We start from the raw sequence: 111,624 nt of genomic DNA, 5'->3' as shown, positions 1-111,624 counted from the left end.
TAACAAGTAACAGTCCTTGTATGTAAATTAAATGGAGTACTTACTCAGCTGTTCTGTAAGGCCTTATAAGACACCATTGAGGAAAGAATAGCACAACAAGGACCAAGCATCATGAAGGCAAACCTCCAACCCTGTTTGAAGTCTTCCAAGGCCTCCAATGAGTTTTCCTACCCCAGATTTTGTTCAATCTATAATTTCATACCTTTCAACCCTGACCAGATTTCCTGCCACCCTCTAAGCAACAGCTTTCCCAAAGCATGATACTGCCACTACCGTATTTTAAGTGGGAATAGTGTGTTTAGTGTGAATCACAAAGAAACTATGTGCAGACCAACAAGTGAAGCTGTGGTCTCATCTGACTAATAAACTGCAAAGAGGATTTATTAAGCTTTTCTGTGTGCTGTTTTCTCATAAAAGACTGATTTTTGAAGTGCATAGTTATTGATTGCCAGTATGCCTTGCAGGAACTGCGTATCTCTGCAGCTTCTCCAGAGTTAATATGGGCTTCTTGGCTCCTTTTTCAGAATCATACTCTCCACACCAGGCCTGTCGATTTATGAGGATGGCCATGTATTGGTAGGTTTACAATAGAACTGCACATTATACCTAAGTTCAATTGTCACTACGATATTTACCGGTAACTACTGTATGCAATTGTGAAATATCTCTGGAAAACTTGAACACCATATTAGATATGATAATATTTCCTTAATGCAAATTCAGCAGGTCAATAATATTAGCTAAAGTTCACAGATTGATGGGATCTTTATGATAAGGTTAAATAAAGGGTGCGGAAAATATGGGATCCTGTTGGTTCAATAAACATCTGAGGTCTTTACAGGAGATTAACTGGATTAATACTAAGACTAAATCCAACAAAGGTGGACTCTGTTTCTGTTTACTTTAAAATCACACGCTACTTCGCATACAGGTGCTGGTCATAAAATTAGAATATCATGAAAAAGTAGATTGATTTCAGTAATTCCATTTAAAAAGTGAAACTTGTATATTATATTCATACATTACATACAAACTCATATATTTCAGATGTTTATTTTGTTTAATTTTGAGGATTACAAATGACAACAAATGAAAATCTCAAATTCATCATATCAGAAAATTAGAATATTGTGAAAAGGTTCAAAATTGATGGCCCCTGGTGCCACACTCTAATCAGCTAATTAACTCAAACCACCTGCAAAAGCCTTTAAATGGTCTTTCAGTCTAGTTCTATAGGCTACACAATCATGGGGAAGACTGCTGACTTGACAGTTGTCCAAAAGACGACCATCGACACCTTGCACAAGGAGGGCAAGACACAAAAGGTCATCGCTAAAGAGGCTGGCTGTTCACAGAGCTCAGTGTCCAAGCACATTAATAGAGAGGCGAAGGGAAGGAAAAGATGTGGTCGAAAAAAGTGTACAAGCAAGAGAGATAACCGCACCCTGGAGAGGATTGTGAAACAAAACCCCTTCAAAAATGTGGGGGAGATTCACAAAGAGTGGACTGCAGCTGGAGTGAGTGCTTCAAGAACCACCACACACAGACGTATGAAAGACATGGGTTTCTGCTGTCGCATTCCTTGTGTCAAGCCACTCTTGAACCACAGACAGCGTCAGAAGCGTCTTGCCTGGGCTAAAGAGAAACAGGACTGGACTGCTGGTGAGTGGTCCAAAGTCATGTTCTCTGATGAAAGTAAATTTTGCATTTCCTTTGGAAATCAAGGTCCCAGAGTCTGGAGGAAAAGAAGAGAGGCACTTCATCCACGTTGCTTGAAGTCCAGTGTAAAGTTTCCACAGTCAGTGATGGTTTGGGGTGCCATGTCATCTGCTGGTGTTGGTCCATTGTGTTTTCTGAGGTCCAGGGTCAACGCAGCCACATACCAGGAAGTTTTAGAGCACTTCATGCTTCCTGCAGCTGACCAACTTTTTGGAGATGCAGATTTCATTTTCCAACAGGACTTGGCACCTGCACACAGTGCCAAAGCTACCAGTACCTGGTTGAAGGACCATGGTATCCCTGTTCTCAATTGGCCAGCAAACTCTCCTGACCTTAACCCCATAGAAAATCTATGGGGTATTGTGAAGAAGAAGATGCAATACACCAGACCCAACAATTCAGAAGAGCTAAAAGCTACTATTATAGCAACCTGGGCTATCATAACACCTGAGCAGTGCCACAGACTGATCGACTCCATGCCACGCCGCATTGCTGCAGTAATACAGGCCAAAGGAGGCCCAACTAAATACTGAGTGCTGTACATGCTCATACTTTTCATGTTCATACTTTTCAGTTGGCCAACATTTCTATAAATCCTTTGTTTTTATTGGTCTTCAGTAATATTCTAATTTTCTGATATGATGAATTTGAGATTTTCATTTGTTGTCATTTGTAATCATCAAAATTAAACAAAATAAACATCTGAAATATATGAGTTTGTATGTAATGTATGAATATAATATACAAGTTTCACTTTTTAAATGGAATTACTGAAATCAATCTACTTTTTCATGATATTCTAATTTTATGACCAGCACCTGTATGTGGCTATAATGTTTAATGTTATTAAAGAGGCTTGGATATTTTTTGCACACCACCTAATCTCAGATTTTCTAATATAAGTATAAATCTGATGATTTTCATAACGACAGCTACAGATCTATTTTTAAATATATATTATAACCAAAACATTGTCTTGAGACAAGGTTTACACAATAAACAGGCCAATCGTATGCCTAGAAACCTTAAACAAATCCATTGTTGCTACCTAAACACAATTTACAACCAGATTTCTTCTTTTATTGTTCTGTTTAAGGTGTTAAACGATGAAGAGAGCAGAGAAACTAAGCCCACTTCTTTTAGTGTCTGAGAATCATCATAAATCCGTCTCAGGGCTGACAGATCTTAACCACAAATCCTCTAACCACCAATGCAAACTGTGTGTTGAGTTTGTAATAGGTAACCACAAATTGAAATCTCATGTCTGCACACATCCATGACTGACAGGACCCGAGTGGTAAATGTGTGTCTGGCCAGTTTAATAATGATTATTTTCCATCTGTGTTTCCATCAATGATCTAATAACACAGGGGAATAATGAATGTTATCTATTAATGCCACTGACTCAATGACATCAGCTGTTTCTCTTGCTCAACAAATATCAGCATCATTATGTAACAAAAGCAAACAAACCTGGGACTGTAAAAGAGATTAAAGGGTCCAAATATTCACTGTTGGAAAACTTGCCTTTTAAAATGAAATAATCTGGCACATTTGGAAAGCTCTAGTTTCCCTGACAACAGGTCCCCAACAGTGTATGTTGGCCTTGATCGTTATGTTGTCATAGATTTGTAATATACCTACATCTCTGTTTATTTGGAAAACAACTTGGCAAATACTTAAAGGCAGAACAATTATCTCTCTCTCTCTCTCTATATATATATATATATAAATAATGTGGGCGTTGATGGGTTAAATATTGTAAACGTAAATGTTTCTATAGCTTTTTGAGATGTTTTGTGCTGCAGTCATAACTTCACATGGGGAATGGGCTTCTTTAAGCCTTATGTCCCTCCAGTTTCATACCAATTCACACCTCATTGCATTTGACCAAATATCTGTAGGTAACACCCTGCTGTTGGTATGTTGGGTGGTGGTGGTGGTGGTGGGGGGGGGGGGGGGGGGGGGGGGGGGGGGGGGTTGGGGGGGGTTTACAATCTGAATGTGAGTTTAAACCACAAAGATATGGAAGGGTACAATTTAGTTAAAAATATTTTATTATTTTCAACAAAAAAAAATTTCATATTTTCCAAAGGGAAACTGAATAATGATCTTTTTACATAAGGTCCGTCTGGATCTCCTCCCTCTGGGACGAGTCCAAACAACCGCCAGGCCTCAGCTTGTGATGTAAAAGAAACTTGTTTCATTTTAGGGAGAATGTTTTATAAAATCTTACAAGATCACAACATTTTAGCAAATGATTCAGGATTTTGTTTTTATAACAAACAAACTGTGCTGGTCTTTAAAAAAAAAGGCATTTCATTCATTGGAGTCCATTAATCTAGTCTCTCTGAATCAAACAGTGGAATACTGGCTGCACAAATTAGAGCCACGTCGACAGCAGTGCTAAAAATAAAACAGGATCCTTTTGTTTGTTGAGTGAAAGCTGAAAAAACACATACTGTACTTGTCATACCATAGATGCTCCAACCTGTCGAGGCTATTTACAGCAACATTGTACGTTAAATTATTGAAATCAAACTGAAATTATAGAAGAGTTAAAGAAAAATATGAAGTTGATTTAAGAAGGCACAGTTTAGTATGGAAACATTTTATTTTGAAAGGATCTTTGATCTCAGAGCTTGGAGGCGGAGCTATTAGGAGTAGGTCCCAACCACTTCTCTCCTGCAAAAAAAAAAAAAAAAGATGAATCTCTTTTAAAAGAATAAATGAGGGGTCTCGTGTATAAAGTATGTCTATGCACAAAAAACTTGCAGCACATTTGGGATGTATAAGAATTAACTCTGTGTGAAAGTGTGCCGCAATCCACACTAACTCTTGACCTGCCGTGAGAATTTTCAGCTGTCGGCAAAACTTTTAATCCAAAATAACAAGCTAAAAAGCATTAAACTAGCGCTGGAGCAATCTGATTAATTATAAGACATATATAAGGTCTTTTGCTATGCTCTATCCAGATCTCCTCAAGTGGAAAAGATTTAGTTTCACCTGGTTTCCTTTCATAAAAATGTTTCTTTATAAATCCTTTGGCTATACAATTATTAATAGATTAAAACAAAAGAAAATCAACAGATTAATCAATTTGAAAAATAATAGTTAGTTCTAGCAGTTGCAGTAGTTACCAACAAGATTCTGGGAATGTTTGCTTGGCAGAAGCAGAGGAGTTCATTTATACCGGTTGGTTATGTGGCACTGATCCAATTTAATCCACACCTTGTCAATATAGCTGAGGTCAGAGCTTTTCAAAAATCAACTTTTAGTTTATTTTATTCTAAAGCTGCTCAATGTATCGCATTTCAATAAAGACACATGAAATGGATGCTGTATCTGTAGGCTTTTATAATAAAAGTGGCATACATATTCTGCATGCTATTAACATGTTTGACTTGATGGATGGAGTTTTTGCCCTAAATGACTTCCAAAGATGTGTATTTTTTTTTTTTATGGCTGAGCTGCTTAAATTTAGAAAGAGTGATGAGCATACTGACAAAAAAGGTCCGGAGGTTATGAATCATTATCACGATCCTCTATTGCTTTGCAATGACATGTTTTCTGGATAGAATTCAGCTATGTTTATGCAACAAACGATTTTCATGTCCCTTTGTGATAATTATCCTGTTAGAAGTGTAGCCTTTTAATCCGACCTCAGATGATAGGAAACTGGTTAGCATATTCAGGAACAACCAAGGTGAACCTTCCATAAACTAGGGCTGCAGCTATTATGCAATTCGATTAATCTGTTGATTATTTTTTGATTAATGGATTACTAATCTGATAGCAAAAGGTTCCTTAAAGAAGATTTTTTATGAAGTCAAACCAGGGGAAACTAAAACTTTTTCCCTTGAGTTCTGGATAGAGGATATTGACAGCATAAAATGTTTTTTTTTATCTTAACTGTAAAATTTTTATATATTTTTTCATAATTTTGATATAATTATTAGGCTTGTTTTAGAGCCACTATACTCCAGTTAATGATTAATAGATTACTAAATTAGCAGACCATTGTTTTAATAATAGATTAATCACGATTGTTTGTTATGCCTTACCATAAACCACAGTAAAGATGATTTGACCTCATCATGGACTGAGTGGGCAGTGATTGAGAAAGAGGGGTCTCTTCCTCCGATTTTAAATTAGGGTTTTCGGTCAGGTGAGATCAAGATTGACATGCCAACCAAATATAAAAATAAAAACTGTAAATACAGCAAGGTGGTGGTAGAATCATGTTGAGGGTCTGTTCCACAGCCAGTGGTACCAGCATTGCAAAAAGGTGACGAAATGTGAAAGGAGATAGCTGTGAGTTTAACTCCTCCCAGCCTGCTCTTGTTCCAAATCATTAGCAAGTTATTTAGCAAACATTTAACCAACCTGTTCCAAAAGGTAAAGAGGTAACCTCTGTGTGGCCTCTGACCCTTTCCTTCCTTAAGTCGGTTTAACAAGGTACCAAAAGCTTCATTTATCCTTGTTTTTTTGGCTTTAACCTGAAAATTGTAAAGCTTAGAAGTGGCTATTTCGCAGATCTAAACAGACCTGTTATTCCAATAAGTGTAGAATCATATAGCATTAAGGTTGACATTGTGACCAAAAGCAAGAAATTAAATATATGTTGTGCAACCTTAGACACTCTGTGGATGTGTTGTTTTTGAAAAATTTATCTTTTTGATGAAAACAAAAACCAGTTATTGAAATTCACCAAAACTCAGGAGATAGATGGTGAAAACATCGATATAGTTGGCTGTTCTAACAAGAAAATGAACCCAAAGATGTAAAAAGGATTTTAAAAAAAAAGACCATATGGAATAGGTTGACATCGACCTCACTGAAAAAATATACAGAATACATAAAACCTGAGTTCATGAATGCTGGTGAAGATTCTCAGTCATCCAGGCCATAATCATTTAAAAAAAGTTAAAAAACAACCCACTGGACTTTGTTTCCACTTTGTTTCAAAACTTTTTTGAAGAGTCCATTAAAGAAAAGTTAAGGAACTGAAATGAGCTCCACCATTTCTGACAGAGCAACAGTCAAATATTCAGCCAGAATTAAGCCATGTTGATGTTGGCTGATAATTGCGGTTGAGGTGAAATTTTCTCGGGGGCATTTAGGCAAATGTCAGCGTAGTGTAGGTGTGCATATTTGAATCTGTATATATATTTTAAAGAAAATTTACACAATTCCAGAATTCCAGAATTATACACTATTAATAAAAACACTGATCTTTATCTTATCGTTCCAACCAAGAAATGGTTCAAATAAATAACTCTGACATTAAATCCAGTGATGATTGAAAAGATGTACTGTACTGTCTGTTTACCCATGCAGTTGGCCATGAGCTCAAATCTGTCAGATCCGAAAAACATTTCAGGTTTCCCATCAATATGACAAATCACCATGGGGAAGCCAAACGCCTGGGGGAGAAACACAGGACATTGACTTTTAACATAAGTTCATTTTTTTTCTCCATTTTATTTGGATGTACAAGAAGAAAAGCTAAAGTAGCACCAACCCCATAGTTTAGTGCTTCCTCGGTCGTGTGTTTGAGCTTATCTTTGATCTCCTGGGAGGTGCACAGCTTTAGTGCTTCCTCAATCTTACTGTCGGTTAGTCCTGCTTTTTTTGCTGCCTGCAGAAAACCCCCAGCAAAAAACAAAAAATTTAAAAACAAAATGATGTAACTTAAAAAGTGAAATTAGATCAATGTGTGTCTTTAGACTAGGATGGACCTCTGAGAAGGATTGGGGTTGTGTAATGTCTTTGTCCTCACTCCAGATCCGCCTCCACAGCTCCCGGGAAACCCGCTCCACCTGCTTGTCTCCACCTTTCTCGATCTGCTGCACTGCTGTCACAAATCGCATGGCAGACAAACTTCCTGAAAAACAAAATCCAGGGCATTATGTTTTATTATTGTTCATGTCCAAGTAAAGATAAAACGATGCATCGATCGGCTGATATTTTTTGTTGATTATTACAGTTTTTGTTTTGTTTTTTAATCAGCGTTGACCAATACATGAATACATTGGTCGACTCATTCCTTCGCTCAGCAGTTATGCCTTAAGGTCACATAATCAGCATCGCCACAAGCCTTAAAAAAACGGTCGGTCAATCTCTAGTTATGAGCTGCATGTTTAAAATATTCCTGAGAAAGTGCTGATTTTAAAAAAGTGTGAGTGAGTTTTTTTACATGTAGAAAAATAGACCCAAAAATGAAACAAATAAACAAATCAAATACATTAGTTTCCCCCATACTGTCTTTCCTTTTTCCTTACGTTTTTTTTTTTTTTTGGAAGAGTAAAGGAGCAGCAATGATTGCAAAGGTGAAGACCAACCTCTCTATGTGGTCATCTTATCTGCCTCTACACCACTCTATCTGGAAACCAAGTTCCTACATTTTTATATAAAATTTTGACACTTTAAAGAAAAATTTTTTTTCTTCGTCTAAAAATTGTGGAAATCAAAGTGTAAAGTATCCAGGTTTACAACTAACTATTTTGCAAATCAATTAATCTGTTGATTATTTTTCAGATGAATCGATTAAATTGGATAGCCAAAGGTCCCTTAAATTAGATTTTTTATGAAATTAAACCAGGTGAAACTAAAACTTTTCCACTTGATGAATTCTGGATAGAGCATATAGATGGAGGAAAAACTTTTTTATTATAAATGCAAATTGTTTAGATATTATTTTTTACAATTTTGCTATAATTGCTACTCAAAATAGGCTGCTCTGTTGACTCAAGGCCTATTTTAGAGTCTCTATACTCCAGTTAACGATTAATCGATTACCAAATTAGACAGTTATTTCAATAATCAATTCATCACAATTAATTTGATTGATTGTTTCGGCCCTAAAAGAATCAACCTTGAACCTACTTCAACAGAATTCCAACAAATACTGAATTAGAGTTGCATAATATATCAAACGGCATTGCAACCTCAGAGCAAGCCTCAAACTGATGGAATATAATAATTCAAGTTTATTGGATGGACTCTTCCTGCCTTGATATCCACATTAGATGTTTATAGTTTTGGCAGATAAGTTCATGAGTAGCTAGAACATGATGAAGATGATAAACACTGCAGTAGTATCCCAATTAGGGCTGAAACAATGAATTGAATCATAATGAATTCTAATTTAGTACTCGATTAATCATTAATTTTATTATAGAGACTGTAAAATGTGCCTTTAGCTGACATAGTAACCCACCTTGAGCAGCAATTATACCAAAATTGTAACAACAAAAAAACATGTAAACATTTTACATTTAAGACAAAAATCTTTTTAATCTGTCAACATGTTCAAATCCAGAGCTCCTCAAGTGGAAAAGCTTTAGTTTCACCTGGTTTCATTTCACAAAAAAAATCTTCTTTAAGGAACCTTTAACTATCCGATTATTAATCACAACAATAATCAATGGATTAATCATTTACAAAATAATAACGATAGCTGCTGCTTTAATCCCACTATATGTTTTCCTGACTGCGCCACCCTATAATGAAACTTTAGTTATAAAAGTATGGTTCAGCTTTTTATACGTGACGTTAGCAACCTTTAAAGTACAAATATCACCTTCTATATACTTTACTAACACATTACTATAAAACTAAAATACTGAAGAACTGTCAATAAGTAACAAATAAAGTTGAAGATTATAAGGGACAATAAATAAATAAGGTAATTATTACAAAGAAGAATAAATAAAGAAGCTAATTAAAAGAGATTCATACATTTATGTCTCACTATATATTTCAATTTCTACCTACATTTATTAGTTTATTGTATTCTTCGGTGCAATTAATTGTATGCTTATTTATTAATTGAGCATTTATTTATTTCTGTATTTATTTTTCAATATGGCAGAGTTTGTCCTCCATATGGCCCTATCTCAAAGAGGTTTTAGGAATAATAAAAAGAAAAATTAGCTTTCAATTCATATAGTTGCATCTGGATGTTTTTTTTTGTTTTTTGTTTTTTAAGATTACTTTATACTTTTATACTTTAAGTAGTTTTTGGAGCACATACTTTTTTTTACTTTTACTTGAATAAAGAGGTTAAGTTGATACTTCAACTTTTACCAGAGTGTTTTTAAACTGCAGTATCTATATTTCTATTTACCGGTAAGTAACAAATGTGTGTACTTTTAACACCACTGATGTTTTTTGATTGATTGAACAAAAAAAATGTAAATTGGATTTTAATTAAAAAAAAATCACAACCATTTTGTTTGTTTGTTTTTTTTTTTTTATGCTCATAGTGTTTACCTTTTTCGAACATGACCTCAAAGGGGTCAGAGGGGGGGTTTATAGGCACCTCAAAGTATTTGGCCAGACGGTTCATATCCTTCGTCATGTAGGTAAATTTGTTGGGGACTAAACCAGGGGGCTTGTTTCCTATCATAAAAGAAACGGATTATTTCTCAGTCCATTTCCACAATGATGCAAACATCTGACCCCCACCCTGTCCACCGACCTGCTCCCTGCATGATGCCTCCCAGAAACGCAGGTCGCAGCTTCAGCTCGATGTTCCACACATTTCTGTAGCGACACATAACCTAGAAGCACAGGCGATTTTAAAACCCTCCAAACATATGAGTAAGGTCCTTAAGAAGGGTAAGAATAAAGTGACAAACCTCAAATCCGAGCCAGGAGTAAGGGGAGACCACATCGTAGAAGAGCTCCACCACTTTCTTTGAGGTCATCTTCAGGTTTTTACGTTTCCACTAAACCCTTAAATTTATCTTAAATGAGTCACCTTGCAGCCTAAATGTCGCCTGCCTTAGGACTTCTCCTGAAGTGTATCAAAGTTCAACAAACCTTGCGCAAAAACAACCAAGCTTCATGTTTGTAGTTCTGCACATAAAAGTAGAAACAAATACAGCAGACAGCCGTTAGCAAAAACCACGAGGCTAAAACCAAAGACCCAATCTGACTCAATATTTAGTCTCAACATAACATTTTTATCAACGGTGCAATAAAACTATCAAATAAACCTAAATATAAGCGCAAAAGACTACACAATGATATAAAAAATAAAATATATTTTTTTTCTTCTTCTGGTGTTTGTAGAGGTTGACCAACGACACTCTTGTGCGTAGCTGCCATCTTCTGGTAGAACGATGAATAGCAACTATTTGAAAAACAAAGATTATTTATTATTATCTTGTATAAAATACAGATACAGCAATATAGATAAGACTATAAGATATATTATACATGCCAAGTGATACTACACCTTTATTTGCCTTTGTTTTGTATAGAAAATTGTTAAAGATAGGCTCTGTTTATGGACCTTAAAGCTCTATCTCTCTGTTTCTTTTCCCTGAAAAGAGATCACTCGGGAAAAACTCTTTAAATAACATTTCATAACTTATATGTATTAAATAACCAGGAGACATGACGACAGATTTTGATAGAAATTGTAATCTTACTCAGATCAGAGAAATTGCTTAGAATATACAGGAAGTGGAAGGCATTTTATACATCCCCAGTCTGCCACATCATCCTATTTTACATCATACATGTTAGCAGATGATTAGACATCAGTGGCTCCAGCCTTATCAAAATAGGACACCGCTCTCATTCCATCTCTAAATCTTTGCCACGTACAGAATGAAGATTATAACTGTATATCCAGACAGAGGAACTTTCCTGATTAGATTAAAACGTCAGTTCTGATGCGCAACATGCAGCTCATACCAGGGTGTGATAAACTCACACATCTTCAATGATAATTATCCCAACAATATTAATTTTCCATCTTAAATTTCTGTCAGTAATCACAGCTGTTTGTTCCCCAATGCAAGTCCTTAACTAACAAACTCCTTTTCTTTTGCACTGATATTAAATTTTTTATGTCTTCCGTGTTTTTTTTTTGTTTTTTTTGTTCTATCATTTCTTTTCTTGATGTGGAGTATCTATATAGTGCTAAATAAATGACGTCGACTGGATTAGCAAAAAGAGATTTAAATCCCATTTGCTGCCATTCTTTGTTTTGAATGTTAACCTGTGAAAATATGTGTTCTCTCTGGATATTTGAGTTTCCTGTGGTGGACTGGCCACCTGCCCATAGATGGCTGTGAATTGCAGGATACTCACCAACCCATATTGTAACAGCCAGTGAAATTGGACTTTTATTCTGTAACTGAAGAGCACTTATTTTATACACTAGCCTGAAATAGCCCTTTGTAGTTATTCTAATATCTAGTAAAGGTGTTAAAAAGATTTATAGTAAATTCATATTTACTTCAGAAGCCTGACCTTTCTAAGATTTTTTATCATTTCTACATCTTAATCCATGCGTTAATTACAAATATAAATAACTAAAGATACTTAGACAAATATAAACAGCAAAATATATGCAATTAAACATCCATCCATCCGTTTTCAGTCATGCTTATCCCAAGTGGAGTCATGAGGGGTGCAATTAAATATTTATTATCTTATTAGAATAATCTCAGGTTGTACAATTTTTGCCCCTGGTCAATTAAAAAGAGCATCAGATTGTTTTATCAAATCAAAGGCCGGATTTTTTAATGTGCTAAACATGAGACGGCTTCCTGTAACAAACACTTTTAAGTATGAATACAAAGGATGTCAGTTTGGTTCAAGGCTGTGAATGTTGCCATCTCTTTCAAATGCACATATTTTTATCCCAGAAAGTTCATAGTCTCCGTATTTGTACTCTTATATCCATTTAACACACCAGTTATGGTCTATGATCCCATTTTTCTCAGCCAATTCAGTTAGGGGAAAACAGCCTCCTCCTACTTTCCACCTTTTAACCCGGAATCCCCTTCAACAGGAACTGAAACTATTGGATTTCTTTGGCTGATTTTATTACTAATATAAAAACTCTTGCAACAATTTCAGAAAGTTTTTGATATTCCATTTATATTTATATTTTTATTTGCCTTAATAATTTCCTTTTTAGCACACTGTTGCACTGTTTTTTACTGTTTGTTATGAGGTCTCTCTGCTAAATGACAACCCAGACTGCTTGTAAAGATAAATGTTTATCCATGATGTGCTTTTAACCGTAAGGTTTCTCTTCACTTATTTCATTGGTAGCATCAGTCTGAATGCTGAATATCTATTTTGTTATCATTGTGTTTTCTTCTTTTTAAATCTAAAACCTAATCTACAATCCAATTAAACTGATCCACTGTTTATACAGTTCTTAGGTCTTTGCTGCCACCTACTGGATTAATGCGGCATTAATACTTTTTCACAAATTAGGACAGAAAAATAATATTACCGTAAGTAAGAAACACACACACACACACACACACACACACACACACACACATATATATATATATATATATATATATATATATATATATATATATATATATATATATATACTTAAAATAAATGACATCCAAAAACAGAAATAATTTTTTAATGTCTTAAAGTAGTACTTAAAAGAAAAATGCTTTCTGATATTGTTCTCCGCTTTTTCAATGACTTTATTGCTTGTTATTTCTCCTTTAATTAAATGCTACATGAGGCCACTTATAACAATACAAGTTAAAAACAGTATAATCAAAATGTCTATCAGTTTGTTTAGTGTAAATTGGAACAACAAAAAGTTTTGTTTCAACCTTTACTCTGTATCCACCAACAAAAACACAGATCTGTACATTTTTTGTACTTAAATATGATTTATGATTCATCCTGTAATTTACTTTTGTTTTTGTCTAGATAACATTTTCAATATTTACAATTATGTAATTTGGACAACATAAATAACTAATGAACACCTTTTCTTTTTCAAAATTACCGGTCATTTTTATTTCTATTAGATCAGTTTTAAAGTTCTAATAATTTAATTATTTGCTCCTTATTGATATCAATATTGAAGTCAAATTACATTTTAATTTATTAATAATCTAAAATGTCTATTCCACAAGCATAAAATAAATATATCTCCTACAAAAATCGATTTTGTTTTACAATTTCTTTAAGTAGAGTTAATACACAAGTATGACAAAGGTAAAAATCTAGTCTTAAAATAATAATTTGGATCTTAGATCTTCAAGTAGTAGTATTCTCTATGTCTCCTCCTGAGGACTTGCTTGATCTTTGAGTTCAGCTGTTCCAGAGCTGTCACTGAAAAAAAAAAGAGGCAGTTCAATATTTTTATCCTAGGACACTGAAATAGAAAACCTCTGATGTTTTTCACTACCTTACCTCTCTGCATCTTTGTCTACCTGCAAGCGGAAAAAAAAGCCATTCAATTTATTTGTCTTTAAAGATAATTGTTGAGTGAAAAAAAGTGCTCTGTGTGAATTTACCTTCTGCTTCTGTGATGAATTACCAGCATTCTTCCTAGGAACTCCCAGGGTCTCAAATGAATGGCTTCGTACTCTGATGGCTCGCTAAAGAAGCAAAAATGTTAGAGAAGAATAAGATAAAAAGAAAAGGTTTAAAGAGGTAGAGTAAGACTTTTAAAATAGGATTCAGTTCAAGAGGCTCTAAGCAGTTTATCCCTTATCCACAGTTTCTTTTAGTACTGATGGGAATTATGTTTAACTGAGAATGGCCGAAACCAAACAGTAGTGTAGGAGCAGATTATGAATTTCTGTATTCCAAATGGTTTGGGTCACATGATCTGTCAGCTGTCTATATAGGTATGATCCGGTGTTGATGAGGACAGGTGTGTTCCACCCGAAAGGGGGAAACAGTTTTTGACCGCAACGCAACGCAAAATACTACCGATACAGAAGTGAAAGCTATGTGGATCGCAGAAACAATGTATACGGTGTTATTGTCAACATTGCCGAGTCATGCAAATAAATGGATTACCTGCACTAACATCAAGGACGGCTCTCATTTCAATTAAGCGGCTAAGTAATCGGCGTGTCAACTTTACCCTGGTGTACCACCTCAGGGGCTTAAAGCTTTGGCTTAGCCTCTATACAAAAGTCAAAAACTGTTTATGAAAAGAACTGATCGTGGAGAAGGAACTTTGGATGGCGTTTGTCTACGACGAGGGACGCAGATGGAGCCTGTGTGTTGGGAACGGAGCGTCAGCTGATTGGCATCAGCTCATCTGCAGCCTGGGGTGACGTCGGACAGGATCGGCGTTCAGGAGGACACCTGGGATTTCCTCGTTGCTGGATTTGAAATGCACGCATCAAATAGGTATGTGTAGCGCTACAATTAGTAAGATGGCCATCTGAATCTAAATCTAAACGTGTGCACACATAATGGCATAAATCCAATGCATTGGTTGCTGAAGTGGAGGAACTTTGTATCAATTAACTGGTTGCAATCTATTGACTGACGGACTTTTATTATGGAGGATTGCATAGCGGACGTGGATTTACCAGCAGGTGCTAGTGCGCCATCTACTGCTGACAAACAGGACTTTCTGACCAGCAGTTGTGACACACAAATGGGCAAACGAGTGGTTAAACTTTCTGCTAAAGCAATTGCCAATCGGTTAGATCGGTTGCAAGCTGATAGAAAGGCTAATCTAAATAAAGCTAGCAATTTAAAGGAAAAGATACAAGAGTTGATGCAAAATGGTTTGGTATCAGAAGTTCGAACGTTTCTTGATGGTTACATTGACTTGTGTGTTGAAATAAGATGCATACATGATTCATTAATGAATTTATTGCCGGTTGAGGAGAAAGAAAAACATGAAATATGGTTTAAAGCAAAAATGTTGTTCACTGATGAATTTGCTGAAAAGGTGAAAAGGTGGGTTAAATCAAAAGAAGATGATGAACTTAAAAATGAAAGTGTTGGTCATTTAAATATTGGTGCTGATATTAATCATGATGGGTTGGATAACGATGATATTAGGCCTAATGATAGTGTTTCTAATGTGTGTAAACATTATAGTAAAAGTGTTACCAGCAATCGGTCAAGTACAACTTCCTCTGCACAAATAAAAGCTGCAGCAGAGCGCGCTGCACTGGTTGCAAGAATGGCTGTTTTGAAGGAACGTCATGCACTGGAGGAACAGGAGCAACTGATAAAAAGGAAAAAGGAACAGCTTGAGCTAGAAACTGAGCTAGCTGCGTCTACTGCAAAGTTGGCAGTTCTGCAGGCTTCTGATGAACAGTGTCTTTCCCGTGCACCAACTGACGGAATGAACTCTTATTTTGAAAGGCAAAAAATGAAACTCACATCAGATAAAACTCTTAATGCCATGGCAAAGGATTATTATCCTGCAGCATGCAAAGTGATGCAGCAAAGAAATGCAGTACCAACACCAACCAAACTGGAAACAATGGATGTGCGACCAAAACGGACTGAAATGAAAAGTTCTGTGAGCAAGCAGCATTTTGATGCACATGATCAAATGGACTTTAAAAAGTCATATGTTTTACAACATGATGTAAAAACTTCTTGTGAAAATCAAACCAGACAAAGAATAAGTCATCAAACTGATCAAGTTCAAAATGGAGATGTTGTCACTATTATGCATAAGCAAAATGAAATAACTGCTGCACTTGTGCATCAACAGCGTCTACTGTCTTTACCACCACGAGACATTCCAGTGTTTGAAGGAGATCCATTTCAATATAAAGCTTTCATTAAAGCGTTTGAACATGGAGTGGAAAACAAAGCCAGTAAAGCTGACTGTCTGTATTATTTGGAGCAATTCACTGCAGGACAGCCTAAGGAACTGGTCCGCAGCTGCCAACATATGGATCCTGAACGTGGCTACATTGTAGCAAAAGGTCTTCTGCAGGACCATTTTGGAAATGAATACAAAATAGCAACTGCTTATATAAACAAAGCTCTGAACTGGCCATCAATAAAATCAGAGGATGTTAAAGCTCTACAAGCTTATGCTTTGTTTCTACGAGGATGTTGCAATGTGATGGAAGAACTTCATTATATGCAGGAGTTGGATATGCCAAGTAACATGAAAATGGTCCTTTCCAAGCTCCCATACAAACTCAGAGAGAGATGGAGAGCTGTTGCTCATGATATTTTGGAATCATATGACCACAGAGCTCATTTTATTGATCTGGTTGTATTTCTGGAGAAACATGTGAGGATCCTGTCTGATCCAATTTTTGGTGACATTGAAGTGTATGCACCACAACATACAGCTGGCCTGAGGTCTTCCAGCAGCTTCAAGCTACAGTCAAGGATCAGAAGTAAAGGGAGTAGTTTTTCTACCACAGCAACATCAGTGGATTACTCTGAAGATGGATCAAAGACACAAAAGCCATACTGTCATTGTTGTTCATGTGCTCACCTTATAAATAAATGCCAACAGTTCAAAAACAAGAAACACAGAGAGAAAATCAGTCTTTTGAAGGACAAAGGGATTTGTTTTGGATGCTTGTGTACTGGTCACATCAGCAAAGATTGTAATAAACGTTTAATCTGTGAAATTTGTGATCAACTACACCCAACTGTGTTGCATATTCCAAAGGCAAATTCTGAGCCTGAACCAATAAAAGAGCCAACAGGAGTTAAACCATCAACTCTTCCTCAGACATGTGGACATACAGGGGCCGGAAAGAGTCGCTGTATTCTGTCAATCATTCCAGTGCAAGTAAAGTCAGCCAAGGGAGTGAATGTCCTACAGACATATGCTCTTTTAGATCCTGGTAGTACAGCTACATTTTGTTCAGAACAGCTTATGCAAAGATTAAACATCACAGGGAAAAGGACTAACTTTCTCTTAAAAACAATGGGGCAGGAAAAGGTTGTTACTGCTTATTCATTGTCTGGCATTGAGGTATCAGGGTTGAATGGAAACAACTTTTATCCTCTGCCAGAAGTCCTTACGCAGAAGCAAATGCCAGTCACTTCAGATAATATTGTTACTGCTGCAGAAATAGAAAGATGGCCCTATTTGTCAAAGGTTCAAATCCCCACCATAAAGGCCAATGTTGACTTGTTGATAGGAACCAACGCTCCCAAGATATTAGAGCCTTGGGAAGTGGTCAACAGTTGTGGAGAAGGCCCATATGCTCTAAGGACAGTGTTGGGCTGGGTGATAAATGGTCCATTGAATGAAGATGGAAATAACAGCAGCACTGAAGTAAAGCCGCGTTCTGCTCTAGTGAACAAGATCTCTGTATCTAACTTGGAGTTCCTGCTCAACAATCAGTATGACCATGACTTCAATGAAAGAACCTCAGAGAAAAGTGAAATGTCAAGAGAAGACATTCGTTTTATGGAAATCATGGAATCCTCTTCAACTTTACAGGATAAGAAATATTGTCTTAAACTGCCCTTTAAGAACACAGATGCTATGCTACCAAATAGCTACTCTGTAGCCAAGCAGAGGATACTTGGATTAAGAAGGAGGTTTATAAATGACTCTCGACTTCATGAGGAATATTCAAGTTGCCTCCAGGATGTCATTAAAAAGGGTTATGCCGAGCAAGTACCAGATCAACAGTTGAAAGGTACAGTTGGGAAAGTATGGTACATTCCTCACCATGGTGTTTTTCACCCAAAAAAAGGTTCGTTAAGAGTGGTGTTTGATTGTGGAGCCACTTATCAAGGAACATCATTAAATAAAGAACTGCTACAAGGACCGAACCTTACCAGCTCCTTGCTTGGAGTACTCCTTCGCTTCAGGCAGGAGACTGTAGCATTTATGGGTGACATTCAGGCCATGTTCCATCAGGTGAAGGTTGCAGAACAAGACAGAGACTTTCTGCGCTTTCTCTGGTGGCCAGAAGGAGACATCAGCAGAGAACTGAAAGTCTACAGAATGACTGTGCACTTGTTTGGAGCCGTTTCCTCTCCAAGTTGCGCTAGCTATGCGCTAAAGAAAACTGCAGATGACAACAAAGATGATTTTTCTGATCAAGCTGTTCTTGCTGTCAAGCAAAACTTTTATGTTGATGACTGCCTGATGAGTTTGGGTTCAGAGGAAGAGGCCATAAAAATGGTGAATGAACTAAATGCTCTCTGTAAAAGAGGTGGATTTCAGTTGGAGAAATGGATCAGTAACAGTTGAGCAGTGTTGCAGTCTATCCCAGAAGAACACTGGGCAAAGGATTTAAAAGAGCTCAATTTGGATCGCGATGACCTCCCAGCTGAAAGAGCTTTAGGTCTACTGTGGTGTGTTGAGTCAGACTCCTTCAGATTTAAGATGGAGATGAAACGTCAGTCTCCAATTAGACGTGGCATGCTGTCCATCACCAGTTCAGTATACGATCCTTTGGGTTTTCTGTCTCCAGCCATCCTACCTGCTAAGATGATGCAGCAAGAGCTCTGTAGGAGGAGCTGTGGATGGGATGATGTCATCCCACTGGATATTTTAAAACGGTGGGAACAGTGGTTGGAGGAGGTCAAGTTACTGGCTTCATTCAAAGTAGCAAGATGTATGAAACCAAAAGATTTTGGGAACCTCAAATACTGCCAGTTACATCATTTCGCTGATGCCAGTAAAGATGGCTATGGAACTGTAACATACATCCGGTTGAAAGACAACAAGGATCCTATTAATGTAGCTTTCTTACTAGGAAAGGCCAGAGTAGCGCCTTTAAAAACTGTGACGATCCCAAGACTGGAACTTACAGCCGCAGTTTTGGCTGCCAGAGTGGACGTGATGCTAAAGGCAGAGCTTCAAATGCAGCTGGATGAATCTGTGTTTTGGACGGACAGTACATCAGTTCTGAAATACATCAACAATGAGGATAAACGTTTCCAAACCTTTGTGGCAAATCGGATCTCAACAATAAGAGAGATTTCAAGCCCTTCCCAATGGAGGCATGTTGGTTCCAACGACAACCCAGCCGATGCTGCATCAAGGGGAATGAAACCGACCCGTTTTCTGACTAACCACATTTGGATTGAGGGCCCCAGCTTTCTTTGGAAGCCTGAGGGATTCTGGCCAGAGAATCCTGTTGATAACAAGATGGACTCCAATGATCCAGAGCTCGAAAGGGATGCTCTTGTGAACTGTGCTGTCACTGATTCAATTAAGCCCACTGATTTTCTTATTAACTACTTTTCCGAATGGAGGAAACTCAAGATTTCTGTTGCCTGGTTTCTCAGACTGAAAACCCATTTGTTGCAGCTCATTCGACAAACAGCTCATTTGAAAGATCCTGATCTTAATAATGGGCAAGTGAAAGGAAAAAAGGCTGCAGTGACATCAAAGGGCAACGCCTTAAAGCCCAAGGATCTGTTGGAAGCTGAGTTGGCCATTGTACGCTATTGTCAGCAGCAGAGGTTCGAAAATGAAATTTCCTGCTTGCTGTCCAAGACTGGAACAGTAAGCAAACAGAGTTCCATCTATAAACTGGACCCTATGTTGGATAATGGGCTGTTGAGAGTTGGAGGAAGGTTAAGTAAAGGAGCAATGCCCATGGAAGAAAAACACCCTCTTATTCTCTCTAAAGATCAGCATATCTCCAGGCTCATTCTTAAACATATTCATCAGTTGTTGGGACACAGTGGACGAAACCATACTCTGTCAACTCTTAGGAGGAAATATTGGATCACCAATGCAAATGCAGCAGTGAGAAAAATCATATCTGAATGCCGCAATTGCAGACGTTTTAATGGGAGAGCTTTGGAGCAGAAGATGGCGGATCTTCCAAAAGAGAGACTTGTTCCAGATTTGCCTCCATTTACAAATGTTGGAGTGGATTATTTTGGACCTGTTGAAATCAAGCAGGGCAGAAAACAATGCAAACGATATGGTGTGATATTCACCTGTATGACGAGCAGAGCAATACACTTGGAAGTAGCAAACTCCCTCGAAACAGATGCCTGCATTAATGCAATACGTCGTTTTATCAGCAGAAGGGGTCAAGCTGTTCACATCAGGTCGGACAATGGGACAAATTTTGTTGGAGCCGAACGGGAGTTGAGGCAAGCTCTCGCTTCATTGGATCATAAACGGATTCAAGATGCTCTTACGCCATCTGGAGTTGAATGGAGTTTCAATCCACCAGCAGGATCCCATCATGGTGGAGTCTGGGAACGTATGATACGCCTTGTTAGGCGCATCCTCAACTCCGTTTTAAGACAGCAACGATTGGATGACGATGGACTTCATACTGTTATGTGTGAAATAGAGGCCATATTGAATGATCGTCCAATAACAAGGCTATCAGATGAGCCAAATGACTTGGAACCTCTCACACCAAATCATCTACTGCTACTAAAAGGAAAACCTGCCTTACCACCTGGGCTGTTTGAACCGTCAGATATGTATGTGAAGTGCCGTTGGAGACAAGTTCAATACATCTCAGATTTATTTTGGAAACGCTGGATCAAGGAGTATTTGCCCCTATTGCAAGAAAGACAGAAGTGGAATCAACAGAAGCAAAATTTGAAATCTGGAGATGTCGTCGTCATCATGGATTCATCTGCCCCACGTGGCTCCTGGCCTCTTGCTAAAGTAATATCGTTTTTTTCTGATAAAAAAGGCGTGGTGCGATCTGTAAAACTGCAGACAAAGAACAATATCATTGAAAGACCTATTACCAAACTTTGTTTGATACAGGGGGTGTAAATCAACAGTTATGTATTCATTTGCTCCTATTGTTATTGCATATAATTGTTACGTCTGCCTGCCATAACAATTAGGGGCCGGTGTGTAGGAGCAGATTATGAATTTCTGTATTCCAAATGGTTTGGGTCACATGATCTGTCAGCTGTCTATATAGGTATGATCCGGTGTTGATGAGGACAGGTGTGTTCCACCCGAAAGGGGGAAACAGTTTTTGACCGCAACGCAACGCAACGCAACGCAACGCAAAATACTACCGATACAGAAGTGAAAGCTATGTGGATCGCAGAAACAATGTATACGGTGTTATTGTCAACATTGCAGAGTCATGCAAATAATGGATTAGCTGCACTAACATCAAGGACGGCTCTCATTTCAATTAAGCGGCTAAGTAATCGGCGTGTCAACTTTACCCTGGTGTACCACCTCAGGGGCTTAAAGCTTTGGCTTAGCCTCTATAAGTAGTTTTAACCTTTTAGAAATCTTCTCTAAAAAACATCATAGTGGTTTATACAGTTATTGTTATCTTATGAACCCTTAATGCCATCAGCTGTTATTTATCCCAAAGGCTGATGATTGATTTATTGGAAATGTATGCTTGAGGTGTTGCATCACCAACAATTAGCCTTCTGCAAAAGCATTTTCAATAAGAAATATTGTGGTATTGGACATGAAGGCATGAAATTAGACGCCATGCCTTCCAAAAACTTTTTCCCCCCTTAGCTTTCCTGACAATCTATATAAACAACATTTTAATCAATGCAGGATGTTATTATAAATATAAATGTTTTTGTGAACTTGACATATTTGGTGCTCCAAAAGTTTTGTCCGATTGCTTGTCAATATGTCCAAATTTCGCACATGTGAACAGTCTTTTTCATTAAGAAATAAGGAAAACTCTGAAATGATCGCAAATATTTTTTGACTTAAAACATAGCTTAGTTTTTTTAAAGTAATCTTTACTCCGCATAATGGTTTGACGTTGAATAAAAAGCTTGTGGATGTTTCAGCCTCTCTTTCATCCGCAGAAAGAGATAAGTAGTAATTAGTTACATTTATTCAATTACATTTAATTGAGCAACAATATGGAAAAAAAGAAAAGTACTTTAGGAGTAGGTTTAGTTTGCTGTACCTCTTACTTTTACTTTTTTGTAATATTTTTGTAAAGTGTTGCTATTCCTACTTGAGTAAACTCTCTGATTCCTCTGTCCTCTGTGCGTAATTTGAACTATTCCAAAATCAAGTAGATGTGCAGTAAACAATAGATAAGAACTGTGGAAGTTTATTATCCTGTCCTAACATATACCGGTTCTCATTGTAAGGATCGGTTTTCTACGTTTTTTATTGATATTTCGTTTGCACAAATTTGTTAATTTGTTAATTTATTTCTTCATAACTTTTAATTGTATTCTTTAGGAAGCCAAGCAGCCTTTCTACCAAATACCTTTTTACTTTTACTCGAGTAATTTCTAGGTTAACTACTTTTTACTTTTACTTGAGTTTAAAAAAATAAAATAAAGTACTGGTACTCTTACTTGAGTAAAATTTTTGGGTGCTCTACCCACCTCTGCAGAAAAAATAATTCAATTTATCACTAGCTGTCTGTTGTGAACAAACACATAAATTAATGCTAAAACAGGAGTGCTTCTGATTGGTTGATTATCTCCTCGTTATGGCTCCTCTTCCCAGACGCCACAGTGAAATTAGTTTAATCTAAATCTATACAGAGACTATTTTTCTAACTGTCTGAAAAGGTCTTGGACAAGCCCCCGTTTGTCTGTCTGCAAGCTAACCAGGAAACCTTTGATAAAAAATAGTTCTTTATTCAGCTTAGATAATACTTTCTAGCATTAACAGTCCACGGTAATGCTATTCCTTTTGATTGGAATAGCTGTAGAGTTGTTAGGAGCATCTTTATTCTTTAGACTCAGTAATCAGGAAGTAAACCTGAAAAATTTGCACCATATAAAAATAAATAATTAATTCCTTAGACTGATTTCAATCATGTAAGCAAAAAAGATGAATTAACGTAAATGGAAGCAAGTGTTAATTGAAACCTTCATTTAATTCTGATTATAAAAAAGTCAAGTTTCACAACTGATGGTGGAAGACTCATAATAAAATATTTTATATACTCAGTTATGATCTGATTAGAACCCTCAAATCCAGAACTTTGCCCGTCATTGAATTATACGATGAGTTTCAATGTTTACCTTGAAATTCTCAATAAAACCTCCGCTTCCTTCAGAGGCGCCCCGTGTGTTCTCAGAAGGAGGGGCGGCAGCGATTGATGGATCCCCCATCATGCAGCGGGAACGACTGAAGAGTTCATTATGCAAGCTCTCCAGGAGCGATGAGCGCGTACGCAGCTTCACATGAAAGGAGTAATACTTTTATCAGATGAAAAAAGATTACACAATAGGTCTGGGTGTTGGTAAAGAGTGTTATTTAAAAAAAAACATATTTCGTTCTGCTACCTCCAGCCTGCTGAACTGCTCAGCCTTATAGCAGGAGATCTCTGCGTTGATAAGTTTGGTGAGAAGGAATTCCCTCAGCTGTAAAGGCTTAAAATGAAGAAAGGGAATTCAAATTATCATTGTGACACAGATCAGGATCAGTTAGAGAGTTTATGCATAAATCATATGCAGAAAAGATAAAAAAAAAAAAAAAAAAGCAAAGTTGATAATAGGACCATAAAATAATTCATCTAATATCTTTAATTTCTCTAATATCTAATACTTAAATCTTGTCTTGATCAATAGTTTTCTTCATATTAAGTGTTTGACAGCCTTTGTTTATTAAGCCATGTACTTGTGGATGACACCATGTTGTGCAATGAGTATGTATAAAATTAGAAAGTAGAAAAATTAAGAGGTTTGATCCCTGAAGATGGCAACATTGCATAAAAAAAAGGTTTAATATAAGATACTGTTAGAATAAAGAAGGATTTTCAAAGATCTGACACAGGAGCTGAAATTTACATCATCCTTCTGTTTGGCATCATATGTATCCTACATTTTAGCTAATAGATTTTTGGAAATCTTTTTGCTCTCAAAGATTAAGTTTTATGTTTTTCTATTGTTGCCGATTGAATAGAGAAATATCAACAAATTAAATAAAGAATGTTCAGGTTAATAAATATATATTTAGAAATGTTTCTTTGCTAAACTGTCATTTACAGGTTTATATTAATGGTTTTAAGTATCAGAAAAACTAAATCCTTTAGTATTTCAAGGGATTTAATTTTTGGGAATTACTGGAATCTGATCTAAAGCATAAAACCCATTCAACAATAGTGTTACTTACTAGAGAACTACATTTGTTTCAGTATAGAAATGTTTTATAAACAGGTATTAAGTTAAAATTCAATTTAAGCAAGGTTTACTTTCTTTTTCTAGGTACCTCTGGATTTCAAGTTGATGAAAAAAGTGACCAAAGTCACGCAAAAACCTTCCACAAACCTTTGAGAAATATTGATTAAGACCATTTAAAAATATTAAGGGAAATCTGATTCCCTTTTAATGAGAAAAGTCAAATCAAGCAATAAAATAGACAGCTGCACTTCTAAAAAATAGCGCAATAATTTACCTATGAAAAAAAGAAATAGAAAAGTAGATGTTTTACATCTTTGAAAAGTGGAGGATCAGGGATGATGGGTCCAAAAGGAGGCACATCCTCTCTGGCTGTAACAGACACCTGTAAGATACACCACAAGAAAACAAATATTTACTTCTTTAAGTTCCTAATAACAATGCAAAAAATATTAATTTCTTCTGCCAAGTGATCTAGTTACATAGAGCTACAACCACTTAAAAAAGGGAAGCTTTGATTTTCAACTACAATTCGAAAAATTATGGATTTTATTCTCACAATACTCTGAGCGAACTATCAAAGAGAGTTCCTTTCTGCTCATACCCAATGAGTGAGGAGACAAAAAATTAAAAATACAAGTGAAAATATTGTAAAGCAGTGTTTCCCAACTGGGGGTATGTTTACCCCAAGTGGACACTGCAACGGGTACATGAAAATATTTTATTTCTTAGGTAGTAAAATAGAATAGGGCTGGCCCCCTGCTTCATTGGGACCCCACTGAAACATTAAACAAGCTTTTATCAACCAAAAAGTTAATGTCTTTTTATATGTTTAAAACTAATTAAGTCAGTCTGACTATCATTTATGTTCTGTTTTTTGTTTCCAATTCATGAAGTTTAAATGTGATTATAGGGGAGTTACTCAGAGAAGCTTCAGTTTTATAAATACAGGTTTATATTATGATTTTATTTTATATTTATTTTTATTTCTTACCAACTTCTAAGCAACTGTTTTTTTATTTGCATAACATTATAAAAATTAAATGCTCGAATTAGAGATTCAGACAGGCAGACAGACAGACAGATGATAGATAGATAGATAGATAGATAGATAGATAGATAGATAGATAGATAGATAGATAGATAGATAGATAGATATGAAATTCACCTGTTCAATAGCAGAGATAAAAACATAAAATTGGACAAAAAACACATAATCAGAAAAAAGTTATAATAATAAAACTCAGTCCCTTTAGGAGCATTGAACTGTCTATTGGAAGCCGGGACAAAAGGTCATCTGTATCTCTCTGTTCTGTTTCTCACAGAGATCAGTCTTAAAATAGTCTTTATTTGCATTGTTGTACATTCTACTTTTGGACAATCATCAATACTTTTGACTGAGGGGGATAATCATGGTAAGACAAAATGCCCTAAGGGGAACACAAGTCAAAAAAGGTAGGGAAACATTGCTCTAAAGAAAGTATTTAGAGCTGTTTGAATAAAGAGGACACTGCAAATATTCACCTTAAGTTGTTTATTTCTAAAATCTTTCAAATTTCAAAGTGACAAAAAAAATATTTAGATAATTTCCAGTTGACCCTCACCTGGTAAGCGGCTCCACCTGCCTTCTCCTCCCTCTGAACTCTCCGCACCACAACAAAGCAGTGAAGGAAGTGAGACTTTATGACGTCACACAAAAAAGGGGTTTGTCCGTCCTGATAAACCAGAGCTACAATGTCATTACCGATGTGCCTTTTTCTCTGTAACTGTAAAAAAAAATAAAAAAAAAACAAAATGGGAGGGGTTAGATTCAGTTTTAGCATCACATACTTTCTGTCCTGCAGTTAAACTTTCTGGAGATAGTTTCAGGAACTGCCTCCTGTGAATCACAATCTGGACTCTCCAACCTGCTGAGGGTCAGCCTCTGTATAAGGCAGCTTGGTTGCAACATGGAACATGATTTCTCTTCCGTTGAAGGAAGTGAAGACTGCTTCATTTCCCGTCTGGCCATGACACACGTCCAGTCCTCCTCTGAAGCTAAAAAAGGGCAAATAAAGATACAATGTAACCATAGTTTGGTGACTAACTTTTTCATCTTTTCTAAGTTAATAAAGACAACATCTAAAAACCAGAGACAAGTAGAAGAGGAACAGGGCTTGTGGACTATACAAAATAAGTAGGCTACTATTTGGCAACTAAACTAGTTCATAGAAATTCATTTCAGTAATTTAATTTAAAATGTAAAAATTAAGACAGTGAGATTTATTTATATTAACATAGATCAGTTGATTTCAAAACTGTCCCTCGAGGCTGGACCTCATTTTTGAGATGTAATAACCCTGGTTTAAAACACACAGATCCAATTATTGGTACACTACCAGAACTTTAGAGGATTCGAAGGCAAATTTAGGAGGCAACTTAGCCATTAACATAGAATGTGTCGGGACAGTAACACATCTCAAACTCACAGCCTATATTATATATAGATATATATATAGTAAAGTAAATTGTCTCATGTCCTAACAATTGTGTTAAAGTAATTAAATATGCTTAAGTAGATGCAAAAAATGCATGATTTTGTTTTTTTAGTGGAACCCTATGTCATCTGCTTCTGTTTGCTTGTCATGTTTCATCAAGTCTACAGTCAGCAGACATATTTAGTAGGAGATTGCAGAGTATTTAATGTGTCCCTGATGCTATTTTCATTTGCTAGCAGGTGTTGGGCCAAACAGTACTGAACAATTTATCACTTTATTAAAATGACCAGTAAGCCCATAGACAGTAGATATATTCTAAAGTTTGTAATTACATTTCAGAAAACATCATTGTGTGAGAGATGACTCCATGAAATTTATTATTTAATGCCTTTAAATAGAACTATTAAGATAATTTGAAATGTGAAATCTCTATTCATAGAGATGCACTTGTAGATGTTCCAATGTTGAGATATAAACCAAGAAAATGGAGCTTTACAGCAGTTACACACCACTGTTAAGAGTATATATAAAGGTTCTTTTTCTGGGTCGATCATCAAAATAAGTGGTCCTCCTAATAGTCAATCATTCTGGTGAAATGTTTATGTAAAGCCCTATGTGCTCGTTCCCATTTTCACTTACCGGTGGTGAGTCTGAAATAGTGGAAACATTGCAAAGAATCTTTTGTAATGTAAGCTTGTATGAGCGATGCAAACAGCAACTTTTAAACAGAGCATGCATGGGGAGAAATGGGCTCATGCATGCTCTCACACTTGTTTAAAAGGCATTCCCTTTAGGAGCGGATACAGGGTTGTGCATGTGCATTTTTGTTTTAAAGTGGAGAGGGTGGGTCTTTTAAAAAATTCTCGAAAATTCTCCACTATACCTTTAAATAAGTCCATGAAGACTTGTATGGTCTACCTTTTTAGTTTTAAAAAGGCCATTTACAGACCTAGACTTTGCATGCTAATCAGACATTCTGATAATCAAATCTTGTTTGGTGTGAAATCACAGTAAACGGTTTTAAGTGGCAACAATTTAAGAATGCTGTGAATGTGGCTTTTTTCTGTGTAGTACAACACAAAGAATCTTTTATGAATCATGTTTGGGTTCAATTCTAATTCTGTAGTAACTAGAATATCCTTTGACTGAGTGCAGGAAACTTAGTCACTGACAATTAGAAATCTTTCTGTGTTTTTGATTGTCAATGAGTTACTGATTTCATCACTCTGAAATTGGGCAGTTTTATTTATTTCATTCAAGTCTTGAACGTTTAGTGTATCATCAAGCAGATAAAGTATAATGAAAAAACTCTGAGAATCAGTGAAACACGATGGTGCAATATGTATGTATGATGCACCACTACAGCCTACAGTTTCCTCTTTGGTTTGTCTTTAGTGTTACTAACAGACTACTGATGCAAACACTTAGGGCCTGATCACCAATTAATCCAAAAAAGGAATGCTGAATTTCATGAGCATACCAAAAGCTGGATGTGCAATAAGAGGCTGATCGACAAAGATTGTGCAGCAAAACTTAAGGCCTGTAACCTGGTTGGGTTTCACACTGTTAAGCTGAACAAAATGCATTTGCTGCTGACAGCTTAATGTTTGTACAAGTTCTAAGCCATGGAGTTGAAAGTAATCATGATTATAAAAAGGTTATGAAAATTATAATAACTATAAATACTTACTATGGTGCATTTATATAAGTAACGTAAAGTGTTACAAACAAAGTAAAAAAAAAAAATCATAATAACAAAGGTTAAATAGAAAGACTAAAATATCAATCATTAGACCTGAAAAAGTGTTCTTTGTATCTCTTTGTATCTCCATTAATATCATGTAATTGCTATTTATAAAAGTTCAAAAATGTTTACAGAATCTCTCGATCATCTCTTATTGTATCAGCATCTCCTTTGGGGCAACAATGGCCACAGAAATTGTTTTTGTTTGAGGTCCGATTCTCAAATATGCTAAAACTAGATGAATAAACAAATCACATTGTGGATGTTGATTATTTTATTTGCATAACCTCCACACACTGATATGCTCAGTTTTGTCATTAGAATATGTGATGTATGTACATGCAGGTAAAATCGCAAAAAATAAAAAAAATAGCTTTTTCTGGTGTGCATGCAAAACACACAAACCTTTTGAAGCTTGAACGCATCAATATTTACCCAATGCAAACAAATGGAATCATTTTTTAAACTATACATTTTGATTAAACGTGTTACTTTTTTGTATGAACTTTACCCTGTGAATCCCTGCAGCTGAACAACGTCTCCCAGAATGGACAGGAACTCTCTAAACTTCTCACTTTCCTCATTGTTACTCAGTATATCCTCTTCTGTGAACTACAGAGAACGAATTCAATCATCTGAGAGAGAAGACTTTGTGATGATGTCGTTAGATATTTAAGCTGTTAGTGAGGTTTATATTAAACCCTACCTGCCCCTCCTTTTGGTACAGAACACCAAACTTAAAATTAGAGGAGACTCTGTGCTCATCAAAGGCTGTTATTAGGTCTGGAGCCTGTAGGAAGAAGTAGACAAAAATGTTTATGCTGACAATCATTTTTCAGGCAGACATCATTTGTTAGCATCTGTGGGGAGAGTGCATTGCACAACATAGTATTTGTTATTATTACTGGCAGCTGAGTCATGTTCTTATGTGTGATTAAATTAGATATGTATGCGGGAGGGTAACCTTGAGGTAGCTGACCACTTCAAACTTGGAGACCGTCACTTTATCACACAGCCTCTGTAAAGAAAAAACTTTAAGTTATTTCTAAAAAATGAAAAGTTTTTGCATTTATTAACACATGCATATTATATTTAGAGTTCTAGTTACAAGAAGCAAATTAAACTTGACAGCATCATTTGCTTCTTCTGAATTAGGAAAGCTTACAGTACTAAGATAATGCTTAACTGAAAGCAAGAACTTCTTTTATAGTTCATTCTGATAATCCAATAGCAGTATAACTTTTACTACTGTACCTTTGCTAACTCTACAGCTGATGGCATGTTGTTGAAAAGGGACAAAGAGAAAGTGCCATGCAGGGAACATTCCTTCATCCTGGGTTAAAAAAAGGACAAATGTTTTACAAGCAGTTTTTCTTCTGTGATGCTGTTGCTCCTGTGTAACAACAAACATAGACTGTTTTTGAAAAACAAATAGAATATACCTTTTACATGATCAAAAGCACAAAATCATGCTTTTGAATAACCAAATTCAGGCGTTCCTCTCACTTCAACAGATGTTTAACATCCAGTACCCAGTCATGCAGATTAAACTATAAATATTTTTAAGTGAATGTGTTGATACGATACCACACCATACCAACTTTATTTATGAAGCACTTTATACACCGAACAGGACCAAAGTGCTGTACACAGTCATACAATACAATAAAATTATAAAATAGAGAAAAAACGAGTGTAAAATACATATTAGTATACAAAAAGAATAAAACAAAGTAAAACCTCTCAAATTGTGCCAAAAGCCAAGGAAAAAAGATAAGTCTTAAGAAGGGACTTAAAAACAGCAAGAGAAGAGGCCTGTCTTATGCTGAGAGGCAGATCATTCCACAGCTTAGGAGCTGCCACAGAAAAAGCACGGTCTCCTCTGAGCTTGCATCTTGTCTTTGGGACCCTTAGAAGCAACTGATCAGCTGACCTGAGGGAACGGGAGGGTGTATAAGAATGTAACAGCTCAGACAGATAAGAAGGAGCAAGGCCATTAAGAGTTTTAAAAACAAATAAAAGAATTTTAAAATTAATCCTAAAATGTACTGGCAGCCAGTGTAAGGAAGCTAAAACAGGGGAAATGTGGTCGAATTTTCGTGTACCTGTTAAAAGACGTGCAGCAACATTTTGAACCCTCTGAAGATGAGAAATATACAAGTCACTGACCCCTGTATAAAGTGAGTTACAGTAATCCAGCCGTGTGGTCACAAATGCATGATCTCAGGAACTCAGTGAATTTCCAACCTCATACCTTATTAGGGCGTCAAATGTACAGAAAGTCTAGCCATGAAACTTCCCCTAAATGACCCAAAGTCCACTTTATTGGGATAATAGAAAAGAGGAAGTAATTGTGAGTGATAGCCATTCAGCCATAAATGTGTAGGCCACATTACATCACGAAGCAATGACGGAGAAACCTTTCTGGAATGTTTTTTTAACGCCCACTAGCTGTGTCTAATCTGTACGCTACCAGTGTGTTTCGTGGGGTTCTGAAACATATCCTGCATTTGGACTCTAGAGCATTGGGGATATCTATATTAGAGTGAAGAATCACTTTTCAATTGGTAATTCACAACTCTGTGTTGTAATCGAAGAGCTGGGTTTGGCTTGGGCAGGATATAGGAGAACAGCACCTGGCTGACTGCATTGTATCATGTGTAGAATGGGAGTTATGGGGTCCAGCTGATTTTCAGGAGTTGGGCTTTCCTCATTTCCAGTTAAAAAAAAAGAAGAAATACATTTTCAAGAAATGGACTGGCCTGCCAACAGTCCTAACCTGAACCCAGAACAATAATTATAGGACGATTATAAAGAATAGCCTGCAAGCCAGTCCTTTTGTCCATCATCAGTGTCTGGCCTCAAGAAAGATATAGTGGAGGAATGGTAAAAAAAAAAAAAGAAAGAAAAAACTCTGTAAACATTTGGAAATCCATCCAAGAGCTGTCGAATCATTTATTATCCTGAAATGTTATTCTAAAATTATAACAAGGGATTAGGAATGGGATATCACTTATATTTACAGATTTTTCAAAGCCAGACCAGCAAATTTCTTTTGGCACTACTATATAATATTGTTTTAAATGTTATATTTTGAACTTTTTTACAAAATTCCTTTAGATTCTTTTAGCAAAACCCATTTCCAATTAATAGGAAATTATCACTTATAGATTACCTTATAATTACAAGGAAGCACAACCTCTATAAAACCTTGTTTGGCAGGTTGTAGATGTGAAGTTTCATCTGCATTTGTGATAAAGAAGCAAATGTTGCTGCAATCAGTTCTGGAAAGAGTTGCTAAGATATTTCAAAAGTATTTAAGTGCTTCATTTTACAAGAAAATAGGTTATTATTATTCAATATAACCAGTCTTTTCTAGAGTTAATGTCCCGGCAAATCTAGCTCTCAACTTTACTTAGCACATTCAAAGTTGCAAGTAAGACGACAGCCTGAGATTTGTTTCCATGTACTTTAAGCATAACTTTTGTTTTTGAGTGTTGTACCAAAAGGAACTAATATGTTATGTAAGGTTCTTTTCAGATTAAACAAAAGTAAGGATGTTTTGAATATAAAGTACAGCACCACATTTGATGACAAGCATCCACTGTCAGTGCATAGTTTGGGATCATTTTGCAGCCATCTGGGCAAAGGCTGCATACTGCTGCAGTGGGTAGCCATGTTGCCTTGCAGCGAAAAGGTTCTGGGTTCGATCCCTGGCCCAGGGTCTTACTGCATGGAGTGCATGTTATCTCTGTGCATGCGTGGGTTCTCTCCGGGTACTCCGGCTTCCTCCCACAGTCCAAAAACATGACTGTTAGGTTAATTGGCTTCTCTTAATTGTCCTTAGGTGTGAGTATGGGTGTGCATGGTTGTGTGTCTCTGTGATGCCCTGCGACATACTGGTGACTTTTCAAGGATTTTCCCCGCCTCCCGCCCATAGACTGCTGGAGATAGGCACCAGCCCCACCACGACCCTGACGGAATAAGTGGGAGAAGATGGATGGATAATCTGGTCACCTTGTTGTCAACAAACTATTTAGTGTGCCAAGAGTGAAAAAATTCTTTTAAAATGCTAAATCTTGGTTAAAACTAGGTCACCAGGGGGCGTGTTTTGGTGGCGCACGACCCATGTATGGATGCTTTAGTCCTCTGCGTGGGCGACCCAGGTTTGAATCCGGCCTGTGGTCCTTTCCCGCATGTCTCTGCCCCTCTCTCATACCCCCTTTCCTGTCAGCCTTCTGTCCATAAAACGGGCCACTAGTGCTGTAATAACTCAAAAGAAAAATAATGCTTAAGACAGGAGAAAGTATGGAGAAACTCATCAACAGACTGTCACAGAGAGAGACCTCAACCCAATACAAATTCAGTTGGGAGACTATGCAGAGAGATGTGCAGAAATAAGTGTTTGGATCTGGGCCAGAATCCCTCAGGTGATTTATGGGATGAAAAACAAGTTACTACTGCTCCTCTGAGCTAAAGAAACAAACTGTCTTACTTTTTCCCATAAACGTTCTGGCTACCATGTAAATTTCCTTTACGAAATATCAAAATGCATAAACATTTAAAATGTGGATGTTGTCAAAGTTCAAGCACATCTCTTGTTTTTTCTTTTTTTTACAAACACATTGATTGAATCAGAACTTTCCTTGAGAATTCCCCAAACATATGTGCTTATGATAGAAAAAAAATATCCAAAAAATGTTGTTGGATAGTTTAAATGGACCTTAAAATCACCCGAAGTTTATTCTCTTCGTCCTCCAAACATACAGAGAGAACCAAAGGCCCCAGCGATGGATCCACAGCTATGAATGAATGGTGGTACTGTTGGGGAAAAAAGGTTTAAAACTTTCAAACCATTCCATCAATCTTACCACATCCAAATTTGGACATTAAGCCGTACTCACTCGAGAGCGAAAAAACTCATGGTAGATTTTGGCCTCGCCATCTCTCTCCATGATGTCGTAGCTCTCTGGATCGAGACCATGGTGGGACAAGGTGGGACTCACATCTCTGAGCTTTTCCAGAGGTGGGTCAATCCAGTAGCCTCCCAGTTTGGAGGGAAGAATGAGAGGCAGATCTGCACCTATTTTCAAAAGCTGAGACTAAAACACACAGAAAGGAGCACCAGATAAGATGTAATGTGTTTTGGAGGAAACATTGTAGTGATTGTAAAATGCCTGTGTCAACACACATACGTACAGCCCTGCGGAGTGAGTCAGCTCAGTTTTTCCCTTACTGTCATGATCCCTTACCTTCAGAGGAAGCGGGAACTCGCATCTCTGCTCATCGATCCTGCTGCCCTGATGGACAAGAGCACCGATGACAACAAAGCTCTGCTGCTCAGACATCATCCGACACAAGAATCACTGTATACGATCAATCGCACTGAAACTCACCTGCAGCTTCATTATGATTTCAAACAGTTCTGCATCCTGCACACACATCCATTCAATTGAGGCGGAAGAAGAAACAGGCGAGGGGGGAACAGGAATATGATTAAAACATTAAAAATCATAACTGTGACTTTGCATGTGAGCACAAAAGTAAAAGGAGAACATTATAGGTAGATCACCCTTTGATTGTTGGTGGAGGATATGAAAGGCTTGCTTCCAGTGGTTGGAGAATGCAGAGCCTCCAGAATGTTTCCCTCCACAGATTCAGGTCTGAAACAACAGCTTGATTTACTCAACAAGTGAACACAATTGGTCAACTTATTTTCCAGCTCATGTAGCCAAAAGGCTCCTGATAAAGGAAAAACAAAGCCTTACCTTGTCTCATCCCCACAGGTGAATTTGTCCACACTGTTAATGAGAAACTCAGCTGCTTAAATTATTTTTCATAAGACAGAAATAATTTGAGGAAAATAAGCGTACACTCACCCGCCATATGCCCCAAAAGTAAAACTTCTCTTCCTAGAGAAGGACATGTCATTCCTCTTTTCTCTCTCCATGGCTTTGTTATCACCATAAATGTTTCTACATGCCAGTTTGGAACTGAGTCAATCAGGGCTGCCTAAGGTTGAGTTAATTCACTCTTTCATTCTCTCTCTCCTCCTCCTTGTTCTGCCCCCCCCCCACCCCCAGCTCTCACTCATTTAAGCTTCCCTTTCCTCCCTTCGTCCTGTTGTCAAACAGGCAACGTTAACCCAGTTATGGCCACATGTGAACGCCTCGCTCAAACTATCTCAGTCATACTGCTTCCTTGCGCCACTGATTCCCACATAAACAGAATATGGTGGTTTATCACAGGTGGACTCAGCTTAAAGATAGACCAGGAAATAAAGAAAGAAATGAGTGAGACTTTTTTTTTTCTTTCCCTCCCGGACCTGTTACCCTTTGAGTCAGTGAGAATCATCAATTATTGATGGCACACACAGCGAGGGTGAGGAGGTAGACAGCAGGAGAGGAAGAGGTGGAGGGAGCAGGGGAACGTCAGAAAGGCAAGGGGAGGAAAGAAACTGAAAGAAAGGCAGATGTAGATAAGGGAGGTGTTCCTATTCTAATAGTCAAAAAAAGGAGAGCCATTACAGTGAACCAATGTTAGAAAGTAGCCAACGTTTTGGGTGAAACATTACCAGCTCCTTCAACTTTTACACATTTTGTCACGTTGTGACCACAAACTTTACGGTGTTTAACTATGATTTCATTTGACACACAGTAGCGCATGCAGATAAAAAGAAAATACTACAGCAGATTTATTTTAGTTTTTGCTTTTTAGTTAAACTTAGATACTAAAATTACCTTCACTTTCTTAATGGGCGACGTTGGTCTCACCCTATTTGTAGAATTAAAAAAATGTAGATATTTTAAATGGTTTTGGACATGAACGTCCCATTTATTATTATACAGCTCCTTTGGTGACCGCAGGTCATTCATCCCTGCTGCAACTAGACTCTACAATGTGACACTACAAAGGCAATAACACGTGCAATGTTTAATGTGCAATTACTATTTGATACCCTGTGCAATAACCTGTTTCTTTATATTTGATGCCCAGCGCAATAACTATATATATAAATACAATGTCCAATAATCCTGTATAATGATCATACTATAAAAAAAAGAAATGTGGAAGCACTGTATATACTGTATATATCCCATGCAGCTTTTTCTTCCTTTGGCACATTCTTCTACTTGGACTACTCGAGCTCATGTAACATGTAAATTTCTCCACTGTGAGATCAATTAAGTCAATCAATCAATACACAATCAAAACAGCTTAGATTTAACCCCAGCCTTTAAAGCGACCACTCCGAATTCAATATTATTTTCTAATTTTTTGACCTCCTAAGTAAGTTGTTTATGCCCCCATTAATTAATTAACAGGATTAATTGAAAAAAGTAATCACTGTTCTTTGTTTTCTACATTTTTTCCTCTGTGATTCACTGTAATCAGAGAATAACAGTTGGAAAGTATCTGTGAATATTATTTTTAAGTCTTACTGGAGATTATGAACCAAATATATATCTGGACTCTAACTGGGTCATTGAATATATAACTTATCATTTAACTAAATCAGTCTGATGTAACTCTGGCAGTATGTTAAGGTCCATTGCCCTGCTGGTGGTAAAACCTCCACCCCAGTCCTAAAGTCTTTTTTTATCCAACAGAAAGTTTTCTTCCAAGATTGCTTTGTATTTAACTCTGTATTTTTATTATCTCTCTCTAGCTTTATTGTCTCTGCTGGAGAAAGATATTTTGACAATGTGATAGTTTCTCCACCTTGTTTCCCCACATGGGGATGATGTGATTAGGATTATGTGAAGTCAGTTGTCCACCACATATTGTATTTCAAATGTTGGTCAGAAAGTATAACATTTATTTTTGTTTGCTTTTTCCCACAAAATTGCGGCCAACTATAAATTAGATTTATGACTGCTTTCTTTCAACAGTATTTCTATTTTATAACTTCTCTTTAAATGCCATATATGTTGTTTGTGGAAAAAAAATATTTAAATTTTACTCCTCTGGCTGCTGGCAATGTCTTCTACATAAAGTAAGTTCTTAGTGGGTTTCATAAAACTGTTCAATAATTTAAAACTCCCTATAAAACATTTTTATGTATAGTTCGTCAGACGTGAAATAAATAATTATTTGTTTCCATTTTTTCTAACTTCCTTAATCTTCCAAGCAGTCCTTATCAATTGGCTATTTGTTTACAATTCAAATTCAAAATGCTCTTATCACTGTTATATTACGGCAGGCAGGGCGTGGCCTATGATTGGTTACTGGAAATGTCTTTCAGGATTTAATCCACACTCATTGGCCAATGCACCTAAATAAGTCCCGCCTGCTTGGTTTTGTGCTATCAGGTACCCCGCGGAAGTTGGTCGCTGTATTGACCTGGGTGATGATAATATGTGAGCTCAATTTGCATAACATTGTGTGAGGCGTTAATACTTTTTTATTGTTGCAGTCTGACAGTCTGACATTTTTTTCCGTAGACTCGGGAACGGTAAGTTGTTGGTTTTGATTCGAGGGTTTTAATATGACTTAAATACACGAAAAAGTCGAAGTTAGCCAGTTAGCTAGCTAGCACCGACAGTAGCCTCTAACGTTCGGGGTAGCATCAAATCTCAATAATATTTTTGTGTGTTTCTTTTAATTAACATTTTTACCTGCGTGTTAACTTATACTGTTTTTTTCATTTCATCGACCTGTATGTCTTTTTTCTTAATTTCGGAATTATAGAGCGTGCTGTATGTTAGAAGCGTAATTCATATGTCATTACGTTAGGAAATGTCGTTTTACCCTGCAAATACTATGTAATGTGCTTGATAGATCTTGAGAATTGGTGTTAATGACACGCAATGCTCGGTTTATGTACAAACGGTAACGTGGGATAGTTTTGGAGCAACAGTGTGCTCGGATTAACATGAACCTTCATGTTTATATTCTGCCTGTTTTACCTTGCTGCTCTGTAGGTACAGAATATTGCAGGGAAATGTTGGAGTGCGGCATGCTTGAACGGGATAAAAAGGCTCTTCGGAAAAACTCTGTTGCTCTGTGCAAAGAACTGGTTGTAGATGAGCTGTTCATCCAGTTACTGCAAGCTGATGGCATCCTTACAGAGAACATGGCAGAAAACATCCTGGTAAGTGTGCACCGATGGTATACCTCCATTGGCTTGTTAAAAAGCACAAAAAAGGGGCAACCAGCCTTGCAGTTTTTTTTTTTTTTTTTTTATCTCGTAGGTTAAAATATAATAAATATTAACTGTGTTTTGCTGGTCTGTTAGGCATAATTACAACAACAAAGTAGGAATTAACGCAACTTTTTCATTTAAACTATGCATGATATCAACATAGACATTCAATTACACTCTAATTTAAACTATTGGCCGAGTCTGGTTAGTGTGCTACAACTGTACTACATCAGATCTACTTGGTGTAAAATGTAGAACAAAATAGTGAAGTTCTTTTAAGGTTCAACATAAATGTATATCATGGTAGAAAACAGAACAATATCAATAGAAAATGTCCGATATAATTTCCAATAATTCCACTGAACTCTGATCTAGAACCATAGGATATTCTGGGAGATCTGTCAGTTCGCATTTCATGCAAACTTTTCATTTCAAACTAAAGAACTTCCATATCACACTTGTAAAAACGGTTTCCATACTTTTTTTTAACCTTTTCTTTAACAAGGGGTTATTATTGAGATAAGAAAAAAAAATTAAAGGGAGGCTTGACAAAATGAATCAGTTATTGTATTTTGTTTCGTATTTATAAGCACATTTCTTCATGGTTAACAGCAGCAATATAATTTTTGTTAAATCACTTGGAATGATATGTTGACCGAGCAGATGGATAGCGTTCCAAGGCAGGTACAGATTTCCCATGGTTTGTATATCAGAATATCGTGCTTCTGATGATCCCTTTCGGTTTGGTTAAGCCCAGCAATGAAGAGACCATATCTACAGACATATAACATAGTTTGTGGGGACATGACTTTTATCATACAACTACACTTATTTATATAATTAGACTCTTAGGCTTCACAAACAATAACTTCACCTGAATGAGTAATACATAGTCATAATAACTTCTTTTTAATATGTTATCCTAAAACAATCCAATACAATTGCTTTAAAGTAATTAAATTAAAATATGGACTGAAAAATTTTGAGTCATAAATTAGATGGAGTGTTTAGAAGGCAGCCATTTTTCAGTTCACTTTACAAGTTAATGATATATTCTGTTGGCTGGAAAATAATGATCAGTTTTAACATGATTAATCCATTATAGAAATAATAGTAATAACTGTTATTTGGAGTATACAGATTCCTAAACATGTCATCAGATGAAAGAAAAAACTATTCTGATCACTGATTAATCAGTGATTCTTTTTTCTATAAATATGCTCTATTCATAACTACTTAATTATAGTTTTAGCCTCATCTGGTTGAACGTATACAAAAAAAAATCTATGAAGAACATTTCAAGTTTATTTTCACAAATTATCTGTTTTTACTTTTGTCAGACCAATTTGTATATATATATACAAATTGTATATATATATATTGTATTATATTGTATGTATATTGTATATATATATATATATATATATATATATATATATATATATATATATATATATATATATATATATATATATATATATATATATATATATATATATAAACTTTACTGTCTGAGAGCAAGTCATATCAACTTTCTGTGACAAACTCTGAACGAGGGAGCAGCCAAAAGGACAAAGATCACAGCCTTTTTCTAATATCAGAGAGCTAAAGTAATTGAAACATTAACATTTCCTTCATATCTCTTTGATTCAAGGCAGGGGATACATCTCAGAAACGCAGCTGGCGTTTGTTACTCCTCCTACCAAAACGAGGACCCAAAGCCTTCCAGAGCTTCTGCTCGGCTCTCCAGGGCTCAGAGCAGCAGCATCTCTGTAACTTACTATTACAATCACAGGAGACGGAAGCCAAGGAGACACAAGTAGATGTAAGTTTGTGCCTTGTTATATATCAGCTGAAGAATTCAGCTTTGCTTACTCTTTATATTGTTTTATGCTTGCAGTGTTTTCAGCCTGAGAGAGCGCCTGAAGAAAACTCAGAACGACTTGCGCAAAATAGCAGAAAGGTTAGCAGAGAGCTTAAAATCCACAGATGACTACAGACTTTCAGCCTTTCCCATAAGGCAGAGGGTTTAGACAAACCTTTAACATTTTTTAAAATTATTTTATATTTATTAGCATTTCTACCGCAGCTTACAATTGATAGAAATGCTGAAGAATGGGAAGGTCTAGTGAAATGGTCTTCTGCAGAAATCCTTAGTAGATGTTGAGGAATGGAAAGAGGTGGGCAGCAACTCGTCCTTCTCAGCCAGTTCCTCGGATGAACATGGAACATCCTCAGAGTTTTCCGGAGAGATCAGCCCAGTCAGAGAGGGAAACAGGAAGAAAGACAAAGAAACAGAAAAGGCAAGAGGAAATTACAATCAGTCGGATGAAGAAATGATCACATCTTCAGTATCTGTTAATGCTGATGTAGAGAGAGTCCAGCTGTGTTTGTCAAACTGCTCACAAGAGAGTCCCTGAGGGTTTGTTTAAGATTAGAAACGCAACATTTAAGCCGTAGAAATATAATTATGTTCCTTTTTTATTTCAGAGAACTCCGAGGTCTTCTTTACCTTTTCCAATTCAGGAGGAATATGCTGCGAAGAGAGCAAGGACACATGGTGAGCAGTTACTGCAGTTTGTTGCATCTGTATTCAAAGTAAATTAGGTTACTCTGAGTCCAGTGTTGTTGTCAGTGTTTGTTTCCTGGGATACAGAAAGGTTGCATCTGAACAATAAAGGCTTTATCTGTTGTTTTAGTTGAACAAAGATATTAAATTACATCTTTAGCAGAAATACAGTTTGGAGCCACGTAATAAAATTACTCTTTTGTCGTTCTTAGGTTTCCTTTACCTCCTCAGTCATTGTGACATGTATCTAAGGTGTACAATTTAAGTTTCCCTCCCTTCTTGTTGCTCTTTGGCACCCCACCCAAATAGTGACTCATTCACAGCAATGTTGTACAGCACAGTGTTAGTTGTAAAAACACTTGTAGGCACATTCACTTCTTTGAGAGACAACACAATGAAGACTAGCCTTTTGTTTTTGATTGTCTACAGCAGAGTCCATGGAGTTCAGTCTCGATGCTGACAGTCCCATCAACACTCCTGTTCTTCCATGTTCTCCTGACTTCTATCTGTCTCACTGCCAGCAGGTATATTACCTCGCTTTGATAATCCTACACAGAAAATGAACTCTAGATTCAGCTAGCCTTTGTTTAGCGTCTCTAAATTAAGAAAATACTTATTTAGAGTTCAGGATTTCTATTAAAATTATCTGTTTTAGGAAGTTAGATCCAAATTTTCTTGTTACTTAATTTGCACCTTTATTGCTGGAATATAAATTTTAAAGATCTTGGGTTAATTAAATTAATTTTAAGTTGGCCATTCCTTAGTGCATTAAAATGAGGTGATATCTGTTCAATAACCAAGTTACATCCCAGAGCTGAAATTAACTAGAATTTTATCTGGATCTCTGAAGCTACTAAGGAAGATAGTTAAAAGCTTAAAGTACATTTTAAAAAATGCTAGCTTTAAAGGTCCCAGGCTGATTTATGAAGTGGCATTAGTGGATAGGTGGACAGCCACCTTGAACAGGAGGACAGCTTACATTTTTTCAGTGTCTCTTTGGAGGCAGAAATGCATCTGAGCTGCAGCCACACTGCTGTAAATGCTATTAAAAGTTGAAGATGAACTTAAAAAAATTAATAAGAGTGATTTATTTGTATTTTTTCTAAAAAGCATTTGAGAAGTTATCAGTAAACCATTCTATTATAGAAAATTTGATAGGGCTTAGAAATATAATTCATTTGGTAAAACTAGAGCATTTGCCCAAAGCCTTTTTATAATCCATGCATCTTATGTTCATTTTACAGTAAAGTTTTTCTAAAGAATTTAGAGTACATAAAGGTTCTTCAATAGCCAAATTTAACGTGATTGTATTTTTTAATATTAGAAATGTTATAAAAAAAAGATTTAAGATTTCTGAATAGCTTGTAAACATTTTAAAATCCATTTTCTTCCGTCATATATATATATATATACAGGTGCTGGTCATAAAATTAGAATATCATGAAAAAGTAGATTGATTTCAGTAATTCCATTTAAAAAGTGAAACTTGTATATTATATTCATACATTACATACAAACTCATATATTTCAGATGTTTATTTTGTTTAATTTTGATGATTACAAATGACAACAAATGAAAATCTCAAATTCATCATATCAGAAAATTAGAATATTACTGAAGACCAATAAAAACAAAGGATTTATAGAAATGTTGGCCAACTGAAAAGTATGAACATGAAAAGTATGAGCATGTACAGCACTCAGTATTTAGTTGGGCCTCCTTTGGCCTGTATTACTGCAGCAATGCGGCGTGGCATGGAGTCGATCAGTCTGTGGCACTGCTCAGGTGTTATGATAGCCCAGGTTGCTCTAATAGTGGCTTTTAGCTCTTCTGAATTGTTGGGTCTGGTGTATTGCATCTTCTTCTTCACAATACCCCATAGATTTTCTATGGGGTTAAGGTCAGGAGAGTTTGCTGGCCAATTAAGAACAGGGATACCATGGTCCTTCAACCAGGTACTGGTAGCTTTGGCACTGTGTGCAGGTGCCAAGTCCTGTTGGAAAATGAAATCTGCATCTCCAAAAAGTTGGTCAGCTGCAGGAAGCATGAAGTGCTCTAAAACTTCCTGGTATGTGGCTGCGTTGACCCTGGACCTCAGAAAACACAATGGACCAACACCAGCAGATGACATGGCACCCCAAACCATCACTGACTGTGGAAACTTTACACTGGACTTCAAGCAACGTGGATGAAGTGCCTCTCTTCTTTTCCTCCAGACTCTGGGACCTTGATTTCCAAAGGAAATGCAAAATTTACTTTCATCAGAGAACATGACTTTGGACCACTCACCAGCAGTCCAGTCCTGTTTCTCTTTAGACGCTTCTGACGCTGTCTGTGGTTCAAGAGTGGCTTGACACAAGGAATGCGACAGCAGAAACCCATGTCTTTCATACGTCTGTGTGTGGTGGTTCTTGAAGCACTCACTCCAGCTGCAGTCCACTCTTTGTGAATCTCCCCCACATTTTTGAAGGGGTTTTGTTTCACAATCCTCTCCAGGGTGCGGTTATCTCTCTTGCTTGTACACTTTTTTCGACCACATCTTTTCCTTCCCTTCGCCTCTCTATTAATGTGCTTGGACACTGAGCTCTGTGAACAGCCAGCCTCTTTAGCGATGACCTTTTGTGTCTTGCCCTCCTTGTGCAAGGTGTCGATGGTCGTCTTTTGGACAACTGTCAAGTCAGCAGTCTTCCCCATGATTGTGTAGCCTATAGAACTAGACTGAAAGACCATTTAAAGGCTTTTGCAGGTGGTTTGAGTTAATTAGCTGATTAGAGTGTGGCACCAGGGGCCATCAATTTTGAACCTTTTCACAATATTCTAATTTTCTGATATGATGAATTTGAGATTTTCATTTGTTGTCATTTGTAATCATCAAAATTAAACAAAATAAACATCTGAAATATATGAGTTTGTATGTAATGTATGAATATAATATACAAGTTTCACTTTTTAAATGGAATTACTGAAATCAATCTACTTTTTCATGATATTCTAATTTTATGACCAGCACCTGTGTATATATATATATATATATATATATATATATATATATACATATATATATATATATATATATATATATATATATATATATATATATATATATATATAATATATATATATAATTATTTCCCCTGTTTTAGTCTTACAGAATGAAGTCCTCGCCCCGAGGCTATGCCTTGGTCATCAGTAATGTGAGCTTTGACTCCTGCTCTGCTCCAGACCTTGACCCAAGGAAAGGAGGTGAAGTGGATGATGAGGTTCTCAGGAAGGTTTTCACAGAGCTGGACTACCATGTCAGTGTCCACAGAGACCTTACTGCTCAGGTGAGACAATGGATTACTCTCCAGGTTTAGCAGATGAGAATGAATCTTTACAGATGGGAAATCTAGAAACTTAAAAGATAGCATTTTAGTCATAAGTGTGAAAAGCTTTGTGTCTTGAGATAGTTTCCTCAAATACGTCGCCCTTGGAGCAGCATCTAGCTGATTCGGATTAAACTATTTTTAAAGAAAAATGTTGAAATTAATTGCTTTAGCTTGAGCGTTTCATCTAATTGTCTCCTTAATCTGAGCAGGACATGAGGACATGCATTGAGACCTTTTGCAGGCGGCCTGAACACCGGACAGTGGACAGCTGTGTTGTGTGTCTGCTCTCCCACGGAGTGGAGGGAGCAATTTACGGCACAGATGGACAACTTATTCAGGTGAATTTGTTTAATGATTAACAAAATGTATTTTAGCATAAAAAAATGGTGGTTTGTTTTTTAGCATTGAACATGAATCCTCTGGTTCTTTTCTAGCTGGACTGGGTGTTTGAGGCCTTTGACAACGCACATTGTCCACTGCTTCAAAACAAGCCAAAGATGTTCTTCATTCAAGCCTGCAGAGGAGGTAAGTAGGGATGATACTGGGAGTGTGTTGAAAGTTTCACATTTCGAAGACATTTGATGAAAAGAGTGTGTCTCCTTCCTCTTACTGCTATTTTATCAGCCATCTAGCTGCCACACAGCTTAAATGTAGATGGTGTCGAAATGTACCACAAAACTATGCTGTGCAAGTATAAACAGGTTCAGTGTCTAATGACAGGTTTTCACTGCAACATAGAGTTGATGTAAAACTGAGGGCCCTGTCACACCTTGCCGATTTAGCCAGCGTATGCCTGATGTCCCAGAATCTCCCTAAACGCTAGCATACACTGAAATTTCTATGTATTTTTTCAGGCCTCAGGCACATCACTGCTCCTTAGGGGAACAGCGATGTCCCCGGAGGCGCCCGGTCTGCATAAAAAGATTTCTTTGATCATGGTAGTAAAAAGAATAAATAAAAAGAAAGAAAGAAGGTTTGCAGTCACAGCAGATTCAGCATCATGTCTTCTAGGAAGATTGTTGGTCATGGCTGTGGAAGGCAGGGATGATCCATTACATTTACCGTCACGCTTACCCTGTGATGGAGAAGAAGCCTGGAGGAGAACATACAGTTTCCTCCACGTATGGCATATGCTGGCATACGTTGATGTACTTGCTGTACGTCGATGTTTGTCAGCGTGCATTAGTGCGCTCATAACTTATACAAAACATACCCATAACTCATCCAACATATACCAGGGTTTTTGCCAGATTTTTCATACGTCAGACATACGTTGGTCTAAATAGTGAAGATGTGACAGGGGCTTAAGTGTCACAATTTTGTTTTTTGATCAGAAAAGTATTTGATATTCTTTTTACATTTTTTTCTAGTAAAAGGACGCGTCAAGTTGAATATCCTCCGACTGGCTACTTATTTTATTTGAAGATATTTGAAGCCGTACGGTAATTTAAATAGAGTACTGGCTAGGGTATAAATGACTAAATAAATACAAAAATAAACGAATGCTCAGGGAATAAAAGAAACAACACAAATGCTGCAAAAATATAGCAAATAGATAAATATAGGCATTAAGTAAATTAACATAAAATTATATATAAAGGTATTACCTTTGGATTTGCTTATTTATTTATTCACCTTTGCAAAAATAACCTTCATTTTATCATTGTTTCATCATTGGATCATTTTAAACTTTATTTTTCAATATAAATTATTTTTCTAAATATATACTACATAGGCCCTATGTCATGCAAAATTAACTTTTATGAGCTTTTACCTCTACCGCACAGCTATTGCTTCACTGTAATTATGATATAAGTGGCTGGAGGATAATGGCCCAAAAAATGAAATGTCAGATTGTTTTTTTTTTTTTTTTTTATAATTTAAATAACAATTTTTTAAAAAAATTTTTGCCCCTAATTATTAAGTAAAGCAATAAGTACAAACCAGGCACCATGTCTTTGACTATGCGCAAAGTGATCCTGTTCCTTTCCTATCATATGTGGTACTTTGTGTAACAGATTTGGCTCCAGTTAGCTGTTTCTTAGCTGAGGTTTCATATTTATTGCGGGTTTGTTTGTCAAGGAGAAACTGGCATTTTCACCACAGCGTTGCGCTATTGGAGGCCCAGCTTCTGTTAACAACTGGCTTGTTAGCTATATGGACCGGGAACCTTTTCCTAACATTTTAAAGAATGCCTTTCAATACACAACCGCATTTCTTCTAATACAACCGCATCTAAATAAACCATCCCCCCTCCCTCGCTGGGAACCTTGCATATTGCTAATTTCTATAAGCTGCAATTTACTGCCATTTCTGATATCTTGACAGCAGCTCGTTCTTGTAACTGACCCCCGCTCCCGTCCTCCATCCTCCTATTAAACCTGTGTTCAGGTATTAATGCGTTCTGATAAGCGCCAAAAGACACGTCATCATAGCAGAGTTATCGCTGGTGTTGCTATGATACTCAAGTTAACAAGTTTATTTTACCCTCCTGAAAAAAAAAATTAAATCCCCAACCGCAGTGTCTGCATGCCGGAAAATCCACCACCACGCTGGAGAACCTTGAGCCCTGTTAAAACCAGTTCAAAACAACAGATGATTTTATTCCTTTTTTGAGAAACTTCTCCCTCACTTGTATTTATGATGTGGTTTGCTCTTTCCTGTGATGCTGTCGCTTGCCATACTGCAACCTGAGATTGATACTACAGCCACAGAAAGTCAGTCGCCATTATTTAAAATAAATAAATTAATTAATTCATAACAAAAAATTTGAATAAAATTGAATACATTTTTTGCCCAGGCCTATGTGTTTTTTGTTTTTGTTGACCCATACATCATGTCCGAGTTCCCTTTATTCGCTGCTCTAGAAGAGCGGGACTGTAATCGGTCGGTGCTAATAGATGCTTTGGATTTGTGGCCTGGATGAACCCAATAAAAACTACAAAGTACTCAACCTTTAACCCACCAGCGATAGGCTTAAAGGGGGCGGCTTGTGATTTCTGGGCCTTACTAGGAACAGATTCTTCAATACCAGCTTCATTTAATGATAGTGAGATTGGGGTGATGGTTGTGGGATATATTTATTGTTTTAGACGAGCAGGGAGCTTCATGGGACAATCAGAGCATTTAGTATCTTCATCAAACATCTGGACATTACCAGAGAGCTGTTAACTTGTTCAGGGCGTAGTGTATTGATCATTTGATTAACCTAATTTTGTGAAAAAGTTCTCATCTATGATACCAATGGAGTTCAATAAGTGTCTTCCTCTTTTGTAACCCACTATGAAAGATTTAGTGACAGCACACATTTTACTTTAAAAAAACATCCTAATTTCCATGTCTCGTTATTTAGAAATGAGACAAGAGACTTTATTAATTCCTCTTACTGAATGTGTACTCCTGATGCACGGGCTGGAATTCTAAACATCTGTGTTTATGTTTAGGCAAACTGTCAGTGTCACATAAATAGAGAAGGTCAGGAAAGTTTCTAGATGCCTCAGCTCAGCTTAAATATGACCTCATGGTAGGTAGCCATCTTTGTTATGACTGTGGCTGGTCTATGCAGTCTAACCAACCAAAAGGAGAAAGTTTTTACCTTTTAGAACACACCCTCCTCATTTGCAGAATGAGGCAGAAATGCATACAGACATCAGAAAGAAGGAGACGATTAATACAAAATATGGAAGAAATGATTGGGGTTACAATGATAATAAGGAAAAATACAGACAATTACTGAAGTGTGAAAGCAGAAAATAATATTACAAAGTGATAAATAAATAAGCTAATTAAAAGAAAAGTGTGTTTCATTGCAAAGGTTATCAGATTACTTTATTTTTTGTCCATTTAATTGTTTTCCATTTTATTAAGCATTATTTCTATTTTTTTCTATTTATGTATTTATTTTTAATATTTAAGAGTTGGTCCTCTATGATATCCTGAAAATAATACAGAAAATTTGAAACATATGTGACATAATGTAATAATCATCTAGACCAGTCAGTTTATTCTGTTTCTTCTGGATATAATCCAGTCGTTTTTAGCTCAGACATCTGCAATAAAAACCCATAGATGGATTGAGAAGCTACTTAGCTCTAGCTTACCTGTATCTGCTGCTCTATAGGGCTCTGCTGTGTGAGATCAGCTGTAGGTTTGCTGGCTAGAGAAGCAGCAGGAAATACTCCCTTTGAATCAAGGGCTCAGTAGTGATCACAGAGCAAAGTCCATAGCTCTTCAAAGTACTGTCAACACCCTGATATCAAGATGTTTTAGTCAGGTGCCTAAACGCTTTGAAGGAAATTATGTTTTGACAGATTTGTTTTCTTTCCTGAGATGGAACCAAAATGGAGAGCGCCTTCCTCACTGCTGGGATGACCGTGGTGCACAGAACTTAAAGGCTCAGTATGATCATGGATCATCTGAAGCATGAATAATGGAGATTTTCACCTCACTAGAGAGGTGGTTTCTAGTGATAGGCATTACACCACGTTACAACATCCCTGCTCCATCTTTTTATGCAATATGGTTATTCAATATGGAATTGTGGGAGACAAGTAAAATAATAGAAATATCCTCTTACCTAAAGTGCCTCAGCTTTCTAACCCACCAGATATTAACGCTAACATTTTTTATGTGAACCACTAATTTGGAGCCGGTTTTCTTATAGATGAGATGGACTGTGGAGTTGAGCAGTTGGATGGGCCAGTGAGGACCTCTTCACCGAGCTGTGAGCAGCACGATGCTGGGAGGGAAGGAGAACGGGATGCTGACATGGCAAGACGGAACATGGGGAGGCCCAGGATTAAACTGCCTCAGCGATCAGATATGATCTGTGGCTTCGCTTCTCTCAAAGGTCAGAGAATTTGTAAGTTTACCCTGTTTCCTAAACTGCATTTTATTCCTTCTATTATGATTATTTAGTGAGAAAAATTAAATAAAAGGAGATCATTAATGGCTGCAGAACTCTGTTCTGTAGTTTGGGAATAACAGAATGTTGTGACAAAATCATATCTGCTGTTTATGAAAGTTTTTCCTGCTAAATGACTCTTATGTAAGTACTGGAGATTTGACCCCAAGTGTCCATTAGAGAAGGCCTGGAGCTGAACTGCTACACCACTAACAGAATTGTGATATAGATCTATATTTAATCATTTGCGGAAAAAAAAAAATATTATTATTTTTTTTTTTCTTGTGTATTTTATTTTATTTTTTTTTACCTATTAGACAATGTATGGGGCATATTACAAGAGCAACATTGGTATTCAATCAGTTTATCTTTATGACATCCTCAGTAACCCATGATGATTCATGATCAGTTTGTTCTTACCTCTAATAGGAACCTTAAGCCCCATTTACACTACCCTCTGAAACCGATCCGTGCCGAGTTCGGACCGAGTTCGGATCAGTTAACTGTGCCGAGCTCGGTTCCTTACGACCATTTATACATCATGCTAGCATGGTTGCTCACCTCCTAGTGATGATCTGCGTTACTACTGCTCTCTAGGATTGAGTGATAGAGCAAATCAAGCGACATCCTTAACATTCAGGAAGTAATGTTTGGTTGTAATTGTGATATTTCGTTGTTTGCAGAGAGTCAGAAGAAGAAGGCAGCCTTTGGTGAATTTACTTGACAGAGTCGGCTTTTGGGAATTGGATACGACAAACAATAGTCTAATCAGGGCTTACAGACGCAGGAAACAATGACAGACGTTGAGGTTCATCACACTGCTAAGCAGAGAATCGTGTGGCACAGTAGGGAAGCTAGTATTTTTATGAATGTCATGATTATGGAGGCTGACTGTAAGGAGATGACGCGGTCTGCTCATGTGCTTTTTGTTATCTGAGAACCGTGCCAGAAATGAACCCCGCTGAGCCCTACTGATGAACTAGTACCAGTTTAGGGTGGTTCTGTTGTGTCTGACACGGTCCGGTTCAGTTTGTGTGCCATTTACAGTCAACAGTTATCTCCATTATCGTGCTCGGACCGATCTCGGCGCAGTTTCCAAAGGGTAGTGTAACCCCAGGCTCACACCGACTCCGGTCTTACCGTTGCGGTGCGGTGGGTGCGGCGCCGCAGTGATTCCAAGTCATTAAAAAGACGTAAACCTCTCTCACCGGCTGCTGAGCTGTCCGGCTGCGGTTACCGAGACACTCCGGCGTTGCAGAAAATTCCGCAAGAAAGCTATCCTTGCGGCGTGCCGGAGCCCTCCGCAACAAGCTCTCGCAAAAATCCTTTATTTGGGCCGTGTTATCGCGTGAAGTTACGTGAACTCAAGTGAACTTCTGTTAAATCTCCGGACCTGTTGCCGGAGCCGCAGAGCCGCACCGCACCGTAGTCAAAAGGGCGGTGTGAGAGGGGGTGTGCGGGAGTTGCGGTCTCCGTCGGCTCGGTAACTGCACCGGAGCCAGTGTGAGCAAGGGGTAAAGAAAAACTCTTACAGCAGACAGTTGTAATGTTTTTCACTATAGAATCAGTCATGGGTGGTTCTAGACAGGGGCCAACGGGGGCCAGTGCCCCTGTAGATCATGTCCTAGCCCCTGTTATGGCCCCTGTACTGAAGACATAATACTCAAAGAAATTCTAATGATGATCTGCGCTGGAACAGACATGGTTACTGATAGGTCTATAAATTCTATTTTACAATTTTTTTTTTTTTTTATAAGGTGATAGCTTCAGTGGTACTGAGATAGGATCCCAATTTTCTGCTAAATGTTTTTTTTTAAACAAATAAAAAAAAATACTCTAATTTTTACAGCTGAATTTATCAGTTTTTCTTGAGCTCTAATTCAGATTTTATTGAAAACGTAATTTTTAACTTAGATGAAGTCAAAAATATTTACAATTCCTAAATTATGAATATATATTGACCTAATAAGACATATCATTTTACTTAAAACTAAATTAATAGAAATTTCACTTCATGCAGCTCTCTTAATATATTTGAATCCCTTGCCCTGTTTTTTATTTCATGCTTTTATGTGGCCTCCATGAAAACACGCTGGCCTCCTCCTGGTCTGGTATTTTTGGTCTAGAACCGCCCCTGGAATCAGTTCTATATAGTTATATAAAGGCCATCATCAAAACATAACTTTGCTGCAACAGCAGTCTTCACTGTTACTTTTACAGAAAAGCATTATGGGTCCTCCTCTTGTGCTGTGATTGGTCCGGTCTGTTTAAGCCAGGAGAGTAATGAGCCTTACTGGACCGATTTACTGACTGTAAGTCAGTCTGGCTGGCCGGGCCAGTTGGGTTAGAAAGAAAGTCCTGAAAGGGTTAAAAAAAAAAAAAAAAAAAGTTATGTTCTCTTGAAGGTGCATCAAATCCCAGCCCCACTTGGTGTTTAACAATCTTTGAATTTTGTGGTTGTGAATGTGAGAACCTATAAAAAAAACAATGCCATGTGAATTTTATGCACATTGGAAAACCGTTGAAAAATCTGTTAAAATGCTTTGATAAATATATAAGTAGCTGCTGCTTCTCCTGATTTTAGTGAACATCTCTAGTTCACAGTTAGCTTTTTTTTCCTTGTTGTTATTATTTGTGTATTAAGTCTCTGTTGTTGTATTTTTTTCCTATTTAAGGCACAGCAGCAATGCGAAACACCAAACGAGGGTCCTGGTTTATCCAGGAACTTAACGCAGCACTCCGGCTGCACGCCAAAGACACACATCTCTCAGACATACTGGTGCAGGTGAAAAACGATTCCTTCTTTATCCCCTCATATTTTAGCGTCCTCATTTATCGTCTGCTTTATTTTCTCTGTCTAGGTTAATGCACGCATCAAGGAGAGGGAAGGGTATGCCCCAGGCACCGCCCACCATCGCTGCAAAGAGATGTCCGAGTTCACCAGCTCACTCTGCAAAGACCTCTACCTTTTCCCCAAGTACCAGCCCCAGTATTGATATTCAGAAGCGCACTTTAAGTGAACAAAAACACAATTCAGTGTTTATATGAAGCCTCTCTGTAAAAACTAAAAGAACTGCCTGTTATTGCCTCACACTCTCACATTCCCTTTTGTTACAACCTAACATTTGTTTCCGTTTACACCACACACACATGTGCAAAGGCACACGTTTTGGACAGGAAAAAGAGAATCCTTTGTTATTCCAGGTACATACACTCTGATGGGAAACTAAAATGTGTGTGTGTTTATGCCAGTTAAATGGGTTGTTTTTTTGTTAATCCTTTTTAGTCAAGCTGCACAGCGACTCCAATGTTCCTAAAATTTCTTTTTAAAATAACTATTTTTTACACAGATCTATTTTTGTGCTTTTTGTTTTTGTATAAAATGGTTTTTATATAAAATTCCCAACCCACACTTTTCATGTGTAAATGTTTGTTAAAAGTTGTGAATAGAACTTGCTTTTAATTTAGCGACAGGCAGAGGGCAGCACCACAGAGACAAATCATTTAATCATGGCTTCTAGATCAGTAATATGCACTTAATAATGCTCTATGGTTCTGCAGACAGACAAACAAAAACAAAGTTTTAAAGGTTTCATCTTAAAGTTATGAAATATATTCACAGGGCATCTTCATTAGGAAGTCTCATTCATTTATTCCTCTACTTGGGGTATAAATCCTCAGTTGGAAAATATGCAGCTTTTTAAATGTTAATTTGATGTTTAATCACTTGTGATCCTTAAAGTTCTCCTGCCTATGACAGGGCGATGGGCTGGAATTTGGTGCTACTCTTTGGTTTATTCATCCACAGTATAACCACTGACCTTTATTTCTGCAGTGCCTTGCCAAAAATATTTATACCCTTATACCAACACATATCAATGATTTTATGAGACTTACGAAATAGAACTGTGAAGTGGAAAGAAAAGAAATAAATTTTTTTTATATATACAAACAGATCTCTGGGAACATCTAAGAACATAATTTTCAAATCTTGTCATAGATAATTAAATATAACTGGCTCTGAACTTTAACTAGCCCATTCTATCAACAAGCTTATATAATTCTATATGCCATATGTTTGGGCTCATCGTCGTGCTTGAAGGACCACTGTTTCTTAAAGGACTTACTCCCTATAATCTATTAAGCACTTCCTGTACCTTCTAAACAATTATTCCCTCAGCATGATGCTACCACTGACATGTTTCACCATAGGGATATCGACCGTGGCAATTTTCTTTATTGTTTTTATGTTTTTTTTTTACTTTTATAACTCTGCTTCAAGCATGTACACAAAAGTATCGATGAACATTTTTTTCTTCCACTTCCAAAGCTTGCAAAAAAATCCTTAGTTTATAGATAGAAGGTTTGAACTGGGTATTTTTACTTTTGCAAAGCACTGTAGATTTTGTCTGTGCATGTTTGTTGTATGTTTGATGAATATTACTGCAGCAGTCAGGATAAACTGTGTCTTCCATAAACATGAAGCCATTTTCTAACAGCAGGTTGTGCCATGTGAGCCTTTTCTGCTGGATAAACTCATGACCATGATGCAGCTTTTATATTGTATTATATCTCCACACAGAGGAATATGTTTGAATGTTTTATGAGAATTAAAAGCCTCCAGAGAGGCCTCAGTGAGGTAAAGTATGTTCAGTTACAGCAGTGTTGTTTTTGAAAAAGGAAGTAGCTAAAACAGTGTTGCTTTGTTACCATCTGGACATGAGGATGCTCCTAGAGACCACTCTATCGTGGAGCAGACACATTACTGTTTTTTGTATTTATGAGATAATATAAAGCAAAAAATATGTGTCTAGTATGGAAGTGGAGCATAAAGTTTTGAAGGTTAGAGTGCATTGCCAAGTTCTTCTGTATCACGCTGTATTAAACGGGTTGAGGAGATTTTTTATAACACCATCAATAACTGCCAAACGTTCCATGCAATAAAAAAAATGATCTTAAAAGAATTTTATGTGTTTTTCTCTGTAAAAAATCTAAGTTTGCAGGAAAATGTGAGTCAGAAATGGAGTTTTTTGCCCTGTGAATGCAAGTCGTCCGAGTAAGTGTGCTACTCGGCTTCTCCTCTGCGTGCTCCACTGTATCTGATCCTCCTTGTTGCTGTGTTTGTGTGTGTTGTTGCCTGTGTACAGCCTGTCCTCTCCTTTTTCTCGTATAGTATAACTGGCTGCACACTATTTCGCTGCGCTCAGGTCTCTCCATGCTGCAAACTGGGATGTATGAATCTCTCGCTCTGCCCACCGACACCCGCTGATAATGTTCTTGGTGTATCAGATACAGGCCCAGCCAGCTGTCCTCAGTCATTCTCCCCCTGACAAACACACACATAGTCAGAGTAACACATTTCCTGCTGGCCTCTGATGGAGCTGTGAGATTAAGATGTTATGTGCCTGCGTGTGGACCACAAAGCAGGGCAGAGTTAGGAGGGATCTGTGTTTGTCTGTGGTTGTTATAATGGCCGCCTGTCTCATTAGCCTGAGAGAAGAAACTCTCCAACAAAGACAAACTACAGAAATATTGAATGTTCTCCTTTTTATTTTTTTGCATTTTAAAATCTATGCTTTTCCACACTCTTTAATTTCCTTTTATAAATAAACAAACTTCTGATGAATAATTCAGGGAGAAAACAACTGATTTCAAAGGATGAAGCAATATTTAGACACTTTTGTTCGGGGTTGTGGCAAACTTAATTTTCAGCCGGTTGCTAATTCAGATTTAAGGTTCATTAGTTGAATCCATGAAAATACAATAGGTGACAGTTTTAAATAGATATACAGCTAAAAGACCTGCAATACAATTCATGAGCAACTACAGAAAACTACATCAGTAAGGTTTTTGCTTATTTTCATGGCTTTTATTTGTGACATTAGGCCCTTAGCTCTATTTCATTATGTCTCCCATGAGTATAAAAAGGTGCAGGAAGAAACAGCATTTATTTGTATTTGTTCTTTGGAGATTCTCTGGCAGGTGGAGGAATTTGTACCAACCATCCCAAATATGTAACAATGAAATATTTAAGGTATTTGTTAGCAATTTTCTAGAATAGAAATATATATACAGGTGCTGGTCATAAAATTAGAATATCATGAAAAAGTAGATTGATTTCAGTAATTCCATTTAAAAAGTGAAACTTGTATATTATATTCACACATTACATACAAACTCATATATTTCAGATGTTTATTTTGTTTAATTTTGATGATTACAAATGACAACAAATGAAAATCTCAAATTCATCATATCAGAAAATTAGAATATTGTGAAAAGGTTCAAAATTGATGGCCCCTGGTGCCACACTCTAATCAGCTAATTAACTCAAACCACCTTCAAAAGCCTTTAAATGGTCTTTCAGTCTAGTTCTATAGGCTACACAATCATGGGGAAGACTGCTGACTTGACAGTTGTCCAAAAGACGACCATCGACACCTTGCACAAGGAGGGCAAGACACAAAAGGTCATCGCTAAAGAGGCTGGCTGTTCACAGAGCTCAGTGTCCAAGCACATTAATAGAGAGGCGAAGGGAAGGAAAAGATGTGGTCGAAAAAAGTGTACAAGCAAGAGAGATAACCGCACCCTGGAGAGGATTGTGAAACAAAACCCATTCAAAAATGTGGGGGAGATTCACAAAGAGTGGACTGCAGCTGGAGTGAGTGCTTCAAGAACCACCACACACAGACGTATGAAAGACATGGGTTTCTGCTGTCGCATTCCTTGTGTCAAGCCACTCTTGAACCACAGACAGCGTCAGAAGCGTCTTGCCTGGGCTAAAGAGAAACAGGACTGGACTGCTGGTGAGTGGTCCAAAGTCATGTTCTCTGATGAAAGTAAATTTTGCATTTCCTTTGGAAATCAAGGTCCCAGAGTCTGGAGGAAAAGAAGAGAGGCACTTCATCCACGTTGCTTGAAGTCCAGTGTAAAGTTTCCACAGTCAGTGATGGTTTGGGGTGCCATGTCATCTGCTGGTGTTGGTCCATTGTGTTTTCTGAGGTCCAGGGTCAACGCAGCCACATACCAGGAAGTTTTAGAGCACTTAATGCTTCCTGCAGCTGACCAACTTTTTGGAGATGCAGATTTCATTTTCCAACAGGACTTGGCACCTGCACACAGTGCCAAAGCTACCAGTACCTGGTTGAAGGACCATGGTATCCCTGTTCTTAATTGGCCAGCAAACTCTCCTGACCTTAACCCCATAGAAAATCTATGGGGTATTGTGAAGAAGAAGATGCAATACACCAGACCCAACAATTCAGAAGAGCTAAAAGCCACTATTAGAGCAACCTGGGCTATCATAACACCTGAGCAGTGCCACAGACTGATCGACTCCATGCCACGCCGCATTGCTGCAGTAATACAGGCCAAAGGAGGCCCAACTAAATACTGAGTGCTGTACATGCTCATACTTTTCATGTTCATACTTTTCAGTTGGCCAACATTTCTATAAATCCTTTGTTTTTATTGGTCTTCAGTAATATTCTAATTTTCTGATATGATGAATTTGAGATTTTCATTTGTTGTCATTTGTAATCATCAAAATTAAACAAAATAAACATCTGAAATATATGAGTTTGTATGTAATGTATGAATATAATATACAAGTTTCACTTTTTAAATGGAATTACTGAAATCAATCTACTTTTTCATGATATTCTAATTTTATGACCAGCACCTGTATATACACACATTAGTGTTGCACCAATACCAGTATCGGGCAGGGCCCCGTTACTGCACTAAAATGGTAATATCGGTATTGGCAAGTACCAACAAATAGGGTACCGATACCATTTTGAGAGCCAGAAGTTTATTCAACTATTGTCACCCATTCCAGGTAGGCAATAAAAAGTTCTACTGGATTTACTTTGTATTAGTCTTTTTTCCTGCTTCACAAAGGTAGGCAGCAGCTTGACAAAGCCATGGTGGCAATTATTTTACATCCAAATAGTATGCAGTTCTTGATATATATACACACACACGTTGATTTCAAACAGATGGTATCGGTATCAGCAAATACTGCAAAGCCAGGTATCGGGGCCAAAAAATGGCATCGGTGCAACACTAATATACATATTTGATAATTACTTTATTAAACATACCGAGATGACTTTTAAAAGCATTTTCCTGTTGCTCTGAATCAGGATTTTTAAGTAAAATTCTTATCTGCAAAACCTAATTAAAGCATGAACAAAAACTGATTCCTTTGAAAGTAGAGAAGCAGAGGGCTCCGTCCGAGGCTCAGAGATCCTCAGTCCATCTCCTAAGGCCGTGCCCAAGCCGCCTGATGAAGGAATCTTCATAAAATCACTTCTATAACTTATTTCTATAATCTATCCTGTGCTTCAAAGGCGAAGACTGGAAAATACAATTTGTAAATCAACAGTTTTACATTAGGAGTGACTGTTGATCACACGTGAACCAAGACACTTTAACTCCATGCAGTAAAGGTAGATATTGACTCAGAATCAGGAAAGAGCAACTCACTTTTATGAACTGCAGAATCTGCTGTCATGGCCAGATATATGACTTGACAGACACTGAGAGGAAACATCCAGGGAAAATCTTTGAAAGACTTCCAGAAAGACTTTACTTTGAATTTGCCTGATTAAACAGTTGGCAGTGAGACTCAATGGAAGCATTTTAAAATACTGCAAGTCTTCCCCAATGGTATAGGAGCATAAGGAGTGTGGTGTGGATGAACTCAAGAGTCCTTAAGAGTTTTCGGGAACATGCAGAGCAGCCTGCAGCCGGGTTCTTTAGGCCCCAGCATGTGAGGGGGAATGCCTCACTCCACTGGCTGGTAAGGTGTGAGCTGTCATAGTGGGAGTCATGTGCACCTTCCCACTCACGTTGCAGGGGCAGCCCTGTGAGGGGTGCCCTTCCAGCTTCCACCCCCCACCACCGCCACTGTCCAAACAAGAACAGGCCATCCACACACACACACACACAAGCACACACATCTTATGGCTTGGTGGCAGGGAGGGTGCAGCAGGAGCAACAAGTTCTGTTTGTGTGTGTGTGTTATTAGGTGTCTGCAGTTCTAATAAAGGAAAGCGCTGTGTGCCTCTCTGCCTCATCAGATGGCTTTGCTCTGCTTTGTCTGTCTGTCCCATTTCTGTCTGTCAGTCCTGAAGTGGAGCTGGGTCGCTCGCAGCCTCTGGATCTTCCGGGGAGCAGCACCTTCAGGAGTCGTCCCATCAGTTTGTCGGTCTCCATAAGCAGGACCCGAGCAGCAGGAGATGTTTGTGTGTTTATTTGACCTGGTGTGAAGAGAGTGCACATAAGACTGTGCGGTGCATGGTGTTTTCCAACACCGCTGGAAATGCTGGGGTGTCCAGCAAGGTTATTTTTGGATCAGTGACAGCGCGTCAATGGCTGCAGATGCATCGCAAAGGAAGGCTCTGAGATACCAGCAGACCCTGGTAGGTGTTTCTACCTTTACCTCTGTTTTCTCTCCCATCCTGAGGCCCTCCTATTGGTCCCGCTATGCTCTGCACCTTTATCCTTGGCCGTTAGTATCTTTTCTGAGAACAAATGAGGGAGTTTTGTTTCTTTTCTTCAACTCTCTTGTTTCCTAAATCAGGTTTTGTGTTCATGTCCTGCATTTTTCATCAAAACAACATTTTCATTGTTTCCTGTCCAAGCTGTACTCCTCTTCTGCTTCTTTTCTAAGCTAGATTTCTCAGACTAAATGTCAGACAAATTAGCAGAACCAGCGTTTTATAACACCCACAACACCAGAGTGAAGGCAGGAAAAAGAAAAGTCATCTCAACAATAAACAGGAGTTATATTGCAATTACTTTTATTTTTCATACCCTCAGTCATCATTTGATCTCTTACCTTCTGTTTATATCCTGAGAAAAATGTTTTTTTTTTTTCTGTGTGGCACCTGTACTTCCACTCCTTCTGCAGCCTTTTAAGTATTTGTGGTTATAAATACTGTATCCAGGAAACCTGAGGAGACAGGTTAGCTATATGTGCTGAGATGTGGCCATGTCACTAAGTCATCTGTTTAAACGCTCATCCGTTTATTTTTTTTCTGTGAGGGCAGTGCAGACTTTCTTATTTTCATCCAATACATTTCTGTTACATATATAATGGAGTTACGGCTTCAAACTGTTGCTTCCTGCAGTTCTGATTGTAGAATATAAGACAAGATAATGAGCAGTCACGGCCCAGAGCAGCTGGGAGGAAGGGTGTATAAATTTGTTAATGATAAAGTGCGGCCCGAAGAGAATTTGTAACCCATGACCCTTCACCATGAGCCCCTTTAAGAACAGCATGTCAGATATAAATAAGAAATCTTACTTAATCACTCTGTTTACAAGCTGAACGCCTCTGCGACGTGACACTCTGTCTCTCTCTCAGGTGCAAAATCTGCTGTGTCGTCTGAGAGGAAATAAAATCCCTTGAGGATTTTTATGTGTTCATGGATTGTTATATGATTTGTTTATTAATCAGGAGCGGAATGCAGTGCCCAGTGTTTTCAGCTTGGGTCTCAGATTCATTTTTACATCTCCCTCCAAGATATTAATACTTCGCTCAGTTTGATGAGTAAAATAAACTGCTGCTTTGTTGATGCTTGGTTTATAACTTGTAAATTCAGTATTCATATTAACATTTTGACAAATGACCACCACAAATGAGTAGAGCAGCATAAAGGAGATACATGTAAATGAATGAATAAATATATATGAGTTTAAAAAGCATTTCCAGATACAAATCTAAATAGAATGACATTCATGTACATTCGGCCCCTTTGCTCTGATAAAATAGAATAAAACAAATCTAATGTTGCCTTCAGAAAAAGCCTAATTGCTGAAAGGAGTTGGTCTGTGTATGATTTCTGTGAAATCTTTAGATTAATAAAAATAACATTTATAAAAAAAAAAAAAAAACAGCATCATAACTATGAACTTCTTGCAGAGCTTTGGTTAATTCGTCATCTGAAAACCGGAAGATCATGCTCTGCTAAAAATTTAAATCTAACTCAATTTTCCTTATTATAAGTACTTTTCTTCTTGAATTGAGCATGTAAGTGAGACACTTTGCCACTAGAATAAGACCATGTAGATTTAAATAAAAACAACTGCAATCTCTTATTTCAAGTGCAGAATTTCTAATTATCTTACTTTAAGGGTAAAAATAATCATTCCTTTGACACAACATCTTATTTTACCTGTTCAAATTATGGGTAAATCCACTTATTTTAAGTAAATTTTTACACATTTCTAGATGTTTTTTACAATGTGGCACCACTCCTACTGTATGCACATCATCTCCTTTAACTTACAGCTCTGGTAAAAAGTGTAAATCAGAAAAGCAGCCACGTTGCCTCTTTGTAACTCTTGTGTAGCTGAAAAGATCCAACGCCCCATGGTTGAATTTGCTGACAGGAGAGGAGCATCACAAATTTGCTCTTCATGGAAGGAATGCTGAAGGAAATCTGCAGGTTTCATAAGCATGTTGAAGACACCGGAAAAGGGAAGAATAGTACTCCGGTGTTACGTTATGAGTGGCCAAAAACAAACTGTATTATACATCAGGATCAACAAAGCAACCTTAGTGTAACACATGGTAGTGGCACCATTATGCTGTGGGAATGCCTTCAGTTTATAGGGGTTGATGCCGATTGGATCTAAAATGTTAGGAAATGCAGGAAGAAAACCTGTTTGATTCTGTTAAAGACTACAGACGACTGTAGAGGTTTGCCCCACTAGCAAAGACAAAGGCAGAGATAAGATGGAACAGGTTAAATCATAGCAGTTCTTATATTTTTATATTCTAAAAAATTTTATATTTTTCACTTCATAGTTGTTTTTCTCCTACAGTCTGAGTAAAATATGTTTAGTTTGTTATTCAAATCTGACAAAATAAGAGTAAATACTCAACCCTACTGAATAATACGTTAATTTCATAGGATGTTTCATCTACTGCAGAATGTTTCAGGTTCCAACATAAAAAGAAAGTTTGAATATTTCTTTCTAAGCTACTGGGAAAAAAGGTTTTATTGAGTCTATCAACCCATCTTTACTAGGGTTACTCTAAACATGGAGGCATTTTCAGGGGTTCCTAACTCCTCTAATATTATTTTCAGTTGGCAATGAGCTACTGCAGAAATACATGAGGGAAAAATTAATGTCCATCTTTACTGAGATTCTAAAGCATTAAAAACTTCATTTGATTAATGAATTCAAAATTTGAATCATATCTGCCTGCTTGGAGCTTCTGGTAAAAAGGTGAGACATTTAAATTACACTTAAAAACACTTTAAATCCTAGTTTAAAAAAATGCAAAGATTTTTTTATATTCATATTAGGAAATATTTAGAAGGTGAAAAGAAACATCATCTTTAGGTCATTAAACTTGTTCAAAAAATTTGCTCAAAAGGTTGTTCAGTTATTTCCTCTCCTATGTCAGTGTGGTTGGCCATGACCAGTAAATCAGCAAATTAAAGCTTGCCGAGCTGGGACTGTTGTGTTAACTTGCACCAGGAGACAGCACTGTCATCGACCCCTGACCTTAACAAAGCGGAAGCTCCCCGTGTGAACCCTCAGGACGCTGACAGACACACTCCAGCAGGGTGGCGGGAACACATTTCTGCTTATTAATGCCATCCAAACTTCATTTTTAAGCCCAACTTGATTAAGCTGGTTGTGTGTTAGAGTTTAGGTGAGACTAGTGAGACAGATCTCATAAGTCTTAAAAAATACAGGCGACTAAATGAGGGGAGGGATATCATTCACCTGCCAAATGTCTCACACGCTGGAACGACTGGGATGTGGACGATTAAGCCATTGAACTTCACACTTGGTGGCTGTCACTGGATGTTTTTTTCAATTACAGACATGGTTACGATGCTATAATGACACCGTTACATCCATGGCTTCGAGATCAGACACCACATTATGAAATAGTGTCAATAACCGGCCATTGTGCAGAGCAAAGGTTAAATCTCGCCACCTGTCCTGAGGAAAAGCCTCCCAGGAGAGACGGACCCGGAAAAAAAAAAAAAACACGACAAACAGTCGCAGAGACTGAAACAGAAGTGTGTCAGTGAACATTGGGTCACACTCCTGCTAAAATTATCAACGAGTAAGGTTGCAGCTCAGGGGTGGGGGTTGGGGAAGAGGGGAGGATTGGATAGATGGATGAAGACACTGGGGTGGTGAGAGGGAAGGTTTAAAGAGGGGAACGGAAAGGGGAAAGGTTGCCAGGAGAGTTCAGATGCAGGTGAAATGGTTTGGACAAAAACTATGTGCAGCATTTCAAAAATGAGATTTCAAATGAACGATACCTTTAGAGAAGTGTTGTGGTTGGAAAAACAAGTGGAATACCTCCTGTAAACTGAGATTGTAGGTTGATTTATGCTGCTGCTGAGGATTAAGAGTAAAATAAGTGAGTGTGGTAGAGGGAACTAATCAGAAGAAAAACTAAGTTATATAAAAGTGTCTAGCTTACTAATTAAAAAGTAAATGATATAGAATGAACTAATCGACTATTTTAAGAGTGTTAATGATGCCGTTAGAGGCATACATGTTAATTTAAATTGTTCATCCTGTTTCCTGCAATGTTTTTTATTTCTACAAATACCTGCAATGAGCAATAAATTCAACAAACTTATTAATAATTAGATAAAACATCAAAATTCATATCATGATTCACAATTAATTTGATCTAAAAAAAGACGAAAACATTGTTTTAACAACATGCATAATTATTCAAAGAGCAACGAGAGATATTCAGTTATATAGTTAGATCCAAGTCATAATATAATCATCATTCTCACTTTAATTAGATATTGGTACAATGTTTTCCCTCTAAAGAAATACAGAAAGTTACATCAAATCAACAATGTGAAATAAATTTCTTAACCTGTTCATTTGACAACAGTGGAAAACAACAATCCCTTTTTGAAAGAAAGACAGCTTTAGCAAGGGCATTAACATAACACTACTGCTGCATAAGTTATTGTAGTTGGTGAGCAACTGTTGGCTGTTTGTTTGCAATCCAGAAGACGTGAGTTTGATTCCAGCATCTTCCTGCCGCATGTCTGCGGTCAGGAGGCCTAACTCCAAGTCCCCTACCAATCATCATAATATATTTCAAGAATTTTATGTAGGAGAGTAGCATGTGTATGTTCAATTTAAAAGGGAAATTTAATCTGGAACACCCTTGAAAATCAGATCTATGTGCCTAAATGTCAGAGCCATACCAAAGTGCTTTACTCAAGGTGGTGAATACTTCACCAGTGGTTAAACTTTTAGTTGCACTTTAACAGCTGCGTAACATTTAGTCAGTCATACATGTTGTAGTTTTAAGTGAGTATAAGAGCAGATGTTATAGTGCTGTCCTAAAGGGTATAATGGCGGACTTTCTTTTTCCAGATTGAACATCAAAATAAGTGGTCATCCTAATTGTCAATCATTCTGGTGATATGTTTATGTAAGGCCACCCTGCATGCTCGTCCTCTGTTATCCTTTTCTGCGCATCCGCACTTTTATGTGTGAACTACGGATTCAGCCAGTCATTGAACCTCACATTTCTCACCCTGGTTCTTCAAAAATGGCAGAGAGTCTTATAAGGTGGCCACAGATCCTTATGTACCCCGCAAACATTTCCACATTTCCACCACAGCACACATACATATACAAGCATGTCATTACTTTTTTTATTGTTCCAACTTTTCATACATGAATAAGGGTGAGATGAGATGCATGTGAGCGACCGTCTTATCATTGCATTCCCACTCCCGCACGCGTTTAATAGGCGTTCCCTCTCAGGAACGGGTACAGGAGTGTGCATGTGCATTTCTTTTTAAAGTGGAGAGGGCATGCTTTTTAAATCCTCCACTATACCTTTAAGCGCACAATACACCAGCCAGAGAATAATGTTTTTGTCTATTTTATGGTTGCAACAGTGGCCGTCTTAGCCATATAAGAACAATTGAGAATACAAACATCCATTGGGAAAGTATAGCTCCATCACCTTGGAGATAACATCACCTTGGCCTCCCAAGTTTAAGTTCTGGGGTAAATGGAGCGCAGCATAACCTCAGGTTTACACAGAAAAAACAGAATCCTTTACTTGTTTATCTCCAATTCACAACAAATATTACCAAATATTATATACATACATTTTATTCATATATAGTTGTACACATAATCATATTGGTTAGGAAATATTGACAGATTCAAATTCACTTACATAAATCATATAACCATAATAATAATACTGTGTGGTCAAGTTTAGTTTATTAAGCCAGTTGGTATAAAGTTTTCTGTCCAAGAAAGAAAGCTTGGTTGATTGTGTCACTAAGTCTGCAGCAATCCCCCCTCTGATCAAACAAACTGTGACAGGATTGTTGATGGCAGCAAAAGCATAAATGAAAACGCAATGTCAAATCTACATTGAAAAAATAGCACAGAGAAGCACCCAGATGCTGTTAATCCAAATCACTTGATTACCTGATTATCAGTGAGTGTGATCAACTCTGCACAGGAATCTGTACAAGTGTCTTTTCACCAGGCAGACTTAACATAGACCGTAGAGAAGCAACCCGCAGCTATAAATTATTACACAGTGAAAACAAATATTCACAAGTAAAAACCATGCTAAACACTTACCAATGTTTTCAGTAGTGGACATTCGAGCAACTTCACTCCCAAAGGTCTGATGAATAGCACAATGACTTCATATGAGATACAACAACAAAGTCAAAATAGAAGAAGAAAAAAAAACCCAACAGATTGAAGAATGAACACGAGGAGAAAGACTATTCTCTCACAAATGCATATGTATACACAAAAAGATAATAAAAAATGTTTTGTTTTTTGTTTTTTTTTGTTTTTTTAATTGGCAAGCCTGAAACCAAAGTAAAGATTTGTAAACCAGACAGTGAACACCTTACTGTATAGTAGGTATCAAGCATGGTGGTGGAGGGGTGGTGATTTTGGATGTTAAATAGCTACAGGGAACCTACAGAGTCACTGAAAAGGAAACCCAGCTGTTTCAAAGCATTTTCTAATTGCTCATTTTAAATTGAATTATTAAAGAGAAATTGTAAATTGTATTTATTAATCCATTATTAATGTTGACATCTGTGTCCCTAATTGATCCTGTTATCCACTTATGGATGTGGGCGTGGTTTCCACACCGGTGTGCAATCAATGAATGGCAGCAGCTCATTCACAAAAATGATCGCATGCAGGCCAAACGAAATCTCATGTCTCTGTGTCGTATATTGCCTCTGTCTTATACCGGCTGATCAGCTCTTGTGGCGATGGCTGCGCCAACAGGTTATGGGCCCAGTAAAGAGTTTGGGAGCCGATGGAATCGCTTATATTTTGACGGAGATGAAAAGAATTATGAACTGTGGGAAACCAAGTTTTTGGCGCACTTATGTCTGCTTGACCTCAAAAGCACAATCCTAAGTGAAGCCCCTGATGAGGACGCTCAAGATGCCGAGGAAGACGCCAGTAAGAATGAAGAGGCCTACGCAGTTCTAATTCAAGTGCTGGATGACAAAAGTTTGTCCCTTGTCATGAGAGACGCTGCTGATGACGGCAGGAAGGCGCTGCAGATCCTCCGTGACCATTACGCAGGGAAGGGGAAGCCGCGCGTAATAAGTTTATACACGGAGCTCACATCTCTGCAAAAAGGTGTGAATGAAAGCGTCACGGACTATATAATTCGTGCAGAGACTGCTATTACAGCGCTGCGTAATGCAGGAGAGACTTTGAGTGACGGCTTGCTGACTGCAATGATTTTAAAAGGCCTACCTGACGCATATAAACCATTCTCTGTACATATCACGCAGAGTGATGAAAAGTTGACCTTTGCTGAGTTTAAAACCAAACTGAGGAGCTATGAGAGCACAGAAAAGTTTGGCGCTTCTGGCTCCGCAGAGGACAGTGTAATGAAAGTCAGAGGGAGAGACACCTGGAGCAAGCTTACCTGTTTCGCCTGTGGTCAGAAGGGCCACAAAGCCGCTGACTGTGCGTCAGCTGCTGGAGAGCGCAGAGAGTCCAAGCAATGGTGCAGTTTCTGTAAGAGCGCAACGCACAAGGACGCACACTGTCGGCGCAGAAAGCGGGACAAAGTGAAGCAAGCGGTGGATGAGGAGGACTACACGTTCGCTTTCAAGGTTCAGCTGGAGGATGTCCCGGTCCAAGGACTCAAGGCGAAGGGTCTGATGGTCGACTCGGGTGCTACAAAGCACATCATCACTGACATCGACAGGTTTGAACAGTTTGATCCAACTTTCAAGCCTCAGAGTCACACATTGGAGTTGGCTGATGGAGAGCGCGCCACTGGTGTTGCGCAAAGGAAAGGCACAGCAAAAGTGCGTCTAAGAGACAGTAAAGGCCGCATCGTGGATGTATCGCTGATGGAGGCGCTCTATGTGCCATCATTCTCCCAAGACATCGTTTCTGTTAAAGCGGCTACAGCGCAGGGAGCGACAGTCATCTTCAAAGAAGGACAGAATCGACTCATCCATAAGAACGGTACAAGTTTTGATATTCACACACATGACAGACTGTTCTATTTTAGTACTATGGATGATGCTGATAAATGCAATGCGTGTTATGATATCAGACATGGCATGAAATTTTGGGACACTGTAATTATGATGATGTCTTAAAGTTGGAAAATGTAACAGAGTGGATGAAAATTAAAACGAGAAGTGAGAAGCCCAAAATGACATGTGAAGTGTGCATCAAAGGCAAATTTGCTCAGAGCCGAAATAGAGATCCAGATGAGAAGGCAAAGGGCATTCTAGAGCTTGTGCATGCAGACCTGGCTGGCCCTATAGAACCAGCAGGAAAAGATGGTTTCAAATTTGCCCTAGCATTCACTGATGATTATTCTGGAGCGGTGTTCACTTATTTTCTAAAAGCTAAGAGTGACATTGTTACAGCTACAGAGAAGTTCATTGCTGATGTGGCCCCTTATGGCAAAATTAAATGTATAAGGTCAGACAACGGAACTGAATTTACCTCTAATGTCTTTCAGTCTTTGCTCTGTAAAAATGGCATTCGACATGAAACTTCAGCTCCTTATTCACCACATCAGAATGGGACAATTGAGAGAACGTGGAGAACTTTATTTGAGATGGCTAGATGCATGCTTATTGAGAGTAACTTGCCAAAATACATGTGGACTTATGCAGTACAAGCAGCTGGCATTATCAGAAATAGATGCTACAATAAACGTCTTGGACAAACCCCATATTTTGTGTTGACTGGAAAGAAGCCGGACTTATCCAAAATGAGAGTGTTTGGGTCAGAGTGTTATGCTTACAAATATGACAAGAAAAAGTTGGACACACGCTGTGAAAAAGGAATATTTGTTGGATATGATAAATACAGTCCAGCTTATTTGGTTTTCAATCCGGAGACAAGAAAAGTAACAAAAAATAGACTTGTGAAGTTTGTTATAAAAAATTCTATTAATTGTGACACTCAGACAGATGATGACATTTATGAACATTATGAAACCAAAAAGAAAGTGGATATTCCACAACCAGAACTGGATAAGACAAAAGCAATCCCACCTGAAGTGAAAGTGGAGGTGAGTGAGACAAAACTGGAATGTGACAGTGAGAGTAGTACTCGTTATCCGAAGAGAGAGAGGAGAGCCCCTCGCTATTATACAGATTGCGACTACAAAGTGAAATGTGACGAAGATCTGGAAGTGACAAATATTGATTATTGTTATCGTGTGACTTGCGATGTTCCCAGACTTTAAAAGAAGCTTTGAGCTCTTCTGAGTCAGAACAGTGGGCCAAAGCCATGAGAGAGGAAATGGACTCTTTAATAGAGAATGATACGTTTACATTGACAACCTTACCAGAGGGTAAACATGCAGTGGGGGGTAGATGGGTTTATGCTGTTAAAGAAAATCCAGTGGAAACTATTTACAAAGCCAGATATGTAGCAAAAGGTTATAGTCAACTGGCTGGTTTAGACTATAACGAAACCTTTTCACCTACTGCTGATATGACCTCTGTTCGTGTTCTGATGCAGCTTGCAGTACAGTACAGTTTGGAGCTACATCAGATGGATGTTAAAACAGCATATCTCCATGCCCCTATAGACTGTGAGATTTACATGGAGCAGCCTGAAGGGTTTGAGGTAAAATCTGAAAGAGGAGAAAAACTGGTGTGTAAACTGAATAAGTCACTATACGGTTTGAAGCAGTCAGGACGAAACTGGAATAAGATGCTACATGACTTCCTTATTGAAAATGGTTTTGTTCAGAATACTGCAGACTATTGTGTTTATTGTAAGACAGTTGGAAATGAAAGAATCATTCTGATTATTTGGGTTGATGATCTTCTTCTTGCAACGAGTGATGTTGAAATGCTCAGTGAAGTGAAGGAAATGTTGGGGACCAAATTCAAAATTAAAGATCTTGGAAGATTAAAACATTTTCTTGGCATTGATTTTGCCCAGACAAAAGAGGAAGTCAAAATGAATCAAAAGAAATACATCACAAAAATTCTTGACAGATTTGACATGACTCACTGCAAACCACGGACAACACCGTGTGAAATGAAAATGACATTTGACAATGAGGGTGAACCTGCTGATCCTAAGAAATACCGTGAAGTAATTGGAAGTTTGATTTATCTAATGACATCTACTAGACCAGATCTAAGTTTTGTTGTTAGTAAATTATCTCAGTACTTGTCTGAACCTAAAAAACAACACTGGGTGGCAGCTAAACATGTTTTGAGGTATTTGAAATGCACTATGGATCAAGAGTTGTGTTTTAGAAAGCAAGATGTGGATTTAAAGCTTGTGGCCTATAGTGATGCTGACTGGGCAGCTGACCAGAATGACAGGCGCAGTGTTACTGGTTACTGCTTTAGTTTGTCTGAGACTGGGCCTGTTGTTTCATGGAAATCTAAGAAACAACCCACAGTTGCTTTATCAACATGTGAAGCCGAATACATGGCTCTATCTGCTACAACTCAGGAGAGCATGTATCTTGTAAATCTATTGAAAGGAATGGACACTTTGAACTTTACACCTGTGAATATTTTTGAGGACAACCAGGGTGCTATTGCCCTATCCAAAAACCCTGTGACTCGTCAGAGATGTAAGCACATTGACATAAGGTACCATTTTGTCCGCTCTGTTGTATCTGATGGAAAGATTGTTCTTCATTATTGTCCCACGGATGATATGGTGGCCGATGTTTTTACTAAACCTGTAGCAAAAGTCAGGATGGACAAATTTAGATGTTTTCTTTTTGGCAGGTGAACAATGGACTGTACTTTTGTGAAATGAAGTTGAATGTACACTGTATGTAATATTTGTGTCAATTAAGGAACAAGTGGGGGTGTTGACATCTGTGTCCCTAATTGATCCTGTTATCCACTTATGGATGTGGGCGTGGTTTCCACACCGGTGTGCAATCAATAAATGGCAGCAGCTCATTCACAAAAATGATCGCATGCAGGCCAAACGAAATCTCATGTCTCTGTGTCGTATATTGCCTCTGTCTTATACCGGCTGATCAGCTCTTGTGGCGATGGCTGCGCCAACAATTAAATAATAGAAAATTAATAAATCTAATTATAAATACCATCACTAATCACACATTTAAAAAGATGATTCCTTATTCCATTTTCTTTTTTAACTTGCATATTTAAATCCTTTTTGAAATTGCATTTTTTTGTTTTTTTACTTTACCCTCTCCATTAAAAGGTAAAGAACACTGAAAAGCAGTCTGACCAATCACTGTTGCTCCTCAGATGTAACCAGCTCCCTCATTGGTCATTTAACCAAGTGTGGCAGTCTAACAAATGAGAGAGCTTTACTAGTTTCCAGTGTGCTCTGGGACCAGAAGGGTCACGGAAAAGGGAAATCGAGCAGGTAAAACAAAAGGAAAATGTAAGTTGAGAAGGGTAAATGGAAATAGAATAAGAAATAACCTTTTTAAATGTGTGATTAAGAAAGGTATTTATAATCAAATTTATACATGTAGGTTTTTAGATCTCTATTAAGAAATTGATAAATATATACAATTTTAAAAAATCCTCTTTAATAATTCAATTTTAAATGTGTAATTAGAAAATGCTTTTCAATCTGATTTCAAATTGCCTAATTTAAATTTTAATTTTGAAATGTCTGGTTTTCTTTTATCAATAAATAAAGGTAGTTTAACAAGCTTTTAAATATTAAGTGTAGCTCTGTTTCTACATATTACATTAGAATAAATGTAGCCTTTGTAAGAATCACATAATTTCATAATATTCCTTTGAATAAAACAGTATTAACAGAAGAGAGCAAACCTCATTTTTGCTGTGACTCCCACTTTCTTTCCCTATGCAAAATCCCTCAAATACATTTTGTTTTGGTGCTGCTTATGAACAGTTTGATGTGAAAATGGTATAGGCTTGACTAAGCAGCATGTTAATAACCTCCAATACTGCCAAAATCCCTCTCTTGGGGCTAATTCCAAGTCAGCAAACTCAATATGTTGTCATTGTGCATGTTTCTAACCAGACACAACAGAAATCACTGTCAGACACAATAAATAATCAATTATTCAACATAGCAGATCAATGTTGAAGGTGATTACTGTATAATGCAGCTCATTCCAAACAGACTGGACATGGCTGTGGTCTCCTCTCATTCAGCAGGTTTTATTTTCATACCTGCTGCTCAGGTCCTGCCTGCTGGTATCATTTATTACCTCGCTGCAGGACGCCTCTGGACCGGCCGTCTGACTCAGAAACTTCCCCTCTGAATTAAGAGCTGCTGACACTTTATTGTCAACCCTCAAGTGCCCGTATTAACCTCTGCTGCTTCCCCCTTTGTGTGTGTGTGTGTGAGTGTGTGTGCACTTCTTACTATACTTGTCAGTCTCTGTAGTTACAGTACAGCACAGAGGCAGGATTTATTTGTCCTCTACATGGTCAAAGACAGTGAAGGACAGATGTAAGACACCGATATCCAGGCTACCTGCTGTAAGTTAGAGCAAAGCTGGAGACTGAAGAGCAGCAACAGCCTACAAGAGAAGAAGGAAAGATGAGGGAGCGCATCAACACCTTTGAGACAGTTCTGAATTTAGATCATTTTCTGGTAAGTCTCTTTTTGCAGTATGTCGGACCACAGTTGTCCAGCCGCTTTTACTTAAGTATGTTGGACCAAATTGAAACTGAATTATTTTTATTAAAAACTGGCTTAAAACAACAATTAGGAAAGACTGATTGAAATCCATCTTTTGTCTTTTAGAATAGGCAAAAAAATTAAATACAGTCGATGTCCCAGACAAATTAAAAGCTAAATAACTTAAAGAAGAAAACCTACAAAAAATTATTTATTTCCTCTGACTAAAACATTAAATGTGCATGTTATTGCTGAGCTGGATTTTTTTTATAAATGTTATGCAATTCATTTAATCAGTCCATGTGGCAGACAGTTGAAACACCTCTGTTTAAGATGGTGAACACTTTTCCCAAAGCGTTTTTTTATGGAAACATCAACTTTTATTAAATTACTTTTTGAACGTTTAAAATCCATGTTATTTTAGACCAAGTTAAAGCAGACACAAACTTTCCTGTGCTTTAAAGTTTCTGAATTACTTGGTGTAAAGTTGCCCATTACCCAGATTTGTGTGTTTTTCCCCCTTTTGGCTCTGACTCGCCTTAATTAAAACATGACAGCTTGAGCAGTGTTTGGATGAGCCATGGGATTGTTATTGTGTTAGTTAATTAGTGTATGCATATGGAGACACACACTCTCCTGAAATGTGTGTGTGATATTTTCCTGATCTGTCCATCAGTGAGTGGGTCAGATTTTATCATTAACCTTGTGCTACAGCACCGGACGGTTCTGTTTAAAGCCCTCAAAACACACAAAAATGCATTTACCACTCTTATGAAGACACAGGGGCAGGGTTTACCTGCTGAGCAACCCACACACACACTTATGAATATGTAGCTTTCCCTCATAAGATGCAGGAATGTTCTGTTATTTTCTCTAATTAACTCTCAATGTCATGGTGCCCTTTAAGCCTCTGCTTTTAGCAGCAAGTCCTGCTTTGTCCGAAGTGCCTCCTCTTTTTCTGTAAAGATGTTGCTTTTTTGTTTCTCTTGTTTTAGCGGGTTTATTATGTTTTATGAAATGTAGCAATTTGTTAAAGTGAGGAGCAGTAAAATCCGTGAATTTGTTTAGGCCTCAAAATGCTGAGTCATCCCCCATTTGTTACAGGAGTTGCTTCCAGCGAGCCAGGCTTTCAGGATGGACTACATTCATGTCTGCTAGAATTGAACAGCCTACTGCAAAGCAGTATCCATGTGCTCATTATCACTTTCATAAGTACATATTTAGTATGTACCAGTTAGAAGGAGTTTAACTTTCGCTATAGAGAAGCACAAATCCCTGGGAACATCTCTGCAATTAGTGAGGAATGATACAGTTCATTTATATTTTTTATACCATGAGTATAGAAAAGTTAACAGATTTGACATTGGAAGTTCTTTAACCCGTCTTAACATATATACAGTTCTCATTGTAAGGATCGGTTTTCAAAGTTTTATGTTGAAAGAAAATGTTAAAAGTGTTTGCACTGCACAAATTTGGTATTTTATATTCATGACATTTATTTGTATTCGTTATGCATTTGTATTTTTAAAATACCAGAATTTGCACAATAAAATCAGCTTCCCAGCATAATTTATAAACATTTAATCTGATGTTATTATCAAACAGTTACTCAGTACTCAAGAAGCCTTTCTACAAAAAACTTTTTAAATTTTACTTAAGTGATTTCTTAGATGACTCCTTTTTACTTTTACTCAAGTAAAAAAAAAAAAAAAAGAAGAAGAGTTAAAGTAGCCCCACTCTTTCTTGACTAAAGTTTTTGGCTTCTCTGCCCACCTCTGTTGTTAACTTTATAAACTGCTATCATCATGAAAAGGCCCTCACTTCATCAGAGATATAACCTCTGTAGCATGTTTTTTTGCAAGAAGGTTCTAGGTTGGATTCCTGGCCTGGGTTTTTTTTGCATGGAGTTTGCATGTTCTCCCTAAACATATGTGGGTTCTCTCAGGGTACTCCGGCTTCCCCCCATAGTCCAAAAAATGACTGTTATGTTAATTGGCTTCTCTAGATTCTCCTTACTGTAGGTATGTGTGTGTGCGTGAGTGGTTGTTTGTCCTGTTTGTCTCTGTGTTGCCCTGTGATGGACTGGCGACCTGTCCAGGGTGTACCCCGCCTCTCTATCGTAGACAGCTGGAGATAGGCACCAACACCCCTCACGATCCCGCTTGGGATAAGCGTGTCAGAAAATGGATGGATGGTTTCTGGTATACACTGTAATGAGAAAAGTATATTTGATTGAATAATTGGCCGTTCAGCTGAAAGAGGATGCATCTCTTAGGTATTGTGCATTACATGCTATTTTCTTGAACGTTTACATACATTCCCTTAAAAAAATGCCTCACATTCTGTGAACTTTTCACACAATTCGAAAGACACAATCTTCAGGGTCTCTTATTTTTAGTGCAAAGCCAAACCTTAGTTTCAAATATTTTCATAATTTTCCCACAAAAGAAGGAAAGATAAAACAAACAACCAACACAAAGTTGTACATGGTGTTACTCATGCTAATTTCTTACTCTCACTCCTCTGGCTTTACCTAGGTTACTGAAACACTAGTTTACTCATAACTAAACATAAGGGGAACAAACAAAGCTTTTCCATTCTCTGTCTGCAATTAGGCTGCCGAACACAAAACAAAAGGACACTGGGTTCCTAAGAAAATTTTGTTTTTGTATTTTTCACTAAAACGCTCATAAATGAGAGGTGCGAATATCTGATGTGAGTACATAGGGTTCATGTTTCCTCAGAGAAGTTCAAGGGAGGAATAATTAAGACTACATGGAGATATAAGTGAGCATTGTTATAATGAAACAAACATGATTAAAGAGGGAGCATGGATTGGGAAGACAGGCTTTCATATCCTTGTCTTGAGGGCAGGACTGGAGAAAACAAAAGCTAGATCTGTGAGAGCCAAAGAAAGCTGTGACAACATCTATTAAAGTGTGAGAATATTTTGGACTAAATGGTTACTGAGTCACAGATCTCAATTCAGGGCTCTGTGCTTTTTACTGTGAAATGTGCCTACAAGGTCAAATACTGACAGAGTGTATACACAAGCCTGAAAGAAAGTAAAGTGAACAGACAGGATTAAATCCCAGCTGTGGAGGCCTTCTCACGCTGTCACAGGCTCATTGTTCAACTTCTCACAGTACCTTGTAGAAGTACTTACATTCAGTAAACTTTTGTCACATTTATCTCTTTGCTTAATGAGACAGACCAGCACAACATGACCTGTTATTGAGCAAAGGTTTGAAAAAAGGTTATATTATTATTATTATTTAAAAAATTGTATTTTATCTTTTGCAAATATAAACCTTTTAGAACCTCTTTTTGCTGCAAATACAATTGTGTCTGAGTTTTGCATATCTAGATATAGTTTTCTCTATTCTTTGCAAAATAGCTAAAGGTGATCAGTTCGAAAGCAAAGCACATCAATATGAAAATCATTTTGAAGAATTTTGAAACATTCTTGGTTGGATTTGGCTTTGACTAGGCTGTTAACATGACTGTGCTGGATCCCTAAACCAGAGGTGGTGAAGGGGTCAAACCTGGACACGTTATGGGCCAAACAGGATAAACAATATTGAATAATTGAAAAATAACATGAGATAATCGGAACAGTATGTTTGATCAGAAATTCAAACAGTTGTAACCATAAGTAGCTGTTGTAGTGTATCATGGATATACAGTATGATTGGCTCATCAGTGACACGCATTTGATAATAAATGTATATCCTATTTTTCTGGTATGAGATAGTAGGAGGTTTTTATTGTTACACAGCATAAGGCTGCATTTAGCACTGTTTATCTTGCCATTAGCTTTTATCAGTTTAATTGTGAATTGTTAAAGAAAAGCCTCCCCATAGCATGATATTGGCACTGCCATCTTATAAGATAGAATAGAATAGAATAGAATAGAATAGAATAGAATAGAATAGAATAGAATAGAATAATGCCATGATCATGACTCTGAGAGCTGGCCTAATTCCTCATTTCATTCACCTGTCCAACTCGGCCCAGTTTCCAAATACCACTCATCTAATCCACCTGCTCCTGCTTCTTTGTATACGGCTCAGTCCCAGCTATTGGGGCCAGATTATTAATATGAAGTGTAGATCATTACTGAAGCCATATTTTATCTTCTCGTTCTCGGGGGCCAGTGGTGAGAGGGGGTTTTAGAGTTTTTGTAGTGTTCCTGATTTCCTGATCATGATCTGCATCTTATCCGCTGAGCGTGCCCTGTTTTGGCTTAAGTGGAGAGAGCGAGTTTCCGTAGTGTTCCTGTTATCCTGACCTGTTCTGCCTCTCAACCACTGATCTTGCTGGTTTCCATCTAAACGTTCCGCCTGAACTCTCTTTGGATTCCTGGAACCCTGAACCAGCCTGTTCCTGTTCTCTTTGATATCCCTGACTGTGCTACGGACTCCTGGATCTCTTAGCCTTCCTGTTCTAATCTGTTTTCTGATCTGGCTCGGACTCTTGCTTGCCCTCCGGGACTGCAGCATCTGGTTTGCTTTGAGCAGCACCCGCCACACCTAATTGGCAGTCCTCTAGCTGGGTCCCAGCATGTTCTATGGAGGGGAACTGAACTGACAAACCAGGTAAGTGAGTCAGATGGATAATCATCCTCCGTCAGATTATCACGGTCACTTAACCTGTTTTTCTTAAACTAGGGTTTTCAGTTAGGGCGATGCCCCGCCGCAGCCACTGCAGATCCACCGCAGATCCACCGTCTGCTTCAGTAATCTGTGTTTTAATAAAATGCTTTGAATAATCCCACTGTCTGTCTCGCCTGAATACTGGGTCCTTATGTCCTGCTTTTGACAGAATATTTTTTATCCAGGGGTGGAGAAATGTACATGCTTTCAGCAACAAGTAAGGGGAAACCAGTATACTCTTATAAAATAAACTGCATTATTGTGGCAGAATTGAAAAGTTATGTATATATATATAGTTAAATATATTATGTGTGCATTGAAAAACAGTACTAGACTAAATACAATAAAAACAGTAAAATTACCAACAGAGTCAAGGGGTTGTTTGTTAAAGACAATGGGCTCTATGCACAACTCCAGTACTTCCTGAACTTAAAGCAGCTCTTTTGTTTCCTGTCTTTCATCAGTGGATGAAATGATTAATCCAGGTGTGTCTGGCCGTGATTACTGAGGTCAGTTTTCATGGTATCGAGCCAATTTGCTGAATTCTATACATTTGGTCTCAACTGATCAGAGCACTTACCTTTTATTTTGGATAGAAGACAAATTAGTTTGTGGTTTTGATGTGATGAAATGTGGAAATGTTGCAAAAATATTGTAGTAAAAAGTACTTCCAGGCTGCTAAAATTGTCTCATGGTGTAAGTCAATCACATTTCCATCTATTTTGAAAAAAGATTATTGCAACCAAAAGATTAGTTAAATTAAAGAGTTACCAATGTAACTGAAGCTCCCAGAGGCAAAAAATTGTGTACAGGGTACTTTAGTATATGATGAATGCTTTCTGTGGATTAGTGTGACCTGCCATTGTTTTAGTATAAAACAAAATGAACATAACAGCTGAGGCCTTAAATTTGTGTTCACACAGTTGAAGGTTTCTGGAAAGGATTAATCATCTTCTGCAGGAAAAATGTCATCTAAAGCCTCTTTGTAACACATTGCGTGAAATGAATATCCTTAGGCATTTAGAGTCAATTTTATAAGAAGGTGTTGAATAGTTCATTTCTAATATACATACACATGTTGATAAATATATATAAAGTGACTACCTGTAGCCTTATATGCAGGCCCACTGAATTGTAGACGCCTGTGGACACACCTTGATTTAACTTTGGTCACATTGTTTTTAGTATTTTCTTGAGTACAATAATTTTTGTCCAAGCCTTTTTCATTTGTTTATTTTCTTAAATAATTTTCCTGAAGCATGATTAAAAAACAATGTCTGATTTTCACTTTCCTAGAATTTTCTGTTTCTTATTACTTAAGTCAGATTCAAGTTATTTCTATGACCACTGTGGGTTTTTCTTTCATTTAATGAGGGGGACCAACAATTTGTCATTATAGATATAAGTTTGAAAATTCTTATCAGACACCTGATGGTTTTCATTTTCACATTAGTCATAACAAAACTTTTGTAAAAAAATGAGCTGCGTTGCAGATAACAGCAAATAATATGTTTTAAGTTGCCTGGAGACTTTTTTCAAGCGTCAGATTTTACTTTACATACTGTTTATTCAATCTAGCACTGTTGGTCCCACATATTTTAGCTTCAGTACTCAAGTAATGGTTGCTAACCTTCACAGTGGTAGGCGGAATAGCTATAAAAATGGCTTGGTAAATTTAACAACAGAGGAGTTTTCTTTTTATTTTCATTTTTTTCAACCTTGCGGTAGTTACAGTATTTCATGTTGGTTAGCAGGATGTTCCAACCATTCAAGTGGTTCAGCAAAGCTGAGTCTTTTTTAAACACATAAATGCGTGTGGTGCACAGTGCAACAGTGGGTAGCATTGCTGCTTTGGAGCAAGAAGGTTTCGGGTTCAATTCCTGGCCCCCGGTCTTTCTGCAGGGAGTTTGCATGTTCTCTCTTTGCATGCGTGGCTTCTCTCCGGGTACTCCATCTTCTCCCCCAGACCAAAAACATGACTGTTAGATTAATTGGTTTCTCTAAATTCTCCTTACGTGTGAGTGAGTAGTGAATGGCTGATACGCTGCTCTTATTATGGTTTACCCTGTTAGATCCTGCCAGGCGGCTAAGACTATACCACCATTTGAATGATTTTTCGTATCCATCTTAATCCTTTAAACAAATTTAGCGTTCTTAAGCGAAAAAATAATACTTAAAAGCAGGTAGTAGTCAATAAGTATTTTTGACGGTACTGAGCACACTCATGGTTTGATATATATCTTGATAAAATCATCTTATTCCCATTATTTATCCACAGGTCTAATTACCAAGTGTGATACATTGATTGGAAATGATTTAGGTACAAACTCATTTAGTTTCAGATGTGAGAAATTACAACCTAATACCATATAATACAAAAATGAATTATGAATTGGTTAAAGATTAATCAACCCTCAACCAGTGAAACATAGTATACCTTTGTTGGATTCTGGAAGAACATCTGCATAGAAACCTTTGAGAGAACAAACCTATTCTGTTGAGATTCAAAGCTATATAGCTATTCACTATATAGTGCTTCTCCAGTAATAACCAAAACTATTACAAGACTATTTTCCTGTTCTTCATTGCTGCAGGTAAAGGGACGTACAATCTATAGCTAGCAGTTCTTGTTCTGATAGCTGTTCCCAGGTTCCTGTTGTGACTGTCCCTGGTTTCGATGGCGCCTGGTGTCAGCAGCTGTTTGATGATGTTGATGAATTAGCGTTCCAGTGTTAATGTGTAGTATATCAGTGTTGGTGGTGGTAAGCCTGTCTGCAGAGTTTGATGGGAGACAGAACGGTAACAGAGCTGCTGCCACATCATGCTGAAGACAACTGATAAAGAACAGGTAAAGACCTTAGGACCACATGGTCCACGAAAGTGGAGGCTAACTTTATCTTAGTATTTTTTATTTACGTTGACAGTGGCTTCCAAGACTTTTCCAACATTTCTTTTCACTAATCCATAAAAAAAAATCACCAAGTAAATGTGCTATTATATGAGGATACAGCTGATCTACAGTAAGCTTAACTGATTATTTCCTCATTGTAGATGTCATGAAACTTTACTCAAGTAATTTTTAGATATTTACACAATATTTTATTTACATAATACATTTTGTTAGGAATAAGCTAAAATGATTAGATCAATTAATAGTTAAATTAGGAATTATAATTGAACCTTAAAGTAAGAGGATTATAATTTCCACCCCTCCGTATTTAGACAGAGAAAAGAAGCAGTGCATATTTTTTTTAATGCTTAAGCCTTATATTTGTTGCTTTTTAATTAATTTTTGCATTACTTGTAAGTAGATTTTGATGTCTTTGAGCTGCATAAAATTAATTTTTCTTTTCCAGTATATGGATATAATGGCTAAACATTTCAGTTTTAATTTTATTTCGTCATGGGCACAAAAATTAAGGTAGTTGTCCATGAGTTTATTGAAAAACTGCAAACTGTCTCTTGTCCGCTGCTTTTACTAGTTGTTTCCTCGTCCACCCTGAGTGGCCTTTCAGCCCATATTGATACAGAACCTATTTCATAGTGGATAAAAAGGATTGCCGTGGTTTTAAGAGAAAGATTGTTCTGCCAGAATAAATTTTTTGGATCGATTGTCATGATTTTCTGAAGTTATTTTACTTATATACAGAATACTCTGAGAATGTGCATATTGACTTCTGGGAACCAGGAAAAGTAATGGCAGGGGTGTCTGAAAAATGGACGTGAAAGTTAGATGTATTGAACTGAATAGAGGGAAATCAGAATTTTAGATAAGGCTTACTGGATTTAGGGGGGTTTATTCGCTGATGGGACGGTAGGTTGGGTCCAGGAAATTCTGTGAGTATTGGTGCTGAGGGTGTTTGTCGTGGAAGCGAAGAAATCCAGGTGAGCACAGAGAAGAGCAAATCAGGGTGAAAGGAGCAGTTACTTTGAAGCTGCTCTGGGCTGCCAGCTGAGAAAAGGACCAAAGGCTTTCCCTTGAGCTTTGTAGATGTCTGAAGAACTCAGGGGGTTTCTCAGGAGCCTGAACCTCAGTAACATTAGTCCTAAGAGAGAACCGGTTAAAGAGGGAAGCGAGCTCAGGAACCCAAGGACTTAGCCACAAAGTTTAACACTTTGGCACTGGAGAGCTGGCAGCAGCCTCCTTAAGTAGTTCACTGCTTGATGGGGAACAGGTGAAACCAATCAACCTGCCACTCAGGGGGAAGTACTTGAGGAGGACCTCTGGAAGAGAAGCTGAAACATGAAGGAGGAATCTCCCAGACCTCAACACTGATGCTTACATTTACCACTAAAACATATTCATGCAGAGCCTGCCTAAACAGTGAGACAGTGCAGCATCGCCCTGGTGTTTATAATGCATAAAACTGTAACGTAGCACTTTTAAATCTAAAAACTTGTGGTGGTACACAATTCTCTCTGTGACATCTTCTAAGATTTCTTTTCATTTTACCATGATGTCACATAAGGAAACCACATGTTTGAGGTGTGCCTTTAAATATATCCACAGTAGAACCTTGAGTTTAAAATGAGTTGGAATAATAGATGTTTACAGAGCTGTAACGTCTTGGTGTTGGTTTCTAAAAATCTTGAAATTATATTTGCAAATGTCTCGTGGGCTTTCTGGCATCTAGCAAAAATACAAGGGTTGAGTTGATTAAAACAAGAAAAATTTTCACTGCAGTATTAAACAAAAAAAAAAAGAGAAAAAATAGATAAAAATAATACAAATATGCATATGATTGAAAGTATGTTTTGCTTGGCCTTTCGACTGCTCCCTTATTAGTTGGCCCTCAAACTTGGCAAATTTTTGCATCAGATGCCCTTTGGGCCTGGTCTCTCGTTCGGCAGCCAAAAACGTATACTCCTATACCATTGGGAGTCTCTATAATCCAAAATTTGGACAAATTAAAATGTAACATTTTCTGTCACCCTTTAGCATGAATAACACCTTCATAATAAATACCAATGTGAAGCAACATCTTAATTTACAATGATTGAAAACATGCATAAAATTCAACTTAAAATTGAGATTATTACTTTATGTAAGACAATTTTATGAGGACAGATCTAATATCCTGTTAGGGATGCAGCTGATGTTCTAAATTACAGCTTGTGATTCGGGGTGTTTAGATTTTAAATAACTCACTAGACGATTTAGAAGCATCAAAGGTTTTCAAAAGCCTCCGGCAGTAACTGCATAGCCACCTGCTATCTAGTGCATTCATGTATTAATTATAAACTTCTATATTAGTCACTTTGTCATGTGGCTATAGTGAGTCAGTTATCACAGAGGGATCTGTTTGTTCAAGTAAATCGTCGCAGCTGAAGAAAACATTTCCTAAAAAACGACTTGCCCCCTGAAACTTGTCTCAGCAGATGAGCTTGCAGATTGTCTCTGGATCTTTATTTTGTGACTTCAGAAGAAAAGTATGTGCCTGGAAGCTGAGCTTGCATCCTGCAGGGCCTCGTGCTTGGATGTGTCAGCTCTCCTTTCCTGTGTGAACATGAGACAGAAATGCATGGCAGCCAGCCCTCCTTATGATTTTTTAGCTCCAGTGGTGGGATGCATGTGATCTGCAGGGTTCAGTTGCAGAAAGGAGCCTCGCTAGGATATGCAATGTTTTACAGCTCCTTCGGTTTTAATGAGTGCTGTGCAAACCAACCATAAGTGTCATGTTTTCTGGCCCCTGTGCGTGCACCAGGTTCTCTGGTTGTAGGTGTAAAGAAGAGGCACACTGGGAGGAAGAAGATGTGATAGGTTTCTTTCCTCCAGGATGTTCTCCTCAGGCTCCTGTCCAACCCCTTCAACCACCCTGGGAGGGGTTTTTTCCATTCTCAATGCCATTTTATCTATTTTAGTCTCTAATGGTCATTAGGCTGATGTGTATCCCTTACACAAGATGCATGTACACATCTCTTTCTTGTAATCTCAAGACTCACAGCAGTAGATCTCATTTTATCCCCCTCCAAAACTATTTCCAAACTCCTGCTTATTTCTCCTATTTCCATCTTCATATTTTCTGCAAACACAGGATTTTATTTTTTGTTTCTTAGTGATCCTTAATGTTGCCCCTGTGTCACAGCTATACGGTGAGTACAGAGAGCAGCTGGGAAACTTTGCCCGACGTGAGGCCGCCCGCCTTCTAACAGAGAGACAATGGAGAAGACAAGCAGGAGAAAACTCCTCAGCCAGGGGCCGCCGAGGTCACGGCCGGCGGCATCATCCCCATCTAAACCCTGCCATTCTGGAGTCCCATCAAAGCCCAGGTTCTTCCACCACGAAGCCTCAACCCTACTCCAAATGCCAAGGTGAGCAACACCAACAATGCCATTTCAAAATCTGCAGCCTCATTTAGGAGCATGCCATTGCTTTTTGCATTTGATCTGAGTCATAATGTAATTCTTTGATCAAACAGGTCTGTTGTGATGGAGACAGTAAAGCATCAGTTTCTGAATGCTTTGCACATCATGATTTTGAGTGCCACATGATGAGCTCATAAAATGTGATACAGTGCTTTAATACCACTAGGACTTAAGGTAGAATTTTAAGCCACTAAGATCAGGATGACTGCGATGTGCTGATGCTGCCAGACAGATGAAAAACAAAATATACAGTCACATTCCAAGAATTAAGGGGTTCCCAAGAGGCTTCTTTGGCAGATTAAAAGTATTTTTTTTAGATAAAAGAACCTTCGAGCAGGTATTAACCTTGCATTTCATACAATCATAATCTCTACATTAATAATGTTTCATTGTTTGTCTTATAATTAGTTCCTTAATATGTTTTCTTTAGCTCTGAGCAGGAAACCACCATAACTAACATTCTGTGTTTGGGTAATCTATATTTTTTTACTAAGATGAGTTATGAAAATAATTTAACCTTTCATTCATATTTTAATTGATTTTATGGGTCTTTTTGGGATTTATGTGGTAAAAACTTAAGTGTTATGCTTATAAAGATATTTAAATTAATTAAATCATGTTTTGTCACATGTCAACCATAAACAACCAAGTTGCATCAGGATTATGTGATAGATACCCAGATTCCCCTTAATAAAATTCAGTGCAATTCAGAAATCACATAAACATTGTCCCATAGAATGTAATATAATCTCAGTCTAATCCAAGCTGTTCTATGAAGGCTTTAGTGGTTTGTCAGATATCATTGAAAAACACTTGCATCATGAGAACCAAAGAACAAAGCTGTCAGGTCAGAAGTGAGGAAAATTTCACGGAAACTGTTTGCTCCGTTATCCAATAATTCATAAACAATATGGGACAAAAGCAAACTGCAAATTTTCTGATAGAAGGACATTAGATGTCCGGTTTGTTATTTGTACAAGCCATATAAAGCACATGGCACACATCTGGAAGAAGCTGCTCATATCCTCATCTTATCTTAAAACGATCTACATATATCAAAACAGGTATAAACTTGTTAGCATATGCAAAGCTGATCTTCATACATGGTGCACAGTGATTTGCAAGGTCGATGTGGGAGTGGATACAAACACTTTTGCATGTCTCCCTTTATGAATATATAGATAATATTCTTATGAGCAAACATCACAAATTTATGGATGGACGACATGCAAAAAAGATCATAAATATAAAATTGGTGCAAACTCACATTAAAAAATTCTGTGATGGTTATAGCCACGAATGAGATATTGAGGCAATGACAAATTATTTAAAGATATACTGTGTGTATGTGAACATATCTTTGATTTCAGAAATAACAACAGTGGAATAAAATTAGTGGAGATTAGTGGGTTTTTAGGAGGAGCTGACAAAGGTTTAGGTTTTATTATGCTATATAATCTTTAAGATTTAACTTTTCTTATTTTCGTCCTTTTTATGTTATTTCTTTTTAAATGTTTTTTTGTGTCACTTTGAGATACTTGTGTAAAGTGCAATAAAAATATTAGTAATTATCATTATTATTATTTTTAGATTATTTTGTATGATTATTACCTCAGACTCCATGGCTTTGAACTTAATCTTCCTTTACGGCCTCTCTCTAAATGCCACTGACACGCACATTTTGATGAATTGAACTGGGGCAGACCCAACCTATTTGAATAGCAACTCCCTAGAATCTTTGGCTCAATCTGAATACCTCAAATTAGTTAGGACACTTTAGCAGAAGTGCATCCATGCTCACCATAATAAATTGCCTTTTTAATAGTGTTGTTGGCTAGAAGATAGAATTAGGAGTTTTTAGCATTTTACAGTTAGCATAGGGACCTCCTGATATCCCTAAACACTTCTAGGAGCTATAGGTTGGCCCACAATCCTTTGCGCCAGGATGTATAATTACAGCCCATCTCATGGAATTTAACAAAATATATGATTGTTGTTAGACCAGGGTCAAAACATTTTTTTTATCCACCTCTTAATGACATCCATAAGGCTGAAGGATGTACTTTCTACCCTGGATAGTGTTCTTACTGTTGACAGGAGGTAGGAGCTACAATCTGAGGTATTCAGATCCAGCCCTACAGTAGAAGATTACCCACAATACGCACACTGATTGCATGTTCAGTTTTTTTTTTTTTTCTCCCACATTTTTTAGCACACCTTATTTGGACTATTTGAAGATTAGTTTTTAAATGTAGTGGAAAAATAAAAATCTAAAACTCCACATCACCATTAAGATAAAACTTTTGTGCATAATTAATTTTCTAGTCTGGAAATCTGAACCTCATGGTCCTCTTAACTTAGCCAAATTTTTATTTGGAGTGCCTTATTGTTTTGTTTTATTGTAAAGCTAAACAGGTAACATGAAGGTGAAGTCCAGTTTTAGGTTTAAAGACATGGCCAAATTATCCTTTTAATATAAAAATTAAGGTGGACACCTTATAATCACGTACATATATAGTAGATCTATTTACTTTGGATTTTAGGCCCTCTTTTAATCCTACTAAACTTCCAAAAGCTGAAATAATTCTTGGTTTAGTATTTTTTCCCCCCCCAATCCATAGTCATATTAACCAGAGCCCCTTTATAAAGATCAGTTGATAGATATATTTGAATGCTACTCAATAGTTTAATTTGTCTGTCCCAGACTGTTTGGCTCGAGTGAGGCGGTACATTGTGACCAAGATGGGGGAGGACTGGATTTTTTTGATTCTTCTGGGTCTGACTATGGCTCTGGTCAGCTGGAGCATGGACTATGCCAGTGCCAAAAGTCTACAAGGTATCAGTGTTAACATTTGCTCACATTGTGACTTAAAAATCAATATTTTCATAAAGATTTCATTTTACTGCAGCAGCTTTTTACTTTGCTTCTGGCCACATGTATTTGCAGACTCTTATGTTTTTGCTGTTTCAATGTATTTAAGCCTACAAATGGATATATGGGGAGCTTAAGAGCAATGTGGCACTCCAGTACCTCGCCTGGGTTACATATCCCATAATCCTCATCGTGTTTTCCTCGCTCTTCTGCCACCTGGTTTCCCCTCAGGCCATCGGTTAGTTTATACACCTCTCTGTACCTTATCTTCTGTTGTATTTCTGTTTTATTTCCATTTGTGTCGTTGTTTTAAGTTCGTGAAACATACCTTCACTTTTACTTACATTAACACAGCTATGGTTTGCTGTATAAGCTGTCATCTTTTTGTTGTTTTCTCTGTTTTGCTAACAGGTTCTGGTATCCCAGAGCTGAAAACCATCCTGAGAGGTGTGGTCCTGAAGGAGTACCTGACCCTTAAAGCCTTCATAGCTAAAGTCATCGGTCTGACTGCTGCTCTTGGTAGCGGGATGCCAGTGGGCAAAGAGGTTAACAGACCCTCTTTTGAACCTATTTACCTTTAGGATCGGTCTGTCACCATACAGCCATAATAGATTGGCACCATCCTCTATTCATATCTTTATCTATCACTCCATGTGCTCTTTTATTCCACCTTGTGAGTAATAAATCAACTTCTGTCATGTTTCCCCTCACTTCCTTCTCTCGTGGGACTGAGGCAAATTATTCAACTCCTCCTCAGAGGAGTACATTAATTTTCTCCATTACAGTAGCAGGGCAGCTGTCACATCAAGCAATTACTCACTGATTTATTCTGATACACATCTCAGTTTGGACCCTTTGTTTTACAGAAATTGGTCTGTGTGAAAAACATTGCAGTGCACTAATGTCCTTCCTTCACCTCCAGGGTCCATTTGTCCACATTGCCAGTATCTGTGCCGCAGTGCTGAGTCGATTCATGTCCATCTTTTCTGGAGTGTATGAGGTAAGTTGAAGCCCTGACCAAGAAACTGGACATTGATCAATGAATTCACTGGAAAAATAGTAAAAAATCCTGAGTAAATGTGTTTGAATGGTGCTACTATTTACCTTTTACTCCTGACATATTGTCAGGGTACTGAAACAAATGTCAAAGCATTTCATTTGGATTTCATGTGACAGACGCAAAAAAGCAGTGTATACCTGTGAAGCAGAAGAAAATTTTATCAAAATGTAAGCATCACCGACATAATTACATAGGACCAGCATTAATATGAGGAATTGGTGAACCTAGACAGAGCTGGATGGAGATTAACACATACAATCCTGGAAGAAAACCTACAAATAACTAGAAACAAGTTCAAAGGTCAAAAAAAAAACTTCAGATTTTTATCAAACAACATTAGTTTGTCTGAATTGATAATGCAAAGTTCCAACCTAAATCCAGCCAATAATCTGTGAAAATATTTAAAATAAGCTTTTTCGAAAGAGGCTTATTAATTAATGTTCTCATTTGCTGGATCACTTTCTGTGACAAGTAATGCAGCCAAGTTTTTTCGCATGAATACCAAATGAACTTAGAACATAGTTTTTATTCCATAATTTTCCTACCCTTTCAAATGTATTTGCTGTTTGTATTGGTTTACTAAACTGAAAGTAGTGTTATGGCAGAATTTGCAAAGGCACTGTTACTTACTGTGTTGTTTGTGCTATTGACTTTGTTTAAATGACAGAGTTCCCACTTAAAGGTCTACATTTTTTAATTAGTGAAACAAAAAAGAATGATTTGTATATACAATGGGTATAACGCTGCAAGGATAGGCCCAGTGAAAGTGAAGCCCTTTTTGCCAACATATTTAGGGTCAAAGACACTTATAGAGTAGGCATAGCCTGGAAGAATTTACAAGCTTGAGGACAGTGCCCCAACCAAAAAGTGGAGAACTTTATGTTGTAGAGCTGTTTAACTGCAGGGGAGACTGGTGCACTATACAAAGTACTGTAGATGGCATTTCAAAGAATGAGCTTTATGTAAAAATACTGAAGGAATAACTAAAGCCACGAACAGTTAAACCTTGTTTGCAAATATGTTTCCTATCGGGTCTAAGCGAGATTAGATAAAGACAACATACATGTTTTTTTGGAGCTTCTGTCTCAAATTCCTTATTTCACTTCCATAGAAAATGTGCTGGCAAAGCTAAAAAAGTGTATGTGATTAAGGTGGTATCTAATCCTGAAAGAGGAAGGGGCCACATTTCCTGCAACATTGTGAGAAGCTTTTACAAGGAATCCTTAAATATTTGACCCAAGGTATTTCAGGTTTCAGTAAGAGGAACTAATATGCTAACCTGACAACAGCCAGATGCATGTCTCGCTCCGCCTAGCTCCTAGGCGGAGCGAGACATGCCTAGCTCCTAGGCGGAGCGAGACATGCATCTGGCTGTTGTCAGGTTACTAATATGCAGTGCAGCACAAACATTGGGTAGAATGCTGGGATAATGAAAATAAGACAAACTTTAAAAACTTAGTTGGTTTTTTAGATAGACTTTCATTTTGAAGATATATACACAACATTCCTAAAAGATTTGTGCAGCGATTTGTGTTTTTAATGTTATCTTGTTTAGGTTGCTTTCTGCTGCGAAATCATTTCAGTTTGACCAATTATTTTCAAATGGGAACCCTGTGATTTATTAACTGTTGTTTTTCCTGCCCAGCTCCTTCTTCCCCTTCACCGTTTGTCTGATGTCTTTGTTTTGATTGTCTCTCACACTTCATATGTGTTGGTGTCTGTATTAATAGTATGACCATAATGTCTGGCATGTATAATAACAGTGACCTCCCATGTTCCTGTCTCCCTCCTCCCCACCTCTTTTCCTCTTGCCGCTCTGGCTCGCCCTTGCTTGTCTGTGTCCCTCTGTCTGCACCGACTCTCTCTTACACCTAACCCCAGAATGACATCCATAACAAGGACCTGCTGGTGTGTGCGTGTGCTGTGGGAGTGGCCACCTGTTTTGCTGCTCCTATAGGAGGCAAGTCTCCCGACTCAATCACAAGCTATTAGACAGCTTTGAATTCCTTAAAAAAGAAGCATAAACCTCTGGAGCACATGTTCAAAAGCTATGAGACTGTTGAACAGTTTAAGTCTTTAATTGGAAATGATAGTGCTTTTTCCTAGGAGGAAGTTACTCTGTTTTTTTCTTCCCAACATGTAAATAAATTACACGAAATATGTCCGTACTCATTTACAATTTTTCTACAAACTGCTCCCCACTTACACTTGAACTCTAGCCAAACATATCCACAAGCAGGTGTATTAAAGCTACAGTGTGTAATTTTCAGCGACATCTAGCGGTCAGACTGCAGACTGCAGCAACATGAACGTCTCCCCCCCACCGCTTCTCCCCCCCAACAGTACGGCGAGCGTTACGGGACAAAATGTCTTCCACGACGTCCGCATCACCTACCTTCTCAAGTGATGAGGTTTGTTTACATAGATAATTTTACAGATAGTATTTCATTAGTCTGTGTAGGGTATAGATTTCATGTAGACTTAAGATAATAAATATACCCGTTATTTTTTCTACGTCGTTGTGACGTTTTGGTGAGCTGCTTTGCATGGTGATATAAACAGACGAAGTAATTGTAGTCATTAGTTTAACAGCGAGATTGTGTTCGCTGGAAGAATATATATTCCCCGTTTACAGAGTCCAAGTCTTGTTTGTGGCACGGGGGTTACAAGGCAAGGAAGAGGGAAAGGAAGAGGGCAGAGAGGCCGGGGTGAGCGTGCAGCTGGGGCCAGGCGAGAGAGGGGAGCCAGCGGGGTGAGAGCAGAGGAAGAAAGGCTTGAAGATCTCCAAAGGAGCCGGAGAGAAGTAACCGAGGTATTTATCCAGAAAATTATTTTACAGAAAATTACTGAATCATTACCTGTGAAACGTCAGGGACGTTGCTGAATAAGTATACTGGAGAGTAACAGCATCATCACGCAGCATGTTATTGTTTTAGACAGGTCTGAGCATCCTGTACTCCAAAAACTGCAGTGATATTAGACAATTGTGTGTATAGGATTAATTACCTGTCCAAGAGAAAACTGGCAACTTGAGCGTCACTTTGAAAACCTTTTTCCTCCATCAGTGACTTCCATCGTGTAAATGCCGTGCCAATGTTGATCCGTGTTTTTTGTCGTTTCTTGTCACTCTTGCGTTTATTCTCGTCGTGTTTCCGCTTCTTAGATGACGGGGGTTCGGTGTCCGCCGCTTTTCGTTGTGATACAGAGTAGGCATGATCCTCCATTCGTCTGATGTTTGGCCACACAGTGCCAAACAGTTTGCAAAGTCACTCACGCCTGCCGCCTTGTTTACCTTTCTTGTTACCGAGGCGCAGTATACCTGCTTCTTCTTCTTCTTTGGTTTCAGGCAGACTAAACGCTTCTCAGGCATAATACTGCCATCTACTGTTCAGTACCGTCTCAGTTCATCTCTCTCAACTTGCCGTAGTTATTTTCGAGCGTCATGGGAGATCTCGCAATCGCTAGTTTGTTGCCTCTGCGCTGCCGTAGCGCAAAGATGTCAGCCTCCATGGCTGCGAGACCCGCTCCTATGTAATTATAAATAACGAATTCTAAGGCAACGCAAATGTTATGGTTAAAAGGCTGAGCTCATAGGTGATGATAAATAACATAGTTATGTATAATATATTAAATTTCTGAATTTATATGCCTGTAATTATTACACACTGTAGCTTTAATTCCCAATGTGTACTGGCAAATATAACACTGAGCTCCTGATAGCAAACACAATAGCTGTATGTGTCTACGTCCCTTTCCTCAGGCACAGGAACTGTCAACAGAAGGCTTATGACTGTGAACCTTTTACAATATGAGTAATGGCATGTTTGTGTCTTTCGGACTAAGTAAATCTCATCCCAGTGCAATAAAGGAGAGAATTCTTTCATGGCAGGCAAAACTGTTATCCGTAAAAAATAAGTGCACCTAAAAATGAAACAGCTTGTAGAACCATCTTAAGCAGCTGTACTGTGAATTACTTGCTTTTTGACTTCCCTTTACAACTTTACTTTAGCTGTTTATGGACATTTCTCTATTTATTTTATTCTGGTCGGAAAATAATCTTTATTTTGACTTGACTATGGTAGATGCTCAGTTATTTTCTTCCTCAGACATTCTACTGTATATTTCCCGCTTTGTTTGTTGACTCCCTCACACTTTACTCTACAATACTTCAGTATGCACAAGAGCAGACTCATATATAATGTAATCAATTCTTTTCACCTTGCGCATTGTGCCTGGCCCGGACATCCTTATAAAACAAATCAACAGTTTGCAAATGTGCAAAGGTCAGTCACTGAAAAAAAGATCCCCTCCATATCTTGCCTAAGTCGCTTCACTTAATAGGTATGAAGTATATGTGCTAATATTTTCCATAGAAATATTTTGATATCATCATGCCGAATTTTTATTTTTTTATTTTTTACTTTGTTCTCATCCTACACTACCAAAGCAAGTTGTTCCAGTAGGCCTTTGGGCTATTCAGATGTAGCTTTGAAAACAAAGGTTGTGCTGTATGGTAAAGAGAAAACTCATTTTCTTTCTCTGGCATCTCTACTCAAACTCTCCTTTTTTAGTATTTCTTTCCATTCTTTTGTTGTTAAGCCAGATGCCAAATGATTCCTATAGGTTCTACCTTTGAGTGGTCTGGCCTTGTGATGAATTTGCTGGAATGCCCACTCCTGGGAAGGTTGCCAACTTACTTGAAAGTTTTGTTTTTCTCTGTACTTGTAGACAGTCCTTTCAACTATTTAACGATACGTTTCAAGTAGTCTGGAAATAGATGCTTCCAAACACACAGGCAGTAAAACTGGCTCTCAAAGTCATTGCTGACGTTTTTCCACCTTGCTACTCCAGACCAGCAAAATGCAAAACTCCCTGCATTTATAGAGATAGTCACAGGCTTCATATGCATCTAAAACCTCTGCTTCTAAAACCCTGATGAAGCAGTAATGCTGTGTTTAGTTTATGACTGTTTTAACAGACATGGAAATGTACTTTCTTCCATGATACGAAGTGACAATATAAGTGTGTTATTTAAGCAGGGCCAGCTATGAAGCCTTAATGTCTTTCTCTCCTGCTTTTTGTTGCATGGATCCAAATCTGAAAAGGATGTGGTCAACTGATACAGGTTTCCTGTTTAATATCTTCGTCTCTGTGTTTCTCTTTCTTAATGACTTATTCTGCAGCTTTATTAACCCTCTGTCTGTTTATATTTCTCTCTAGTGAGTGTTACTTATTCACTTTATTCTGTTTTGCTTCCTCACTGTCACTGTTCTCCTCCCGACCCCCCATGTGGTTCTCCATCCTCTCCTCCCCACCTTGATCTTTTATTTCTTCTCCCTCTAACTTAAAATTGTCCTGTCTTACTTCCTACTGTCATCCTAATTTTCTCCCCTCATCATCCCTTGGCTTTCATCCTTGTCTCACCTCTTTTACCCCCTCCTTCCCCTTTGTTTTCTGTGTCAGTAGAATCCATATGGTTACACAGATATACTGACAGTCGGCTGTGCCGTGGGGGTGGGATGCTGTTTTGGCACTCCGCTAGGAGGTACTGTACGACCTTCACTTTTTCAGAACTGCCTCACCAACCCTCTTTCTTTGTGCTTCTTAGCTTTAGGTACACTTTAGATATTTTTAAAATGTGAATATTTTTTACAGAGGACTAAAAAACTTGAGTCAGCCATTTTAGATTCCGAATGCAAAGGTTATATGTTGAAATAAGGCTATTTATCAATAAAAAAAAACAGTTTGGGAAACTGACATTTTTTTGTATTGTTTTAAAATTTATATTTTTATGACTAGCTAAAACTATTTATAAAACTATCTATAAAATACTGAAATTAGAGATATATACCCTTTAAATAAGCCTTGAACTTGAATTCTAATGTGGTCAAGTCAGCTTTAATAGAAATAGTGGTAAATTGTGTTGAATTGTATTATATGAACAATTACATACATACAGTAATCTGACATTTTTGACTCATGTGCCTAAAAATAAAACTAGTTTTGGAACTAATAGAAACTAAACTAAAGCTAAGCATTGTTAAAATAATAGTAGCCTATAAAAACTAGCAAACAAATTCTGTAAGCAAATTTAGTTAACTAAATAAAACTATATAGAAAAGAAAAATCCAAAACTAGCATAAACTTGTTACCAACAAAGCCAGATCTGCCCATTTAGGCAAGCTTTCAATGAAAGCAGGCGGAAAGATGCCCAAAGAGATCTCCAAAAGAGGACCTACAGCTACAATTAGAAAGAATCTGCATAGTATTCATGGGAGCTTTGCAGGAAAAAAAAAAACATTAGTGCTCGTGACCAAAATATAAAATCTGGGCTGAAACTTTGTTAGAGAAATTGTAGACAAAGATTGTGACTTCTGGAAGATTTTTTTTATACATATTATTTCAGAATTTATTTATTTGGACATGGTTGTTATAAAATTAATACAGCTTTACATGAAAAACCATCACATGTAAAGCATGGAGGGGGAAGTGTCATTGCTGGTGGATATTACTGGGGTAGATCCTGATCTCTCCAACATCAGAGCCCAGCACAAATTGTAGCATTTATCAGAGGGTGCTAAAGGAAAATGTACAAACATGAAATGATTGGCTAAGAATTCAAAAAAGGAAAAGTCCAGAACAGTCAAAGTGTTGATCTTTAGTTATTTGAGGTGCTGTTGATTGACCTGAAACAGATTGAATAAACAAAACACCCCTAAAACATCTCATTATTGAAAGTGAAGAGCAGGAAAAATAATTCTCCCCTGGATGACTTGAAATGCATGTAGATGGTTACAGGAAGTAAGAAAACCTTGATATATATATATATATATATATATATATATATATATATATATATATATATATATATATATATATATATATATATATATATAACTTTTCTTTATTTAGTGTAAACAGGATTAATGTGTTTTTTTTAAAGGAACAAATCACATTCTAAAAAAAAGTACTAAAAAATTTGGCAACAAGTTTTTTAACATATTTTAATTAACAACTGAATATTTAAAAAAGTGTGCTAATTTATTTTACATTATCAAAGCAAAGTTAAAAGTTATATCAGATCAGTTTAAACCAATCTTTACTGAAGAATGTTTTGAATATTATTTGAAAAGTAAAATTTTGAAAAAAGAAACTTAATAAATAATAACTAATCCTTTAGCAGAAATCTTCATTTTTAGACAGTAGTCATGAGAAGAGAGAAGTGTCTGTTATTATTCAGTAGTTTTTGCTGCAGTGCTCTGCCTTGTACTGATGGCTGTGACTGCGGCAGCATATTTAAGCTCAGTGTTAGACAAGAGAATGAATCTGGGACTTATTCCATGCCACTCTAAAAAGCTGATTATGTAAAATGTATGAAACTTCTGGACACTTTCAAAGCCACAAATAATTTAAAACCTATCATATTCTGATCTTTAATGTTTTCTCAGCCTTGTGTTGCGTTATTTTTGATTAATCAACAGTGGTTTTTGCTTGTTTTGTCTGATTTTATTGTTTTTTTTATGTTTTTGTTTCTGTCATGTGTGTAATTACTTGCGTCTGTGTGTTTGTTAACTCCCCATAATTCTCCTGTTGAGTATAATTACTGGCTTCTGGACTCATTCTGCTTTTCTTGAAATAATCTCTGTTTTTTTTCACCTTTTCTTTCCATCTCCCAATTACCTCTCTATCCGTCCTTATTTCTTCCTGTCTTTAATCCCTCCTCCTTCCTTTATTCCCTCTTTCTCACCATCCTCACCAGGAGTGCTGTTCAGTATTGAGGTCACGTCTACCTACTTCGCTGTGAGGAATTACTGGCGGGGATACTTTGCTGCCACATTCAGTGCCTTCATATTCAGGGTTCTCTCTGTTTGGAACAAGGATGCTGGTGAGAAGCTAACTCCATCTGCTGAGGACAGACCACTGAGGTTGCATTTTATAAAAATGTGTTGAGCTTAAAAGCTAAGTGGAATTGTGCTACACTGAGTAGCACACAGATTGATTTTAGGGGTGCCCCTGATTTTTTGTTTTTTTCTGACAAAATAAATTTATTCGAGGTTGATGTTTTTCATTGTTTGGTTATTCTGTTATGTGCTGCTACAGAAAATGTAAATATATCTTATTGCTTTGGTGGTACAGTACAAGTGTCATACATTCCCGATTAATATCTTAAGACTCCTTAAAAGTTTTAAATATATGTGCACTGCTAAAAAGCACAAAAAAAAACAACTAAAACTTAAAAAGTCCAAAGCTGCCTAATTGCCTAATTCCTCTTATGTGTCCCTGATGGCAAAGACTTTCTGTCTTTGAACTGACTGAGTTTGCTTGTCTGTTCAGTGATGACTGAGACAACAGAACAATGCTGTAGTTGGCAGGCAAGGATTTAATTCAGGAGAGTAGCCACCATCCTGCCTCTGGCCTGGTTCAAGCCCTGTTAAAATAATTAATCAGCCATGTAGTGCAGAGTTTTCTACTCTAATGATTTTAAAATCTCCCACTAATTTTTTGATTTCATGTTTTAAACTGTTCAAATCAGCTGTGACACAGACAATTTCAAAAGCATTGCAGTACTTCCTCTCGTAATCCCCCGCTTAGCTAAAGGCTATGTTAAAGTCGGACTTTGGAAGTTTCTTTTCAATCAGAGCATGTAAACACATGATAAACACAAATGTAGAAAATCAAAGAAGAAACTCTTCTCATGCATAAAAAAATGACTGTGTGCTCTATTAGAAACATTATTTCTTATCAACTTGGTTCTTCCTTTCTTCCCAAGTTTTAGGCTCATAAGAATAAAACAAGGATGCCACTTTTTGAGCACTTTGAAAAGGGTAGAAAACTTGACCAATTTCAGATTTACAGATGTGTAAATAGAATAGAATAGAAAATCCCTTATTGACCCACAGAGGGGACTGCAGCAAACATGGACCTTTAAAGTGTAAAAAAATTACAAAATAAGTGGTAGAGCAAAGAAAATAACAACAACAACTAAATAAAATACCGTACGGTACAGTGTTCAAACAAAATCAAACTATAACTAATATTTTTGTGTTACTGTTTTCTGCTGCCTTAAGTAAGATTTATGTAGGGTGGGAGAAGTTTTGGTGTCATTCATTCTGAAGTAAGTTCAGCACAATCTGTGGAGAGTTACAAAAATACATAGGATTACGACCAGGTACAACAGCAGTGAATGGAGAGTCACTATTGGCATGTACATACTTGCACCCTGTACAGTGCATCAACTTTAAACTTACAGACCTTTATTAACCTCTGCCATAGATGTCTCACTATAAAATTTCAATAGTAATGGCTTGAATGTTTTGCTCAGATATGACCTTTCTTTCTTCTTCTGTTGAACTCTTTTTGCAATTATATTATTTTGTTCCATTTTTCTCAGTCACAATCACAGCTCTGTTTAAAACCAACTTCCGGATGGATTTCCCCTTTGACCTGCAGGAGTTACCAGCATTTGCAATCATAGGGTGAGGATGTTTTTGAATAACATCTTGTTCTGCAGGTTTATATAAAAATAAATATATGCCTTCTAAGGATTCTCTGTATTTAGCCTTATGTTCTTATCTATGTGAAAGCAGTAGAAAAACTATCACCTGACTTCTGCTTACGATGTGCTTTTTCTACAGTTTTGCTATCAGAATTAGTTAAAGAGTCACTTGATTTTTGTCCCTCTAGCATCAGTAGTTAAAAGATGTTATCATTGTTGGTTGAACTAATTTAAAAAATGCCAATTTTTTTCATGTTTTAGGATCTCATGTGGGTTTTTGGGAGCATTCTTTGTTTACTTAAACAGACAGGTGGTTCTCTTCATGAGAAGACCAACGGCTCTCACACGTTTTCTAACCAAACAGTAAGATCCCAGCACAGACTCAATCACACACTTGGAAAAACCATTTTACCTCTTTTAAGAAGAGTCTGCAACAACTTCCAGTAGTTTCTATGGCCTAACCTAGACCCTTTCCCTAACCTTCCCATCACTAACACATACCAGGCTGAACATCAATTCACACCTTAGTCTTTAACCTCCTGGAACTTTACCTCATGGGGACCAGTCAACATGTCCCCATAATGTAGGATGTTGCTGGAAGATTTCCATGTAGAAATACCAGTCCAGCCAGCCACACTCAAACATTAAACATGGGCTCATTTAGTCCTCAGGTACTAGTGGAGCACTTGGCTCTAAAACTGCCTTAATTCTAGTGGAGATGGTTTCCCTGAATCGGAAACCATTTGTGCATTAAGATCCAATTCCTCTTAATGTATTTCAGCTCTGCTCTCTCAACTCATCAGTCTCAGAAACTGGCCAGGAGAGCAGCAAAGCCTTAACAACCTTGCACCCAGTTATTTGCTCAATGGGGAGATTCACTTATCCTCTGAGACTATGCAGTCAGGGAACATTAGGCTTTGCCATTAGAGAGAGTTGAGCTGCAGCACCAGGAGACTCATACAGTCAGTGCCGGTACAAACACAGACTCTTGTTTAAATGGCATGCAGTGCGGATGGTGTCTGAGAATACAATGTATCTTCTCATATGTCTGTGTTTTTGTGTACTTGCAGCCGTTTGATCTATCCAGGTGCAGTGACGCTGATCATTTCCACCTTCACGTTTCCTCCTGGGTTTGGGCAGTTCATGGCTGGAGAGGTGAGACCAAAAAACTGCAGACTTTAGTTGACAGGGTTTGGTGGAGCTCGCTCCATCCATCCATCCATCCATCCATCCATCCATTCATCCATCCATCCATCCATCCATCCATCCATCCATCCCATGAATTATTGTGGATTTTTTTAGGCTTAATGGCATTTTGATGACATAATAAATACGTTATAGTAAGACTTATTTTGTAATGCACTGATCAACATGGAGTTTCCAATTTTTCCCCCATTTTTTTTTATCTCTGTGCTGATAGCTGATGCCCAGAGAGTGCATCAACTCCCTTTTTGACAATTTCACCTGGACCAAAATCTCAGACTCGTCTGCGCCTCCTGGCCTTGGTCGCTCAGCTGCATGGCTGCATCCTCATGTCAGCGTCTTTCTCATCCTGCTCCTCTTCTTCATTATGAAGGTATCTCCCTCCTTTCCTTATAAGTGCATACATAAGGTATATTTAACAAAACAGTGTAAATAAAGAAGAAAAGTGTAAATCTGCTTGGACTGACTGGGCTATATCCAACCTTGATCCTGCCTTTGTGCTGTAGTTCTGGATGTCAGCAGTTTCTACCACGATGCCTATCCCCTCTGGCGCCTTCATGCCAGTGTTCATTTTAGGTAAGAGGATTTTGTAAAGGGAGTGCAGTATCTCATGCTGAGCTTCTGTTCAATTTGTGTTCACCAGCGTACTTTATCTCTGTCCTCAAGGAGCTGCTTTCGGCCGCCTCGTCGGGGAGATCATGGCCACTCTTTTCCCAAATGGGATACTGTTTGATGGGATAGTTTACCGCATCCTGCCAGGAGGCTATGCTGTCATTGGTTAGCATCTTACTCCACACATGTGTTTCCATGTGCCTTGAGTTTTTTTTTTATTGTAGATTTTACCAAATTTTCTATTTTGCTTTAGGTTTGAAAGTGTTAAAAAATTTTTAGATATAAAATGTGATTGTATGTTGACATTGCATCATACTGTAGAGTAACTGCCAGGTTCTAACTTTCTGTGGTGCACATCTGACACCCACTAAAATGTATACATCAATCTCTTTCAAATCTTCTTTGAAGTTAAACAAATGTATGGAATAAGCAGGTTTGAACGAGGGTTTCAGATGTGCACATCCTCTCCTATCTGAATGGTGATCTTAGATTTCGAGCTGATTTAAGTTAGTTATGATTAATACTTTGGTTTTTGACAGGAGCGGCTGCAATGACAGGCGCCGTCACTCACACAGTTTCTACCGCGGTTATCTGTTTTGAGTTGACTGGTCAAATCTCCCACATCTTACCCATGATGGTGGCGGTCATCCTGGCCAACATGGTGGCCCAGGGTCTGCAACCGTCTCTTTACGACTCCATTATCCAGGTGAAGAAGCTGCCCTACCTTCCTGAGCTGGCACTCGGGCACATCAGGTGAATTTCAAAGCCTTTATTTTTTTGTTTCCAGCTGTCAATGAAAGAAACACTGCATTTATTCTACTCTGGCTTACTTTTTGCAGCAAGTATAACATCTTTGTGGAGGATATAATGGTGCGAAAAGTGAAATTTTTGTCCTCCCAATCCACTTTTCGGGAGTTAAACCATCTGTTGGAGAGCACAGCCCTAAAAACCATCCCGTTGGTTGACTCTAAAGGTAGGTGTGACCCACATCAGTGTTTTAAGCTCCTGGCTTTTCCTTTTAAAGGCTTAGTGCTGTCCTTTCTGCAGAATCCATGATCCTACTTGGCTCGATTGAGAGGACGGAGCTTCAGGCTGTCTTAGACTGGTGGCTCTCTCCAGAAAGACGAGTCTTTGAAAGAGGTCCTAGCTCTCCCGGCCAAGGCTCCAAACTCAGCTGGGAGTCGTTCACTTTCGTAGATGAGGAGGGAGAAGAAAGCAATGACAAGGTAGAAGGAATATAATGCCATAAAAATCTTAAACCTGTTTGAGGATGTTTAAATTCTCATACAAGTTTAAACATTCTTATAGTATTGTGAGCTGGTTTGAACCAATAGAACCCCAGCTTTGCTCAAGACCTTTTGAAAAACTGGACTTAGGACCTTATATGCCTTGTTATTTCAGCTAAACTCTTATTTGACAAAAAAGTCCAAAGACATACTTTGAAAGAATGGAAGACGGCTTCCTTTGCCATTCTAGCAGCAAGTCCTTCAGGATGTGGAGTTCACAATCATTACCTCAAATGTATGTAAAGTGGCAAGGATAACCTTTAGTTAGTTACTTAATTAGTTCATTACTTAGTTATTCTCAAAATGTTTTAGCAGCTGGTTGAGAAGTGCTGACAAAGGTATTGACATAAGATGCATGGTTGAGATGCTAAAATCGAAGATTCAACCTGTGAAGATTTAACCTGTTTATCAAGTCCCTGCCCCTGCTTGATGGGACTAATTAATTATTAACTGGGGCTGTATGTAGATAAGTTTAATATTCCTAACAAATAGGTAAAAGGGTGTTTTTCTCTTCGTTGTTTTAGTTTTATGATTGCTAAACTTTGCAAGAAGTCGAATCAACTCAATGAAGGAATAATTTTTCTTATACCTACTGTATGTTTGATGTGTGTAAAGTATTTCTTCTCTGTTTTTTTACATTTCCATTGCTTCCACTACAGACAGATTAGTAAGATTAATTAATCTTAATTAGCTGAATGAAGAGTTTCTGTCAACATCAAAACTTTCTAGTCTTGTCTGATTCTCGACTGTATCTATGTGTGGACTTTGACTGGGCTATTTCAAAACATGGCCCAAACCATACTTCTGTAAAATGACGTTTACATCGAATACGTACATTCTGGGCGCGGATTAATGGTCAGCAATGCAGAGGATGCATATTATGCAATGCAAATGGCCTGAATTGGGCAAATAGAGTGAAGCAAAACTGCAAATAGTGTGTTAGAAATGTGAATAGAGCAAAACAACATGTCTGGATTTTGGATTTCATCCATCTGAACTTTTCTTATACTTAGACAACTTTTATTGTCATTCTGTATATACAGAGTGTACACAAAACAGAATTTTGTTTAGTACAGCTTTCCAGACAGTAAATGAACATTTCCATTCTATAAAGTGCAGCAGTGATCAAATGTAAACCTTGTGGGAGAAGAAAAAAAAAACATGGTGCAAAAATGTCAATTTGTATCTCGTTATCCAATTAGGGATATGGTTGCGTCATGGGGAGAAGGAGTGCAACTCAGAAGCAGCTTTTTGCATTAAAAACCCACCCGAGGGTTATATGTCTTCCAAAAAGGGTCAGCAGGTTTAACAATGATTACATGTTTAGTTAGGATGAAGAGGTATCAGAAAAAAAGGATGTGAGAAGAAATAATAATGCTTAACCTGTAATCTGCATCGTAGATTGACCAAACATTCTCTGACCTTGTTGCAACTCTCAGACTGTATCTCCAGTGCAAGAAGGATGTAATGGACCCATCCCATCCCCCTCCTCCAACGAGACCTCCACCAACCACACAGGATCAGGTAAGACAGCATTAGCACAGGTTGGCCCATCACATGTCAGTCCTTCGTTGCTGACGGGTGTCACCCTGCCTTGTTCTTAGACAAACGCAAGCTGTCATCTGTCAGGAGAACTCTTCAGAGACTTTTCTCCTCATCGTCTTCATCCGACCAGCCTGAAACGCAGGTTACTTAAGATCAAACAACACACACATCCCTTTGACTTTAAAAACTCAAAGCAGTAGGGCATCAGTGATCTGCCGTTGAGTCGGCAGCAGCAGCTCAGATGGTGTTATCAGTCCAGTTGACCTCACTAATATGAGAGCAGCACAGCATGAAGCATGCACAACAGGGCTAAAGGCTTTGAAATAGCTGAAACCTTGAAACCATCAGGGGTATGTCCCCAAACTTCTCACTGGTCAGTCTGTCATCTGTTTGTTTCTCCCTTCTCCTTCAGAAAGACATGCCTCCTCCACTAACCGACACCATGTCCCCTGAGGAGGTACGGTATAACACCTATACACCATTCACACAGCCAACAAAGTGCCAATGAACAAGTATTTTGATCAATAATCCAATCATTTCTCTCTGTTTTGGTTTTGGTTGGTTCAGATCAAAGCTTGGGAAGAGGAAGAACTGGACAATGCAGTTGATATGGAGCAAATACGCATAGATCCCTCCCCTTTTCAGCTGGTGGAAAGGACGTCACTGCACAAAGCGAGTGCAGCAAAGAACACATGCACAATGATATGCACAATTTGTTCTAATTATAATGCCTAATTTTCAAAAAGGAACTCTTTATATTTTGATATCAACAATTCAGACTCAAAAATAATTTTATTTAGGTGCCAAAACCATAAAATATTTGAGAACAAACTTTGAAAAAATATAGAATTTCCATCCATCCAGGTTAGCGAATATCTCCAGCAGTATTTGGGTTCTTTATCCACCTTTCACACTACCTTTAGAAATCTGTCTAGCAACAGATATTTGAAACACAAGTTAGACCAAATTATGTTCTTTAAAAAGATGTGATTAATGAAAAACAGAATCAATATAATAAAATTCCATCAAAAAACTGTGTTGCTACCAACATAACTGACTCCTCTATCTTGTGCATGTGTCGAAAATATGTATGGCAGGAAGCCAAAGATATCAAAATAAGCTTTAGAAATTCACATTTCTATACATAAGAATGCTTGTACATGTCCTACCTTTGACAAGAGAAATACAGAGTTTTTATATTTTTTTAAGCTTTTTACTAGTGTCATTGAACTAGCCATTAATTGGGTGGTAATGCATGGTATGTCCTAGACATACCGGTTGCCTGTCCATCACTGGGCAACAAAGAGACACACAACCATGGATGGGGGCAGTTTCGAGAAACCAGTTAACCTGGTAGTCATGTTTGAGATATTCGGAGGACACTGGAGAACCCACCAGTGTGCAGTCCTAAAACATTTCAGGACCACAAATAAAGATCAATACATATTGAGAAATAAAAAAAAACTTTAGTAATGCAGTTGCAGTCATGAATACAAATCTATGAGGTGAAATAAGTGTCTCCAGACACATTTTTCTTCATTTCTCATTATTCCCTCTGAAGGTTAAAGATATGAATAAGCATATTGATATAAATGTGAACTCAAAGTACCAGCCTTCCGTTATGTTTATTTAATTATGCACTTATTGCCTTGCAAAAGTATTTATGTTTTTTTAAGTTTTTCTCTTAACACTGCAACCTCTCATGCTGAAAAATGGTGAAAGCATTAAGCTTTGGTAATGTTGTTCTCTAACATACAGGGCAGTAGATCAGGGATAATGGGATCAAAGATGGAGATAAATACTGGAGGAAATCCTTTTAAAAGATGCTTACATTTTGGAGACTTTGAATAGCTTAAAACTGTGACTGTCACAGTTTCTGCTGGCGAAGTTACAAAGCAGCAAAACACATTGGTTGGAACTTGTTAATTTCACTGATGAATAAAGAGATCAGCGTAGAAACTCGCAGGGACTCAGGAATTACTGTGAAGTCAACATACAAACAGATAATGAGGGGGAAAAAACAGATTTATATACAACTGAGAAGAATAGAATTACATATAAAAACAAGTGATGCAATCAATGGAAAACACAAACAGCTGCAAACAATGACAACAGTACAGTAATGCCAAGCACAGGGCCAGTGGTTTCTGTTGAAGCACATGTACATGTTAAAAAACGCAGTCAAAGCTCAGACTTTAGAAACTGTGGCAGGAGTTGATAATAAATGTTCACAGTTGCTCCAATCGAGACTGGAATCTCTTTTAGGAAAGGAATAAGGTACATTCACACATTCTCTGTAAGACTTTCAGCTGTAACTCCAGAGAAAAACATGTATTACAGACTCAGAGGTGTTGCAGCAAATCTACTTTAAAGTTTTAAACTTAATGATTATTTTGTAAAAATCAATAAATAGACAGGATCCTCCAAAAAACACTGATGCTGTTGGTTGTTAAATCACAAATTTATAAATACATGTACAAGGACTTAATGTATTATCAATAATGAAGAGACCACAGCGTGAATACAACTACCTTTTTTGGATAAAAGGTAGAAATACATTCTTGTGGGGATAAAAATTTTGCACTTTTTTTATCGAACACAATTTGTTTTTTTAATAAATCTGTTACACAAGTCCTTGGTTTAAGATAATGAGGACCAGGTATGTTGGTTTTATGAAGATAGAGAGATGCGAATTAAGACATTTTGAACCACAGGATGTTTGCTGAAATCTCAGTCATAATGTTATTTAATGAGCTTAAGGCAGCAGCTTTATAGGAGTGTCATACAGTGTGTTTTACCTGTGGACAAGCTGTTTAGCAGTGCGATCATGCAAGCTGAAAACTGTCACAGTGCATGAGATTTATCACTGACTGGATCATGTTGTCCTTCCTGTCATTACTCAGACCCACACTCTGTTCTCCCTGCTGGGTCTCAGTCACGCCTACGTCACCAGCATCGGGAAGCTGGTGGGAGTCGTGGCGCTCAAAGAGGTAAAGTCACTGCTTATGCTTTCCTTTTGTGCTTCTTTCTTATCACCTTTCAGTGTGGCATCAGAATGAGCTCTGATGATCCTACTTTGAGTGCAGCCGTGGTGCCTCTTCTATTATAACTACTTTATCTGTTTTTAAGCTTTTCACTGTTGTTTTTATCATGTGTCATCATCTTTATTTTAGCATGGTCTGTCTGGTGAGCAAAATACAGTTTTCCACCTTGGTGAACATTAAAGATTTATTCTATTCCATGCATTTCAGTTCATGGTAATATTATTAAAAAGTAAATCTATTTGAGTAGTTCCATTTTAAAAGTTATAAAGTTATTTATGTCAACAATTCATTTCACAAAGTGACACATTTCATGTTTATTTCTATGAATTTTAATGATGTTTTATTGAATTTTAATGATTTTATAAATACCCTGATAAATACCTGATTAACTAATGTTGAAAAAGCATTTCTTTAAACAGAAATCTCCATTGCTAAATAGTGCTGTACTTCCTGGACTATAAGCCGCTACATTTTTCCACGCTTTGATCCATGCAGCTTAGGTGTGGCTTTTCTGTGGATTTTTCCTTATCACCAGGGGGCGGAAGTCCAATTTGGAAATAAAGAAGAAGGGGCTGATTTTTATTGAGCACAAGCACATAGTAGCAGCAGACTCGACGGAGAGCAAATGTCCCAAATTCACTAACTATGAGATTTTAAAGGCATTAAAGCAATGACGAAACTGTAGAGCTGAAATAACATTTTTTTAAAAGTCACATCTTTCATTAGAAGATCTTATTGCCTGAGCCAACTAACAAACGCTAGCATTCTTCTTCATCCCTAATTCAGGGGTGATATATAGAGCTACCCCAACTGGTTTGATGGGGGACCATTCAGTAGATATCAGCCGCTTATAGTCTGGTGTGGCTTATATATGTACATTTACTTTTTTTTTCTTTTTTTTTTTTTTTAAAGTAAGTGAGTGAAGCTTATAGTGAGGGGCGCTCTATAGTCTGGAAAATACAGGTAATTCCATATACTATTTCGTATTCACAGTATTCAGTAGTTGCTTGATGATCCTTCAACTACTGCATCAATACAGGGTGGCAAAGAGATGATTAGCTTTGAAAGCCAGGTTGCTTTAATTGTGTTTCTCAACTCCCATAACAAAGATGGGACCAGATCATTATATAACACTATAAGTCATTATAGCCAATTCTCAAATCAAATCACAAGTCAAGACTGAACAGACTTAAGTTGGGTCTAAGTTGTATTGTTTTTATTTTCAAGTAGGTTATAATGACCTGAGGTCAGTTTTTTCAGTATTTTATCTTTACTATTAATGAGAACATCAAGTCATTCAATTTAAAGATGTTCAAGTTGGACCTAAAACAGATTGAAACAGCACCAACAAACACTGGTGTCTATTTAATTCTAGGGTAGCATCTCCTTCTACTGAACCAATCACATGACAAAGAACATTCTGTATTATGTAACTTTGCTAAAATATATCTTGCCATGTGAGTGAGGGCTTGAGCCATGACAAAAACTTTGTTTAAAAAGGTAACAAATAAATACATATAAAAAGTACTTTATATTATTCATTAAACAATAGGGCAGCAAATAGAAATAAATAACAGTTCTGTGAACAATTCAGTTACTGAATTGATACTATGATATCTGATCCAGCTAATGAGTCAATATCGCAGCTGATTTCTGATCCAGATATCGGATTGGTGCAGTTCTAAAAAATTACATTTTGCTCAGAATCATAAGCTGTAAATCAGACACCAACTTTAGAGTCATTCTCAATTACTCCAATAAGAAACAGACCACTTATTCAACCTAAAATATCAGTCATTTTTATATGCCTCACTGCATCCCCCTAGACATTCAATAAATCACATTATTCTGAATGCCATATCTTTCATTACTTGTGCATCCTTTTGTGCCATTCTTTTTCCTTCCACTCAACTTTCCTTCAATATATTTTAACTGAGCAGCCTGTGAACATCCAGCTTCTTTAGCAAGCAGCTTTTGCAGCTTTCCCTCCTACGTACGAATGGTGACAATGATGTTTCTGTTGGATAAAGTTTACTGTTCTTCCAATGAATGATTAACCCCAAACATTAGAGACATCTGCACATGTTTAGACAGAGAAACTATTAGTTATAAGACATAGACATCAATACTACCAGAAATAAACACTGGAAATGCCTTCCTCTGTATATAATGAGTCTGTTGTACATAAAAGTTTTACATATTAAATTTATTTGCTGACATGAATACATTTTAAATCAGCCATTAAACTTTACATTTAAATTGTGTTTCCCATCTGCTTAGATATTCACCTTTCTGATCTCATCTTCTCACTTTTACTTTTTTTCTCACCTCATCTTACAGTTACAGAAGGCCATCGAGGGCTCTACTCGCAGCGGTGTGAGGCTTCGTCCCCCTCTGGCCAGCTTCAGAGATGCCAGCAGAAAAACAAAGAAGCACCAGCCTCCCTCCTCCACCGCCTCCTCACCCACACGGGACAGAGACATGTGGGGAGAGGGGAGCAGAAGAGAGAGTGAGCTGCTGAGGAGAGAGTCCAGGGAGGATTCCCAGGGAAAGACTGTATCTCTTAGAGGAGCTGCGGGGTCTGAAACAGTCCCCTCATCTCCTAGCAGTGCGGGAAGCACCAGTGGAAGCTCCACCAATTCAAGAGGAGCTGAAGGAGTGTCTCAGGGGGATCCGTCCCCTTCAACATCCACCTCCTCCCCTTCTCCTCCTGTTTCCCCAGTGTCACACACAAGCCAGGTCCTGACACTGTCCTCCCTGCAGGAGGAGAGGGAGAGTGAAGAGTCGGATGAACAAGTATAAGAGGACTGGATGAAATGATGACAGACCTTTACTTGTTTGGTCATTTTACTTTTCTTCATCAGAGACAGAGCCGCAGTCTGAACAAAGTCGGGATTCAGGATTCCTGCAGCCCTTAATGACTCTCAGCCACCAGGGCGAACTGGTTTATACGAGCCTATCTTGAACTATTTAGTCCTGGATAGTTTTTATTTTGTTCTATTTTCACAGAAATCTCCCTTTTTCCACTTCTGAATCTCAGGTGCCTTCCTGTTTCCTCACACAAATCACCAATGTTTCGCCTCCAACCATAATCAGAGGTGAATGGCTGAACGTTGTTTGTATCCAAATCTGTTCACTTCATTATGTACATGTGAGCTGCTGACCGCTATGAACTGTGCAATATTGAAGTAATACTATGTACCTATTAACAAATAAATTTATTTGGCCGAAAGGTCAAATAGATCATGCATTTAAAGTTTACTGAATCAAAAAGCTATTTAAAAATCTAAATTAATTTATTCATATATTTCCTGTATGGTTATTTAAATCATTGTTACAAGTTTCTAATCTGTAAAGAATAATAAATTCTTATGTTGTCTATTAAGCTGTTTGAGTTTAGAGCTGAGTTGGTGTGCTGTGATTTTTTTTTTTCTGACACATAGGGCTGGAAAGCATTTATTGCTCATGAGATCCAACAAAAAGTCTTAAAGAAGCAGCAGACAACTCAATAAATACTGTTAAGGAACACCAGAAAAACACTGAAACACATTAAAAACACCTGAAAAACTGTTGCCCAGGACCAACTTTAAAGTTTATTGCCTATTTGAAGCAAATTATGGTTTTATATTTAACTAATCAATATTGATAATGCAGTTATCCTAATAGAGGGGAGCCTGTTTAGTAATACTGAAAATATTAACCTTTTTGTGAGGTATGTTAAGCTCCTGTGTCTCTATTTTCATACCAGTTCTGAAATCTAACATTGAGGGATCATCTTTAAAGTGTGACACATCATTGTGGACAAATAAGAAACACCCAAAGTTCATGTTAACATCCATCCATACAGCTTCTCCCACTTATTCCATCAGAGTCCTGCTGGGCCCAGTGCCTGTCTCCAGCAGTCTACAACAGGCAGAGGATACATAAAATAAACAGAATAAAATCTAGCAGGGTGGAGAAGTATGAATTTCCAATCTCAAAAATAAAAAAGGAAACCCTGCCTGTTCTGATGTGTGTATATGTAGGCTAATGAAGCATCTGGTGGTGGAAAAAGTTCAGATGTAGTGTCTGAAGTGCTTCTATTTGACGTGATGCATTTTCTAAAGAAATCCTCTTTTAATTATGAACTCATTATTCACCAGAGCAATAAGAAAATGCTTTGAGTATTTTCCCTTCCCTTCAGGCTGAGCTGTGTCACGTTTTACTGTTACAAGTCATTCTAGTGACAGGCCAGGGACTCCCTCCCAAGGTGGATTAGATGCTTACAGCTGTGGAGTAGGCTTCAACCCCCTCTTTGAAAGGGTGATTTAGCCATCTGATTGGTTTCCATGAAATGCTATATTATCACCTCAATGTGTTACTTGAGATACGAGCTCAATGTTACAAAAATGGCATCGCACTATTATTGTTGATTATTAATGCATTGATTTTAATGAACTCAAATGATTTTGTCTCCATCATGAGTTTCTTAAGCTTTAGAAAATTAACATCAACTGAGACGCTGCTGCTTCATTTCAAAACAAAACCAAAAAAGACATACAATATTTGTCAGAGTGAAACTAAATCAGAATCAGAGGTTGGTTGCATTTTAGTTTGCTTTGTCACTTTATGTAAACTTGTCAACTACTGTGGTGAGCCTCCTATAACCCCAGCAGCCAGTGAGGTAAGTGAATACTATCACATTACTTTCAGCCTTTGAGTATACAAACACTTTTGTGTTGTGAAGGTCAACAATGTGTTTCAGGCACTGAGTCCTCTGTGAGCTTAAAAAAATAAGCCATTTATCCCAACGGAGGGCATTTGTTGTTTATATTCTCCTGACACACAGTTCCTGATAAGGATGGAAGAGGAGGGCTTTTTGAAAAGCACAGATTACACTGCTGCCAATTCCTTGTTGACTTCTTTTCTCCTGTGTCTGTCAGTCACAAATAAGTCGAGCAAAGACAGAAACAGATAAACAACTGAAAATGTGTTAAGGCTCAAGAGGAAAATAGAGGAAACCCCTGAGATTGTAATTATTTACAGCCGTGAGAGGAGACACACACGTATCCACAAAAAGGCAATTTGTTTCATCTGTTTATTTGCTCTTTCTCCACCAAAAAAAAATGTTAAAAAAAAAATATGAAAGGAGGCTGGTAGAAGCGCCAGAGAAGTTGAAGGAGGCTGTGACGTGCAGGGAAAAGGAGGGGAAAGAGAGAGATAGCTGTGGACAGCAGAGGGAGAGGAAACCACATGGAAGAACTAAGCAGTGGGAACCTTTCAATAAGCATGCATAGCTGTGTAATCAGTCACACTGCCTTGTGTAAAACAAATGCAGATGTTTATAGAAGTCATCTGATTTTCTTACAGCTTTTTTTATACAGCCGTTTATGCGACACAACTCCAAATTTGATGTATCAGATGCTTTCAAACCCTCTTTGTTTGGTGTGAAGAGTTTATATTTCCAGGCAGTGACTTTTTCAGAAAGACGTATGACTTTTTTTTTTTTTTTACTGTACACATACAGACGTACACACGAATACAAGTATACAGAACAGATAGAGAGGCAGAGAAGGAGAAAGACAGAGAATAGGAGGCAGATGACTCCTATTTGACAATGCTGCCTTCAGAGAAGTTACTGTAACTCTTCAAAGACGGCAGTGGAATTACACCCAGAAAAAAAAAAAAAACTGGATGAAATCAAGTTAGGTTTCCAAAGATATGATCAGTAAACCTTTAACATCCAGAGAAATATATTTGGTTTCATGTTATTTCTTTATTCATTCATCAAGATAAACAGATTTTCTTAAAAAATAAAGAAGAAAAAAGCAACAAAACTCAAAGAGAAGCAGTGTCTTTTCTGCAGCTTTGATTCTGAAATGCCTTTTTTTAAAGTAAACAGTAAAGCCCCAAAAAGCTGTGAGGCTTTAATACTTAACAAAAGCCTCAATCTTTAACTGCATTTTATCTTAAACCTTAAGAAAAAAAAGACACTGCTCCTAGGTGAGTCAAAATCTACGTGAAATAATAGCCTCTGTACATCATCATGGTGTTTCTCCCTGCCAAGTTATCATTCAATAAATAAATTAATATGTGCCATGGTGTAAAGACTTCTGTTTGTTGTTGGTTTGAGCTCTCAGAAGATGTGGTCACATCTTCCCAGAATACATTTCTGACTATAATGCCTTGCAAAAGTAGTCACTGCTAATGTCACTGTATTTTATTTGGATTTTATGGAATAGACCAATGCAAAGTTTTGCTTTGTTGTGAAGCAGAAGAAACAAACGTTACCTTAACATAGGCAGATTTTTTACCAGTCACGCCATCAGAGTAATTACTGTAAACATTGTTTTAACAAATAAAAAAAAAGTCAGTAAAGGCTATGTTTTCAAGTCTTTTTCATATATTCTCCAGTTTGGACTTTGACTAGGCCATTCTATAAAGACTTGCCTTCATATGAACCATTATGCTTTCGTTCTGGATGTATTAAACGTACATGCAGGAAGTCCTCTATCTTGCTAGAACTAGAACTCTGCCGTATCTCAAATCTTCCCAACCGCTAACAGGTTTATCTCTATCATTGTTCTATATATAGCTCCAACAACATGACGCTGCCACCACCGTGTGTCAGGCTGGGAAGGAGGTTTTTAAGGTAATATAGACAATTTTAGTTTTCTTCCGCACACTTTTTACTTCCAAGACACAAAGTTTAGTTTTTTGCCTCATCTGACAGGGACACCTTTGTCCATGTTCACTAAGTCCACCACATATATTCATAAACATTTATTCTTCTCTATCCACCTTTCCATAAAAGCCAGATTTATGTACTGCATGACAATTTATCATTTATCCTGTTGATGCATTCTCACCCTGAGCTGTGGATCTCTACAGCTCCTCAAGAGCTACCAATGAGTTTCTCATCTGATTCTCTCCAGGTCTGCATATTTGACCATTTTTAGAATATGTGTTTAAAGGTGTTCATCTAAGCTTTGATGTTCAAAGCTTAGGATTCCCACTTAAATTTAGTTCAAGTTTTTTTGGTTGTAATGTGACACAAAGTTAACAAAAGTTTAAGGGACATGAACACTTTTGCAAGGCAGATTTCATTATTTCATATTAAGAGCTGCCATATTATCAGTCTCTTATCTCTGTGCAGAATGGAGGTCAAAACCAGAACAAAACAAGCCAGTTTACAGCCCTGACACCTATCCTAACTGATACTGGAAGGGATCTCAACAAGGCAGTAGAAAAATAAATATTGTCCCCCAAACATTGCATAAAGAAGCACTCAATAAATAAATCCATTCAAGTCAATAAACTGCAGGTTTTGTCTTCAAAATCTCTCACAATCCTCAAAGTGAGAGAAGGTGTTTCCCAGATGGTATAAAGGTGCGAGCACCGAGCAGACATGCGCAGTTGTTTAACTTCCTCTGCTGCTGCGAAACATGCTTCCTCTTCCTTCATTGCAAAAATTTAAATCAATGAAAAAAAAATAAATAAATACTCCTCACACATCACCACCACGCCTTGAGGGAACTGCTTTACAGCAGCAAAGATGAGCAGGAAGACATCAGTCTTGTTTCGCCTCCAGTCTTCAGTCCTGTTACCTGAATGAGCTCAACCAGCTACTAGGTTTTAGTTTGATTGATTGCTCTGTCCTTTTCTTATTTAACTGTGCAGCAGTTAACAAAACAAACAAAACAAATAAGACCCAAAGAGGCATAGAAAAATAAAAAAAAAATCATACTTTAAAAGAACAGCCGTGACAGTGACTGAGAGGCAGTTTCTACACACTATATTTACATCGTAATGGCAGAGCTGGACTGTTCTGTTTGTTTCAGTGTTTTTCTGTGTTTTTGAAGGCCAGTGTTTCCTCTGCCTATTGCTGGTTACAATTTAGATATTTCCATGTCCATGTGTACGATGTGGGTCTAAGTGACCCATCAGTGCTCGTGCACCAGCCCGCGTCGTCCAGTACATTCAGAATAGTGGTCAACATCCGCAGTGTGTCAGGATCTATGTGAAAATAAACAAGCAGCTGAGCGTTCCTGTGTCATGAAGCGACCCGGGTGGTTTTGGTTGTCACAGCAGGAACTGCATTAACGCCAGCAGTTCTAAGGCAAACTCTGATCTGCTGGATTGCTTTAGTGCAAAAACAAAACAACACACCAACAAAAAACCCAACTAAAGCCGTATATGCAGCCGTCTCCATCAGGGAGCTCCCACCTGGGATTGCAACAGTTCAGTGCAAAGTCTCTTACAGTGCTGTATAGTTACAGGTACTCTGTGATACTCTGAAGGACATGCATACAGAGAGACAGAGTAGGAAGCACGCTATCTTACAGTACAATCCTCTTCTGTGCAGGGTCGGGTGTGTGCAGTCAGCGGGTCCAGCTCGCCCCTGGGTTGTGCCATAACATTGCAGTAGAATTTATTTGGGAAGAGTCAAACTGCATTTCACTGAAATGCTGAGACTTCTTAAAGCATCTGGGAATCGCTTGGGCTCCTTTTGGTAACATAAGGGCGCACATGTTTGATCCAAGAAGAAGATGAACGTTTTAAGTAACAGCTGTAAACAGAGCAGGTCTCCCTCAGGAGACCTCCAAGATCTTGTCACGCACTTATATATCTCTTATTGTTCTTTTTTTTCTTATTACAAAAATTGTT

General features: G+C 37.7%; 4 protein-coding genes across 11 annotated transcripts; 2 read left to right on the top strand and 2 right to left on the bottom strand.

Annotated features, from left to right (window-relative positions):
- Nucleotides 1-4,299: 4,299 nt before the first annotated feature.
- On the bottom strand, nt 4,300-10,738 carry LOC119782959 (glutathione S-transferase kappa 1-like). Of its 3 annotated transcripts, none has more exons than XM_038284176.1 (7): nt 10,365-10,727; nt 10,205-10,286; nt 9,997-10,125; nt 7,461-7,606; nt 7,244-7,360; nt 7,052-7,145; nt 4,300-4,404 (listed from the first exon to the last, which is right to left on the bottom strand). In XM_038284176.1, the coding sequence occupies exons 1-7, from the start codon at nt 10,431-10,433 to the stop codon at nt 4,355-4,357; spliced, it is 687 nt and encodes a 228-aa protein (XP_038140104.1). In that variant the 5' UTR covers nt 10,434-10,727; the 3' UTR covers nt 4,300-4,354. The 3 variants fall into 3 exon arrangements, with proteins under 3 accessions (XP_038140104.1, XP_038140107.1, XP_038140106.1); XM_038284178.1 differs by lacking the exon at nt 4,300-4,404 and adding an exon at nt 6,971-6,997 and having other exon boundaries at nt 7,029-7,145; nt 10,365-10,732; XM_038284179.1 differs by lacking the exon at nt 9,997-10,125 and having other exon boundaries at nt 10,365-10,738.
- A 2,455-nt stretch (nt 10,739-13,193) lies between these two features.
- si:ch1073-90m23.1 (rap1 GTPase-activating protein 2) lies at nt 13,194-34,832 on the bottom strand. Its single transcript, XM_038284217.1, has 20 exons — nt 34,602-34,832; nt 34,491-34,523; nt 34,295-34,385; nt 34,119-34,154; nt 33,975-34,022; nt 33,627-33,824; nt 33,446-33,543; nt 29,977-30,055; nt 29,687-29,740; nt 29,429-29,512; nt 29,234-29,334; nt 26,409-26,538; nt 26,106-26,267; nt 24,815-24,886; nt 23,668-23,754; nt 23,404-23,559; nt 14,031-14,114; nt 13,927-13,946; nt 13,722-13,845; nt 13,194-13,662 (listed from the first exon to the last, which is right to left on the bottom strand). Exons 1-19 carry the CDS (start codon nt 34,670-34,672, stop codon nt 13,788-13,790), a joined length of 1,662 nt encoding a protein of 553 aa, XP_038140145.1. The 5' UTR covers nt 34,673-34,832; the 3' UTR covers nt 13,194-13,662; nt 13,722-13,787.
- Nucleotides 34,833-37,023: 2,191 nt separating this feature from the next.
- Nucleotides 37,024-51,879, top strand: casp2 (caspase 2, apoptosis-related cysteine peptidase). Of its 4 annotated transcripts, none has more exons than XM_038284454.1 (12): nt 37,024-37,177; nt 37,647-37,816; nt 39,522-39,692; nt 39,768-39,830; nt 40,358-40,427; nt 40,866-40,960; nt 43,581-43,763; nt 44,015-44,143; nt 44,240-44,330; nt 48,469-48,666; nt 51,384-51,493; nt 51,570-51,879. In XM_038284454.1, exons 2-12 carry the CDS (start codon nt 37,667-37,669, stop codon nt 51,702-51,704), a joined length of 1,395 nt encoding a protein of 464 aa, XP_038140382.1. In that variant the 5' UTR covers nt 37,024-37,177; nt 37,647-37,666; the 3' UTR covers nt 51,705-51,879. The 4 variants fall into 4 exon arrangements, with proteins under 4 accessions (XP_038140382.1, XP_038140381.1, XP_038140380.1 ...); XM_038284453.1 differs by having other exon boundaries at nt 37,027-37,082; nt 48,469-48,654; XM_038284452.1 differs by having other exon boundaries at nt 37,027-37,082.
- Nucleotides 51,880-57,686: 5,807 nt separating this feature from the next.
- clcn1b (chloride channel, voltage-sensitive 1b) lies at nt 57,687-106,363 on the top strand. 3 transcript variants are annotated; one of them, XM_038284438.1, is made up of 23 exons: nt 57,687-58,136; nt 81,581-81,806; nt 84,565-84,696; nt 84,842-84,970; nt 85,144-85,277; nt 85,655-85,732; nt 91,259-91,337; nt 93,552-93,677; nt 95,184-95,268; nt 95,550-95,651; nt 96,359-96,443; nt 96,709-96,864; nt 96,998-97,067; nt 97,158-97,268; nt 97,643-97,856; nt 97,943-98,076; nt 98,151-98,329; nt 99,829-99,913; nt 99,994-100,076; nt 100,347-100,391; nt 100,502-100,606; nt 102,838-102,924; nt 105,319-105,780. In XM_038284438.1, exons 1-23 carry the CDS (start codon nt 58,086-58,088, stop codon nt 105,778-105,780), a joined length of 2,958 nt encoding a protein of 985 aa, XP_038140366.1. In that variant the 5' UTR covers nt 57,687-58,085. The 3 variants fall into 3 exon arrangements, with proteins under 3 accessions (XP_038140366.1, XP_038140365.1, XP_038140367.1); XM_038284437.1 differs by lacking the exon at nt 57,687-58,136 and adding an exon at nt 70,675-70,812 and having other exon boundaries at nt 105,319-106,363; XM_038284439.1 differs by lacking the exon at nt 57,687-58,136 and adding an exon at nt 78,279-78,342.
- The last annotated feature ends 5,261 nt before the right edge of the window (nt 106,364-111,624 follow it).

Source organism: Cyprinodon tularosa, unplaced genomic scaffold (genome assembly GCF_016077235.1).
Source record: "Cyprinodon tularosa strain WSP-4 unplaced genomic scaffold, ASM1607723v1 ctg2, whole genome shotgun sequence".
NCBI lineage: Eukaryota > Metazoa > Chordata > Actinopteri > Cyprinodontiformes > Cyprinodontidae > Cyprinodon > Cyprinodon tularosa.
The sequence above is the reverse complement of the archived record's forward strand: the minus strand, read 5'-3'. Positions and strand labels throughout refer to the sequence as shown.

Bases quoted from the DNA above. Each gene is read 5' to 3' on its own strand.
- LOC119782959 (XM_038284176.1), bottom strand. From the start codon at position 10,433: ATGACCTCAAAGAAAGTGGTGGAGCTCTTCTACGATGTGGTCTCCCCT. The intron at 10,126-10,204 runs GTCGGTGGACAG...CTTTTATGATAG, and splicing joins AGGCATCATGCAGGGAGCAG to GAAACAAGCCCCCTGGTTTA. The intron at 7,361-7,460 runs GTCCATCCTAGT...GGTTTTCTGCAG, and splicing joins AACCCCAATCCTTCTCAGAG to GCAGCAAAAAAAGCAGGACT.
- si:ch1073-90m23.1 (XM_038284217.1), bottom strand. From the start codon at position 34,672: ATGGAGAGAGAAAAGAGGAATGACATGTCCTTCTCTAGGAAGAGAAGT. The intron at 33,544-33,626 runs GTGAGTACGGCT...TTTCCCCAACAG, and splicing joins ATGAGTTTTTTCGCTCTCGA to TACCACCATTCATTCATAGC. The intron at 26,268-26,408 runs GTTGGAGAGTCC...TTTTTTTTACAG, and splicing joins CAGAGGCTGACCCTCAGCAG to TTACAGAGAAAAAGGCACAT.
- casp2 (XM_038284452.1), top strand. The intron at 39,831-40,357 runs GTTAGCAGAGAG...TTTTTATTTCAG, and splicing joins TTGCGCAAAATAGCAGAAAG to AGAACTCCGAGGTCTTCTTT. The intron at 43,764-44,014 runs GTGAGACAATGG...TAATCTGAGCAG, and splicing joins ACAGAGACCTTACTGCTCAG to GACATGAGGACATGCATTGA.
- clcn1b (XM_038284437.1), top strand. From the start codon at position 70,759: ATGAGGGAGCGCATCAACACCTTTGAGACAGTTCTGAATTTAGATCAT. The intron at 96,444-96,708 runs GTGAGACCAAAA...CTGTGCTGATAG, and splicing joins GGCAGTTCATGGCTGGAGAG to CTGATGCCCAGAGAGTGCAT. The intron at 102,925-105,318 runs GTAAAGTCACTG...CTCATCTTACAG, and splicing joins GAGTCGTGGCGCTCAAAGAG to TTACAGAAGGCCATCGAGGG.